We start from the raw sequence: 134109 nt of genomic DNA on the forward strand, positions 1-134109 counted from the left end.
ATTGGGAAATCCCAACCCTGAGCACCTCAAAGATAGCACATTCCAACCCAAACCCTCCTCCTCCTCATTTCCTCTTCCCCCAAGGTCGTTCTTCTCCTGGTATTCTTAATAATTACAGGAAAAAAGATCATTTGCTTTCTCAATAAAAGCCCTACCATTCATTTCCTTGGAGGGATCCTCTGTCTCCCTGTCTTTAACTCTAGTTACAAAATACTGTTAAACCCTTTCCTATATGGCTAAGAGAACATCCAATAGACATCCTCTTGTGCTATTGCACGGCCTTTTTTCTATCCCAACACATAGTGTGCAGCATATGCGCAGCCTAACTAACTTGTCTACTTTATTATTCTCCACACATCTGCCGCCCCTGGTCACCTTTCTCAAACACAAATACCAGAGCAGGCTTCAGGACCCTGGATAGTTCCCCAGTGCCTCCCGAAAGCCAACGCCTGTTTGTCCTACATTGACAAATTGACCATAATGGGTTCTGATGATTTCACCTCTCTATAAGCTGTGCCCTAGCCACTCTTGTTTGTGAAACCTGCTTCCTGACACCTTCTGCATGCTCCACAACTTTGTACTTGCCGTTCCCTTGGTTTGGAAAGACTTCTTTTCTCTTTTCACGAGACCTTAGCCAAAAAAAAAAAAAAAAAAGAGCTCTCTGCTTACCATTCCTGACTTCTATTCTGGTTCTATCTTCTTTGAATGATTCTATCCTCTGGGATCCTCTAATGTTTTGCACATACCCAAGCAATAACCCTAAACAAATTCTTTTCTGAATGTTTGTGCTTCTATCTCCCCGGCCAGAATGAAAAAAAAAAAAAAAAAAAAAAAAAAACCTACTATATTTTATTCATCTTTAAGTCGGCTGTAACTCCCTGCTAATACTGCCCATAAATATTGCTGAATGAATTGGCTGAAAGTGCCTTGGTAAAAATGTAACACATTATCCCCAAATTTTATAGACTTCTGTGGCTAAAATCTCATTTCTTGGCTCCCTTTTTGTGCATACCTATTGGCACGCTATCACCAGTCTCAGGAGGGCCAGTTATTCAAAGAGAGCTAACAAAGTGCCTGCTATTTGTAAACAGGGCCATTTGTAAACCCTCTGGGCTAGATTTAGAGATTGCCTTTCTAACTCTGACAATGCTCCTTTGAGCACTCCACTATAAGAAGCATTTCTTTCCCAAATGTCTAGAGTCCTATAAGTAACCTTTGTTTACCCTGAAACACTTTTAGAGAAGCTGAACAGAGCTTTTAAAAAAAATTGTAGTGACCCTACAGGGACCCACCTGGCCAGCAAATCCTGCCTACCTAGGAGGGGGATGGGGGCTCCAGAAGCTTAGCTCTAATCCCTGCCCACCTTCGAGGCTATTAGCCACTTAACTGCTTGGACCTCGAGGGCTCTCTGCTCCCCAGTGAAGGAAGACCTTGGCAGCCCATTAATCATGTGCTTATTCAAGTAAAACAGCATCATAAGCAAAGTGATAACTTGAGAGCCTTGAAGAACAGTGGGCAAGAAATTAGCCTAAGTTTGGGGAGAGGCATTCATCTGAATGGAGCCCAGAGAGACAGACGACCATGGTGGCTCCCAGCCTCAGGATCTCTCTTTCTCTGCTCTCTCTGGCTTAGAATTCTCTACCCTGAAATGTTTACATTCAGATCTCTGCCCTAATGTCTTCTGCCAATGGGGCACCCTGGGGACCTACGGCAAAACGTAAAGCAAGCGATTCTTTATGTCATCCTCCTGCTCCATCAGCCTTCTCAGTACCTACCAGCACTCATTGGTGCTACTGACACCTACCACCTGTCACACACTAGCCATTGCTCCCCATCCGGCCAGCCCAGGGCAGCAGGGTTTTGTCTCATTCTCAAACTACCCAAGCACATAGGTGTTTCCTAATAAATACTACACTTTTAAGAATGGCAAGTAGAGTACAGGGCATCTGGTACTTGTAGGCTGTAGAATTCCATATGGGGTAGAGCTGCTTAACATGTGGGAATTCAGAGTCCCCATTCCCAATGCTCACCCATGATGTCATTATAGGAAACAACCTCATTCCTTCTCTGTGTGCTCTTAGCTCTCCCATTGGCAAGGAGAGAATGGATAGATGGGCCTCGAGATGAAACTTGAGGAAAGCTGACAGGCAAAGAAGAATCATACGCATCATTGCTATCTGCAAGTTATGAACGACAGAACATTCAAGGAGCTAAGACTGCAGAAGGTTCAAGAATTAGAGAGAGAGAGAGAGAGAGAGAGAGAGAGAGAGAGAGAGAGGAAAGAGAAGTTTATATTGTGATGTCTGCATGTGAACTTCAACCTCCTCAACCTCCCAGGGGAGCCTCCCGATGAGAGGCACACGTGTACCGACTGTGTGCTGATGTTTCCCTTCCTTTTCTCATCTACAGTGGAGACAGGCTCAGTCAGAACACTTAGTGTTGCAGGGAAGTAAGAGAGACAGCCTGAGCTACGCTATCAAAGGCCCGAGCTCCCAGCTGAAGATGTTGACCGACCAGCCTGCTCGCCCTTCTCCACAGAAGTGCTGCTGTTCTTGTTGCTAAAAAGATGAACTCAAGTGCGACTCGACCATCTTTCAGTGCAGTGACCTTCACGCAGCTTAGCTCTGACAGCGATACTCACGGTTCCGGGGTGTAGAGAGGGTCGGAGCCATGCCGCACGTACTGAGTGCAGTGGAATACTCTGTAGGCCAGCCCAGCCAGGAAGTCTCTTGGGCTCAGGTAGCCAGCCACTGGTCTCACTGTGAAGCCAGATCGCTCTAAAGAGACAAGAGCGAGAACCAACTAAATGCAAACCTCGGGACCTAAAGGCCCACACATGGGTTGTTAGCATAAGGATTTTCTTTTTTCTCTTTTTTCTTTTTCCTTAATAACCTTTTAAGGACTAGAGGCTCCTTTACCATTTCTGACACTTTGCTGTGTGTGCTTTTGCCCTTTGGGGAAAATCTTTGGTGATGACAGATATTAAATAATACATTCGTACATGATGAATTTTTAGGGTCTCAATTATTTGTGAGGATGTTCCAGAGACAGAGTCATCCGCGTTCTAAAAACCCCTGATGAATGAATGGCATCTGCTAACAGACATCACGTTTCTGAACTCCGGTGACTAAAATATGCTCGTGAAAGATGGTTTCCAGGGGAACGAGATGTTCATTAAAAAGGAAGGGTAAAAATATTTTTAGGCACTTAAACTCAGGAGCCAAATTAGAATAAGAAAAATCTCAAATCCGTAGGAGAAGATTATAACCTAGAGTGAAGGTTACTCCGTGCTCACAATTTCCTCCTCTGAGGAGCCACCCTGCTTACCAGTGTTGAGTAGTGCGCTGCACTAGGGTCTTGGAGTCCTTTCCTTCGTGGGGTGTGTGTGTGTGTGTGTGCATGTGCATGTGTGTGCGTGTATGTGCATGTGTGTGTGTAAGTCCCTCCTAGCATAACTCAATATCATTGCTTTTTGTGCCGTTGCGTGCATGGATCACCATGACGTAAAGACATACCGAAGCGCCATGTACGGTATCACTTCATGGTAGAAAGAAGGAAAATAAGAATATGATAAAAATCAAAAGTGCCATCAGCTAAGTGAATCTACAGTGTATTGATAGCCTCAAGAGTAAGGTGTTTTAGGACCCCTGTTGAAGGAATCAGAGAAAGAACTGGAAGAGCTTGAAGGAACTCGAGACCCCATATGTACAGCAATGCCAACCAACCAGAGCTTCCAGGTACTAAGCCACTATCCAAAGACTATACATGGACTGACCCTGGACTCTGACCTCGTAGGGTTGCAATGAATATCCTAGTAAGAGCACCAGTGGAAGGGGAAGCCCTGGGTCCTGCTAAGACTGAACCCCTAGTGAACTAGACTGTTGGGGAGAGGGCAGCAATGGGGGAGGGTTGGGAGGAACACCCATAAGGAAGGGGAGGGGGGAGGGGATGTTTGCCCGGAAACCAGGAAAGGGAATAACACTCGAAATGTATATAAGAAATATTCAAGTTAATAAAAAAAAAAAAAAAAAATAACAAAAAAAAAGAGTAAGGTGTTTTGCTGAAATATTGTATTTTAAAGTGGGTATTTTGTGTTGACTGTCCTGGGCTTGGGAGTATGGTCTTTTTTTTTCCCTCCCCCGCTCGAGTATGGTCTTTTTTTAGTAAAAAAAGTATGTGTTTAAATGTAAAATGTGCTTTTTTTCTCATTCCTTTTTTTCTTTATTCTTCTCTCATATATCACATCCTGACTGCAGTTTCCCCTCTCTCCTCTCCTTCCTGTCCCTTCACCTCACCTCCTCTCCCCACTCCCATTCACTCTCCACTCCTCCTCCATTTCCCTTCAGAAAAGGGCAAGCTTCCTGGGGCTATCAACCGAACATGGCATATCAAGTTACAATAAGACCAGGCGCAAGCCTTCATAGCAAGACTGGACAAGGCAACCCAGTAGGAGGACAAGGGTCCAAAAGGCAGGCAAAAGAATCAGAGACATCCCAGTCACACTGCTAGCCGGGAGTCCCACAAGAACACCAATCTATCCAACTGTAACACATACGCAGAGGACCTAGTGCAGACCCACACAGTCTCCCTGATGGTCAGGTCAGTCCCTGATTGGTTGATCTAGGGCCCACGTTCTTGTGGTGTCCTTGGCCCCTACAATCCCTCCTCTCCCTCTCCTGAAGGAGTCCCGTGCTCCACCTAGTGGTAAAACATACTTATAGACAGACACAGGCTCAGTCAAACGATTGCTAACGTCAAGCTAATGTGCCCGTAGTTCCATGTGTGTGGTAGGAGTGCCATAAAAATCTACTCTTAGCAAATCGCCATTATGTAGCACAGGGTGCCCAGTCATCATCACCCGGCCGTACGTTAGATGTCTAGACTTATGCATTGTGCATCACTGCATCTTTGTACCCTTTGACAGACATCTGCCACGCCCTCCACATGCCCACCACTGATCCGTTATCTGGTTCTGTGTAGTCCATGGTTGTAGATTCCATGCACAATGGGGCCATCTGCTCTTTGTCTTTCTGGCTTTGGCTTATCTCTCTTAGCATACAGTGTAGGCCAGGGCTTACCCCTGGTGCGAGCATTGAACAAGCCCCTGTTCTGAAATTTTCAGCTTATTAGAGGAGAGTACCTCAAGATGGTTGGAAACAGCAACTAAGTTTACAGAATAAATCCATCCTGGGACTTCTGGTACCGACACGGAAGTCGCATTGTTCTCAGGCCTCCCCGGAGCCGTAAACCTAGCAGCATTATGTTTATGTCAAGAAATTTCCACCTTAGATCGTTCCCCTGAGTATCAAAACCATAAATGCATTTTTCTTCTTTTCTTAAAGCACGTCAATCACAGCAGTATATCCTATATTGAGGCATGAGTTGGTATACTGAGAAACATTTTTTATTTTAATAGTTTTGTACTTTATCCCATGCAAATTAAAATGGTATAAAATGTCGACATTGAGAACTTTCAACTTTGTATATATTGTTGGCTTAGAAGTTTCTGTTTTGTAAAAGAGAGGTTTTTTTTTTTTTTGAAATGAGTCAATTAAAAGAAACCGAAGCCCACGCACTTGAACTTGCCTTGTTTCTGCCGTGTGCCAATGAGTGATTCAAAATGAATTCTACACTGACTCACGTGAGGATAGCAACCTGGGAGACAGATATAGCAAAAGGACTGTGCAATAATACACTTATGACTAAGGCCGAGAAACAAGAGAGCAAAACGTGAGCCCTGGGTATGAGAAATGGATCCCGTTATAAACATCCAGAAGCTGGAACAATGGGAGTCTAATTTCTTATCAAAAGAATGGGATTTGAGTCCTCTCTCTGTCCGTGGGAGGAGATGTTAGAATGCAAACACACCAGAGGGTCATTAATAGGTCATTGTCTAACCTGGCTCTAGGAGGCCTCAACCTCGTCACATCTCTGCCCAGCAGAACAACGACACACACCATTGTCCCCTCCTGTAAGAGTCTATCCAAACAGGCCTGTCAATCACAGGACAGGACAAAGTCCCACAGGAAAAACTGTTTGTTCTAAAGAATATGGAAATAATATAAAACCTACCTTAAACATAGATTGAAACATCGGTCCCTTTGGTCATTATCCATTCTCACCCCTTGAGGCTATGCTTTGCTTTACTATGTGATAAATTCTGTTTGCTACTCTATTCTCTGTGTGTCTCATTATATGAATTCCTTTGGTGGGTAATACATTCACCAGAGCAAAGAGAGGCGTCTAAACTGAGATCCCGTTGATAGCAGGAGAATAGTATTTTTGTTGTTGTTGTTGTTGCTTTTACTTTTTCATGTACGCAGTAAAATGACTATGTAAGTGCCCACATGATTCCCATAAAAACCTTAAACCACAAAACTCAAAATATTTACTAACCTAGCCCTACCCTTAACAGCCACTGAGAGTTTCTAAGCCAATCTGTGAGGGAAAAGGTAACATTTTAGGTAATGTTTCAGAAAGGAATGTTTGTGTGGAAGCAACTGGCAGGAGAATAGGGGAAAAGCCTAGGAATTGAGGTGGCCAATGGTGGAAACCTTCATGTGGGAAGAAGAGGTAGAATAAAAAGGGGGAATGGACAAGTAGGGTGTCGCAAAGCTCGGCTTGGCAGCCTGGGAGAGTACACAAAGATGGCAAGCTACATCCACATAACGGCCCTCTAAAGATGCCCGCCCACAGCCTGATCACCCTGAGTCTGCAAATGTCTAACTTGTAAACACCGAGTTGAGAGATGTGATCTAATAATGGCTCTTGAGATGAGGATGCTCTCCTGGATTATCCAACCGGGGCTTAAAACCATAAAGGTCTTCATAAGAAGGAAGCAGGAGAAGGAGCTAGACAAGGCATGGTAGAGGTGGAAGTAAGAGGCTACCATGGTAAAGAGGAAGCCGTGGGCCAAGCAGTGCAGGTGAACACCAACGACTGAAAAGGGCAAAGGAACGGAAGCCCCCCAAAAGGAAATCAGCCCCTTCAACACCTTGATCCTAGACATCTGATCTCCAGTGTTAGCGATAAGTAACAGTTTGTGTTGAGAAGACACTCTAAGCTGGTATTCTTCTCGGGTGTCCTTGGGGCAGGCTTGCTATACAGCAGCAAGCCCCAAAGAAAGCCCTCAGCAGGCCCAGAGCTGCATAAACAGCCAAATCCACTTCTCCAGCCAAGTGTCCGGTCTGCTGCCCCCCGGGATTTCGGGTTTACCCTTGGGTGAGTGCCCCTTGTTTTAAGTCACTACTTTCCCCTTTTGGGAAGGGGGCTATTGGTATGCTCTGTGTCCTTGAAAATCGGATGGGGATGGGGAACAAGGAACGGCACCCCGAGAGGTCTTACCTTTCAGAAACATGGAGACGTCTTCCAGCTGCGGGACGTTGTCTTCCCTGTAGCCGCAGTACTTGGTCAGCAGGGGGAAGTTTTTCAGGTACTCTCGGCAAGCGTGAGTGGGGTAGAGTTTGGAGAGCTCCCGAAACACAACACCCCAAGTTTTAGTCTCTTCTTCTGTGTATTCCACCCTGGGAATGGGCTGGCCACTAGGCAGGCAGGAAGAGAAAACAGTGAATCTAGGCCACTAGGTTAAACAGTTTGACATTAATGAAAGAGAAGTTACACACACACACACACACACACACACACACACACACACACACACACACACCACATATACACACATACTCAAGAACAACTAAGTGTCCGAAAGGGTTCCGTTAAGTATTGAAGTAAGTACCACTCTGCACGTCTGTGTGTATATTTGCATCCTTGTAAGAGTTTTTAATGAGGTTACACCTTCACGTACCCTCTTAGAAACGTGACAAGACATATGGTCTTTGTATTTATATGTGTGTCTGTCCTTGGGAGGGGGGTATGTGGATGTGTATACATGTATGAAGTGGCGTGTCCACAAACACGCCGAAGCCAGAAGAGGACCTTTAGTATCCAACGCTGCATGCTCCACCTCATTCCCTTGACGCAGGATCTCCCACCGGATCCAGAACTCGCTTTGTCAGCGAGGCTGGCAGATTGCTATCCTCAGCATCCTCCTCTCTCCCCCATCCACACCAAGAACCAGAGAGACAAGCATGTAGTCACATCCAGCTTTTCACAGAGGTCCTCGCGTTTGCCCAGCAAGTGCTCTTAACCACTGAGCCGTCTCCCCGCTTCCAAGACTTATGTTCTTAGGCTGAGAAGGGTAACGAGTGAGAGTGCTCTGTTGGAATGGGGTGCTTTAAGTACAAAAGTCTTAGGAGAGACTTTTCAACAACACCAGTAAGTGAACGTCCTCGGTTGAAAATAAAACTGCTTCCTGAGCTTTCTTTGTTCCTTGCCCAGACTCACCCCAATTTCCAAGTGTAATTTTGTGATTATTTGTTCAGTGCCCAAAATGTCTGGCAAATACTAAACGTCTGAGCTGAATTTAAAAGAGTTTTCTCAAACTACAGAAATAAGAAACATTTATTGCAGGTCATACTGAGAGGCAGACATGTGACACCCTCTTACTTAGAGGAGTGTTAACAAAGTTCCCCTGAAGAGGACCAGATAGTATCATTAAGCTTGCGGGTCATGGGGTCTCTGTTACAATTCTGCTACAGTAGCTCAAGTGTAGCCATCGTCTCTATGGATAAAGTGGGTTTCGAAGCTCCCCCTTATGAACCCAGAAGTGGGAAGGTGCTGGTGACCCTGTTTGATTATTGACATCTTGGATCAGAGCAGTCATGGAACACTTCCTGGAAGAGGCACATCTTCAGCTGACATAGGACCTGGAGTGCCCTAATAGTAACAAGAAGTGCTGATTTAACACTAGATAGCAGCCATGAGCAAAGAACATGACCCCCAATGTCACCTGAGGCCAGTAAGAGAAGGGGGCCATCGTTGTGTGCTTTTGCAAGCTTGAGTAAGGGACTTGAATCTGAATTTAGCATCTCTCTGGGATACCTAGTCTGAATCCCAGTGTGTGGAACACTGAGGAAGAAGAAGGAAAAAGTCAAGAATGGCCTGGGTACATAGGAACTTTCAGGATAGTGTGAGTTACATAATTCCCTGTCAAAACAAGCAAACAGGGGGCTGGAGGGATGACTCAGTGGTTGGGAGCAACTGACTGCTCTTCCAGAGGTCCTGAGTTCAGGTTCCAGCAACCACATGGTGGCTCACAACCATCTGTAATGAGATCTGATGCCTTCTTGTGTGTCTGAAGACAGCAACAGTGTACTCACATACATAAAATAAATCTTAAAAAAAAAAACATAGGAATTTTGAGTTAGGTTTGAGAAATCCTATTATGGTGTACTTAAACATCACGTATTATGACCCCTAAACAGAAATTCTGTTCCTGCTGTTAGTAAAGAGAGGGAGAGAGAGAGAGAGAGAGAGAGAGAGAGAGAGAGAGAGAGAGAGAGAGAGAGAACCTAGCAGTTCAAATGCAATCTACTACTGTAGGTGTTTATCACAGGCACCCACCCTCAGACAAGATAGCCCCTGCCACTCAGGTCCTCACAGCAGCAGGACACCACGAAGGAGCTGAGATCATTCTGGAGAACCCCTGAGGGCATAATGCAGAAGAATTGGACACTGAGAACCGCTCCCAAACAGATCTCCCCATGGCCTCCCAACCCCAGCCCTCTACATATTTCTAGTTTCCTGTCAAAATACATTGATTGTTTAACACTCATGTCCAAATGCAGTTTTTTACTACCCCCCAAATTGTTTATTTTTTAATCAAAATATATGAGGAATTGGGGAATAACATGTACCAAAGGAAGAACTAGAAATTAGTATTTGCTTTAAGTACCAAGAGTAGGACTTCTGCAGGCCAAATTAGAAGAAGATTGGCCTTGTTTAAATTCGGCTGTTGACAACAAAGGAAAAACTACAAACTGGCAAATATTTGCTGGGGAGATCAAGACAGCTAAGTCCTCATACCCGTGGTGAATTTAGAACAAAGTCCTGATATGCAAAAAATAAAAATAGAAAAGATGCAAGGAAGAAATATATAAATGGGCTGCCTCTGGATCCAGAAATTCAGCTAAATCGATAAGTCAGGCAGGCCAATAAACGGAATCAGAGCTGTGCATGATCAGAAGGTGGGAAGGCAACGAGGCCGAAACAATAAATGAAATATTGAAAAGCCATTTGAAAAGAATCGTTAGGTCAAACTTTTCCCTTCAGTATCAATCTGCAGACGCAAGGCACTTCAAAGGCAAGCTGAATGTAGCCAACAGGGCACAAAAGAAGAATAAGTACGAATTAGCCCAGGAAGAGAGAATTGTACAGGTCTCTTGCTTGATGAATTTCCCGCAGCGCAATCTTGGGAGTATGGATGGCTGCGGATATTCTCATCCGTTCCTGCATGCCTGCCCCGCTGGGGGTGCTCATTCACTTGCTGTCTGAAATGATGGCTACTTAAAGAACTGCTGGTACCCCGAGCCCAGGTGAGGCACCTCGAGCCTTGACGAGTGATTTCTCACACCACCTGGACCCCTACTCTGGATAATTCTTTAAACAGCCTAAAACTTCATCAAGAGAGAGAGAGAGAGAGAGAGAGAGAGAGAGAGAGAGAGAGAGAGAGAGAGAGAGAGGCTAGTTTAATCCATTTCATATCTACTGGGAAATATTCAAAATACAGCAAATATAAGACGCTTCCATTTTCTGTCTAGTCCCGAGAAGTACATACTATATACTTCGGACTGCATGCCGGACACTCTTTTAAGGTTGAGCACTTGCACACGAGTAAACCCATCTGATTCTCACGACTCCATAAGTAGATACTGTCCTTATCCGCACAATTCATATATAAGGAAAGGGAGACTAAAATCTAAAGTCTGAGTCCTCCTAAAGGGCAGTCAGTGTTCTTAGATCCTAAGCCATCTCTCCAGCCCTGTGTTTCTTTTAACCCTTTTTTTTTTTTTTTTCCGGAGCTGGGGACCGAACCCAGGGCCTTGTGCTTGCTAGGCAAGCGCTCTACCACTGAGCTAAATCTCCAACCCTTCTTTTAACCCCTTGAAATGTGACATTTGGGAAAATAAAATTAGTCATGGGGAAAATCCAGACGTGTTGTTTTTCTTCAAATTTGCTGTGGGTTAGCAGAGAGTCGTGGGTAGGGGTTTGCTTCGTTTAATAACTCCACCCTAGAAGCACACTGGAGGGGTGTCCTGACCTTCAGAGGTGTGGGATACCATTAGATTATATATATATATATATATATATATATATATATGTGTGTGTGTGTGTGTGTGTGTGTGTGTGTGTATTCTGATACATTTATCACTGGGTACATGTTTATCCATGTGTCTTATGTATAGGAGTGCACTGTCTTGCACACCAGAAGAGGGCATCAGATCCCATTACAGATGTGGATGAACTGCTACGTGGTTGCTGAGAATCGAACTTGGGACCTCTGGAAGAGCAGCCAAGTTCATGCTATGATGAAGGCATAACAGACTCTTGTCTCAGCATCCTAAAACTCTGCTTTGGACTGGAAATGAAATGACTTAAACAGTCTACATTCTAGGGAGAACACCTGGCACGACTTCCAGGTCCTCACCACCAACCAACTCCCCCATACCACAGACCTCCCCTGCCAGCCTTATAAGGAGTCAGAGATGGGGGTTGGGGGAGTCAACGTTTGCTGCAAAGAGCAGGGTTTTTTTCTCTTCCTTCTGTCAGGAGTTTAGGCCACTGCCTATTACTTTTTCTAAGGACTGTAAACTCCTTTCGACTTTCACTAGCTTTCCCAGATGAAGCTTGCCAGAGAAGTAATCCCAAGACCCCATGGTACTGCCTCCAGAGGACAGCTGTCCCCAGGTCATCATTTGGGAACCTGGGACTATGGTACACCATGCTAGAAAGGAATGTGTCCTCTAAAACATAAGCTTAGCATGAATGTATAACCTAACATCCACCAAAAATGTAGACATTTCCAGTCTGTTGTTCATAGGGGGAAGCTAAGAAAATCTGCCCTGTTCAGTTCTCTTCAATTGTCTGCAGACAGAAGTCTCTACTGGGTGCCTTCACCCATGGTTGAAGAGGCATCACAGGGTCCCAAGCAATGGTATGTCTGATTCAGAGGAAAGAGTGGGGATGTGAGTGAAGACAAGGCTAAGAGGACAGCAAGCATGTTTCTGCATGTGAAGAGATGGAGAGAGAGACATCACCCTCAGAAAACAACTTAGAGCATGGTGCAGGTGCCGGCACTCCAGCGGAGAGCACCTTGTCAGAGAGAAGCTGTCTGAACCAGAGTATGGTCTAAGGCTCACCCTGGACCTTCCAACAATCACATGAAAAGCAAAACAAAAATGTGTTAGCTGCCCCCTAACCCCCAGCTCCTACCTGACAGATACTATCGACAGAGGAACTTGAGTCAAAAGAAAAAGAGAGATTTCAGAACCCCAACTCCGAGATACCTCTAAACCAATAAAATCACACACATATTTAATCCAAATAACTGTGGGGGAGAGAGGATGCTCTTTGAATCAGGTTTGAGATTCATCTTTTCTAAATGAACAGGACCAAGTCTTAAATACCCAAGTGAGACTTTCCTAATAATTGAAAATGACAGGATATTAGATGTTGCTAAGGAACTTGCTTCCCTGCAGGAAAGTGAGGCTCAACACGATACAGCTGAAAGCAATGAGTAGGAAAATAAAAGTATTTTGTGTTGCTGTAAATCCCAACAATACAATACTCCTCAGCAAGCTAATTATACATAAATATTTAATTGGATATGTAGGGAGTCTCCTCCATTTTTATAAAATTAGCTGGGATTGTGGAATTCTCAACAACTAACAGATTATCATTCATGGCGTCCTAGTTCTCTGCAGAAAAGCAGACATGACTTTGGATAGCTCTTAGTGGTGGTAAATTCTACATTCTTGCCCGAGAATGACAAGCTAAGGCTTCTTAAACAAGGGGACAAGACAAGAAAGGAGCCGATGGCCAGCGTGGAGATGTAGGTTTGACTGTAGGGAAAGGATAAAAACTCTTGATAGTTTACTCAGGTGGCAAACTTTCTCTGGATATACTGAGATCTGTAAGAGGGGTCTTTCTTGTTGTGTGTTTAACCCCACAGAGGGGCTGAAGAGATGGGGCAGTCAGTGAAGCGGCTGCCAGGCAAGGGTGAGGACCTGAGTCTAAAGCTCTAGCACCCAGGTAAAAAGCCAGGCACAGTAGAGAGTTATCTAAAACCCCAGTGCTGAGGGAAGGGAAGAGAGGGGCAGGCATAGCCCTGATGCTCATTGGCCAGCTAGAAAATGAGAAGTTCAGAGGGAGAATGTGTCTCAACAACTAAAGTACAAAATAATGAAGACATTTGACACCAATCTCTGCCCTCCACATGCTTGCATTCGTATGTGCACACACCCATGCATGAAAAACACCCACCCACACACACAGGCATACACACAACACACATGCAACATACCTATGCAAGCACACACATGCATTCACACATACACACAAACACAAACACACATGTGTGTGCACACACAAAACACCCACACAAGCACACACATGCATTCACACATACACACAAGCACATACACACACAAACACACATGTGTGTGCACACACAAAACACCCACACACAACACACAGATGCAGATATTCACACAAGTGCACACACACAAAAAAAAATACACCCACAGAAACACACCGGTACACATACAAAATGTACACAGAAATGCACACATGTGTATACACACACATACACACACACAGAGAGAGAGATAGAGAAAGACATGTAGAAAAAAGGAGCAGGTGTCTAGGGGTGAGCATTTGCCTGGCATGCACAAAGCCCCAGATTCGGTCTTAATCATAGAAAAGATGGAGGGTGGGGTGAAGGGAAGAAAAAAGGAAGAGAAAAGAAAGAAATCCCATTCTTCCTGGAAACTAGGGAATATGTCTGGAATCCTACCTGTTTCCACAGGGGAAAAAAAAAATTGAAAGAGACACAGACAAACCAGGTGTGAGCAGGTAGAGACCACGCACTCTGCACAAGCCCCGAGCTTCTAAGAGCAAAGCCGATTACCTAATAACGTTTTGACACAGACATCTAGGGACTCAGACGCCACAGAGACTTGAACTGCAAGGAATCTTTTTTACAGTCAACCCAATAAGTAACAGGGTCTTCACTTAACTGTTGTCTGATCTTCTTCTCCAGTGCTACAGAAAGCAATGTCTTTTTTCTTATGCTTTCTTTTTTAATTGGAGAACTACAAAACATGTGTTTGCATGCAGTAGTACTTCCGGGCCACCTCCTAGAGTCCTTGCTGCTAGAATTCCCAGTCCAAGATGTCATTTCTCTGCCTGTGTTACCTTATAGGCACTCCAGTGTGGGGAACCCATTCAGTTATTCAATGGCGGGGGACAAGGCAGACCCCAATCGATGGTATTGACATGAAAAAGGCAAGACTGGATGGCACACGACATAAACCACCATCTTTGTAAACAGTTGAGTTTTCTCAGAAGCAAGGGCCAAACAGAGCCGAAGGGAAATGGAGAATTGGTTCAAATGGGTGACTCTGATTTTAACAAAACAAGCAAACATGAAAGAACTCATCTTTCTATTTCATCTCATTACACATCCCTGGGGGCATGAGGTGCCTCTCTTGTTCAGGAGCTGCTCATCTGCCTGGAATAGACTCTGCCTCTTTTCCTCATCTTTTCTCTCTTTCCGAATCAGAGTGTATCTCTCTTGATTGACACTCCTACCTGGGGTTGCAGGAAGAAAACCGGAAGAGATAAAATGGAAAATACAGCTCATTAGCAATTAGTCGGCCTCTAAGGGATTGGAGGGGCCTCTGGAGAACGTTTACAGGAACTTCAAGGCTGGTGGGCTCCGTCTTCGTTCCCCTTGACTCTTAAGGGGCTTTTGCTGTGCTGGTCTGTAAGTACAGCCTGATCACTGATCGTCTCTAGGGGGCCATCTCTAATGTAGCTCTTTCCTCTCTCTCCAAGAAGTCACGTGACAACAGACAACACCAAGACTATCTCATTATAAGAGTCTGCTTTTGATCGGGTATAATTTTTTAATTTGCCATTCCTAACGTTCACTTCTAATTGGTGGTAAGCATTTATTCCACTTGTGGAACCGAGGTGATGCCAGTAATCAGAAATTTCAGTAGCTCCCTAAGCATGCTTCCTGATAGCCAGAGATCAATCCTTACACTTCATGAAATCAAATCACCTGCAGGTGACTTAGAAGGGGATGGATATTCGATAGTAAAAATAGTTTATATGTAGGAAACTAAGGGGTAAAAAATATTGGCAGCAGAAAGAAACACCCTGTGTAAACTGGATGCTATCCGTTAAGGTTTAACCAAATAGAAGGTATTATTTCTCAGGCTGATTTCTAAGGATATATAAGAAATGCCTGGGGCTCTTTTATTGGGTAAAGTTATGCTTGGAGAATTCATGAGACTGGAGAGATGGCTTAGCAGTTAAGAGCACTGAATGCTCTTGCAGAAGACCCAGGTTCGATTCACAGCACCCACACTGTGACTTACAGAGATCCATGGTTCCATTTTAACATCTAACCCTCTTCTGACCTCTGTGGACACTGCATGCATATAAATACATGTGACTGTGATGTTCAAACGCATAAAATAAAATAAACAAATGTAAGAGAAAGCCAGAGAACAGAATAAGTGAAATAAACCAAACATAGAAGTAAGAACCCCATATTCCTTGTCATCCAGAAAGTAGAGAGGCCTGGACAATGGTATAATGGACTTTATCAGAACACACGATTTATATGTTTGGGAAAATCACACTGACTCCAAATTTTAAAATAATATATATATATATATATATGATTACATATATGGTCTATATATATTGATTATATATATAGTCTATATATATAGATTATATATAGTCTAATCCATCTGTCATTAAGATGTATGCTTCTTCGATGTAAAATTGTTATTTTAATTTAATTTGGGGGATTTTTTTATAGTTTTATACCTGAATACAGCATTCACATTATTTCTGCCCCTTCCTCTCCCTCCAACTCCAACAATATATGTTTATAAACATAAACATGACATGATGACTCCATTTAGTGTGTCTTGTATATATGAGTATGTGCATGTGTATATGTGTGTGCATGTGTGCATGTGTGTGCATGTGTGCAGGCATGTGTGCACGTGTGTTTAAGGTTGTCTGACTGGGACTGGTGGTCTGTTCATTTGTATTTCTGACACCCAGAGTGGAAGCTGCCATGTGCTACTGTGCGATAAACAATGTTTGCTGTATGAGTACATCCAGGAGTCCGCTTAAAGCAAGCTGTAATTTTAAGTATCAGGAAAAAAATTACAGTTGTGCTTCAGGAGGCCAGGCAGATAAGATTCTGTCTTACGTCATTTTTGCCTTGTGTATTTTAAACTCCGGAAACTGCAACTGAAGGTCTTGGGATCCCCATAAGCTCCCCCGTCATGTGTTTGCACCCTCGCTTTTCATGCAATCATTTCTTTCTCCTGGTTTCCTCCTTACAGCTTCCCACCCCCTGCCTAGACACTGTCACCCAGACACCTGGAGTGGTAATTTTCACCAGGAAAGAAATCAACGTATGGAAACCCTCAAAGACATAAAAGTCTAAACATGACTAAATTCAGAGATGCTTCTTTGGCTAGGAAATCTGGTGAATGAACATACCAAAATATTTTTAAGGACACAGGCACAACAACCTGGGAATGCCTTCCATCGAAGGAAACTGGCAAATTCTTGCAGCAACTTAGACTCCGGCTGAGTTATGCCAGGATTCTGATAGGTTCAAGTGGTCTGGCATAAGTGGGTGGAGGGAACATAACTGTTAAGCCACACCAGAGAATACACGTGGGCGCAGCCGTCTTCAACTGCCCCCTTAGGCCAGGCAGGTAAGGAGCATTCGTGATCATGTATTTTATTTGCTTTTGCAAATGGGTTTCATGCACATGAATTTTCGTAAATGAGTCTACAGGCCCTGAGGAACTTTTATGTGGTAGCAAACAAAATTGTTGGTTTTGTTTTGCTCATGTTGTTAATATTGGTGCTTCCTTTACAAGAGACATAATGGAAATAAACCACTTCACCTAAGGGGACTGGGGAGAAGGAAGATTTCACTCCTGGAAATGGGGTTTTATTTGTCCTGTGCCCCATAGGTTGGAATTTCCTAACCTTGTAGAAGGTCCTCTTCACATTACAGGGAGAGATCTTCATCTACAAACTCTAGCCCGGCGTTAAATATCAACAGCTACGGGTTTGGCACCTGTCATACGCTCGTGCACAACCAGCGTACGGATGTTTACGCTCAAAGATCCCAACCCAGAAAAGACCTAAATTCTCAAGTCACCAACAACAGGCAACCACCTCGGGCCACCAAAATGAAGATACCCAGAGCTAGATTCTCTCAGGGCTCTAAATTCAAAATAGTTTGTCTTGTAACCAGGCTAGCAAAAATTAAATGTTGCTGACTTGTGTCCTTTATGGTAGTAGACGAAGGAGAATGGTTAATTTGACATTTCAAAGCCTTAATCAAGTTTAGAATAGCAATTGTCCATCATTTGACCGAAACAGCAAAAATAAACATGGCAGCTCATTGTGTAGAACTTTTCTCATTTTACAGGAAACTATTAATATCCCCATTATATGGTTGAGAGGACTGAGGCTAGTCAGTTCTTTAGTGGCAAAGCAAGGACTCAGAACTGGCAACGCCAGCTCTATAGATCCCATTCTCTCTCTCCCCTCTCCCCTCCTCCCTCCCCCTTTCCCTCCCCTTCCCCCTTTTCCCCTCCCCCTTCCCCCTCTCCCATGGTCTCATGTAGTCCAGGCCAGTGGCCTTCTGCAGCTGAGGATGAATTTCCACTTCTGATCTCTCTCCTTCCTATTACAACATGCAGTTTATATGGTGCTGGGGCTCTGTAAATGCTAAGTCAGCAACCTAACAACTGAGCCACACCACCAGCCCCAAGACTCACTCTTTTCTCAGATTTATTATTTTATGTATGTGTGTGTGTTCCTAAGTATATGTATATGTGCATGTATACAGGTATGTGCAAGGACAGAAGCGGGTATCAGATCCCCTGCAACTGGAGTTGCAGGCCGTTGTAAGCCGCCCAGTGTTGGTGCCAGGCACAACCTGAAGACCTCTTTTAATCAACAAACAAAAAAATCCCATCGCGAGGTGAATATCCAATATGCTCCCAGAATTGCGGTTTGGTTTTCTGTTTCCACGATTGCAAAACTGAAGACCGGACATGATACTGTTTGAAAAGCACAGAAACCATTGCCTAGTACCTAACAGATACTCAGGGTAGCTGACTCCCGCTCCCTCCAGGTATATAAAATGAATGAAATTTCATTACTTCCCTGCAGGGTTGGGAATAGGTCTGGAGATAACAAAATAGCCCCATTCCATATAAATCCTTTCAACTCTCGGACGAGACCGGTGGAAGTAATCTGAATCCTTCGTGTTCACAGAAATCATTTTAAAGTAAAAATATCCCTGCCTCTTTCTCTGTGAAACACATTAGAATTTGCTGCAGCCTCTGTCCCTGTCAGCCAGTGATACAGGGCCACACTGAGTTAATGATTTCCACAGCTGGGAGAGCCACGCTATAATCAGACAACATCCCACTGTGGCATTCACACACACCTAAAACCCCACCAAGCCCCTCCCAAAAAAGTGGAAAAGCAAAACCTTTCTCCAATTCAATCTCCTCTTTGTCTTTCCTTGCAATTCTCAGGCCCCCTTCCTTTTAGTCATTTAGCTGAACGTCAGGTAATGGGAAGTACTTGGCATGAAAATGATTCTTCCATAAAGCCTAGCGTCATTTAAACACTTGCAGGAGCTGTGCATTTGAAACAGGCTGAGCCGTCCGTAAAGGACAGACCTTTCACTCTGGGCCTTGGAGAGTTTAAAAGTCCAGGTCGTTTACTTGCGAGGCTCCTACTCGAATGGAAGTCGCTATGCAGTTTTGTTTTTTGTTTTTTAAAGAAAAAAAAAAAACACAGAGAGAAGTGGCCTGGTGGGCAGAGATACTTAGATTCTTTGAAGGAAGGCATTCTGGAGCCTCTAATGTGACCCTCCCTCAGAAACCAGCCTTGTCATCAGGGAAATGACCCCAGAACTACAAATATTTGGGTTGGTTCCACTTTTCAATTTACCGCTCCATTTCAGAGAAATTAAAGCATCAACAACTGGTGTTTATGCAGGAGGCAAAAGGACCCAAACAGACACATTTATCTCAGTTTCATTCAAAACCTGGGAAAGCAAATCAATGAAGGATAATGGGAAAAGATAAAATTAGCCCAGGCAGGGAAGAAACACATATTTGCTCCTAGGGTGACTTTTCTCAAAAAGAAAAAAAAAAAAAGAGGTAAAAATTAAAACTTCCTCTCACATCGAAGGATAGCCCACGATTCATCAAGGTGGCCATCTGCCAGTAAACCTTGAGGAGAACACCATCACATAAAGATTAAAAACTTGCGACCCCCAAATCAAGTCGGTTGAGAGAGCTTAGCCCTCCCCTTCCTTTCTTCCCATCTCCTATTCCTTGTTTCCAATTAAGATTTGCCTATCTAAAAGTAGGTACGGTGGCACCCGTGACTCCGGTTGGTAATGTATTCCTTTAAGCTGCGTTCGGAAACCGAGCAGGGTCCATTAATCACACCTCTTCTTGAATGAAATGAGAAATGCTAGGGTCAACTGAGATTTCTGGAAAGGGTGAAAAGGTAGAGCCACCCGGCGTATTTTTCCCACGAGTTTCGATAATTGCAGATGCCTCTTAGGAAAGACTTGGCTTCAGTAATTCTCCAGTTCAAACACAAAGTTAAACCGCCAGAGCTACCCGGAAGGAGGAACTCCCAGTATGCACTGCCCCCAGTCCCTGAGGTAACTCTGCTCCAGGCCTAGAGACTAACCTTTCTTTGCCTCTGATCGGCTTTCCTTTAGAAACTATTGACTGCCCCCTGCTGAATTGTGTAGTGAATGAGAAGATTCCAAAGACCTAAAAAGGGAAAGGAAAAGCTAGCTTGGAAATGCAGCCTGTGTGTATCCTAGAACACATCCCTCTGTGTTTACGAATCCGTTCAAACGCTCACCCCTGCCTGCTGCTACCCGGCTTCATCTTGCCATCCCTTAGTATTTGGTGGTAAGGATGAGGGAGTAGTGAAAGTTCCCCTGTCCTCTGCTGTGGTTAGGAGGTTAGAATCCGCACACTCCCTGGTAAAATTAAGAGAAACTTTCCCTCCCTCTCGCCGGGGGAGCTGCGTGTCCGGTGCACAGGCTCACCCAAATCCAATGCGCCTGCATTTTCCAAACAGGCTGGTCTGCATTGGGCGTTGTTTCGTTTTAGGGTCTCTATTTCACAGAGTGCTTAGGTGCAGAGCAACTCACAAAGGGTGCCACTTGATAAATCAAGAAAATCGTGAAATAAACAGGAGAGCAACTCGTGAAGAAAGGAAAGGAAAAAAAAAAAGAGTGACAAATCCCTGGTAGTTGTTTCTGAAGCCTCAGCCTAGCTGGGTTTATTTCTATCCACTCCCTATTGGGTTGGGAGGGTTGGACATTGGGAGGGAGGAGAAAAGCTTCACAATGTAAGGTACATAAGGAAAATCACTTCACAGGATCGGCTGGTGGAGTAGACCAGATAGATGTCCCCCAACTGACAGACCATGTGGCCTTGAAGTCACCCAGGGCTGATTGGAATCCAGACTGCATAAAGCTTCGAGTGAATTAAATTCTGACAAGAACTGTGTGATTCAACTACACTGAGACTTCTGTAAAGAGGTGAATTGCTTTTTTAAATGCCAGATCACTCTTTCTGTTGATGCGATTTTCAACGCGTACCTAGGTCAAGTGGAAGTTGCCACAGGTACTTCAAAACAAAATGAAAGGGGGGTGTGTTGTGGTAGGTGTGGCCTGCTGGGTAAAGATAGACATTTAAATTCTACAAAACACTCCCCAAGAGGGCTGACCTGTAGCAGCTGGTGTTCTCTCGCTAATTGTGTTACCCTAAAAACCTGTTTGCAGTGACCTGCACGTATGCTAAAGAAAGTCTGCCCCCAGCTGGCTCTGGTTGGTAATAAAGAATTGCCGTACAGCCAATGACTGGGCAGAGGGAGATGGGCGGGACCTTTAGATTAGGAACGGGGGGAGGGGGGTTTTGGCCATGATGGGGGGGTACAGAGACAGATCAGGTTTAGAGCAAAAGGAAAATCATCCAAACTGTAGGTGAGAAGGAGTGCGGCCCCCGAAAGGACTGCCCAGAATCATCTTAGACAGCTAGCTTGGGCTAGGGAGCGGCCCAGAAGAAGCTGGGGCAACAGCGAGTATTGCAAGCACTAAGTTCTACGATTCAATTTAGGGCTCTGTTCTGAGGAATTAAAACACCAGTGACTGGGACTAGATAGGGCGAGTCAGTTAGGAGCCTCGCAGTTAGTAAGTTGCTTGATGTCTCTAAACCTGAGTCCCCTCATCTTCAAGAGAGTGTAATAATGATACCTACCTTAAAGGCCACTTATAGGTTAAATGACAGACTATAAATGGACTTGCCTAACGCAACGCCCAGCCCTTGCTGGGAACTGAGCAAGAGGAAGTTGAGGATTCCTGAGCTTTAAGAAGTCAACCACAATGAGCATCTTCCTGTCATTACCCAGAGAGAAATGAACGCAATGTTGCCAGTCCCAAGCCAAACCCCAACCACAGCCTACCTTTGACTCACAGCCCCTAGAGTTACGAGGGTCAGTTCTTCATATTGAAGAAGCAAATTGTATGTGTCCTTGAAACTACAAATGGCTTCCACATACAAATGGGTTTTGTCTGTTTAAAGATTTTTTAAAAAGCAAGCTCCAACTTCTAGGGAAGCTAGAGACTGAAACCCTTAATTCAACCACTTCCAAAAGGTCATTTACTCATTTTAGATCAGCCTTAACACTTGGTTACAGGGAATTAAGAAACCATTACTAATTTAACATGAGACAATAATAATAAATAGTAATAATATCTATCACTGATCCAATATCCCTTGAACCCTGTTTACGATTGATATTTCCCTCAACTACACAAGATAGAGACGTCACCCAGTATTTTAAAGATTTACTCATTTTATGTATATGAGTGCTCTATCTGCATGGGCACCTGCGTGCCGTAACAGGACATCCATCAGACCCCATTACAGATGGTTGTGAGCCACCATGTGGTTGCTGGGACTTGAACTCAGGACCTCTGGAAGAGCAGCCAGGGCTCTTAACCACTGAGCCATCTCTCCAGCCCCTAATTTTTAAGATAAAGGCACCGACACTGAAAAAGGGATGCTCATGGCTACAGTCCCAAGTAAGTGTTGGGTGAGGATTCAACCCGGGTTCCAAAGAACTCCAAAGTCTACACGTTCTGACTCTCACTCCTAGTGGCATTGCCCTGCCTCTGCTGTCTCCAGGATTCTTTCTGCCCATAGAGCCTTCTCATCATACATAGGCACTCGCCATAAAAGAGCCACCGCAGAGGGTCATGAAGAAATGACTATAGATAAATGTGGTACTAACCCCCAAAATGGTCCCCCAAAGGACCTGACCCTTAGCCCTTCCATTTTCAAGGCGAATCTGTGAATCCAAAAGAATCTTGCCAGTAAGATATGTCACCCCCAAGACTAGATTACAAAAGGCATCATGGAACTGGGTTGACGATGGTTCAGCTGGTGCAGGTTCACCCTCCTAAATTCTGTCCCCAGAAAGCATGTTGGCACATTGCCCATAATCCCAGGGAGGTGACAGCCGGTTCAGAATTTCAAGGCCAGGTTAGGACACTTGTTATCAAGCCTGGCAGACTGAGTTTGATCCCTAAGGTCAACGTAGTAGAAGGAGAGAACTGATTTCTATGAGTTGTCCTCTGATCTCCATACACACACTGTTAGCACGCCTACGACACACATGTATAGCATGGGCACACACAAAATAAATAGATTTAATTTAATTTTTAATTTTAAAAAAGTCACCTTTAGCTACATAGTGAACTAGTTCAAGGCTAACCTGGGCTTCATGAGACCCTGCCAGTCTAAATAAAATCAACAACAACAACAACAACAACAACAACAACAATAATAATAATAATAATAATAATAATAATAATAATAATAATAAACGACATTGCACATTCTGACTTGCTTTCTCACTTGGAGCACTTGATTTGAGGGCTGTCACCTGTAATATCATGAAGACGTCCAGGCAGCCCATTGAACAGGTCACATTGCAAGAAACTGAGGCCTCCAGCCCCACTGGGCCTTCGGATGACTGCGGCTCTAACTGTGAGAACCCCTGATCTAGAACCACTCAGCTAAGCTACTCCCTACTTCTTAGCACTCACACACTATGTGGAACAACAAATGTCTGTGGCTTTGAGCTGCTCAATTTGGGGATGGGGGAGGTCTGTGGTGCAGAAATAGATAAATAAAACAGATTCAAAATCAGACAGAAGTCAAGACAGAGAAAGCCTTAGTCAAGGGCAATAGTGAAAGGAAGCAAGCAACAGGAAATAAAAGAATTTGGAACACGTGGCCAACAAAAGGCAGATAATTGTTGGAGTGAGAAACTAATGCCCACAAGTCCTTGGGTGGATTTCCTAAGTCCCATTTTGCAGGAAGGAAATTAAGGCAGAAAAGTCCTACCCAATGTGTCCTGACCAGTCAAGAGGTGAACAGTAAAGCCAGGACTCCCACTCGGATTGAAAAAGAAATGGCGAGCAGAGCGGGTGCCTACATAGTGGCGCAGGTCTGCGTAAATCCTGAGACCTTGGCTGGGTTCTCAGACTATTTATAACTACAAGGTACATTGTACACCCATGCTGACCACCACCCCGATTGTTTCAGTTAATCATCAAAGTACTCCCAGAAAAGAAGCAATGGATATTTTCTTTTATCTCCATTTTACAGGGGAGAATACTTAAGCTAAGAAATGTAAGAAATTAGGCAGTGGTGGTCCACACCTTTAGTTCCAGGCATGCAGAAGGCAGAGGCAGGGAGAGTTCTGTGAGTTAGAGGTCAGCCTGGTTTACAGAGTTCCAGGACAGCCATGACCACATCACAGAAAAAGAAAGAAAAAGAAAGGAAGGAAGGAAGGAAGGAAGGAAGGAAGGAAAAGAAAAAAGAAGAGAAATGGAAAGGAGAGAAGAAGAGAGTAGAAGGAAGGTGAAGGGAAGGGAAGGGAAGGAGAGAAGGGGGGGGGAGGGGAGGGAGAGGAGAGGAGAGGAGAGGAGAGGAGAGGAGAGGAGAGGAGAGGAGAGGAGGAGAGGAGAGATCTCCTGGGTCCCTGAATTTACTACCAAGAGACTTACTGGGAAGTAGGAAAGGGGTTCCAACCCTAAATTTGTCTGGAATTTTGACATGGCAAACCCCTCCTGCTAACCTTACTTGGGGACATCAGCCATTCACCAATTTACTTCTCAGATTCCTGGGGTGTATGTGGAGTGGGGTGGGGGTGCTAAAACCAGAACAGCCTGAGCCTCCAAGTCTCCTTCACTTCAACCAGGAGGAATCACATTTGCTTCAAGGCAGCTGGCTGCAAACAACAGTGGTGTAATTAAAGCCAGAGCTTGAGGCCTTCTTCCAAGAGAATCAAACTGAAATAACTACCACCACCCCACCAAAAATATGATTTAATTAAATATGCATGCACATTGTTGAAGAGTAATCATTAAACCAGCCTCCGGGGAAGGGGGGACGTATTTGCTGGTTAATTTAAAAAAAAATACAAAACTGTATTCCTGATTTCCCCCTCAATCTTGCTCCCCAACAATTCAGTGTGGAAATGTAGCTAGGTTAAAACATGAACGTGCGAGAATAGGACCCCCGTTGAAGGAATCAGAGAAAGAACTGGAAGAGCTTGAAGGGGCTCGAGACCCCATATGTACAACAATGCCAAGCAACCAGAGCTTCCAGGGACTAAGCCACTACCTAAAGACTATACATGGACTGACCCTGGACTCTGACCTCATAGGTAGCAATGAATATCCTAGTAAGGGCACCAGTGGAAGGGGAAGCCCTGGGTCCTGCCAAGACTGAACCCCCAGTGAACTAGACTGTTGGGGGGAGGGCGGCAATGGGGGGAGGGTTGGGAGGGGAACACCCATAAGGAAGGGGAGGGGGGAGGGGGATGTTTGCCCGGAAACTGGGAAAGGGAATAACACTCGAAATGTATATAAGAAATACTCAAGTTAATAAAAAAAAGGACAAAAAAAAAAAAAAAAAACATGAACGTGCTACTGACAGAAAAGCTGGACCTTCAGACTCCCTGGAAGCAGCACCAACAAAACCACCATTTCTTTTTTGCTTCTGCCACATGCCATCTGCCCTCCCCGGACACACCTTCTTGGAAGTACAAGTCTATGTGCCTGTCATTGAGGGGTGCCCCTCCCCCGGTTACCAGAGAGTTCTTTTATTTGAGTTAGAGAGGACAGGACGTGATCTGCATGTCAGGGGTTAGTAGGGTGTCCTCCCCAGGCTGGATGGGTGCTCACTCTCAGGTCTGCCGTAAGGACTAATACTTGCACTAAGGACGTTTCCTATGCTGTTACTGGGGAGGCAATTAAGACTTGCAGACACCGAGCGGAGGGGCCTCCTGTCTGCAGGTGGCTGCAGGCCTCTAGGTAATCAATCAAGTTTCTCATCTGCACTGTCAATCAGAGCTGTGCCTGAGTGGCATCTATTGGTGGTTCTCAGCATGCAGGCGCTTTGCCTCTCCCTCACCTCTTCGGAGTTCACGGTAATATGGACTTTGAGCCTGCTGTTTTTCATCATAGAGTGGAATTTTTTCATTTTCTCTCCCCGTTTTGATTCTCCCCCCCCCCCTGTTTTATCCTTTCAAGACTATCATAAAAAAAAAAAAAAAATACAGTATTCAACACCAATCCCCTAGAGGGCTTCGTGGCTGTGGTTTCAATACATAGTATTCTGTACCTCATTTCTCTCCCTCCTTACCTCGAGACCCATAGGCTACGGCGTGCGATCCCTTCAACAACCTTAAAACAACTGCACTCCATCTCTTTCAATGTCACTGACCATGTACCTACCAGTGCTCACCAGGAACCAGGAAGCCCTCTACCTAATCTCTGACAGCAAATTGTCCTCACGGTGACAGACAGCACCTGTTTAAACTTTTTATTGAATATTGATAAGTGGGTGTGTGTGTGCAGTGCATGTGTGTGTGTGTGTGTGTGTGTGTGTGTGAGAGAGAGAGAGAGAGAGAGAGAGAGAGAGAGAGAGAGAGAGCATAAGACAATGCTCTGAATCGTGTTCCTGTACTATCCCTTTATGCCTTTGGAACGACACCACCACCCCCCGACCCTACAGTACCTTCCTCATCTCCACCACCCCCCCAATGGTCCTAATTGTGGCATCAAACTCTAGGCAGGCACCTCACATGCTGACCTGTCAGGACTACCCGAATTCCAAATCGTCCGACCCTCAGACCTCAGACCTCAGACCTCAGACCTCCCAGTTTGGACTTGCCGAATCTGGCCAAAGAGCACGGAAACGAACTTGATTTAAGTAAGCTGAAGCACTAGCACATCTCAGCGTTGTTCACTCACACAGTCACTGGCACCCAAACCCACCTAGCTCCGTGAAAAACTGTGTCTTCATTTTCTGTAAACAAAAAAGGAACTTCGCTTGCTGCATGGCAAACAGGAAAAAACAGCCAAGGCCCATTTGGAACTTGTTAGCATGTGTGCCTCTCCTCCACCCCACTGTAGCAGCTGTGGGAGCCCCAAAGCATGAGCTTGTAAGCACACACACCCACACATATGCACACACACACACATACATGTACACATACACACATATATGCACCCACATATATGCACACACATACACATGAATGCACACGCATGCACATGCATACACATACATATGCACACACCAACACATATTCACACAACATGAACACACATGCACACACACACACACACACACACGCACACACACACATACACATATGAGTGGGCTATCCTTTATCCATCCTCAAGTTCAAGCAAACCTTGGCTCACACTAGTATGAGGAATCGCAGTAGTAAAGTGACATCTGTTGCCCACTCCTTGGCACAAGTCCTGGAGTCCCGTTCTCCTGGTTCAACAACTCCTAAGTGACTCCGTCACACTCTCCATTCACAAGAAGCACCCAAGACAACTGCCAATTTGCTATCGGTATCTTGACAGCTTCTTTTACACATTAAAAAGGGGTGGGGGAGTATAATCTCTTTTTATGAAATCTCTCCACAAAAAAAGAACGGTCGTCAGCACAAAAATAATCAGTTTACCCAACAGCCTCTTAATGAGCAAGCAAAGCGTAGCGGGAAGACAGTAATAACAACTGACACTCTGAGCCCCGATCAGGATCCAGGCACAGCGCCAAGCACAGCACATACATCCTCATTTTCCATCCCTGCTACGCCCTGTCAGATGGGGCCTGCTGATATAACACTCCGCAGATGAAGGGACTTGTGGATGTAACAGTGCCAGCTCTCCAACCCAGACGGTCTGATTCCAGTTTCCAAGAACTTTGTTATTCTGCTTGCATAGCCTGACTCTGCACACTCTCTTAGGAGCAGGTCGCGATGTTTCTGGATTACAACCTTTCTGGGGTAAGCACTCTTAGATTGGCTCTATACCTCACCAACCAATGCCCAGATGTAATGTGACCTCCCCGCTATGGGAGACACGAGAATCCCTCAGACAGCAGAGTCTTAGAGTTGTCTCACAGCTTCCTGCCTAGTCCTGTCTCCTGAGCCCTCCCTCGGTTTTAAGAGTTGGGTCCTTTGGGCCTGAATTCAGCCTCAAACTAGGTCTGGAGATGCCCCAGCTTGAGTCAGTTCTTCTCCATTCAGCATGAAACCTTCACCGGTTCCAGACTCTAAGTCCTACTTCAGACATGGCTGGGAGTCACCCCTATAGCTATGAGAGGTGACAGAAGCAAAACGTTGTTAAAGCTTAGACCACCTCACCCCAACCCTCACACTCTCTTTCCCCATATAAACACACTTCCTTCAAGCCAGTCCTTTGTTCCCAGTGTTCCTTGGGACATATCACCACCACATCAGCTTGTCTTTGCCCAGTGTCTGGGCTCTTCAAGGAAGAGAGAAGTAACATTTAAGCTGCCCGTTTGGTCGTTATGCCCACAAAAACGCTGTGTTTAAATCATGTGTGTGTGTGTGTGTGTGTGTGTGTGTGTGTGTGTGTGTGTGTGTGTAATATATTACACATAGCATCTACTATGAAATATGTCTTGTTTTTGTTTTAGATTTATTTATTTGATTTTCCTCTATATGCCTGGTTATTTCCTCTATATGCATGCCGTGCCTGTGCAAGCTGGAATGGTTTTTAGTCATTTGTTTTCTCTAAGGGAAAAGACAACTTGACCTTGAACTTTTATCATATCCTGGATAGACCATGCCCCAAAGGACTACCTTCCCACATCCTCTCAAAGGGTCTGTGACCTTAGTCCATAAAGATAGTCTGTAAGTCAGAGAGAACCTCTCTAGGAACCCATATCCACTCATGCCCTCTACAGTATGCTCTGTGGGAACAGTGAATTCAGCCCATCGGAGTCCTCTCTTGCCTATCTGACTGGGATACTCCGGGGCATAGGATTAGACAGCGATGTCAGGGCATGAGCCTGGGTTTGGGCTATAGCCAGTCATGTGTTGATGTCAAAAGTCACAGCATGGGGGGGAAGCAACACTCCTTGGAACAGAGTAGACACTGTAGAAAAACATGTGCTGTGTAGTTCTTGGTTTCGTAAATACGGTTTTTATAACGATGATGGGAAACAGATGAAGGTTGCCTTGGCCTAGGGAGAGACACAATTTGGAGTAGGAATGGAAGCTAAGAATGAACAAAGTATTGGTCCAAAGAGAGAAAGGAGAGGGGTGTGGGAAGACAGAGACAGAGAGAGAAGAGAAAGTAGAGAGCAGAAAAGAAATAGGAAGAGAGAGAGATGAAAAGAAGGCACAAATCCCATCTATAGTATGCGTGTGTCCTAAGTTCTCATTAGTGATAATTTTGCCTCAGAAGTCAGTTAACTTAACTCCTCTCAACTAGAGTAAAAGAAAAGTCTTTCCCCTACAAGGCATGGCTTTCCATTTTGTTCCAAAGACACAGTTCCTATTGCTGATCATATACCAGTGAGAACAGACAGAACTGGGCCGAACACTTGCTCCATTTGTTTCTAGGCAAAGCAAATAGAAAATGTGTACATCAGGGGCCAGTCACACACCCAGCCTGTCACCACCACTGGTTGTCACTCACAATGCACAGCCCTCATGACATCTTCCTCCCAACCCTGCTATGTGACAATTAAACTCCTCCACTCGCCAGACGGGAATTTGCCGGGCATTTTTTTTCCCCATGTAAAGCAAACACATTTCTTTTCTACACTAGCTGCTTGCAGGATTCCTTTGCCAGTCCTTGCCTAATTCTCTCCTTTTCTTGGGAAAAGTGGACAGTGAAATGGATTATTGAAAAGTCCCACTCAAACCGGAGCTCGGTTTACAAGCCTTGCAGAGTAAACAGAAGCGGCCTTAATGGAACTGCTAATACAATGGCATCGATGGAACACTTGGGATGTAGCCCGCAGCTGATTATTTCACAATTACACCCAGATGTCAAACATCAGTGTTGGCATTTAAAGCCTGGGGTGTTGGAGGGTGTCTAAAACGCCTCCTGTCTGTCTTCTGCAAGAGTTACAGTGAAGGGGAGACAGTTCTGCTTAACACAGCATGTGTTTTTCCTAACTAGCCATTGGCAAGAAAGACTTACGCAGGTACTTACTATTTATAACCCATGGCCACGTCCACAAAATACTTCCTCCTCTGTCGATAGACGTTGTCCTTGAATCCCTTAAACAGAAAAGAGATTAAGTCATTTAACGAAGTGCCGAAAAGTGAGCTGCAGAAGGCCTAAAAGAAAATCACTGCAGCGTTTATTGAGTGCCCAATTCAAATGTAAATCTTATCCTCGGATGACCGGCTTGATGACACAGGCAAACGCGGAATTGCGCTTACAGTAAAACCTTTTTCAATCTGGTTCTACTGATTCGGGACGTGTGGGAATTTGGGCCGGAGTTTACCTTTCCACTAGGCAAGCAGCACGGCTCAGTTATGCGAATTAATATTTCACACGTTATCTTTCAGTTTTCAAGAGTCATTTACAAGGAATTGATCTTAATAACAAGTTAATCTTAGCCTATTCATTTAAAAAAACGGGTCGGTTTAGAATATTCAACTGCGTTTTAATTGCCGTGTGTAAATAACTAGTAAACGTAACATTTATTGAAGACTCAGTCACTCCAAGCAATTATCAAATCCCCAGATTAGTGGGGACTGAAGAGGTTTTGCTGTATTTTACGATCGCACAATGCAACCCTAGGGAGAGCCCCACGCACAAAGGCAGGATCACTCCATTCATTCCACTGAGGAACTCTCTCTAGTTTATCTCAGCCGACTGCAAGCTTTTTTTTTATCTAGAATATAAGATGGTAATTTAAAAAGCATTTTAATCTAACCTCATCCACTTGGGAAATTTAACACTGAGCATGCCACTTATTGGTCACGTGGACTTTTGAAAGGACTTCCTGGTCTACTAAGCCATCTCTCCTCATGGCAATGGGCTTCTTACTTTCCTTTTCTTTTCATCTAGACATAACCAATTCTTGCTGGACTTGTTTCTTCAAGCTGTCAAAAGTCCAGAGGGGAACGGTGTCTACTTCTGACGTGTATACCTTACGCCTGTACCACCAAGAATGACCAGGACGCTGAGGCTGCAAACCGTGAAAGACAAGCAGGCCTGTAGGCCTGAGGACCATAAAAATCAGTGGCGATTAAGAGGCGCCCATGGGGGTACCGAAGCAGCAATATAAACATTTCTACAAGGTGGGAACCCAAACTTGGTAGAAAACAGCCCGGTTCTCTTGTCTAGCTGAAAGAGAATGAAGCTCAAGGCCAGGCACCTTCCTTCACAGGGCTGTGTGCTGGGCATAACGGAAGAATTACCTGTCGTCTTGGAATAACAAAAGTGTTAGTAAGAGAGGAAAGAGAGGAAAGTTTCCTCGGGTCACTCTTGAGACTAAAAGGGAGGTATCCCCACACAGTGACCAGCATTCTTTTTCCCCTTGAGCTTCCAATTCAGATCGGTTAAACTATAGCTCCTAAAATGCTAAAGTGTCTAGAGACAGAGCTTGTGACCATAGCTGCCGCGTTTGCATTTGCAAGCAGGTCTTCGGCCTAAATAAAAAGGTCTCCTGGGGGTTGGGGATTTAGCTCAGTGGTAGAGCGCTTGCCTAGGAAGCGCAAGGCCCTGGGTTCGGTCCCCAGCTCTGAAAAAAGAACAAAAAAAAAAAAGGTCTCCTGGGTCAGCAGGCTCATGTTGGAAAGAGGGTTGTTCTTCACTCACTAGTAGAACAGGCTACCAGGGTGGGAGGGCTGAAGAATTCCAAGCACGTTTATGACTGGAAATGAGAACGGGCTGTGAAAAACAGGGAAAGAGCCCCATCAAAAGCCCAGCACCTGTTCCCTGTTTCCTGCCAGGCCGGACACCATGGTAACTGCATCGTAATCTGCTGGACTTCCAGAGGAACCTCAAGGCCCTCCTCAGCAAACACCTGCACCTTTTCCAGCGACAGCAAGAGAGAGATTTGCTCATCACGCCTCATTAGCCGAGAGTGGCAGTGATTACACAAATGTTTCGAGCCAGCGGGTGGGGGGTGGGTGTGGGGGTGGGGAGTGGGATCCAGAGCTTCCTGGATTCATCCATGGACAGGCATCGTGTCTGCTAGCTGCACCAGCCATTCCAGACGCCGTGCAATCTTGGCCATCCATTCTGAACTGAAGCCAGGGATGGGATACCAGATAAAATACGAGGTGCCCAGTTAAATTTCAATTTCAGATAAATGACAAATTTTTCCACTTTTACTAGGCCACCTTATATATTTATCTGTAAAACTCTGGCGACCCTGGTACCCAGAGAGAGCCTCCTGTACAGCTCCACTCCTGAATTAAATCAAAATGAACTGAAAAACCCAGCCTGAACCCTAATGTGCCCAACTCAATTTATGCTGCCACTCAGTGAAGTGTCTCCAACAGCTCAAACCTGGTGTGATATTAGAACCACTTGGGGAGTTTTAATAACACTTCAAATGGGGCCATTTCCCCAGAGGTTCTGATTTAAGCTCCAAAGAGTTAGAACATAATTCTCACACTCAAAGCACATCAGAATCATCTAAAAATCCTTCTCCAAAGAGACTCCCCAGTCTGTTGGTGGAAAGTCTCCTTCCCTGGGCTCTTGGGGAGTGTCTTGAGGTTGTGTTCTTTAAAGTGTCTGAAGAGTGGGCCTTGAACCTCACCTTGGAAAACTCTCCAGGCTTGGCCCAAGCAAGTCAAAAACATGGTCTCATATCCCCCAGTGTGAGCTTCAACTGAGAGCGCTCAAGAAATACAGACTCTTGCGCCCTGGGGAGGAGGCACTGTCTGTATTTCCTAATATTTCCCAGGCAATTTCTTTGTCTATTAAACTTGAAAGCCATAGGCCCATATATCTATTACTTCCTCAGAACAGCATGACTCACCTCCCCAGACTTTCCTGCACCGTCCCACATTAAGAGCCCATGTCTGTCTTCGAATGACTCAGACATAAAAATTACTTAGACAACGCCTCCCGTCTACACCAAATTTTTAGAAAAGCACCATCTTGCCAGTATCAAATTTTGCATAATGAATATTTGGTATGTGCTTAGAAAGCGAATACATGTGGTTTAAAAATGACAAGAGGCATAGGGGACTGCTAAGTACTTGCAATTATTTCAAGTGGCTGCACAGAAAATAAGTGGAGGTATCATAAAGCAGGTGTAATTAGGAGTAATGGAATAAAATTAGGCGCTGAAAAGTTTACTCTTGCTGTTGGAATGTGCTTTGTTCACAGCATGGTCAGTGGTCCCTGAGGTGGTGCCATTCAAATGGCCGAACCCCTTCCTCCAGGTTAAGTAATTTTCAAACCTCACTTAGGGAGCGTTTGGAAATGAGAGGTTCTCGAAGGCTCCTTTACTGTCTAAGTAGCGATCTGGATGGTTTAATGCAGCATTTCCTTGCTGAATTTAAACATTTCCTATTGCCAAATTGCCTTTTTTTTTTTTTATTAACCAGGCTCTTCAAACACCCCTTTGGATTTTTTCAATAAGAATTTTTATTTCTATTTTTTTCCGTTAAAGAGCCCTAAGGTGCAGAGGTAGATGGACCTCACCAAGGTCATTCTGCAAGTTAGCAGCAGGCACCTGTGTAGCCTTGACCTCCTCACCATTTAAATCGGCTTGCATTGAATCCAACTCTTCTGCAATTGGGAGAGAGAGGGAAGGTAACACGCAGAGGATGGCTAAAGCCACTGTTTAATGAGTGTTCTGTTGCTGTTGTAGGAATTTTACTGTGAATATGCTGTAAAATACAACACAGCATGTCTATATTGTTTCAGCTTTTAACAAATAATGTGGGGTTGGGGATTTAGCTCAGTGGTAGAGCGCTTGCCTAGCAAGCGCAAGGCCCTGGGTTCGGTCCCCAGCTCTGAAAAAAAGAAAAAAGAAAAAAAAAAGCAAATAATGCAATAATACCGGGTGTATTGAACCATTTATTTGGACCTACCGGCATATTTGCACCAGGCTGAATTCGTATATTACGCCAAATGACTGCTTTAAGCGAAATCTCATTTGTTTTGAACTCGCCGTGGATCTCAAAATAAAGAAGTATGGGTTGGTTAAAGCAATGTCCCAGATGCTGTGACACTGCCAATCCTGTGCCCACACTTAGGTACCACTATTCAGAGCACAGTGATACAATCACATTCTCCGGTTTTCTCCTCTTGAATAGTTTTCCTGTAAACCATTACCCTCATAGCACACAGGCTTAACACCAAGCCACTAAGCATGACCAATCCGTTTAGATCTCAGGGCTGTATCCGCCCACTGCGATCCATCCGCACACTCGGGGAGGGGGGAATGTTCATAATGAATGTGTATATTGCTTACTTCACGGTGCTTCATTCTGGCCATAAAGAAGGTTCCAGGTCTCTTGTGTTAAATAAAAACCGGTATAAAGTGGGGAGGGGGTGAAAATGGGAAATGCTTACCCAAGTGTCATATTTCTCTAAAGATGGTCACTTTTATTGGAGTAGAGGAGGGAACGGTGGTAGATAGATTCAGACTAGATGTGGGAAGGGATGCCTTTTCCATCGTGGCCCTACTTTAAAGCTCTTCTGCCTTTCCATTGAGACTGAAGTCAAGACATAACTCTGCCCTTAACTACCTCCAGTCAAGGAAAATGGCAAGAATTTTATTCTCTCACCAAGCCCCATCACGTCTAGTGCTCCCTAGTTTCCCAAAGGTGTGATCAATTTCAGTTCACCGTTCTTCCAAGGGTCACCATCCGCAAGTATATTTTAAGCTGTCTAATTCCACAGAAATATTCTCCAAGGCGTACAATCTCCTCCTCTACCCAACCATTTTATAAATAAACTCGATGTGAGAATGCCATCTTTCTAACCTACTTGGTGCCAACACATGTACAGTGAAACTTAATCATCTGAAAGTCTGCTCTTGGTCATGAGGGATAAACACAAAATTGCTCTACAATAAAGCGTTACAGCACAGAACACGGCACATCGTTCGGAAAGTGGCAGAGCTGGGAGAGGGCAGGTGAAACGGACACTTACTGGGTGGTCGGCGTCAAGCTCGGTGCCGTACATGAGGACTCTGTGAGAGCATCTGTCTAACTCAGAGATCTTCCGAGGGAACCACGGCACATCCTCTAGTTCTGCTGAAAACAGGGCAGGTTTGATAATATTAACTCCCCTTTGGAACATCTGTCATATTCCAAAATCACCCAATAAAGAGAAAAAAAAAAAAAAAAAGAACCACCCTTGCCTTCCTCCTCCGTCCAAATGTTCTCAGGTGGATTCAGCGTCACAATGGTGGTCTGAAACTTGAGCAACTGAATGAGCTCGTTGAATTCTGTTTTGCCACATTCACAGTCCACGAAGATTTCGACTTCAGAACTTCTTCGCCGGGACCTCCTGGATTCAATATGGAGCATGTTGACGTGTTTTTCCTGTGGAAAACACAGGGGAATATCTCTAAATCGCACTCAGGTCACAACAAATGGAATGCTGCCAGGCTTGTGCAGCTATGGAAGAGTAAAGTGTGAAGCACTCACAGAAGAGCATTGGCTCTGCTGTGGATGCGAACTTTTCCAGCTACAATTTTTTTTCTCAATAAGAAAGGCAAGTTGTCATGCCTCTGAATAGGTTGTCCTGTTTCATGTCAAAAAGAAGAGGGCACTGAAGACATAGAAAAGACACTATAAACTATATCCTGGCCGTAAGCATCATGTCTCAGAGAGGCCCACATCCCATGGCTACCGCAGGATTGTTGACAAGGAGATTAGATTGTCTATTACATTACCGTAAAGTGATATCCTAAATTATGCATTTCCATACTCCTGAGAAACACAAAATGCAAACTCTTAATCTTAGAACAATAAACGGCTTACGTTTAAAATAAAGTTTAAGAATGAGGCAATCATTTACAGTCAGACATAATAACTCATAAAATCCCGGTATTCAGATTGAGGCAGGAGGGTTGCAGATTCTTCTAGGCCACATAGCAAGACCCTGCTATATGTAATAATAAATTTAAAATAAAAAGCAAAGAAACCGAAAAATGTTTTTAAAAGTGATTAGGAAAATATTCATCGAGGCGTAGCCCAGGTTTTAAGGGAAAAACTGGAAGCAGGAAGAGCATTCAAGGGAGAATCTCCCAGGCAAAAAGAAAACAACTCGGGAGGAGCGAAGAGGTAGGACACAGTAATAATAACCCCTAAAGAGGACTGCCTCGGACCCGTCTTCCGCACCCTCCAGGCTAGCACTGGACAATATATTCCGCAGCTGACATTTTGTGAATATCTTTGTAACAAGCTGTTCTGAGAAGAACAATAACTTTAAAGCTTAAAAATCTGGTTTAAGTCTCCCATCGATACACCTTTGTCCTTTGATAATTGTAGCCTAAGGTCTCTCCACACGCCCACGAGCTCCTCCGTAGGCACTCACTGCCCCATTACTTCCGTGGCAGCGCTCTGGTTCCCACACCGTCTCTGAAACAATCCTGGATGCTCTGTTTCTGTTTTTATTAAGTTTTGCAATAATGCCATATTTTATAAATTGCCTAATAATAAAAGTGAGATCGATATTAAGTTCAAGGCCCAGGGGACTCCACATTAATTGTGCCACTGGGGGCTTTTAACGTTTGATAGAATCAGAGTAGGTATTTTTAGGTTGGGCACTGAGGGCCCAACGGGTTAAGTGGTTTAGCTAAGACCTGGTGAATAGCTGACAGCAGAGTGCAAATTTGAAGTGCGAACCCCTTCTCCGGGGATTTTTTCCACTGCATCCAGCTGTCAAATTGAATTGGCTTGCCTTCGGGCACCGTATGGACACAGCCCTGCATGGCGTAATTATGTGTAAAATACTACTCTAGATTTCCATTAACACTGTTTACGGTACCTGATCCTTTCTTCGAGGCCAAAGGGGAACAAGGAAACATTTTCCGAGTCAGGTTAATTCCCAATCTATGGTCATCTAGAGGCATCCCAAATAACGTCTCCTGTCTGCATTTTACAGAATTGCTTCATCCAAACAAAGCCGGTTAGGTAGGAATTATTATCATTGCCGTCTCACAAATGAGGAAATCAAACTAAGGAGCAGAGAGCAGTTAGCCAACCCGGCAGAACACAGCTCCAGATCCCACATGTGTCTACCACACAGCAGCCCAAGGCACCAGAAAGAGAGGACGTTTATCTTCCCGCTCTAGTGACCAGCCGCTGCTCCCGACAGAGTGCAATTTGTAAGGGTTTTTGCTTCAGGTGGAGAAGACATCAGGTGTACAAGGTGTTCTTCCTCCTCACCCAAGCTCTTAATTTAGGGCTCAAAACAGAGATTCGTGCCAGGGACTGTGCCATATCTTTCTATAAGTCTCTCCTTCGATTACAGATAGGGCAATCCCACTTTACAAAGCACACGTTATTAAGTTCATGAAGTGAGGCCGATGAGAATAAGTGCTTGTATATCTCATTTTATGCCACAAACGTGCTCTTACTGTGGGTGTACAGTTCAAATTTAGTAAATCAAAGCAGGGTAAAGATTTGATATTTTGAAGCACTGTGTGTGCGTTTGTGTGTTTGTGTGTGTGTGTGTTGTATATATGCATTGTGTACATGTGTGCTGTGTGTGTTGTGCACATGTATGCGTGTGTGCATTGTTGTGCACATATATGTGTGCACTGTGTGTACATGTGTGCTTTGCATTTTCTACTTCAAAGCCCACATGTTTGAATTACAGACTTCTCACCTGACAACAGGTTAACAGAGTTGCTATAGGCTGAGCCTGAATTAATAAATCACACCTCATATAAACCTGATGTTGGGCGGAGCAAACTCCCTTTTTAAAGCTTGGTGACATTTGGTCCCTTTGACTCTTTCACTGTGATCTACAGAAATGGATCCAGAAATGCCTTAATAACAGGGGACAAGTCTGTCGCCAGGCACACAGCCACCTGGAGGCTGCAGAGGGAGGCGTGGTCTGTGTTTACCTGGAAGAGTCTCAGTGCCCTCACCAGCCCGCCAACTTCATTCTTCAGGGAGAACACAACCGCAGTCTTGCTGCTCTCCGAAGTGTCGCCTTTGCCAGCCTCTTTGCCGCTTCTCTTGTCCTCACTTTTGCTAGCGGTAGCCTTATTTTGCTTCAAGAGAGTAGGAGCACAGGAGTCACTTGTATCCCAGAGGTTCCCATAATTCAATTCATCCAGAGATTCCTCTTAAACTCGGCAAGCCCCACCCATCATTCAAACCCAAAGTGGAGTTGCCACAGCACCCAGGAAAGTCTGGAGAGTGACTGCTACATTTCAGCCACTTATTGGACGGGCAGTTGGAAAGGCGGAAGAGAGAAAGAGAACTGGCTGGCTAACCATTAGGAGCACACAGGAGAATTTGAGAAATAACTAAGCTCTTCTGGCTAAAGGTAGAAACAAGAGTCTAGCAATCAGAGCCCATTGCAGATTTTGAAAAACAAACCCCGGGAACGTCCCATTGGACAAACGATGTAAGATTCTGGTGGTCTGTTTTGTACTCATTACACATGATGTAGAGTCAGGCAAACAGAGGGCTGTCTTCCTGGCTAATGGTGAGGTGCCATAATCACACCAGTCTATTACATCCTCATGGATCTAAGACCCGCATATTTATATGGAGCCCTGTGATAAGAGATTTGCCATTGTCTTCCTTCTATTCCTCTACTGGCTTTATTTTCATGCATTAAGATAACCTCACTCACTGAGCTTACATGTAATGGGAATGGATATTTTATTATTTATGACTTGAGGGAGAGAAGTTTATGCCGGCACTGGCATTTGACAGTATGTTTAGTCATTAAAAGCTCGAATGTCTTCATATTCTCAACATCTGCTCCCTCCTCTCCACGTAATGCCCAGGTCTCGTATGTCTAAGGAGCATTTTTATGGGAAAGTGTCATACATTAACCATAACTGAGGGGTTTTTGTGCTTTTATTATGACTTCAGAATCGAGGTGCTCCTCAACGTAATGCCTCATCCAAATATTCATGATACTTGAGCGTCAGAAAAATCTATTTTACATTTTGGCCTCATTTCCGCAAATCGACTTAAGTAGTGCTAAGAAAGTTGCCGTGGCTGTTTTTCAGCATTTGTGGAGTAATAAATAGAATGGCCATGCCCGGAGCTATGGCATTAGCCTGAGCTTTCTCTGACAAGCTGAATTTGCAATTGGTTGATAAACAGGAAGGACAGCGGTGAAGCATCCCCTAAAATTTTTAATGACAGAATCCTGAATATGTATTATATGCTAGCAAATCAAAAGTGCTATGTTTATTAAATCTCACAGTTGTTGCTCAAATTAAGATCTAAACCTTTGCAAGAACTGTAACTTTACAAATACCATTCTTTTTTTTTTTTTTCTTTTTTTCGGAGCTGGGGACCGAACCCAGGGCCTTGCACTTGCTAGGCAAGCGCTCTACCACTGAGCTAAATCCCCAACCCCACAAATACCATTCTTTAATGTTAGTATTTAACACACACACACACACACACACACACACACACACACACACACACACATCTTGTAAATATTGACACAAGCAGAATGCTTCTTTATCTCAACAATTAGGGTTTAAAGGGGGAGTTACGTGGCAGGCAGGAAAGCCTTCTAAGGGCCCTGGTTCCTCTTTTATTCTAAAACCTACACCTAATCTCAAGAATACACATATTAGTTCTGCAGGGCATGGGGGACAATACAGTCTTGTAGAAACCAGAGAGATGTATTTAATTCTTTTCCCAAATCCTCCTTATCGGTCTTTCAAGTTCTATACTTTGAGGGAGGAGTGAATGTAGCACACCGCTTCACATAATCTTTCCCTCTTCATGATAGGAAACTTCACTTTCTATTTGAGGAAAGTTTATCTCCCAGCAACTCGCCGAGCTGCTTTTTACCTTGTGGAGAGCTAAGGCAGACAGAAAGAAGGGAGTAAGACAAGACTGCAGAGGAAGAAGGAGTTGAACTGCATGCTTACTCTACAGCAGGTGTCCATATGGTGAGGTTAAGACAATTGAAGCCCCAGAGAACACTGGAGGCTGCCAGATACTCCGTACTCACTGTTAAGCCGCCAAGTATCTGATGCTCCTCTGGCACCGCTGAATCCAAGGACAACCCTCTCCTGGCCCAGTATTTACTGGAAAACATCATCATTGCGGGCTGCATGGATCCCGATGTAATTTTCTTTCTCAGCAGCAGGGGGGACCAGAGGGGCAGCCTTGGCAGAGATGAAGGAGGAAGGTTAGCGGCAGCTGGCTGCTCGGGGCGCTGTCCAGAACCCTGGTGCTGAAGAGCAGTGCGCTTCCTCCCCTCCCTGTGTTCCTTTATATGAGTGACTGAGGAGTGATGGGAAGCTGATTAGAAAAAACTCATTTCTGGTTGCTGATGGCCACAGTCAGATTACACGTCTGAAGCCTGGGGTTATCTGTGCCCATGATGAGATTTGTTTGTTTCATAGGTCGAGTAGCCCTTTGGGAAGAGATGGTGGAGAGCTATGCGTCAGGGTTTATTATTTTTTTTTTCCTTGCAACAAAATAGCAGTCGTCTAATTTTAATTCTCAAGCCTGCTATTGGAAGGTTACCCTCAGTCTTCCAGTAACTATGAGTTTGAGTGCTTTGTGCTTTCTAAAAGTAAGGAAATAGCTTAAGGAAGGCTTTTCTGCGGCATGACATGTTACAATGTGCAAATTTTATGTGTATGTATGTATGGTGGCTTTCGTAAGAGGTCTGTTTCCAAAACCTGTGGTGTCTCCAGGTAGAAGGTTACTCAGGCTATTGAAATTCGAGGCTTGAACTTAGCCAAGATGCTCACCTTCTAGAATGTTCTTCACTAAGTAAGTAATATATGGAAATGAAATGCCCATAGGCCCATTATCCCTTTGATGCTTTTCTGATGCAATTCTGCTGCTCTCCATCTATAACTTAATCAGACCCAGCAATCTGACAGGCATAGACAAAATTCTATCGGTACCTTCCCAACTTTAGAAAGCCACGGGAAAGCTTAGCAATCCTTTAAAGAATGGAAAGTTTGGGGCTGGAGAGATAGCTCAGTGGTTAAGAGTGCTGACTGCTCTTCCAGAGGTCCTGAGTTCAAATCCCAGCAACCACTTGGTGGCTCACAATCATATGTAATGGGGATTTGATGCCCTCTTCTGGTGTGCATGAAGACAGCTACAGTGTACTCATGTACGTAAAAATAACAAATAACTTTTTAAACATGGAAAATTCTTAACCAAGAGTACGTGTTTAACTGAAGAACTAAACAAAATCTGGGACTCGTACAATTGGATTGTATAGAAAACAAAATGAAGATTCTTCAAAACAAGACTGTATATGTTAACATTGGTTGGATTTTAACTGTTTCTGGAGACTTGAGGGTTTAGGATTATTATTTGATCCAACTCTGGAAATAATCATTTAGCTCCTATTTCCTCTGAAGACTAAGAGGCTAAGAGGAAAAGAAAGTATTAATAAATTAACTGAAGTAATTGTAAAAAATAATAGCTAAAAATGCTAAGTAATTATATTCTGGATTTTTATGCACATTTATAGATCAGAACATAATCAGTTATCATAACAAGACTGATGTGTGTGTGTGTGCGTGTGCATGTGTGTGTATGTGTATGTGTGTGTGCATGTGTATGTATGTGTATGTGTGTGTGCGTGTGTGTGTATGTGTATATGTGTGTGCATGTGTGCATCTGTGTGTGTGTGTGTGTGTGTTTGTGTGTGTGTGTCTGTGTGTGCATCTGTGTGTATGTGTGTGTGCATCTGTGTGTATGTGTGTGTGCATCTGTGTGTGTGTGTGTGTGTGTGTGTGTGTGTGTGTGTGTGTGTACTAAGGCACAAAAGAATGTCTAAGGTAGGATCTAAATTCAGTCGATTTGACTTTGGGAATCCGTGTTCTCTTCCAAAGAAGGAGAAGGCTGTAAAGAAAAGCAGACTCGACAGACTACAGAGCCAGACACAGAACAGATGGATAACTCAACAAAATTTTGTTGAGCCCTGAGTTTCTATTAAGCTGAACTGAATCCCAAGCATGCAAAGAAGTGTTCGATACAGCACTGACCCACGGAGATCACAGTCTGGCTGAGAGAATCAAGTCGTGCGATAACCAAGTAGAACAAAGGGTATCGACCTCTCTGCAGAAAACACAAAAAGCAAAGGCACGGAGTGGTCAGAACTACAGACACTACAGAGTCCCAAGACTCTCGAGGGAGTTGTTTGAACTGAATTTTAGAAGTGATTTTGGCAGTGTCATACATAATGGAAAAGAACAAGGAGATGGTTTGAAATACAGGGAACAATACAACAAAATGTGTGAGGAACCATTATTCTTCAAAAGTGATGTAATCTAGATGTAGGGAAAGGCTGCACCCATGACACAAATTAAAAAGGAAAGAAAGGGCTGGAGAGATGGCTCAGTGGTTAAGAGCATTGGCTGCTCTTCCAGAGGTTCTGAGTTCAATTCCCAGCAACCACATGGTGGCTCACAACCATCTGTAATGGGATCTGATGCCCTCTTCTGGTGCTGTCTTCTGGTCTGCACGAAGACAGCTACAGTGTACTCATAAATAAACAAATCAAAGAAAGAGAGAGAGAGAGAGAGAGAGAGAGAGAGAGAGAGAGAGAGAGAGAGAGAAAGATCTAGAGTATGGCAAGATTTCCATGACACTGTATAGCTTGGTACTTTATCACCTTTTCCTGTAACTGAAAGTCAATCAGAAAGGCTTTCTACAGTGTAGTCATGTAAACATAGTGTCATTTTAGAAAAGTGATACCTTGGAAGAGGACTTCAGGATAGAAGATTAAAAGCTGAACTTTAAATATCCCACTCAGAATACAATTGCCTGGTTTAAGATGGCAGACAGACAATGCAACAAAAGGGACCAGAAATGTGAAGTGATAAAAGTCCAGAGGCTACTGCCCCTGCTTAAGCATGGGAGCTGGTGAAAGAAGGCTGTAACTGTAGCTCAGTGGACCATCCAGCCCTCACCAGGGCAGCTTCTCCTTGGAGTAGATGCTAATCAAGACACAGATTGGCGACGGACAATGATCAGAGAATGGGGGACCTTCCAGCAGTCATCACTAGATGAAATGTCCTTATCAAACACTTTCCTTCAAGGTATCAATGCTAAGAAAACAGAAAGAATGTATGAGCTAGAGGATGTCTCCAAAGAAACATTGTCATCCAAACACAGCAAGCCCACTGCACATATAAACTCACAGAGAATGCAAAAGCATGCACAAATCCAAACCAGACAAACATTTCAGCCCAGTGAGAGGAAGTGGACACAAAGTCCTACTCCTAGCCAAAAAGATATTTGCAAGTGATACTTGCTAAGAAAGGAAAAAATTTATTATCTCTAATCAAGCATCATTGGATATATCAATCGCACTCCAGGGCAGGCCCCATGCTCAGAAGCAGTTGGTCAACTCCGTGTGTGTGTGTGTGTGTGTGTGTGTGTGTGTGTGTGTGTGTGTGTGTGTGTGTGTGTGTGTTTCTTGGTTTTTGTTTTTGTTTTTTGTTTTTTGGTCTAATTGTTTTTATGTCGTTTGTTTTGGTCTTTGTTTTTTGTTTTGCTCTTTTTTCTTTTCTTTTCCGTTTGGGGTATGCTTTTGAGGAAGAGAGAGAGGGAGAGAACATGAAGTAGGGTCAATAAGGAAGTGATGAGGATCTGAGAGGAGTTGAGAAAGGAAAAAATATAAACAAAATAAATTATATAAAATGCTTTAAATTAATATTAACGTTTATTTAAGGTATTTGTTGAGTCTATTAAATACTATAACCACTTTTGTTCCTTTAAATAATATATGGAAAAACATAAAAGGCTTTCTTTTCTTTTTAAGGCATACAAGAATAATGTAAACTCACAAGCATCAGCAACAAAAACTAGAAGCTTAATGGGATCTGAGTGATCAAAGACTTTGGAGACACAAGGAAGCTGAGTTAACAATAAAGTTGCAGAGAAGCAACTTGATTTACACTTGAGGAGCCCCTATATGCTCCATATCTCTGGCATTATGAGGAAACAGAGGAGACTGTGAAAGAGTTGTCCAGAGTCTGTAAGTAGGAGTCAGACAATTCCAAAATCCACAACAAATTTAGTCATCAATACAGTGTGATGCTTCACATGGACAGACATATAGATAAATGAACTAGATCTGATAGCCTGGAAATAATCCACTGTATTTGTGGTCAATAATTTTCTGAGAGAGGCTCCAAGATAATACAATGGGAAAATAGTAATCTGAGCTAATAATAGAGTTCCAATCCCAGTTTACATTTATAATGCAACCCTTAAGTCTGCAGCTCAAGGGAAATCCTGGAAGAGGAGAACAGAAAGATTGTTAGAGCCAGAAGACTTAGACAGCTGCTGCTAAGCGGTACCTTCTAGACTTGACAGAGAAGCTGCAGCCATGAAACTTCAGCTGTATCGTTACCTAACAAATCTGCATAATGACACATGCCAATGTGGAGTAGGGAAATTTCATAAGCTTCCCTCCCCAGTTCAAAAGCTACATGCAACCAATGGCTGCTGGAATGAGCCCTCTAGTAGGTTATCCAACCTCAGTGGATCAGCCCTATTCATGTATAAAGGACAAGCCCTGGGGAAGAGTGTTTGGGAGCAGTAGAATGACTTGAAGTCAGTCATGGGTACAAGCTGACAGCACTGTGCTCTGATCTTGCTGGCTCTCCAGACAGCTGTGTGGGTAGCTCTCTTGCAGACCAAAGCCCAGCCTTTTATTTACATATCAATTCAACTGTTTACCCAGGTTCCATTTTGATTATCCCATGAATCAGTATTTTATGACTTAAGCTCCTTGATTCTTAAAGACAGTAAGTACATTTTTTAGCAAATAAACTCAGAGATCTGCTTGCCTTTGTAAGCCCAAACAATAAGTTTAGCTGGGTGGGATCCCATCCTGAGATTACCATTCCCACCATGCCAAGATCTAAACTCCCTCTGTCCCAAACTATCTTTAAACTCAGGAATCTGTCCGCCTTTGAGTCTTTCTGCTCATTAGTGCAGCTGCCTTTGTTCTTTCAAGTCTGTGAAGCCCCTCATACAATTCATATTGCATCCTTATATTTTACATAGTTGAGAAATTATACATTCTTAAACTCATGTTTTCAAAGTTCTTTCCCACAGCCTTAATGACTGTCTTGAAGGTCACGACATTTTACCATTTTGCTGAGAACATTAGACACACCCTCTCCTCCCAGATGCATGCTGTTTCTTATTTTCATGGAGTCATTAACCTTGACAGGGAGAATATTTCCCAAAGGAGGAACATGAACCACAAACCATATAATCATTATCCAAAAACAACCTTACACCTAAGCAACCATCAGTACTTGTGGAAGCCCATGCCCTGCTGCCTCTGTTTCAGGGGTGGGAACTGTATCACATTGTCCCTTCCACGGTGGCCATGTAGGACTTGGCACACACGTACAGACAAGCAACAATAAATGGACTCTGTGAAGATTTGTGTGCATGTGTGTGTAAAACAGTAATAATTAAAGAAGCAGGAGCCATAAATTTGACAGGGAGATGAGAGCCAGTAGAGGGGGAAATGATACAAATATAGTAAAGTATGAAATTATTTAAAAATTTTAATTAAAAAGACAATTTATACTGTAGAAGAAAATATCTACAGTTCCTCATTGAAAATAAAGAACTCTTATAATTCAGCAACATTAAAAGAGTTAAATTTAAAAAAAAAAAAGAGTTAATATTGGGGCTGGAGACATGGCTCAATAGTTAACAGAACTGGCTGCTCTTCCAGAGATGGTTCAATTCCCAGCACCCACATGGCAGCTCACAACTGTCTGTAACTGCACACAGGGATCTGACTCACAGAAATACATGCAGGCATAACATCAAAGCACATAGAATAAAAATAAAAAGTTAGGGCCAATAGACACATCTCCAAAGATACGGTTAATAAACACATGAAAAAATACTATACATCGTTAATAACTGGAGAAATGCAAATCAAATTCTAAAAAGTGAGATACTACTTCAGACCCAGTAGGATTGTTAGAATCAAAGTAACAGATGACATGTATAGAATTGCTGAAGAAAATGTTGGCTTTTCTTACATTGCCAGTGGCTCTGTAAAGTGATGTGGTCATTCCAGGTAATAGTTTGATGGTCCCTCGGTGCTTCATTGAGTTATCATATGACCTAGAAGTTTTTACCCCAGGTATGTGGAAAATAATGTAGTTGTTGGAAAAGAATATCTGACAGTTCCTCAAGACTAAGATTAACTAGAACTCTCAACAACTCAATTCTTTAGGGAATACATCCCCCAAAAAGTAAAAATATAACCACAAAAAAAAAAAAAAGATTGTACACAATTGTTCACTGCAACATTATTCATAAAAAAGAATCCAAATATCACCAGATGATGAGAAGACAGGCAAAAATCATATATCGTAAGCTGAGTAAGACCAAATGGTCCAGAGGATGGAAATACATCATCCCCTAAATTGATGCAAGACCACAACACCATAGGTAAACCTTGAAAACATTATGCTAAGCAAAGAAAAAAAAAGACACAAGAAATTGTGAGTTCACATGATTTTGCTTACGTGGAATGCCTAGATGTGAAAAGAAGCTATAAAGAAGAACACTAAGGCAGATTCATGATTGCCTGGGGATACGAGGGTGGAGGTAGAGAACTGCCACAGGGTTCCTTTAGGGAGTAAAAACAATCTAAAATTTGGTGATAGTTGCTGTCTTACATGTTTCATCTGTTGATAAAATACTCTGAACAAAGCAACTTAAGAGCAAAAACGTTTATTCTAAGTGACTCTTCAAGGGTATCGTGTATGATGGCAGGGACATCAAGGCGGCCAGAGCGCCCATCACATTTGATTCACGATCAGAAAACAGACAGCGATAAATGCAGGCCTGCTTGCACTTGGCTTGTTTTCCCCATTGAAGCTCAGGATCCCTGCGCCAGGGGACGGTTTCATTCACAATAACGATGTATTTTCCCACACAAAGTAACGTAACCAAGATAATCCCCCTCGGGCATGCCCAGAGACCCATCTGCCAGGTAAATTCTAGATTCTGCCAAATTGACGACACTAACCGCCACAGTTGCATAATTCTGTGGACATACTAAAAGCCAGTAAAGTGAATTCTTTAAAAGTGGTTCTTATAAATGTTGACTTTTGTAATAAAACAGTGAGAAGTTTTTTAAAGTGATTTTGTGTTACGGGAATTATAGCTCAATAAAACTTTTATATTAAAAAAAATTAGAGGGGTTGGGGATTTAGCTCAGTGGTAGAGCACTTGCCTAGCAAGCTCAAGGCCCTGGGTTCAATCCCCAGCTTCGAAAAAAAGAAAGAAAAAAAAATTAGAATCTTATGTATTTTTCTCCCCTGTGGTAGACAGTCAAGCAGGTTCCTCCTCCTCTTTATAGACAGAGGATTACTCTGGAAAACGTTAAAATGCCAGGTATTCAGCACCAGGCACAGTTGAAAATATAGGAGAGTAGGGCTTGGGGATTTAGCTCAGTGGTAGAGCGCTTGCCTAGCAAGCACAAGGCCCTGGGTTCGGTCCCCAGCTCCGAAAAAAAAAGAAAAGAAAAAAAGAAAGAAAGAAAGAAAATATAGGAGAGTAATTAAGCAAGTACACAAACTGGATTTTGAGGCTCCTGGACTCAGAAGGTGCAAAAACCAGACATTGAGCTTCAAGCCAGAGAAAGGGGAATCTCCACTTCAGAGAGCCTGACCTTGCTAATGATAGCATGAGTTACATTGCCTACAAACACTAAGACTGAGACCTAAACACAGTGATGCCATCACCCGGTGACATCCGCTGCTGCGAAGCCCGTCTGAATACCCGGAAGAATGCGAGGTTGGATGCGTGACCGTACAGAAACCTGACCAATGAAAGAGGAAAACGGAACTTGATGAAAAAAAGCCAAAGAGGAGCAAACCAGTTAAAAACTGCATCCCATGCCAACGTAACCAATGCCATCTCAGCTGCATGGCAACATAGAGAGGCAAGAAGAGCCTGGGCCCGTATGCATGTGGGGGTGGGGGGGTGAATCGTGAGGAGAGGCACAAGCTCACCCTTTAAAGTGAGACATCAACCGCTAATGAAGAAGACTGAAAATCAAAGTAGCGATGCACACGGGGATGTGGACGTGAACGCTAAATCATCGGCAGGCAGCTGGACAGTTGGGAGCTTGCATTTGGGAGAGGGACTTGAGCATGAGTAGTGGAAGATACGGTTTCTCATGCGAGCCACGTGTATGTGTGGCCTTGGTTACAATAGAGATGCTTAAACTGTATTTCATAAACACGATGGTTTTAATAAACCTGAATTCAAACTTTAGCTCTGACACTTGCCTCAGCTCTACTTTTTCTCAGACTCTTGTGGAACTGCTGTTCTGATTAAATTGAATGCGTATGAAGTGTTTAACGTGTTGTATACTGGATGCTCAAAATGCTAGTTAAATCCCTGTGTATATCTTGTTGAATCAGAGTCATACGGAATGAGGCATTGGCTGGGGATAAATGTTTGGCGGAATTTAAAGAAATGTAGAAACTGGGTCTCACTGTGGTTGTCTTCATAGTCAGTGAGCATGAGGGGAAGATATTGGGAAGAGTTTTAACTTAATCAAAGAAAGAGGCCAGTAAGAAGAGGACTGTGGGAAACATAAATTGAAACATAATAAGATCTGCACTATAACTTCCTATAGGTGTAACAGAACCATGTGGCCATGAGCGGCCATGGTGGTGAGTAGCTGATGTAAGTATAATGGGTCTATATAATCTTTATATATGATAGTGCCTTTTCAACATAGGTATCTTTTGTCATTAAGGATAATAATGACAGCAAGATAAACCACTATCAACCGGCCTCAGTCTATAGAAACAAAGACATGGAAGAAGTCTTTATAAACACTAAAGGTAATCTGTGTAAACAGAGAATCAAGGAGATCTGGAAGTGTCCATGGTCTGCCACAGGAAGTTTCCCATCCTATCAATTTGTTTCGTAAGTAAAATGAACTGAGATCTGTGTATTCTTCCTTTCTGTACACCTTCACAATCTGGTTAAATAAGAAACCAAGTGGAAACACGAAGTCATCAAGAGAAAGTCAGGCTGGGTGTGCAGGCCTCCAGATGACTTGCCTAGCATGTACAAGGCCCTGAGTTTGACCGCTAGGATGAGGACTTGAATATAAATTTCCCTTTCAACTTCCCAAGAAGAGTGGATAAGGCTCACAATAAATTACTTAAGGGCAGATGTGAGAGTGGGATGGAGTATGAGTATGGATTTATTGAAAAGAAAAGCAGCGATTGTTTGGAGGCTAGGATTCCACAAAAATCTGATTGTTTTGCCTTGAATAACTTGTCTTTTTGACTTCAAAACATCAGACCAGTACTTCACATCTATGTCTCTTAAACTCTGAACAAGGCACTAGAAAGGGTTGAATTTTCTAATATATGTCAACTCGATAATCAGTGTGTGTGGATGTTTTCCATTACGATTCTACGGGGTACGTACTTCAGGTTCTACAGCAGGGACAGCTGTAACGTTATCCACTTCTAATTTCTCTGATCGCTTATATTAAAGTAACCCCGGAGCCTTCTTCACATGATTTAGTAGTTTAAGAGCTTAGCCACAATAGGAAGTGAACCTGAGATGATTTACCTTTAAAATGCACACAAGCATCATTTCCCTTTCCATCCTCCATCCATTCTCAGCCAACACACGCATAGTTAATGAAGTACAGAGCTATCTGGCCATTTAAATATGTACAAATGAATATAGAAAATCAGGCAGAAGCATGGGAGCTACAAGGTCAGCGTTTTCATTGGAACATGAGAAAAACCCACTGTTCTGAACCTCAGTAACCCATCTCCTTAACATTCCTAGCCATTATGGTCAGTGTGCTTCTCAGTGTGTTCATATGAGAAAATCTGAGTTATATTACACTCACATGACTTCTGCCGCTTCGATTCACAGTACAAGTTAGGCGCAGCACACTTATTCCTGTCAATCATCATTACATACTATATAGACTACCATTTCGAAGGAAAACATAAATGAAAGGTCCTTAAACTTCGAGGTTGTATTAACCATTCAGAGTTACAGAAACAGCACAATCTAAAACTAAGTCAAGAAAGTCAGTTGGATTGGCACCAATCAACTCAGTAGCACAGTGTTGTTTCAGACTTTGTGACACGGGGTAGTTTGGGTATATTTAAGCACAGCACAACTTACTGGAAAAAGAATCTTGGTGATAATTAATGTGATACTATGTGCACAATGAAGTTTAAGACATGACTACATCGACACTGTAAAGGACATGTGTCATCTTCCATAGAGAGGGCTTTATAGATTGACTGAGCAATAGGTGAGGGTCTCAGGGGAGGCTCTAGTGTGGTCTCAGTCAGTCAGAGGTCACCAGGCTATTAACCACCTCTGATCCCAGACTTCTGGGCAAAAACCAAGCTATAATCTCTCCCTTTGACAAGACAGCCTTTCGTGTTCAACATTCCTGGTTTCCCTGGTGCTTATCTGTGAGCACAGGAACCTCTGTGCCTCCTACATGCCACCAGACCCAGCTGCTTAAAAACCTTAAGTACCAATTTGCTCTCTAATAAAATGCTTAAATAGACACTTATCTTTTCCCACACTACTAAAAATGTTTATCGCTGTCATGCCTAGGTGTCATGAAATAGGGCTTCCTTTTTTGCAGTTTTTGTGATATTTGTTATATTGACCTAGAAAGGGAGCTTGAGAATCATGCTGCATCGGTGGGAAAAATACGAGGTAGACAGTGTTTTCACAAAGAGAATCAATAAAAGGTGAGCACATTGAGGCTTGCTTGAAGATGAAACTGAAGTACAGAGACAGCGGTGCATAGTGGGACAGTGAGGAAGCAGCTCCATGAAACTAGAACACAAGCTGAATTTGAAATCAAAATGACCTCAGTAGGAAACAAACTGAAGGGTGTCTCCCTGAAGGCTCTATTAGCAGCATGGTTTGTTTTGGAAGAAAAAAAAAATTACACCCTTAAAAAGATTTTAAGAGATGCCCAAAGATGGTGGCAGTATCTCTCTGGCATCGTATTAGGACATCTGTTCCTGCTCTGTCATGCTGGGCACTGCATTAAACATTTGCACACGCACTTACTCCACCGGCAGATGAGGAAATGGGGGCTTAGAGTCGTGGCTTAGTGATTCCACTTGGTCTCAAACCCAAGAGTGACCCTCAAAAAATATCTTTTGTGTGCTGCCCAGCATTTTACGTACAGTCCCATGGATTCCACAGTAGTTCTACATATAGATTCCATAGTAGCTCACAGAACGGTGGACACACAAGCATGACAATTAAAAGCCTGCCTTCTTGCAGGTAAGCAGTTGACAGTTTATACATGTATAGCTTAAAATGGCTGTCACCTATCCCAACATGGACATGCTGGAGATACAACCGGACACAGACAACCGTCACGCCACCTGCATTCCCAGGATAAATTAACTTTTTTTCCTTTCCTTCTACTTCCTTAAAGCTCTCCTTTGAAGAGTTCCTTGCTGACCCTAGGAAGGAAAAGGGGCTTTGGACAAGGATGCTCCATCTTCTCATCCACTCTTTCCAGATAATCACATTCCTAACTTCTCTCAACACAACGAAGGCTGTCATGTGGCAGATGAACCTGGTCTTGGAAACCTTAGATGTGATGGCTGCTGTTCTTGGCTGTCAACTTGACCATATGGGAATCAACTAAAGACCCAAGTAGCTGGGTAGACTTGTGAGAGACTTCTCTGGACAGATCACTTGAGGTTGGAAAACTCACCCTAAATCTGGGCCTCACCTTCAGGCCATGGAGGCAGCTCTTGGCCTGCTTGCTCTCACTCTTGCCGAGTCCACATATCCTGCTGCTGAGGCATTTCTTCACTCAAACTAGAGCCCACTTCTCCGGGATTCCAACATGGAAGATGATTAGTGAAGACATCTGACCGCATGGATTGAACAACTATTGGATCCTTGGACTTTCCATCAGATGACAGCCATTGTTGGACTAGCCAGACCACAACAATCTATGATGTTCTGTATCATGTTTGTCCCTTTGACTTCCAGGGCAGTACAATTCTACCATCTTGGAACTCAAACAATAAATTCAGCATGTCACTAATTTACTCTCCAACAAGGAACTTGAGGAACTACTGACTCTGAATAAAAAATTTGGCAGAAAACCCAATCACCACAGGGCAGGAATGCTTACATTCCTAAAGTGTTAAAGTGTAGATGGGTTCACTAACCTACTCTTAACTTCTCTTGTAGTCGACTTCAGCAAATGCGGAGGCCAGCAATGGCCATTTCCTGGACTAGCCAGAGTACCAATTTTTCTCAGATTAGGCAGGATGAGAGAGAGCCAGGTCAAACGAAGAGAATGGCACTTTACTTGCAACTGAGTGGGAACCAACTCATTGAGCTTCTGTGTTCAGAATCCCTGTGGATGGCTCTGGACTTCACTCACATTCATTTTATTTCATGATAAATGGAGACATCTCCAGTGGTAACATCTCAAGGAGTATAAATGTTGATTTTGAAACAGTCTATGTGATTGGAGAAAAACACAAAAGACCTTTATCTTTCCAAGAGGAGGGAATGAAAAATCAGGGCAAAAAGTCGTCACAGGGCTATTCAGAAGCCACCCCAACAGTTTGGTTAATGGTCACTGAAGGAAAAAGGAAACGAGCTGCTGGCGAGCATGCAGGAGACATCCAAAGGAGAGCAAGCTGTGAGATACAGAGCCACAAAGGGCCAGAAGGACGGCTTCTGTGTGGTTCTGCTTGAGGAAGTCAGGTCAAAGCAGGCTCTATACATCCAATGGAGTATGAACTCCATGTTCATGTGGTCCAACAGCAGCTGATGCCCTGCTGAAGAACGTATACAACAAAGGCCACGCAGGCTTGTCAAGATTCCAGAAAGCCAGGCCACAAGAGCTAAACAGAGGAGTGAAGAGTGAGATCGCAGACATGTTGGGACCCAGAGGAAATGGAAGCAGAAACCGAACTAGAAACTGACAGAATTGTTTGAAATCACAACAGGGCCTCAGGGCAAAACATTCAGTGAAATGGATACTTCCTGAACCCTATCCTCCAAGAGGGACTGTGTCAGAGGGAAGAGATCGAGTAGCCAGGTCCCCATTCCAAAGACGGGATGCTCAGGTAGGCCCTTAGGCTCCCCAGTCGTCCTGCGGTGCAGGAGCCCTTTCATGTTCCCCTCGCACTCCACCTCTGCTGAGAGGCATTCATTACACTATGTTAGTACGTCTTCAGTCTTGTGGGGACCCACAAGGGATTGTTCTTCCCAAGGTGGTGTAATTAAGAATCTTTTCCTTTTCTCATGAAATTCTTAGAATAGTTAGTTGACTGAATGTTGAAGGTTCCAAATATAAGATACTATGTAAGTATAATTGAGTAAATTTCTACTTTAAAAAATTCAAGGGGATAGCTACAAAAAATAGGCTCTGTCACTTCTTAATAAAAAGGCAAGCATAACTAGAGCAAATTTATGTTAGAACTTCAACAAACTACTTTTTTAAAACATAAGAATATGCCTTATCAATCAAAATATTTTTAAGAATTATGTGAGCACACTGTCGCTGTCTTCAGACACACCAGAAGAGGGCATCAGATCCCATTACAGATGGTTGTGGGCCACCATGTGGTTGCTGGGAATTGAACTCAGAACCTCTGGAAGAGTGGTCAATGCTCTTAACTGCTGAGCCATCTGTCCAGCCCCCTCAAAATATTTTTTAAAAATTCAACATAATGGGAATCCTTTAACTGCGGGGGAACTCGGGGAATTGCTGGGCTTCCCACTTTTGAACACTGCTCAAAGACTCCACTCAGTGGGTCTGAGGAAAGTGAACACGCATTTTGATAATGGAGACCAAGGAAGTACAGCTGAACACTCGCTCGGTATTTTAATTGAGGTTTGGCACATAAAATTAACCCAAATCATAAATTATAGTTATTATTCTGTTAAATAACTATCGATATTTTGACTTTAGAGAAAATTTTCTCAAGATATTTTAGGAAATCATGACTTCTCAATAAAAATGCACACATAGGCGCACAAGGCTTTGTGTAGTGTAAGACATTTGAGCGCCTCTGAAAACCCATAGTGAAAATGCCCACGCTGGAGTCCTTGGCACACTGACGCACATGAGGTCACATCACACAACTATGCCAGGGATGGGAATACAGGGCTGCCCCAGAAGACTCAGTGCCCATTCTAAACACTGGGCACTGTCATGGTTCGATAACCATCCCTCTCCCAAAAGCACTGCGGGAAAAAGTTGAATCTCTAATTAACCAAGACTGAAATTTTCTACATGAAGAGATGGAAAGTCTAGAAACATGAGTACAGATCCTTGTCTTGTTTCTCATACACTCATAATAAAAATTGAGAATACCCAAAGGAGGTAAAATCTAAATTTTAACATCCTTGTGTCACATGACATTACACATATTCTACATGCAGAGATGTATTATACATACACTAAAACCCTGTGTGTATGAACATTTTGTGAACACTGAAGTCATCTTTTCAAAGGTTATGCCAAGAAGTTCACCTGAGCGACATATTCCGGCCACCCTGAAAGCTCCTTTACCTGGCGTTTCTAGCTGGACTCTGTAGGCGGATTAAGACTTTACCAACGCCAATGCATTATCACGTCCATATAAAAAATGCACGACAGAAATACGCATTTCTAGTAAAAATATTTTAACAAGCAGTTTCATAACAAAACTTGACAAAAGTTCAACTTATGAAACATATTAAATTTTCTTTAATCTGAAGTAGATATTGTATTACGTAGAAAACGTCCGAACACCCACTGTCCAGGAAGAACGAGGAGGACATCAAGATGTTCTGAGTAATTTCCTGAATGGCAGGAAATGAAACGCTGGAGACGCTGCGCTTGTGAGCAGTTCAGTCTTCTGAAGGCTTACATTATTAACTGATAAGCGATAACACACAATATTAAAAACCCACGTCTATCGGTTCTAGGGCCATGACTGTCCCTAATACTCAGCTAGGGTACAAGTTCCTTTGGTACCTTTACTTTGTGGGGAAGAAAAACCCCATCTACACACGACCATCACAGGACAGCGGCGTCAGTGACTCGTGAGCGTGCACATTGATGAACAGAGTGCACGAGTATAAAAGGAGTCGTCGTGCTTCTCATCACTTCCACAATGCACTGAAATCATGGCTTCAAGAAATGAGATACCATGACATGCTGAGGTCCACTCTTCTTCTGATGAAAAACCAGCTGTTTCTAAGTGTAATGTAACTGAAAACACTAATTTAAATTTGATTTTATTTTAATGATATGTACAAGAGTTAACAAATTACAATTAAAACGGAGTTTGTTATGGTAATTCCACAGAACTTAAAAACATGCAACACTGCATGGTAAAAACAGCTTCATTCATATACAAAAAATATTCCTTTGAGACTCATGACAGTGCCTGGAAATTTTTGACATAAGCTTTTTGCAAAGAATATTTTAAAAAATGTAAAGATTTGATTAACCAATTAGTGCAGTATTAGGAAAGATAATAAACATTATTAGTAAAGAGGTTACAGTGATTTATACCAGGTATAGACAGGGTTCAATGTAGTCTCATTAAATAAATGTTCAGTTAAGAAAATAGTTTTGAAAAAGATCTTATATTGAAGCCATGTATTAATTTTGTTGAATCAGCTTATATAAATCAAGTCAAGTTTATTCAGTTAAAGAAAATAGGACTATGCTTTCTTATACTCATAAATAGTACGTATATATAGCCTATATACAAGTAAAGAAAAGTTCTTTGTAAAAAAACATACTGCCAATCCAGTTGCTAAGGTTGAAATGGTTCTTTATCCACGACTAACTACATTGGTAAAAATTCTTATTTAAATCACATTCAACCAGCATAAATAGGTAAGCTGAGTATTGTTGTAAACAATAGAAAAACCAAATTTGTTTGTATTTTAAATTTCATCACCGAGTAACAATCTACTTCTCAGCTTAGAATGCTTTATAAAGGCTCAACACTTAATTTAATCAAGTCCAAAGCCACTAAGGAGTAAACACAGTGAACGCTTTTCAAAGTGCGTAATTTCCAAAGCATCCACTTGTAATATTTATCCAACACCGGTTCATCAGCAACAAAATAAGATGTGCTTAGCTATAAAAATACTAAGGAATGTTATTGAAAAGGAAAGGCTATTTGGTAGAAGTAACTACAAAAATAATTAGTTTAAAACTTTGTAAAGCTTTAATGCAAGAACATCAGTACACTGTCTTTCCATAAAACTTAAAGCATGATCAATACCAAGACTGTAAATGTCTACCTTTCATGTACTTAAAAAGGAATTGCAACAAAGTTATCTCTTAAAACACGGAAGACAATGATCATGCAGGTGTTAATCTGCAGGCATTTGAGGATGCTAATGTCTGTGCTGGACTGTCCTCTTTGGCTTCGCTGGCAGCAACGACGGGCAAGGTGCTACTTGGAAATGCAGATACGGGACAAGGAGTTCCAACATTTTCATCAGTGTCGGAATCTGGCGTTGTAACTTCGCTGTCCTGAAGTCCCAGGATCTCACAAACTGCTTGGGGCAATTCCTGAGTATGAAAAATCAAATATAAAATCACAACTGAGGAAAAATACCCACAAAATAACCTTTGAATAGTAGCGTGACTTCAGAGTCTGAACATTCATTTTAACTGGCTAAGTGCTGTGACGTAGCAGCTGATGCGGCGGGAGGAGGAGCCTCTGCACACCCACACGGAGGGACGAGGAACGGTTTATTTGGGGGCATGAGAAGGGGGGTTGAAAAGCAAATAGAGGCAAAAGAAGGGACAGAGAGAGAAAGGGGGGGCACCAAACAGTCCTTTTATTGCAAGCCAGGCTCCTACCTGGCTGTTGCTAGGTAACATTTTGGGCGGAGCCTAGAAGAAATGCCAGCAAATGCTGCGCATGCTTCATCTCCCTCTACTCCAAATGAAATTTTAGCCATCTATTTTGTCTCATGAATTTTCCTAGTTAGCTTTAAATGTCAATTTGACAGAGTCTAGAGTCATCTGAGGAGACTTTCAACTGAGAGATTGAATGCCCAGTATCAGACTGGCCTGAGGGCATGTCTGTGGGGGGTTATCTCAATTGTTATTGATGTAGGAAGACTCAGCCCACGGTGGGCTACAGCATTCCCTGAACAAATGGTCCTGGGCTGGGTTGGACCAGGCCACTGAAGGAATCTAGGTAGGGAGCTAGAGAGACTGTTAGCTCACAACTGCCTGTAACTCAAGCTCTACAGGGACCAACATCTCTGGCCTTCAAGGACATCTGCACTCATATGCTCATGACACACACACAATTTAAAAATACTAGTAAGCAGGAGCCTGTAAGTGAGTCAGGTAGCAATATCCTTTCATGGTTTCTGCTTTAAATTCCTGCTCTGCTGTCCCTCCATGATGGAATTTGACCTGTGCACTGAAATAAACCCAGGTCTCTTCTAGTTTGCTTTTAGTGGGTGTTTTGTCACAATGGAATCAAACTAAAGCAAAGCAGTTTCTGCTTGTCGTTATGAACTGTGGGGTTTGACTGGGTCTGCCTGTGTTTCTGAGGCTTAGGACAGAAAGTTGCAACTTTCCTCCCTGTCTCCTCCCCCACCCCACCCCCTTCCCTCAGATGCTGGGCAGGACAGGAGACAAAAAAGCTGCAACCATCCTTCCCTGCCCTTTCCCCCTTCCTTTTGATACCAGGACCTAAATCTGCTTCTGTGATGCATCAGAACTCCTTCTCCACAGTCCCTCCTCCAATGGCTGCTGACCTCCAAGCACGGTGAACAGCCTGGCTTTTTCTTCCTCTGTCCCTCCACCGCCTCCTCTGAGCAGCTGCTGACATTTACCACTTGCCTGCCCTGGAGTTTTTAGCTTTAATATAATTCTAAAAAGAGATTGTTTGAGCTTAAAAATAAAACTTAGGAAAAAAATAAAGAATAAAAGGCCAACTATGAATGACTTGGTTTAAATTTAGATAAAAAAAATAAAATGTCTTCTTTTTTATAAACAAAAACCAAATTGATAAAAATGCAGTAAGACAAACTGCCATCCGTTGTTCTGATTAGCACCTATTTTTGGCGGTGGATGTTGCACATTTAATAAGAGTTCTTGTTACATTCATTAAGTTGGATAATGTATTACCACTTACTCTACAGCCTCCAGTTGTACAAATATTTTCATTACTTTTGCCATTTTGCCAATTAAATGTTTCCAATCTGGCATAATTAGTCAACTGTTTTCAATTAAGTGAGGTAAACTTACAAAAGTAAATAAATAAAAGCTTTGTTTCTGCCCTCGATTTGCTGACTGCCATTCATTTTCCTCATAAGGAAATCTTTCTTAGCTGATTAAAAAGCAGGAGAAAAATATTGCAATTATTTGCAACACTGTCTACCTTGCATTGGGCCATCTGTAGGGAAATTGCTTCTGCTTTACACAGTATATCTTCCACATCAATTTTCATGGACAATTCATTGATGTGCTAAAAAAAAAAAAATCAACAAAAGAGAATGATAATCAAAACAGAAAGCTCTATTATACTCTACAACATAAACAATTTATTACCAATTATACTGAATTACAGATATTACCCATAATATAAAAATATCCACATATTACAAATCCACAGAAAATCCAATACACCTTTCATTACACTCAGTTTTGAAGACAAAGAATAGCTAATAAGCTTACAAAACATTAAACCTGGCAGTCATCTAGTCTTCTAACTCAAAGTTACAAGGAAAAGACAATTAGCTTGTTTTTTTAAAAACTCTATAAAAGAGCATCCGCTGGACTTTTCTTTCCCAAATAACCACTCTTTAGTAACTGACCAATGTGTATTTACCCAAGTGTCATTCTCCTGGACCAAGTTAGTCCCACACCTGGTGTTAGAGACACAAGGAGATTCAACAACACTCCAAAGAAATGTTTGGTACATGAGGACCACAGAGAAAGCACTACGATCTACACTGAGAGAAGACCCACCTTAAGGATTTCATTGAAGCCATAATGCTTCTCCATTATCTGTTGCTTTTCTGATTCCAGGATAGCACAACACAGAAGAAGATGAAAATTCTTACAGGGCAGTTCAGTCCACATTACCTACAAAAATGTAAGTTACTCAGTAAACAAAATCAATTCTAAACCATTTCTCAAAGATACATGCTAATTCTGAGGCAGTAAAGATGCCTAGTTGGGACAGTCCAATTCTCTACAGATGAAAGGTGAAGGAGTCGTACCTTTAGCTATAAAATAATCAAAATGAAGCTTACTATTCGACAGACACGGTGGGCACGTAATTACAGAGTAACTGACAATGCAGCGTCACAGACTACTGGTCATGCTCTGAAGGACAGCCATAAAAGGTACACGTTACATCCAGCTCCAATACTTTTTCAGAATTTTCTGACCTTTCTCACAAATAGTCCTTAAAAAATTTAAGAGGGAACTGAATCCTATAAACTAAAAAAGGCACTAACTACAGTACATAGGAGCAAACACCGTCAGAGGCTTCTCCACTGTAGACAGTGAAAACCTTGTGTCACATCATAACTCAACATGAAGAATATCTCAGATTCCAACAAAAACGGAAGGGACTACCAAAAATGAACACCCAACTACATAGGCATTTAAGCAATTGCTACATTTTATCCTAAATGTGGGCTGGGGCTAACAGATTCAAGACCTCTACTCCCCCTACTAATATACTTAATGACATCTTTTCTTGGAAGAAAAAAAAAAAACATACAAAGGACACTACTAATACAACATAGCTGAAATACTTTTTACTTTTATAAGGAATAAATCAAGTTAACCCAATTTGAAAACTTTAATTACAAGGCAGTTAACCTCAAAGTTTCAAACAATTTGGTAAAGAAAGAGTAAGGAGTTAGTTAGTTCAGCTAAGTGGTAATGGTATTTTTGATTCACTTTAAAGAGTGAAGATTCGCACTCCAGGGCAGGCTCATGACCAGGAGTTCCTGACACAAACAAGTCTACATTTTGTTTGTTGTGTTTTAAGAGAGTGAGAAAGAGTGGGTGGGGAGGAGGGTGAGGAGGATCTGGAAGGATTTATGGGAGGGGAAAACATGGAATAAAGTATATTGTATGAAAACAAATTGTAACAAAAAAGTTCAGGTTCTAACTGCACATATCTGATACACATTTAAGTTTGAATCCATGCAGAACACAATCAGCTCAAAGCAATATCCTTCAACTGACACAGCTCTCTCTAATGGTAGCCTGGAAAACAGTTCCCAGTTGGAAAGGAGTTCTTAACATATGTGGTGGAAATTCTAGCATCTCTTAGTTTGTATAACCCAATAGTTAAGATATTATACTCCTGTTGTAATTTTTTAAAAGCGTGCTAGATCTGTTATTAACATACACTCATAACGAATGGTGATAAAAATAGTAATTTTCTATTTCCCCTTGAAAGTTATCCCGAGTACAAAATGAAAAAGAGGCCCACACCCAACAAAACAGAATAATTAATCTCCTTTATAGAGAAATAGAACAAGGGTAGTAACTAAAGAGAAATAACTATACCTTTCTAGAAAATAAAGAAAAGTTAGCAGCATTTGTGGTATGCTTGTTTTGTATTTATTACTTATGTGCTGTAACTTTGAAAAACACAAGCCATTTCTTTTGTGATACCTCAGCCTATAACCCAAACTATAACACAATCTTCCATTAAACCAAGTCTCAATTCAACCAGAAAGTAGCACATGATGTCTGGGCCACTACTACACCAGAGGCCACGTCTTCTAGACAGGGTTCCCAGATGGGTATGACTGATGGATACTCTTCTGGGGCATGTCTAACACCTTCCAGTACTACGATAGCTATGATTAGGAATAAAGCTTTCAAGTGAGTACCAGCTTGATTTCATCATGCTCTAGGATTCAAAATGTGGTGACTCTGGAGTTTTACCATCAAGTTCTGGAGGGTAACAAAGAGCGGAGTGGGGGGTGTATGTGTCCTATAGGACCTCAGTAGCCAACTACTCCAAAAGAAGCAACCTAATCCTGGCATTGGGCTTACCTGTTAGCCAGTTAGGACACATGGCAGTGATTCCATTTTAACTGGGTGTGCTTGTGTGTGTTTAAATACAAGCACACACCACACCCGCATGTTTTTTGAAAGGTCTTTAAATGTCATTTCTCCTTCCCTATACTCCCTCCTCTACCACCTCTCTACTCCTAACCCATTTAACCCTTCCTTCCTGTTTCCTTATTCCCTTTTAACCCTTTATCAACGGATGTTATCTCAACTCCCTTGAAATTGCACTACCACCACCACCACCACCACCGTCTCATCTAATTTCCTGACCACTATGGGTACTACAAATAAACACACATATCTGATGAATGTGAGAGCACTCATGAAGTTTGCCTTTCTGGGTCTGGGTTATCTCAGAATAATTGTTTCCAGCTACATCCATGTACCTGCAAACTTCATTTTCCTAACAGTGTATAATATTCCATTGGGTAAATATACCACAATTTTTATTATTCATTTATCAGCTGACCGTTAGCTAGGCTGTTTCCATTTCCTGGCTATTATAAGTAGAGCAACAATGTGTAGGAGGCTGGCCTGGTGCTGCTATGTATTCAAATGCTAAATACAGGCCCCCAAGATCTGGGTGCCCTCCACCCCTGACAAGGAGATACTTCATGCACACTAAGTGATGTTACATAGCACTGCTCCCCAAGGTAAGTGGGATAAAGGCTATGTATGATTAGGCAGTAAATAGAAAGGTGGGTTCTCAGTTACCTGACGGGAGGTTATAGTTAGAGACGGGTGGGGGAGAGAAGAGAAAGCCACCATGAAAGGAGATGGACCATGGGCACATGGTCTGAAGAAACAGCAAGCAACAAGGGACAGATGGCTGGGATGTAAGGTAGAATAGCCCAAAACCTGCCCAGTATAGGCTCACAGCTTGTAGCAAATCCCTGGACTACCTTGTTTTTTATATGGGCTGCCTAGAATATTTAATTCATTTTGCAACAATGAATATGAATGAGCAGGTAGCTCTAAAGGAGGCTATGGAGTCCTCTGAGTTTATACCTATGATGGCTAATCTTGATTGTCAATCTGACTACCTTGGAATCAACTAAAACCCACGCTGCTAGACATAGCTGTGGAGGAGTTCCCTGACTGATCATTTGAGATAAGAAGACCCACCAGAAATCAGGGTCATACCTTCTAGTGGCAGCCGAAATAAAGTGTACACAGATACAGACACAGACAGACACAGACAGACACAGAGAGAGAGAGGGAGGGAGGGAAAGAGAGGGAGGGAGAGAGAGGGAGAGAGAGAGGGAGAGAGAGAGACTGACTGGCTGACTTTGCTTTTTGCTTGCTTGCCCTTATTCTCACAGATGAATTTATCTAGTCTACTGCTAAAGCTGACCATATCAGAATATACTTCTTAAGGATTCCAAAACAGAAAATGGAGACAGCCAGCCTTATGAACTGAATGAATAACTACTGGGTTCTTGGTCTTTTCACCAGGAGTTAAGCCTTTGTGGGACTGACTGAACTACTGTAAGCTGTACACCACGCTAAGAAATTGCCTTTTTATTTATATGCATAAACACACACACACACACACACGCACGCACCTTTTTCGTTCTATCAGTTCTATTCCTATACAGAATCCTGGCTAACACATCCAAAAATGGTATAGCTAGATCACATGGTAGATCTAAGTAATCCATACCTAGCACATTATTAGGACACGACATTATTAGGACACGAAATTATGGGCAGATGGGTTATAGGCCCTAGAAGAAACCATACGACTATTTTTCTACTAAATGGACACAGTATAGAACCAACCCCTGAAGACTTATTGTGTAATATCCATAGTTCAATATGACTCTCAACCATCATCAGAGAAGCTTCTATTTGTAGTAAATAGTGGTACACACACACCCCGGGGGCATATATACTGCACCCCTCCAAAGGGTAGATCATGTGGAAGAGGGGATGAGTGTAAGAGTCAGAGGTGGTGGAAGGCTACCAAGAAATACTCTTACGGACACACAGGGAAGAAGCACATCTGAACTACAGTGGCTGTGACCACACACAAAGTCTGTGCAAGCCCAAGCCAGACAAAACCCCAGAATGGAGAGGGGGTTGAGCACACAGTCCTGTCCCCAGCTGTGGAGCCATTGTAATCGGTGGCTGCTGTAAAAAAGGAGAGGCAGGTTTCTCCAAGAGTGTAGAGAAAGACCACATAACTAAGGATATCTGGTCTTGAAGGTGGCAGGTGGCAGAGGGTGTATGGTACAAAACTGGGTGGACAGGGAAGGGGATTGGATCTGGGAAGTATTGAGGAAGGGGTGAATACAATTAAAACATATTGCATAATACCTCAAAGAAACAAAACCTTTGGCCTACAATTTGTCCTGCCTACAAGATGTGCCGAGGTAGGTATGCAGCATCAATTGAAGGAATGGCCAACCAATGACTGGTCCAGCTTGAGACCCATGCCATTAGAGGGAGCCCACCCCTGACATTATTAATGTTATTCTGCCATGGTTGCCGACAGCGGCCTAGCATAATCAGAGGCTTCACCCAGCAATTGATGAAAACAGATGCAAAGACCCACAGCTAAACATTAGGTAGAACTTGGGGAATTCTGCAAAATATGAGGAAGGATTGCAGGAGCCAGAGGGGTTAAAGACACCGTAAGAAAACCCACAGAATCAACTAACCTGGGCACAAGGGGTCTCACAGAGACTGAACCACCAACCAGGGAGCCTGCATGGGACTGACCTAGGCCCTCTGCACATAAAGAACATTGTGCAGCTGGGCCTTCACGTGGGACTCCTAACAGGGGAGCTGGGGCTGTCTGACTACACCACTTGCCTTTTCTGTAACTGGGTCGCCCCAACTAACCTCCATAAAGAGGATGTGCCAAAGCTGGTTGATATCTAAGGAGGCCTCCCCTTTTCCCAGAAGGGAAGAGGTATGGATGGGGAGCAGGGAGGGGAAGGACTGGGAGAACAGAAGAGAGGAGGAACTGCAGTCCGGACTATAGTAAATTAATTAATTATAACAAAAACTCAAAGAATATAAATTTAAAAATAAAAATTATAATAAAGTCAAATCTACCAAATAAAGGGTACATATAGCAAATGATCTAAACACTTCTTTCCTGAGATAGTTCTTAATCACACAGTGCTGTTCTTGAAGGAGAATCCAAAACACCAAGACTTGCACCTAGAGTATCAGTCGTGGCGGAGGACTACAGACATGTTTTCAAGCTCACTCTCCTCAGAAGCTTCTGTGAGGCTATGAGAATATACTACACCTTACACAGAGTAAACTGTTTCTTTCCATAATAACGTTAAGAACTTACCTCCCATAATCGAAGTATATCTAGAAAACTAAATTCCCTTTTAAATCTGATTAAAAGCCATCTGAAGCAAAAATACAGATATCCAGAGTCCTGGGATTCTATATAGAAGAAAAAAAAATATGGTTTACTCTTATGCTAATATGTCAGAAAGAAGGAACCTTCCTCAAATTCAAATTTTCTCTATTCATGTTACTAGAAACCTTATATGTCTGACTATAGTCTATCAATTCAAGGAAGCAACTGAAATGTACAGGGTAACTTTTTTTAAAAAACTAAACAAAGTGGTTGGGGATTTAGCTCAGTGGTAGAGCGCTTGCCTAGCAAGCACAAGGCCCTGGGTTCGGTCCCCAGCTCCGAAAAAAAGAAAAAAGAAAAAGAAAAAAAAAAAAACTAAACAAATACATAACTGTATGAAAACAAAATTATATGAAGTAATCTTAACACGTCGACTCTTTAAAGCACTAAGGCAAGAGCAGTGGAGTGTTTGTCTTTAAGGTTGCCATATGGGGCGTGGACAGACTGCTCAGCAGTTATAAGGACTTGCTGGACTTGCTGCTCTTACAGAGGACCTGGGTTCAATTCCCAATACCTACAAGGAGGCTCTTTACCATCCACAACCCCAGCTCCAGGGAATCAGACAGGCACACACATAGTGCACACAGAGATATGCGAGCCAAACATTCATACACATAAAGTAGTTTAAGTTGAAAAAAGTTCCTTACACTCTTACAGGTGTTACCCTACAACCTGCTTCGTAGTTGCTGTCCCTTGACTTACCTAAATAGCTACAAAATCCACTGTCCAGTAATCTGAGTAAGGTGCTCAACTGGATTAACTGGGTCTTCATGCCTTGCATTTGTTCTTCAAAATTTTGATGCTTTAAAAGAAAATAATTATCATACAATATAAGTATTTCAAAACACATGATTATTGATAACTAAAAGTATAATCTAAGGATAAATGCCGGCCCTCTACTGTACTGGTTTTGCTAAGTAAACAACAAGTAAATGAATACCAAAAGCATCACTAAAGAGAGACAAAAAAGAAGATACCCTTGGTCTAAAACCAGGTTCATTTTCTACCCATGTTTATTTGATTTAGATAAAGAGAATACAGGGAACGGCAGCAGCTGACTGACCAATAGCCAACAGTCTTCCTTATGCTGCATAAATTATTTAGAAAAGGGAACCTATGTTCTGGGACATAAATCGTTATCAAGTTATTCCCATTATTAAATCTTCCTTCAAATAAGAATATGGAACAAAACCGATTTTAGATTTAAAACAAATCTCACTTTGAAGACCTAAGTGCCTTTTAGGTTTCCTAAGGATAGGGAATGTGGGAAGTCAAAGCCGAGTCCATGACCACAGTAAAACACTTCCCATCTTGCAGTCAGCTGTCTCACAAGCACAAGGGCTGTAACCTAACTAACTCTGCTGCCGACTGAATGCAGGAGCAGATATGGAAATCCACATTGTATTAAACAAGACGTTCTGAAATGTCATTGGAAAAAAACCTAAGGTATGTGTGAGGTTATACTAGGCTTCTATCTAAGTATTTACAAATATCACAGTATTGACTTTTTATATGATCAAACATCAACAGATACAGTCCACAAAGAAACAGTTATTGGAAGTGAAAGGTTTGATAAGTGATGTGGTTGAAGTATTCAAACAGTCATCAAGGTTGAGTAGGTTCCCTGTCTACACTGAGAAATGACCAAAGCCCTAGAACAAATACTCTCAAACCTCCTCAGGCATTCTTACCCTTTAACTCGGAGGCCTCAACTTTGCTAGAGTGAAAAGCCTCAGACCAACTTTTCACACTCTCCCTTCACAGTTTTCCAATAGTACTTTAGCAAAACTGTTTAGAAGCCATTCTCAGTATAAAATCTGCAATCCCCTCCCGAAGCCTTGAGTTAAAGTATACCACAGATAACTAACTACTGCAGGGGACTGCACAGCAGTCTTTATGCCACATCAGCAAGCCATTTCAGTGTGTACCACAAACTCGGCATCTAGTTGATTGACCCTTATGGTTAGGGCCTTATATCGCACATAAGCCTTTCCCTGCTCATACGCCCCTCCACCCACTCACCTGCCCTAAATCAGTTTCTAAGTGCCTGAGAAGACTTTGCTACAGATCTCTGTAAACAGTGGCTCTGTTCTAGTGTCTCAAAGATACAGTAACAATGACAGATAAAACACTGTGTGTCAATACATACATATAGACACTGCTAGTGATGGCATCCTAAATCCAAGACAGTCACTGAAGGCCAGTAGAGTGCTAGCATGATGCTAAGCTTAGTGAAACTAGTGTGAGGCTCACAGAACTAAATTCATCTAGTCATCGATTGTCTATGGTGGCATGCATGGTCATCTAGTCATCGATTGTCTATGGTGGCACGCATGGTCATCTAGTCATCAATTGTCTATGGTGGCATGCATGGCTCGCTGACAGAACAGAAGCATTTGCTGATCCTACCAACAATTATTATCCATTTTCATATTAAAGAGAACTCTAATATTCCCCAGCCTCTTGAAAGGTTGTTAAAGAATTAAAACGAGCTTATGCAGTGCACATTTCAAGCCCCTCCTACTAGCGAGATCCTACCGTCAATCTTACACACTAATCCCACTAAACTTCTCAGAGTCGGTCTGGGTACAGAAGAAATCCCTCTCCTTACCATCTGGTCCATGTAAGAGGCAAAGCACCAAAAGGCATCCACTTCATTCTCCATCACATACAGAAGGGGGGAAAGTAAGTCGCTCATTCCTTGCACATATCCTAAAAAAAGAAGGAGAAGTCTCTGAAAACCTAAATTTTATGAATCCTGTTGTGCGTATCACCACCATGTAGCTGAAAATTCCTTTTCTATGAATAAGAAACTGGCAGATACATTCATAAATAAAAAAAATAAAGATATTACTCTAGTAAGTATATGAGAAAGATCGGCTGTTTCTGAGTGGCATGGTAATCACGTATCGAGCTGCAGGGACGTGTTTTAATGCACTTTTACGTACTTTCAAAATATCAAGGCTGAACTCAGTGAAGTTCTCTTACTCGCCCGTGAGTTGAGAATACAAGCCAACATGACTAAATTTACCAATTTACTGCGTCAGATACAGTACAGTGAAGCACAGGAATGAGGTCCACTGGCTGCCAAACAGCTCTCCTAGGTTTCAAGAGACCCAGAGTTATTCATGAGACCCTTAACTATCTTTCAGATACCTGAAGTGCCGGACTGGAATGTTATGTTGGTGTGGACAAACGGAGGCAGCAAACCGTTTACGTATTCCTGGCAGAATGCAAGGCCACACGTGGATTCCTACCTCAAAACTGTCATGGGGAGAGCGAGCGCATGCCACCAGTTCTTAGGAAACGGTCCTACTCTACAGTGTTACCATGTTAAAATGGCAATGGGCTGGAGGGCTGGGGCTCTCAGCCTTCCTAATGCTGCAGCCCTTTAATACAGTTTCTCATGTTGTGGTGACTCCAACCATAAAATGTTGTTGTTGCTATTTCATAACTGTAATTTGCTGTTTTGAATATAATGTAAACATCTGAAATGCAGGACAATACACGACCTCCATAGATTGAGAACTGCTGGTATAAAGGGAAGATTGCAAACCAGCAATGAAGATTATAATCTCTAACCCTGGATCAAGTATTTTCTCCTTATTTAACCTTGAATCACTTTCTGAACCAATAAACTTTACTGATAAAGTAGGACTGACAGTCTCACTTCACAAAAACCTATTATTATAATTTAAAATTAAGACCAAAGCAAGTATGACGGTACTTTACAACCTGAAAATCATTCCATATACTTTTCAATCATCCAGTATGAAGCTAACTATAGGAACGGCAGAAAGGATTGGCTATATTTTTGTATTTTAATTAGAGCCCTCTAATTTTTCAACATACTGCCATTAAAGAGGCTGAAGCCTTGAGAACCATAACCAAGGTAATTACAGAAATGCAAGAAATGAAGAGAACGTTATTTATAATTCGAGGTTAACTTGAAAGCTCTACTTTCGTAAACTGGAAAACACTACTTCTGATGTCTGTGTCAGGGAGCAGCTCGGGAACGAGCATTACCTACTATTTATAATAAGCTGATGGCTAAGGAAAGAACCAGCTCAACTTCTCCTGCTGCTTAAAAACTTTGGTTCGTTAGTGCCCAGCATGGTCATAGGCCCTTAATCCCGGTATTTAGGAAGTAATGGCAGGTGATCACTACAAGATCAAGGCTAAGGTTAACCTGATCTACATATCAAGTTCTAAGCCAGGCAGTGATACATAGTAAGACTGTCTCAAAACAAACCAGTATTATTTTGGTGTCATCCATGTCATCGTGTGTCCCTTCCTGTGGTGGTTTAAATAGGCATGCCCCCATAGTAGACCCAGGTGCTTGAATGTTTGACCCATGCAGAATGGCAGTATTAGGAAGTGTGGCCTTCCTAGAAGTGTGTCACTGTGAGGGAAGGCTTTGAGGTCGCCTATGATCAAGCTACATCCAGTAGACAGTCTCTTGTTGCTCAGATCAAGATACAGAACTCTTGGTTGCTCCCGCACCATGTCTGCCTGTGTAGTGCCCTGCTCCTGTCCATGGTGATAACAGACTGAACCTCGGAACATGGTATCTCTTCAAAACAATGAAACCCTAACTAGACACATCCCTAGGATTCCCCCATTTCACATGCCAGTCCTAATGACTTACTTTTGATAGGACCCACAGAATAGTTCACACTACACCTGAGAGTGGTGATCATTATTTTTCTCCAAAAAGATAAAAGCATAAACAATGGTTCTCAAACTTTCTCCACAAACATATTTTTAATGTCTTACATTTTTTTCAAGGTATTCCTAACCTTCAACTATTCCAAATAGTTCATTAACGACTGAAAGTTTCAGGTTTTAATGCATTTCAACTTTCCAGATTAGGGATAAGTGAAGTCTTCTGTACACACTCAAAATCCAAAGTTTGCCGTGAAGGAGAACTGGCTCCATGTACCCCACTGACGAGCAGCAGGGACTCAGCTGGGAGGCTGGCAGCCCCCTCCCTCAGCACTCTGCAAACAGAAAAGAAGGTTCCCAGGACAGGAACCTGAGCAGTTTCCCTCTCCTGCTAGACCCTCCAGAAAGCTCTCAAGTCCAAAAAGCTAAGAAAGGGAACCACCCCTGGTTCAAAGCACTCAGGTACGATGTATCTAACCTCAGCCAGAGTTTCTGTCCACTCAACAATGGAGCACCTCAAGCCCTGCTGCCCCGGTTCTCCCAACTTCTCAAAGCTGGAAATTAATACAACATCACCATCTTCGGTTTTTACATACACTTACTTATCACAAGCAAGGCCAAACGCCCAGCGGAAAAATGAGTAGCTTCATCAAAAGAAATGTAGCTAGTGGGGCTGGGGATTTAGCTCAGCGGTAGAGCGCTTACCTAGGAGGCGCAAGGCCCTGGGTTCGGTCCCCAGCTCCGAAAAAAAGAAAACAAAAAAAAAAAAAAAAAAAAGAAATGTAGCTAGCTATGGCCAAATCCCTAAAACGATTTCAGGTGAGATAGTAACATTCAGAAGCTATCACTATGAAAATTAAAATAATCCCACAGTGCCCCTGTGGCTGCTGTGGAGTCCCACATCCTTATAAGCTTCTAAAGCAAATACCATGTCCATGTCAGCTTATAACATTCTAAAGCAAGCACACACAAGTCTTTATTTAAGTCAAAACACAGGGAACTCACCTAAATCAAAGTCATACATGCAGTAGGTCATCAAAATGTCGTGGAGCAGAATCAGACCTGGGTTATCTTGGCCTTCATAGAACTTGTTTGTTCGATCTGTCCTGTTGACATCTTTCTCTAGAGAAGAAATCATATATTTAAAAGATAGATTGATATAAGCACAGAGTTTCTTATTAATTTTACTTGTCCAGCTTTAAGTGATGAAATAGAAATTCCTGGAGGACTGACTCCCATAAAAAGTTGTCCTTTGGTCTCCACATGTGGCTCTCTTGGGTGCCTGCCCTTGGTCAGTTTTCTTCACTGCACTGCATGGCATGCACTGTGCCCTTTACAATCCCACCTGTCTACTGCTCCAACCTCTCTCCATCTGTTTACAGACGTTTGCCAAACGTGCACGTGCTGTGTGTCCAAGCTCTTTCTTGTTCTCCTGAACTCAGGTTGATCTTGTCATGCCCAACAATGCACAAGGCACTCCTTAAAATCAAACTGTTCATCTCAGCACTGTCCACACGAAAAGCCCTTGCCTTTTGGACACATCAGCCCCTCTTCTGAACCACGTTCATCAGTCTTTTAGGAAACCATGGTTTTGTGCTATCCTTTCTCCTCTCTTGCCTGTTTCCTTTCCTGCTTTCTCCATAATGTCTCCAATTATAAATGAAAGTACCTTAAGTACCTTGAGTCCTGGGGCCTCTTCTGACCAAACTGCCTGGTTGACAAATGTTATCTTCTTTCCTAAATCACTGTTTCACAGTCTCTTAATCGGTTTGTTAGTGACCCTAAACTTAACGCCAGCTCTTAACTCACCTAGCACTTGAGGTCCCACATACTAATTAGTGAATGCCCAATACATACCAAAATTATTATCGAAAACTGAATTCCAAATAGCCCCTTACAAACCTGTCTCCCTCTTCTGGCTTTTCTCACCGTAACTGAAAGCATAGCAACTCCATTTCTCCAGTTGTTCACACTAAAAATGGCATTCATCCTTCCTCCCCGTGACTGACAATGAACACTAAATCTTCAAACTACACACAGAAACCAATTCACTGTACCCCCACACTACTGACACCATTGTAGCAACAGTGGTGTCCTGGCTCTTCTAAACCTTCAGGGTTGGGGTTGGGGATTTAGCTCAGTGGTAGAGCCCTTGCCTAGGAAGCGCAAGGCCCTGGGTTCGGTCCCCAGCTCCAAAAAAAAAGAACCAAAAAAAAAGACTAAACCTTCAGGGTCCCGGAAAATTAAGTCTAGACTTTGCTGTCTCCTCTGCCCCAAATCCCCCTCTCCTCCAAGTTTCAGGACAAATACCACGGCTGCTCCAGCCTCCATTAAGTGTGTGGGCTGTTAGCCTCCCACGTCAAGCAGCCATCATCTCTCACCTGGACTGGTGGCTGCCTCAGTCATTCTCCTACTGCTGTTGCCCCCTACAACTACCCTGCAGGCAGCCACCGACGTGTGCTGATGAACTGTAACTCAGCTCAAGTTACTCTTCGGCTCCAAAGTCTTCTCATTAGAACAACTGTCGAGCATAAGCACCTGGTTTCGCTAGTCAAGAAATGACTCATCCTATTCCACTAACAACATGGGTCCTCTAACTCTGCACCTCCACCATCTCTTAATTAGACTGTTACCTCCTATTAACCAAGCTTCTTTAATCCTGTTTATATCTTAGATAGCTTTCTTATTCCTATTTACAACTTGATATGACCCATTTTCACATAGCAGCAAAAAAACAAATATAAATACACTCTTACAATGCTCCAATGGTTTTCCACTACACTGAAATCCATCTTCTTATGATCCACAAAACCTCAGCCTCCTATGCAGAGATGTGTATGCATGAATACATGTCTGCAGGTACTCGTGTCATACAGGGGGTATGAGCATCCATGACCCCAGAGGTTTTTTACCACTGCTCCATCTGACCCCTTTTGGAAGCAGTGTTTTTCACTGAACCCAGGCCTAACTAAATGGTAAGACCAGAGGACTAGTAAGCCCCGGTGAACCATCTATCTCCCACGTGGTTATGCCTGTGTGCGTGCATACCTGTGTGCGTGCTTTAAATCCACTAGAATATCTGGACAGATTAAACAAAAACCAGTAACCCTTATTTTCCACTAAAAATGAGCAAACGGAACGAAAACCCGTCTCAATTCAAGTCACACAGAGATTTAAGCTAAGTGGGAAGCAGAGACAGGAGGATCAGGAGTTCAAGGCTACTCAGGAATGAGGCACAAAAATGAGAGCTACTACAGCTTAAAATGTAATGGGAAGATGATACAACATGTATTAAAAAATGAACCTTCAGGGGTTGGGGATTTAGCTCAGCGGTAGATTAGGCAAGCGCAAGGCCCTGGGTTCAGTCCCCAGCTCCAAAAAAAAAAAAAAAGAAAAGGGAAAAAAAAAATGAACCTTCAAATACTCACCAAGTTAACTTCTAGAATCCTTTCTAGGTTGGGCATTTTATGTCCAAACAAGAGGGAAGGCAACATAGACCATCACCATTTTTTCTACTGACACTGGAAACAGGAGGTGCCTTCAGATGGAATTGTTAAACAACCCATGAAAAAGAATCCCCAAGCTTTTAGCCTTAAGCAGATAAGGAATTTACAGGGGGTTGGGGGTAATTAGTATGGCCAACAGGTGGCAGTGGTTGTCTCCATGTCACAAAAATCCTGACTTACTATTACAACCTCTAGGCATAACTGTTTGTTAGGGCTGTTTGTTTAAGACTCGAGCTTGCTATGTTGTTCTGGCTGGCCAGAATTGTGTATTATGTATTATGTGCATGTGTGCACAGAGAGACACATTAAAGCTAACCATAATTATCTCTAGGTAGCAAAAACAAATTTTTATTTTCTTTTGGTCATCTACAGTTTCTAATTTTTTGACAATAAGCACAACATCACTTTTACAAGGAATAAAAAAAAATAAGTCTTTTAAAATAAGGAAATAATCTTTTCTTAGTTCACATCGTGGGATGATAGTATGTAAGTACTTAAATATACAAAGGCTAAACTGACAGGCCTGCTAGACTACACATAAGTTATATTCCCACGCACTCCCCAATTCAGATTTCTTTTGAGCCCCAATATCGATGGTATCTATGACATACCAATCAGACTTCTATAGTCTCTCAGGCGTGAGTTTCTCTTCTCCTGCGCCTCACTGACGGACTTCCACTGCAGCTTCATCCTGAAGTACTCGTCACTGTAGGAGACAGCACACAGCAGCACGCATGAACCTTGTGTTTGTAACACTGCTTACTTGTCTACACAGACTCATCAGCGGATGATGATGGTGGTGGTAAGTTACAGACGTGACCGTCAAGTGTTTAGACACATGTGAAGCGGAACAGAAGGGGTGAACTTCAGCTGCCCACATTCTCAGTACACCAGAAAACACTCCAATTCCTGAAGTGATTTCTACATTTACTTAAATATTGGAGCCACTAAAGTTTTTTAATACATATAAACAAGAATTCAAATATCTTTTTAAACCCAACTTTAAAAGTTGTTTTCCTGTTTTTTTACTAGAAAACTTAATATAAAAAAGAAAGGACAAAAACTTTTGATATGCACATAGTGGCTGAATAGTTTAAAATCAAAGGTAAGACTGAAAATCAGACATAAAAATACCTGGGAAGTTAGTTGTATTTCTCTACAAGAATAAGAAATAAAGACGCTTTCTTTTATGTGATCCTTGTGTGAGCACATGAAAATAACTTACAGGTAATATAAACAGCAAATATACGTTTAACTACAACTTCATAATTAAATTATAAACCAACAGAAATTAATAACATGTGTATCTAAAGAGTTGTCTTTATGCAAAGCTAGCACAGGAAATTTGTGCTATCATATTTATATATTCACAAGCATAGCTACAAGAAGATCCTTCTAAATAAGTGTTTCTGGTTTGAAATAATTCCATTGCTTCTAATTTTTAAATTGAAACAATAAAATCTAATTGTCCCCCCATTTCCTGGTCTATTCCCAATCTTCACATGAAAAACTTGTATGGGTGGGTTACTTGAATGTCTCTGGTAAACATATAAAGGCATCATTTACTCACGTTTTCTGTTTTTGTAATTGAGTTCTTTCCTCTTTGGTACTATCCCAAGGAAAATAACCCAGGAGAAATTTCCATGCTTGCTTTCTTAATGAATGACTAAGACCCTAAAGAAAGTATTCATATTAATCACATTAGTTAAAAACACAAAAAACAATACCCTAAGTTTACAAAACTTAAATATAAATAAATGGGAAACTTAATACCTAAGTTTTACATCCCAAATTAATTCAGTGAATCCTATTCTTGTGTCGTGTCTAGACCCTGATGGCTAAGTAGCTGCCAAAATAAGCATTCAGCGGAGAGCAGGCGAGGAGGAAGGCCAACCTTACTGGGTAGGAAATGCTACTCTACAAGGCTCCTCATAGAACCCACACAATAAAATAAGAACGATTATCCTCTCTAGACTTATGGACATCCGAAAACTCAGCACTTAGGGCATTGAAAGCACCCCACTTTTCCAATCAATACAGAAATTTTATCAGATCTTTCATCAAAGATATAAACTAACAAAACCCTGATGCAGTCAGCACCAGAGGCAGTACCCCTCTGAATATCATCTGCTTCATGCTCTCCACGTTTAGCAGTCTTCCTTCAGAGTCCAGGCTTTTGGTCCACTCTTCCAGGGATACTGGTTCCCGCCTTTGAACAACAGGTCGCTCTCCCAAATCAATCTAGAACAGGGAGAAAAATAAGCAGCACTTCTCATACATCTGTAAGTGAAGTCAAAGCATAAATACAAACCCCTCAGACCCTGTTTCTCAGGTCTGAGCTTCAGTGCTCCTCGCATCCCTCCTCTTACCAGTTTTAAGTTAATGAGTTCTATGGGCGCACTCCACCCATTTCCCCTCTTCAGAACAAATTCAGAGATTGCAGTGACTTAAAGTATTTATCACTAGTTTTGCCATTACATCTTCAATTACATAAGTAAAAATCATTCAACATCAATTCTACAAACCCTCAAATGAAATTATTAAGAGATATTATTAAGAAGAAATAGAATACAATTATTCCACTATCACTCTAAGATTAGCTTTTCTTACAAAGTGAGGTTTACAATTCTCAAAATTGATTCATGATGCAATCATTCCACTTGGCGTCTATACTGTTTTTATTCAATTAATAGATGCTGGTAATTTTAAAATACTAACTAAAGATAAAGCCTTTAATTAAGTTCCACAACTTATAAATTTACAATTTTATTATAATTATGAGCAAGCTTCAAATTGCAGCAAAGCTCTGTTGAATATTATATAAAGACTGACTTCCATTCAAGGCAAACCCATTGTTCTTAGTGGAGACGTAAGGAGAACAAAGCCCGAGTCACGTCAGCTGCCTCTGGTGCCTACACAGAAACGGCAAACTACAAACAAAACTGACAGGCAACAACAGGCAAACTCACATTCCTTTTACCTCTCTGCACCCCACAAACAACCTCTTCATTATTACCAAGGCCATCAGAGAAGATGAGGCGTTAATGAAGAGATAGTAAGACAAATCAGCAATCAGACATGAAGAGCTCCGTCTTTGCAGTATTCGCTATGCATGCATTCCCCTACTATAATGTTAGGAACTAGATTACGTTAATCTCCACTCACTCTCGTGATGACTTCAAATCCTGGTTCTTCTTGCTGATTTATCTTCAGACCTGGAATAGCATCACTAAGAAAATCCGCCATTTCTGAAGGTGGTCGTTGATGTGTAGAGGGATCGCTGCCTCGCAAACTATCAAAAATGTAGTTTGTAACTTTGGAAAATCCTACCATGGTTGCTGTGTAAGGATCCTTTTTAATTTTCTATATAGTAGAAAAAAATATTAGCATTATTAAGAATATAAGGAACAAATGATCCCCTAAGTGGCTTTTAGAAGCAAAGCTTTTAGCAGGAGGGGAATCAGAGCTAAGACAGAGTATTCTATGATTGTCTTAGGGTTTTTTCCAGAAAGACATTTTAAATTTAAAGCATTTAGTTACAATAGCATAATAAATGACAAGTTAATGCTACTGATTGAATTGCTGATCAACAAATGCTCTGCAGGCTTCAATCAATCTGCATACAGGATGTACACAGGGCTTACTCGCCAGTGGTGGATGGCCCACAACAGCTTTCTTCTGTCTAGCAGGCCTGCCTTCACAAAAAAAATACAGATATGCATTTCTTGAAGTGTGCATTACCACACTAACTCAAAATATTTGATAGATAAATTTAAAAGCTCAGTTTATTTAGGTAAGAGCTGGTGTTTACTCCAATTATATTAGCTGCTCATATCAAAAAACATTTCTAGGGCAGAGCTGTCCTGAAAACAGCCAAGTCTTTTCTATGTCTAGGCCTGGGGTTATTTCTAAAGCCTACTAATTTACATTTACTAAAAGGTTGTTTATTGAATAATTACTCAGAAGAACGTTTTATTTAAGGAGAAGATCCTCTCGTCCCACTCCTTTCTGAAATCTCCATTTCTGTTATCTTCACACTGCTAAAGTCAAGACAAAGTGCCAGAATCCAGTAGGCACTCCGGCATGTGCAGAGGAGGCTGAAGGGCTGACAACTATCAGGGCTCCTGTAAGTGTTCAGGGAGTTCTCCTGGCCAAACCCACGACTCTACCTAAACACGCTCAGAAGAATCAGATGCACCCTAATATCCACACTCTCTACTGAGAAGTGAAACAAAAATCCAGATTGCTTTTTTTTCTAATCACTAAATTGAAATATCTCACTCTGTGATCCTTCACATGAATGAAAAGCCTAATTAAAATCTGCTGCCTTATTTCAGCACTATGAAAAAGGGAAGAAGACCTGACTCAATAGTATTACTCTGTAAGGCCACACAGTGCTGGGCCATAAACGCCACATACGCCTGCTCACTCTGTGGGCTCTGAGACCATGGGATGAGGACTACAAATGACAGGATCAAACTGATATACAGATAAAGGACACATCAAAGGACTATAACAACATACTTGTATTAAGCCATATGCTGGTTCATCAAGAAGATTTTCAAAAGACTGTGAAAGACTCTTATTTTGACAATTGACAAGAAGCGTTCTACTATCTTGTGATGACCTGTAAGTAGAAATGGAGATTTTTAGAAATTACTACCACAATACTTTAATTATCTCCTGAAGAGTTCATTTTTAAAAACACTCTAGCTCCAGAAGTTTCCTAGTAAATAAATTTCCTATTAGCAAATACCTAGAATGTTAAAACTTCATGAAACATGAAATACTAAATCTTTTTTTGTTTGTTGAGACACGTTTTGTCTATGTAGCCTCAGCTCTCCTGGAACTAACTCTGTAGAACAGTCTGGCCTAGAACTCAAGAGGTCCACCTGCTCCTGCCTCCCAAGTGCTGGGATTAAAGATATGCACCACCACTGCCTGGCTTTTTTTTTTTTTTAATTTATTTGTGTGTGAGTTTTGCTTACATGCATGTATGTAGGATACATGTGTACCTGGTACCAAGAGGCTAGAAAAGAGCATCAGACCTCTGAAAAACTTTAATAAAGGTGGTTGTGAGCGGGCATGTGTGGGTTCTGGGAAACAACCCCGTGTCCTCTACAAAAATGGTAATTTCTCTTAACCACTGAGCCATCTCTCCAGTCAAATTATTAAATCTTAAAATGGAATGTAACAAACATTTTTATAATTTTATTCTAGGGAAAACTAAGAGGTTTATGTTACAATGAAACTGAATCCTTAAATAAAATTTACAAATAGAAAAGTCTACAATATATATATGTATTTGCTATAAAAACAAATAAAACCAAACTATAAGATTCAAGATACATACAAAATAAGAAACGTACTTTGAAATGGTTTCCAAATTTGTTCCACAGCTTGTTAGTATTACAAAATTGTTAAGGATATAAGATATGAAGGTTCTTTGATAATGATGCTAACCATAACTATACATGCATACATACACAAGTGTACACACACACATACATATAGATACACTTTCAGTGACCACACAGTTCTAGTTTTCTTATTAAAGCTCTAAGAACAGGTCTCTTTCCACACTTCTTAGTAACCACGGAATGAACACTGTGCTTTCCAAACAAACATCTAATTCTACAGAATCAGACAAACAAACCAGTCTTTTTCTATTGTTTTATGACCTAGTAAGTTAGCTGTAATAAATCTGTAAATGTTCTATGTTTAAAATAAAACCTAAATGTTTTCTGCTACAATACAACTCTAGTTTATTACAAACGTTTGAGATAAGATCTTTAATAACAGTTATCTTGTCTTGATTCTAACATAGCAGATAAAGCAGAAATGCTAGAGGGGATATGAAATCCAAAACAGGACCTTTTCTGAACACGGTTATAAACAACAACACTGGATCCTTGAAAGGCAAGAAAAGCTAATACACTGTGGCACCATGGGGGGGTGGGGGGGCAATTAAAATATTGCATTTTCATTCATTATGTGTTTCTGAAACTAGGGCAGGTGATTAAGATGCAGAGGCATGGACTCTCTTACAGCAAGTCATGTTTACAACAGGCCAACTTACAAAGGTGCATCAAAAATCAGATAATGTACAAGGATAGGGACTGTTCCTTCTAGCATAGCATTTAGTAGCGCAGGGTTATTTTGTTTCTAACAATAAATTACATCAAGTCCCTTAAAAATCTTAATTAAAAATGAAAGTAAAAGCACTGCCTGATTTGTAGGAAATAACATGTGCGATCTTCAGCTATTAGAGTCAGCCAGCTCCACATCTCCAAAGCATCAGTGACCCCTAAACTGACCGCAGGAGATGAAACTGCACCACAAACCAGCAGCCACAAAATCTTCCCTAAGTATTCATTTTTAATACTGTGCACTCCCTGAGGGCTATGGTAGGCACCTCCTTGGGGAAATAATGAAGAAGGAAGCATCAGTGTTAACAAGCAGGGAGAGAACATGTCTCAGTCAGGGATTGTACTGCCGTGAACAGACACCATGACCAAGGCAAGTCTTATAAAAGACAACATTGATTTGGGGCTGGCTTTCGGCTTCAGAGGTTCAGTCCACCATCATCAAGGTGGGAACAGGCAGTCAGGGTGCAGGCTGGTGCAAGCAGAGCTGAGGGTTCTCCATCTTCACAGGAAGGCTGGCAGTGGAAGGCTGGCAGTGGATGACCGACTTCCAGGTAGCTAGGGTGAGGGTCTTAAAGCCCACACCCACAATGACACACCTACCTACAACAAGGCCACACTTACAAATCCTGCCACTCCCTGGGCACATTCCACTCCCTGGTCCCCAGGGACTCAGGTGTTTAAACAAGCCTATGGGGGCCATACCTACTATAGCATAATTAAAAAGTACATTTAGTCCAACTTCCAGAGTCCCCATAGTCTACAGCAGTCTTAACAATGTTAAAAGTCCAAAGTTCAAAGTCTCTTCTGAGATTCATCTAATCACTTAACTGTAATCCCCAAGGCAAGACAGGAAACCAGTTGGGCAAACTCCACTGAGCTGGTTCCACTCCCTGGTAGCGCTTTCCTCAGCAGATGGCCAAGGTTCTGGTATCTCAAACATCTTGGGGTCTCCAATGTAACTTCAATGTTACAGCTTCTTGTTTCAATGTCTGGGATCCATACATAAGCTTCTCCAAAGGGCTGGTGTCACTTCTCCAGCTCTGCCCACTGTAGCACTCTAAGCTCAGGTTGATCCACTCCACTGTTGCTGACCTCTTCAGTCCTGGGCCATCAACTGCAACTGAGGCTGCACCTTCACCAATGGCCTTCCATGGCCTCTCACAGTGCCAAGCTTCAGCTGCTCTTCATGAATGCTTCAAGCCTTCAAAACCAGTACCCCTGGGTGACTCTTAAACATTACCAAGTCCAGTTGCAGCACAGGGTAAAACCTTGACTATCTCTGTAACACAGCTTCTTTGTGTTCTCAGAAAACACTTCCCAGATTTCCCCTCAATGACGCTGTGTCTCCTTAATCACTGCTAATTTCTTAGCTCCAGCTAACCAAATGCCCCAGAAGTCCCTTCTATTTTTCACTCTAAAGCCAGAGACACATGGCTAAAGCTGTAGAATTCTGCTGCTTGCAGGAGCTGGAACATGGCCCCCTTGTTCTATTACATTATCATTAGCTTCCTCTTTTCCAATTCCTTCACTGCTTCACTTGGCTGTTCTGAAGATTGACCTTGAACTCAGACATCAGCCTGCCTATCTCCTGGGATTAAAGATGTGTAGCACCACACCATGCCTGGATTTAAGTTTTTTGTTTTGTTTTGTTTTGTTTTTTTTCACCTAGCACTTGCTCTGTCTCAGGCTGGCCTTCAACTCAAAGATCGAGGAGGATTAAAGGTGTGCACCACCAAGCCTGGATCTAAATTTAGCTGGGTAGGATCTTGCCCCAAAGTCCCTTACTTCCTTAATTCAATTTAATATCCTTCAACACAGGATTTAGTTCCATATCACTTCCTGGTGTCCCTTTAATGCTCGAACCATATATTTTGCATTTTTTCCTTCCTTAACTTGTTCCTTTTCATTAAAATGCTAAGCAGAGTCAACTTTAGTAACCACAACACAGAATTAACACTAGGCTTTTTTGAGACTTCCTTTTTCAAAGCAATTAATCTAAATCTCTTCACCTTAGCCTCAGGCAGAATCCTCAGACAATGGCAAAAGGCAGTCACATCCTCCCCCCTTCCCCCAAAATACCATAAAAACAGTCTCTAGGCTATAGACTGAAATTCTTTTTCACTGAACCTTCTTGGACCAGGTTTGCACAGTTCAAATCACTCTCAGCAACAAAGTCTTCCTTATTTCTACTAGGATATAGCCCATTAACCCCCATTTAAAGCATTCAAAATTCAAAGTCCCAAGATCCACCTTCTTCCAAACAAAAACATGGGCAAGGCCTCTCACAGCAATACCCCAGGTCCCTGGTACCCACTTCTGTCTTAGTCAGGGTTCTCTAGAGTAGTCTCTATATCGTAAGGGAATTGTTGATGAATTACAGTCTGTAGTCCAACTCCCCAACAATGGTCAGCAGCAGCTGTGAATTAAAGTCCAAGGATCTAGCGGTGGCTCAGTCCCCCATGGCAAGGGGAAAAAAAGAGCCTTCCTTCTTGCAATGTCCTTATGTAGGTCTCCAGCAGGAGGTGTAGCCCAGATTACAGGTGTGTACCACCAGGCCTAGATCTAGGACATGCTTTGTCCCAGATGACCTTGAACTCAGGGATCTCCTTGCCTTAGTTTCTTAGGATTCATAGCCACTATGCTTCAAGATCTCCATGCAAGATCCAGGCCAGAAACTTGTATCTCCCAGCCTCAAGATCTGGATCACAGGGGAGCCCTCCAATTCTGAATTGTAGTTCATTCCAGATGCAGTCATGTTGACAACCAGGACTAGCCACTACACTAAGTGTTTCTATTTTTAAACTCATCTAGTATAAAAACATCCTATGACCTGAGATTGTACCAATCTCCCAATTTCTCTTAAAAATTATACAGAAATATTTTTGTAAAACTCTTTCAAAAGTATATATCAAAATTATTCATTCAACTTTAATTGGATATGTTATACTAGGCATTATGGGTAGAAACAAGGACAACAATGAAGACAAGATACCATCTCTAACCTTCTGAAGTTTTTCTACAGTAGAACACACACAAAAAAAATAGAGTGATATCTCGGGGTTTCACTGCTGTCATAAGACACCATGAGCACAAGCAACTTGGGGGGTGGGGGTGGGGGTCAGAGTAGATCTGGAGGCAGGAGATGATGCAGAGGCCATGGAGGGTGCTGCTTACTGGCCTGCTCCACCTCTTTGGCTCAGCCCATGACCACTCACCTAAGGCCACCAGCCCAGAGGTGGCACTGCCCATGTGAGCTGGGCCTTCTCAAATCAATCAGGAAAATGAACCAAAGCTTGCTCACACACCTATTTGTTGGGGCATTTTTTTCAACTGAGGGTTCCTCTTCCAAAACGACACTACTCTGTGTCATGTTTACATAAAACTAGCCATTAAATAGACAAAATTATCCTTTTCAGTGGCCTGAGAAAAACAGTCAAAGAGATGAAATGGGGAGGAAGAGAGACAATGTGCATTAGTGGGAGAGGAAATACTCAGGAAAGTCCCTCTGGGAAAGCAGTTACATGAGACCTCAGAAACTACAAAAGGAGATTCCTCAGGACCAATAGTGTATATAAATGACATAAGAACAAGAGAGTTTAGGTGGTTTCAGGAACTCTAAACCCTGTGGCTCAAATAAAGGACACTATGTCATGTGATGAAGTTTAATATATGAACAGAACAGTAACTCAAGCACTTGGGAGGTAAAGGTAGGAAGATCAAACGTTGAAGGCTAGCCTCTGCTATATAGCAAGTTTAAGGTCAGCCTGGGTTACATTAAGACCCTATCTCAAACAAAATACGCACGCATACACACACACACACACACACACACACACACACACACACACACACACAGAGAGAGAGAGAGAGAGAGAGAGAGAGAGAGAGAGAGAGAGAGCGGCGCGACGCCTAAGTCAAGGCCCAGTTTCACCAACCACACAAGTGTTGCACTGAGGATCCCTTCTTCAAATTCCTACATGTTGCAAATGTTTTTCTAAGACCATCTGACCTCTTCTCTATACACCTCTTCAATGCAGGACAATTAGTCTAGCACATTTAAATCAAAGTGCTTAAAGCTAAGTCTACTTCTGAGACATACACACTGGTGCATGCCTACAATCCCAGCACTATGGAAGCTGAAAAAGTACCAACCTAGGCTACAGAGCAAGAGCCTCCACACCTCCAAAGTCTGACTCAAGCAGAATAAACACTAACCAACAGCTCTATCTTACCTGTCCATCTCCTAGTGCAGACCACCTTGACTCATGGGGATGACTGCACAACCTACTAAAATGGCTACACGATCCTTCCTGTGTCCTGCATCATTTATTCACTAGGGCCTTGTCTGTTAACTCTGGAGCCTCTCCCTGCTCCAAACTTCAGAGGTCTGTGATACTGAACATCTCTGAGACTGTGGCATGTTCTATTCTCTCTCCAACTAAAACTTCCTTTCTTATCAAAACTCTCTACCCTTTCATGCTAACCATTCAACTATTCTTTAGGATTGTCTCAGACCTGCCTATTCAGGAGCGTCTTTTTGCTTGCTCACCGACCTCTCGACAGTGTCAGGTAAAGCCCCTGGTATCGCAGCTCACACTTCCCTTATCTGATCTTCACTGTTGTTACTCACGTGTCACTCATGACACCCTATCTCAGAGGCCCACGCCTGCTTCAGTCACAACTGAGTATCAACTGATCAGTGCAGTCTTTTCTGAGTGACACCCAAAGGAGTGCTTGTCGAGAACAAGAGCAAGAGAGGGGCTGTGTGCCAGACAGGCAGGGGAATGGAGGAGACAGAACATTTGCAAAGTGAGAGCCTTGCTTTCCAACTTACGATTTTATAAAAGGATGAAGAATTGCTTGACTTAAAGTTCCAATCTTACATATAAAACTATATATTTAAAATAAAACTTAATAAAGGTAAATTAAGAAAACATAACTCATAATTACTGAGGCATCGTCATTAAATTATATGAAAATATTGGACTGATTTTTTCTTAAAAAACAAATAAACAAGAAGAACATATTGGGGCCGCAAGACGGATCAGTGTAAAGGCCCCTGCTGCCAACCTAGATGGCCTGCGTTCAATCCCAGGGACTCGCACAGTGAAGGGGAGAGCCATGGCCTTCCTATGAATGCCACTGTATAAAAGCATCCACTGGCCAGTGCACACATGCACCCACAATAATGGTATTATAAAGTGGAAAGAGCTAATAAACTGATAAAAAGTTTTAGGTTCAAAATACTAAATGTTATTTAATCATTACTGCCGAAACTAAGTTGCCGACAGCCCTGTGTGCACTCGTGCCCGTGTCTTCAGGTCACTGACGCTCAGTACAAACAGTTTGTCCTGGGATTAACACAACACTCCTGCTTAAATAAGCGGAAAATAATTTGGTACTTACTCACACAATACCACATATTTCTCGAGAGACTCGATCAGTAGTTTGCTATCTCCTTGATGGAAGTGCAGAGCAGGAAGCACGACATCATCCTTTAAACAGAAGACCAAGTACGACCAGCCCATGCCCTCTTTGCTTTGCTTGATTGATTTCAAGTCTGCCAAACTGAACAGGAATGACCATTTGCTTTTCCCATTTCTATGGCTTGGAGCATCTTAAAAACAAGAAAATGGGGCAGAATAATATCTTTGTTCATCTTTTTAAAAGGCACGAAGAGTGCTCATCCTGTTTGCCTAGCAGTCATCTGTCTAGCCCAGGGACACACTGTCCACACATATTACTACACTTTTCACCTCAGTAGGAATGGCCACGAAACAGCTCTTAAAGAGAACTACTTTTAAAATGAGCTATCCTGTTATAAGCAAATTCAAATACAGTACACAGTGTAGAATAAAATGGGATAAAGGCACGATCTCATCTCATGTCTTTCAAGCTAGCATCAAACTCATTATGTAATGGGGATACCTTCAACCTCTGACCCACTTGCCTCCATCTCTGGAAAGCTAAAGTTGCAAGCATGTGCCACATCACATGCCCAATTATTTGGTGCTGAGGATTAAACTCAGGACACTGTGTACTGTACATGCTAGATAAGCACTCCACTAATGAAACTACATAACCAGCCCCACTACATTAAGTTTCTAACTAAATTAAGAATGTAATTCAAACCACAATTATATAAAATGCAACACTTTCTGAATTTGTAGTAAATTTGCAGAAGATGAAACCTTAGGCCCATAAACATTATCCAAACTGTTAACAAGCAACTTAAAGATTACTTTAAAAAAAATCATAAAACTATTTTAAAAATATTTTCTTACTAGAAGTATTTACTTATAATTTCTAATATAATATGCTACTTTGCTTTCACAATTTAACTCAGAATGTAATGTCTCTCAAATCTAAAAGAAAAACAATATGCATTTAAAAACGTTATTTCATTAGATATATCATACGGTCTTATTATTCAAAGCTGTCCTAAAAGGCTATGGTAACTATCTGCATATACTGACAGGCCTGGCCTCCACACTGGTTTAAGTGGTAAGCACAGCAAGGCTGAGGAGATGTAAATGCCAGAGCCACGTACTGTGTGTTCAGTATCACAAAGCTCAGAACAGACGAGCTCCTTAGACACGGAGAACACTTTTCAAACTTCAACTCCCTCACCTGTCACCTGTGTGTACACTCCTGAACTGTCTACAAAGAATATATGCTACTCTGTTTGCAAAAAGCAGGACAATTTTCCTAAGGAAGCAGCAATGACAAGGTAGATAAAAGACAAACAGAAACAACACATACACTGTACTCAACTGCACTGAACTGAAGCTGCACTAAAACCTCACGACAGTGTTACACAGGACAGGAGCTTGTGCACTTCAGGAGCAACACCTTAGATAGAGCTCCCTCAATGAAAGATACTATGTGTAACGTGAGAGGAATTTCACACATGTCCCCATTTACAGCTCTGACAAAGATGACAACCAAGTTCAAGTCTACAAGTTTCTCCTTCACAATACAAACTTAAGGAGAATAGGAACTTAAACAGGATATTAAAAATGCTTCATAAAAATACTGAGGAAATTCAACTTTTATAAACTATTCCCTTAGGCCAGGCAGCGTGGGCCTTTCCAGGAGGGCAGATCTCTGAGAGTTCCGACCTGACCAACACAGCAAGTTCCAGGACAGCCAGAGCAATTCGGGAGTTACAGGAAGGCTGTCCAAATAAAATTAAAAATAAGGGGAGAGGGGATGTGCCTTTCTTAATTCTATATCTTTCTTATATTTCCAGTGGCTAGAACACATGAGGTAATCAAAAGCATGCTCAATAAATGCAAGAAAAATCTGCACTGTGTCAGCGTAAAAGTAGTCTGCAAGTAACTGCAGTCAACAGCTAACTGGACAGACATGGCTACAAGAGAAGACTTAGAGTCCACGAGTTGATTCAGAACGTCCTCTCTCATTACGGCAGAAGTTTACAAGAAACTAGTTCCCATGAGCACGTACGGCACCCCCAACTCATTAGACGGGAAGTGAGCAGCCAGATGGAGAATAGCACAGCTCACTAAGTCTCCTGTCTCAAATAGAATTCACATCAGCAATGTGACAATTTACTGGGCTAGAATTCTAGCCACAAAAGTTTGCTCTTCTCGAAGTAAACCTTTTCAATACACTAATCTGTTAAAAAAGCAAAGAATTTGAAGTATAATGTTAAATGTGTTTATGAAAACCAAGTAAATGAGGCTTTGATAATCTATTTTTCTTTATACATCATAGGGGAGAAAGTACAAAGTAAAAACTAAGTGTGAAAAGAATAAAATAAAAACTCCAGGGCTGGAGAGATGGCTCAGAGGTTAAGAGCACCGACTGCTCTTCCAGAGGTCCTGAGTTCAATTCCCAGCAACTAAATCGTGGCTCACAACCATCTGTAATGAGATCTGGTGTCCTCTTCTAGCCTGCAGGTATGCATGTAGGCAATAATAAATAATCTTAAAAAAAAAAAAAAAAAAAACAACAAGAAACCTGCACTTGGGAGGCAGAGGCAGATCTCTGATTTCGAGGCTAGCCTCACCTACAGAATGAGTTCCAGGACAGCCAGGGCTACAGAGACACTCGGTCTCCCAAAAACAAACAAACAAACAAACAAACACAAACAAAAAAACTCGCTGACATAAAGGATTAAAATGTTTCAAGAATTTCAATTTTTTATGCCTTTAATATCAGCACTGGGGAGGGGGGGGTTGAGGCAGGAGGATCGCTAAGAGTACCAGGCCAACCAGAGCTACATAATGAGACCCTAACTCAAGATGGAAAAAGAAAAGAAAGGGAAAGAAGGTATTTCCCTAGGACTATTAGAAAAGAGACCAGGGGAAAGAGGTAAAAGCATATAGACACATGAGAATGTCACAGCAGAACTGTCTGCGTTATTAAATGCACTCATTATTTCCTGCTGGGAGGTGGTGGTACATGCCTTTGATTTAACAAGCAATCATAAATACACTGGCCATATCTCATGTGAGCTAGTTAGATGATACTGACTGTTACGCATCAATTCTGTGGAACATGTGCTATTCTTCTGATACAGTATGTACAGTATCAAATTATCTTGACTCTTCATGTAAACATAGTATAGTAAATACAAATTTAAATATATAAAGGGGAATAGCAAGTGAACATATGGAAGACACTGGAATGAGCTACAAAAATATCATAATAAACACTGAGTCAGAATGGTACAGTTTAGTAGTAGTATACTCCATCTCCCCCTGCTGCCTCAGGGTGAAACAACATGATTTTTAAAATCCTAGACTAAGAAAAGCATGTCTCAAGTGCTTCGTTTTTGAGACAGGGTTTTGCTACGCTGTCCTCCGGGCCTAGAACTACTCATGTAGCCAGACTGCCCTTGAACTCAGGCTCCTCCTGCCTCAGCCTCCCAGTGCTGAGCTCAGCAGTGCAGTTATCACCCAGAGTTTATCAAAGTTATTTTTTTTAAGTGTTTCCTACTTTGCTGTTAGTAACCAAAAAATAGAGCATGTATTTTTAAATCCTCTTTTGAAGTCACAACAACAAAACAAAAAATAAAAGTGGGATAGAATTAGTTTTTATGCACACACAGTAGGGTATCAGATCGTCCTTCGCGGCTGAGGAACATTAAATCAAAGCATTTCTCTGTACATCTGCTCAGTTTAGGATCTCAAAGATTTAATTCACACCTCCATTGGTATGTGGTTTCTTCTTAAACGACACTGTAGTAACCATGTCCCACTCTGCTTCATAGCTGCTCTGGTGTTCCGATCCTCGATGAGCTCTTTCTTTTGGAGCCTGAGTCCACTCTACAACTGAACTGGAGTCCTGAAACAACAACATGAACACGTAAGTCTGAAGCCAGTAAATGTCAACACGCGACATCGGAGCCCCTGAGAGTGACGTCCGGAAGCTGTGGCTGGCAGGCAGGTGGGCGGAACGCTCGCTCCCCACTCTCTCACTTCACCCTCTTTGCAGTCAGGGTGGCCAATCAGCATGTCAAGCAGCCAGGGGTTCTGAAGGGCTCTGGCTCTCACAGTTAAGTTTCACCTCACTTCCTCACTGACCTGTTATGTATGGAGCTGTGATGTCTGAACATGGCAGTCATCTTATGAGAAGAGAAGGAAAGCAAGAGATAAAGAGCATCCAGTTCCCAGATTGAGATTTATGGAAAGTAACTAACTGTAGGTGTTTATTTAAGCCAAAACTAACTATGTATTTTCTGAAAATAAAAATTAGCTAAAAGAGTTGGGGATTTAGCTCAGTGGTAGAGCGCTTGCCTAGCAAGTGCAAGGCCCTGGGTTCGGTCCTCAGCTCCCGGGGGGGGGGGGATATTAGCTAAAAGCAACATTAATCTATGATATATAGCTATAAAATCTATTATTTATATATAATTTGGATATAGTGTGTGTAATATATACATATAACATATCTATACATCATATACAGATGTAGATGATTTTGAGAATAAAACCAAACATCTACTTCTATACAAAGAACAATACATATAAGTTAAAGTGAACCTGAGATCCTAACATGACAGGCCAAAGAGAAATACCCAGACTACAAAACTCCTACAAACTTCAAGCCAACAAACAGCAGCTGACGAGGTGTGTGAGCACATAAAGCCTCTCCCTGCCAAGCCTGCCAATCTGCGTTCCATTTCTACAATGTGTACGGTGAAAAGACAGAACTGACTCCCACCGGCTGTCCTCTGACTTCTACATGCACATGCACGTAGACAGAGAGAAAGAACGAACACACCACAAAGACACAAAGATACACACGCAGGATAAATGAAATGTGAAAAAAAAAAATAAGCAAATAAACACATGGTCTGAACAAAAAAGTCAAAAAATCAAGAGGCCTAGAGAAAAGCCTCATTGCTCTTCCAGAGGCCCAGGGTTTGATCCCCAATACCTACACGTCCACTAGCCCATCTGTCAACTCCAGTTCCAGGGTGAACTATCACCCTCTTCTGGCCTCCCTGGGCACTAGGCACACAGCTGGTACACAGGTGTCGATATCACCAAACACCCACACACATACAAAAATCAAGAAATTGATTTTTAAAAGGAAAAAAGTTTTAGCATCAGGAGAAATAATGTTTTAAAAAAGATTTTATTTTTGATTTATTCAATTTTGAAATACACTATCAAATATAAGAGAGAGAAAATGGACTATCTTATACTTCCTAATACTACCTGCAAGAGGGCAATGTAGATGAACTTGTAAAAATTAAGATATTTATCGATGGAAGAGTAAGTAATTAAGGGGGTGGATATTTAAATACTAGGCTAGAGCTTAAAGGCTGATACATACTAAAATTTACTCATAATTTATGTATAGTCATGCATCATATAATGACTGTTAAGTAAACAACAATCCTCTCTGCATGTACACACACACACACACACACACACACACACACACACACAGAGGGGGAGGGAGGGGGGAGGAGAGAGCGAGCACAAGAGAGCACGATGACTCCAAAAGATTAGAGTGGAACTGAAAAGTCACTGTTCTACAATGGCTTAGCAGAAATCTAGTACTGCGGCACAAGGCACTGCTCTCATGTATGTGATGATGCTATTGTTAAGTAAGTCTTCCACATGGAAAAGCACAACGCAACAAACTATGGGCAACATAACTGTGACAATGAAGACAGCTATGTGCACTGCTTACACACTGACTATACAGTCTACTTACAGAGTTTTTCTATATTATACTATACAGCACTCTGCTCATACATCCAGTTTTATAGTGTCTCCTGAGCACATCAAAAGGACTCATCACGGGGTTGGGGATTTAGCAAGCACAAGGCCCTGGGTTCGGTCCCTAGCTCCGAAAAAAAGAAAAGAAAAAAAAAAGGACTCATCAGGTGACTGACATATACCACCCAGGGTTATGTCAGTATAACCTATGGCATCCCTTTCCTACAATGGTGCCATTACCTAAATCAGCACATTCCTGAATTTGTCCCCATATTTAAGGAAAGCATGGCTATTTACTCAACACACAAAATATATGAAATAAGTTACAAAACTATGTACAAAATCTCAAATATACCATCAAAATTAACAGAAGGTAAATATTCTAACATACAACACGAGATAAAGTCTAGAATGAGATACTAACCAGGGAAAGGACAGACGGTTCTGAGCACGTAAGTCTCCAGCGTGACTTTTGTTAAAGGGAGAGAAGGAAATTATCAGGAGCAGGATGAAACTACAAACCACAGGAGGAGACCATCTGAAAATGCAATTACAGAGCATCATGGTTTCTTTACTCCAGGGCCTACACCTCAAATGCCATTTCAGAGAGCTACCTTACAGGTTTTGTTTGCTGGGTTCTTCAGTTTTCTTTTCCTGTGTGATCCAGGCTGGCCTTGATCCAGGCAAGAGACTCCTGCCTCACCCTCCCTACTGCAGGGATTAGAGGCATGCACCATCCAGCCCAGCTGAGAAAGGCCTTTCTGTTCATCCCCTCGCTGCCCTCTCTACAACCACAGTCCAGCGATGAGAATGAGGAAGGCTAAAGAACCACCCTGAGAAGCGTCCACACCACACGGCTCTCCACACCCACCCCCTACAAACACAAACAGGCTCAGAAATGCCACAGTGTGTTAAAAAAAAAAAAGAGAAATTGAGGTAAAGTTTAAGTTAAACACAGAATTGGGGCTGGAGAGATGGCAGTTCAACACCCAAATGGGCCGGGACCAACCACCGGTAACTCCAGCGCCAAGTGACGCCCTCTTCTGGTTTCTACAGTCACTGCACACATGTAGTATAGATGCAGATGATTAACCAGTCTCATTCTCTCTCTCTCTCCCTCTCCCCCACCCCCCCCCCACACACACTCATAGACACATATATAAATTTTAAAGGTTTTTAAGTAGGAAAATTAACAGAGCTCCGGATTTACTTTTAAAACTCTTAAGTATGCCTGTGCCTGTGCAGACACACGACTGTGCATTTAAAGAAGTCAGAGGACAACTTTTGGGAGTCATTCTCTTCTTCCCCCATGTCGGCTGAGGAGAACAAACAGGCCATCAGGCTTGGAAGCAAGGACCCTTGCCTACTGAGCCATCTTGCCAGCCCCAGGGTCTTCACTACAAGATGTAAAACAGAGTGTCTGTGGCTGAGGAGAAACCATGTGCACTGCGGAAAACAAGAGACTTACCTGAAGTCCATGTAGACATTAAAGGAGTCGACATTCCCAGGTCTCCTGTTCGACTCTGCTGTCAAAAACACTAACATACAAGCCCGACCTCCTCTATAATAAAGTGAGCCACCCCAAGAAAGATCGTGGGACCCTGACATTAGGAATTCCCACCTGAGAATACAGAAGAACCCCACTATCAGCAGGCCTCCTCATAATGAGAGAGAACAGACTCTTGCTGGGACACCTGCTATCAAATAAATACGAGCCTAAAACTACAAAACCCCCTAAATATCAAGACGAGTGTAAGCAAAAGGCCGGAGCCCAAAGCAGACACAGGAGTAGAGAGAAACCACGCAGAGCAAACATTACACACAATTAAAAGTTTGGTGTGGTGGCATCAAGTCTGTGCCCTTGAGAAGCAGAAGGACCATGCAAATTCAATTTCAGCCTGGCCTACACAGCAATTCTAGGCTGCTCAGGGCTATATAAAGAGACTATCATGGAGCTGAGGATACCATGACTTATCCTTAAACTCTCCAGAAACAAAATGTATATGGTACCTGTGACAAGCACCATGATTTCTATTTAAGGGGTAGGGAGAGCACTCAGAAAGGAAAGAAGTCTTACAAAGTCAAAATGTAGCAGATGGCCGGCTCAGTGGTTAAGAGGACCTAGATTCAATCCCCAGCCTCTACACTGTGGCTCACAACCATCTATAACCCCGTTCTCAGGGATTCAATACCCTCTTCTGGACTTCCTGGACACAACACACACATGTGCAGACGTACAAACAGGCAAAATACCCACATACATTAAAAAATGTATTTAAAAAACTAAGAAATTTTCCTAGAAAATAATATAGACAAAAAGCAACAAAGAAATAGGGAAAAAAGTTCTTAATAATTACAGGATTTATCCAAACGACCTAAAAAGTTTCAGAATATAAGAAAACAGAAAATTGAGGGAAGGGGAAATTCTCAAAAATTTCAAGAATATTCACTAAACTAAAAGAATGATTTACTTATTTTAAAAGCACACCAAACATCTAGAAAAATGTTTACAAAGGCCTATTACCCAGAGCACCTTGAAGACTAGAAACAAAGATAATCATAAAAATTCTATTAAAAAATACATTCTGAATCAAAACTGCACTACACTTAACATCAATAAAGAAAATAAAACAATCCTAGAGATTAGAAACAAGAAAATTAAACCTAGAGATCTAGAAAATTAAACTGAAAAAGAATCTGCAGTAAGTTTTCAAATTAAGACTGTGTTAGGCAGCAAGGCAATCAGCTCGCAGTGAAGCAGGAAGTGGAAGAACGGGGTCTCGGGGCACAAACTCGGCTCCACAGTTGAGAGCTCACTGGTCTGACAGAACCTGACACGGTTCAGAGCACAGGTCAGGGCCCACGACCTTCTCTCTCTCACTCCTGCTCCAAAGGAGTCAACACCTCTGAACTCTGAAGGAGCCAACTCTCGTCAGACACCCACACACAGATGCAGATACACACAACAGAAACAACAAAATATCCTTAAAGGAAACCACTTTGCTCCCACACACCTCTGTTCTACACAAACACTGGAGCGTCTAGGAATATAGGAGCAAAAGGCATATAGGGCAGTGAGGTTACAATGTGGGAAAGAAGAAACAGAAGCCTCGAGGAAAATGTGGCACAGCCCTCGAGAGCAACAGTTTGGAATGTGTCCTTGTGAGAAAGCTCTGGGAGAAATGCACTGAAAATGAATCTACATGTGTGAAGACTTTAAAAAAACATACACAACTGTAACTACAGCACTCGGAGACCTAAGCAAAACAATTACCCCAACTTTGATGCCAGAGAGGCTACAAAGTAAGTTCCAGGCCAGCCAGTGCTACGGAGTGAAATCTGTCTTTATAAAAAGGGAAGGAAAATTGCAACGACAATTCCTGAGCAAAAGCTTCACGGTGATTTCAGACACAGCTCATCCTGGCAGGCCACAGAGAGAAGTCAATGCATGACTGAAGAGGATTACTGGAGTGGAGCTAACCAAAGAAGCCACTACAAGGTTTGACTCTGATCGCCTTCAGAACTAGCACACTTCAGATGTTAGAACAAGCATCCTAACACTTACAGGACTTAATTTGGATTAGAATAAATTCTCCAATAAGACCTTCTTAAAAACGTTTAACAGAAGACTAGAGACACGGCTCAGCAGTTAAAGGCACATGCTGATCTTCCAGAGGACCCGGGTCCAGTCCCCGCCCCTGACGTAACCGTGGCTTGCCACCTCTCTGACTCCAGCTCCCAGGAATTAAAGCCTCAAGCCTCCAAGGGCACTTGCACTCACATGCACATATAAACATGCAGACACACAGACATAATTTAAAATAATTTAAAAAAGATTTAAACCTTAAGAGAAAAGGCTAATCAGAAGTATGCATACAAAAAGAACAAAAATAAAACAGTATTGGAAGTATAACCATTTAACATGCTCCCAGTACAAAGGTTTTCCCCACCAAATATCATATATGTAAAAATTAATGTAAAATGAAATTACAGATCTAAATATAAAAACTAACATTACAATGGTGCAGAAACAAAATTTTAAAAATAGATAAACTGGGCCTTATTAAAGTTACAAATTTGTGCTTCAAAGGGCATCTGAAAAGAGTCTACAAAATGAGAAGAGAATGCTTGCAGATTACACGTTTCAAGGAATCAAGGGCCCGAGGGAGCTCAGTGTACCTGGTGACCAAGTTCAAGTATTAGAGTCCACGTGGCAGCAGGAGAACCAGCCTGAGTTGTCCTGTGACCTCTGGCACTGAATGGTACATACAGATGGATGGATGGTAGGATGGATAGATAGATGATAGATGAATGGATGACAGACAGACAATCAAGGCTAAGGCTGGCATGGCGGGGGCAGTGGCAGTGGTGGTGTAGTACACCTTTAATCCCGGCACTCAGAAGGCTCTCAAAGTCAACCTGGTTTACGTGGTAAGTTCTACATCAGCAAGAGTTTTACAAAAGACAAACAAATGGCAAAGCACTTAAGAGCAGGTATCTATCCAAAGAAATATGTGTATAATCTTATGAAAAGATGCCTGTTACTCATTAGAAAAACAAAAGAAGGGGTTGGGGATTTAGCTCAGTGGTAGAGCGCTTGCCTAGCAAGTGCAAGGCCCTGGGTTCAGTCCCCAGCTCCGAAAAAAAAAAAAAAAAAAAAAAAAAAAAAAAGAAAAACAAAAGAAAACCACAATGGCACACTAACGACTAACACCTAGAGGCAGACTAGTATGTCCTATGCCCTTTAAAATAAAAAAATGCGATTATACTTAAATACTATTCTTTACAGATACAAAATAGTTAAAATGTGTCCTAATCCAAACCGTGCATATTCTCTCTCCTTGTGGAACCTAGATTTGTGTATCGTGTTACAGGTCTTTCTTTGGGACTGCCAGCTCAATTACAACCTGGAGACGCATGTATCATAAATGCCTATGCCGTATAGCTAGGCTTGTTCCAAACTAGCTCGGAACCTACTGATCCTGTATTCTACTCTAATTCTGCCAGGTGGCTTGTTAGCTCCCACTCCTTAGTCCCAGTCAGCCTCTTCCCTATCTCTCTAGTAAATCCCCACCTCCTCCTCCCCACAGTCCTTTATCTTCTTCGAAGTCCAACCCTCTACTTCCTGCCTTTGCTATAGGCCATCAGCTTTATAATAAACCAAACAGAAGGGGTTGGGGATTTAGCTCAGTGGTAGAGCACTTGCCTAGCAACCGCAAGGCCCTGGGTTCGGTCCCCAGCTCCGGAAAAAAAAGAAAAAAAAAGAAGAAAAAAAAAAAAAAAAAAAAACAGAAGCTAAATGAGGGAATGTATATAAAGCACTCAGACAGGTGATACTTAACAATACCAACGTCCAGCTTGCAATCAGATCTCTGCCCATTCAAAAATCAGCATTTGTATACAGCAGAGCTGATCTTTATCCATGTATAAACACACTACTCCAACATGTATTTATATATGTGTGTGCGTGTATGGTTGTAACTAGAGATAGGGGTAGGGAGTCTTAGGTGGTAGAAAGGAGGGGAAAACTATGTGTGATGCACAGAAAACAGATCCACTGCAGGGAAGGAAGAGTACCAACACAAAGGGGGGCAGAAAAACAGGGGTTTTCTTTTTACAAAGTTATGTCAAGGAACGTTTTGCTGAAGCAGACATAGATAAAAGGATATCTTGTTCAAGTAGACATTTGAAGGAACGTTTCACTAAAGCAGACACAGGTAAAGATGTTTTGCTAAGGCAATCACATAAAAAGACACATGATACTAAGAAGAGCCCAACAGATGGTGGATGACACTGAATGGTATTGGTATGCCTTGCATTCATTTATGTTCATCCTTTGTGGTGGCTTCACAGAAAAAAACACACCAAAAACCTTCCTGTGGTGGTCTGGTGGCTTCTTGCCATTTCTGCAGACTCCGGCTGATTGACAGTGATGTCAGCTGATACAGACTCACATGGTGTTTTGCTGAGGCAAGACCATTGTGGACACATAGTGTTTGGAGGGAGTATAAATATGACCAACGGACAGTGATGGTAGCTTGCACAGCTAGCCTTATGCAAGGTTTTGCTAGTCTCTCATCTTCACTGAGTTGAGAGGCACGGCAGAGAACTCCTGGCATCCCTGCTGATCCTGGTTCTGGACACTCCCACTGACTTGCCAATTGAGGTCTGGCGGTTTCTGCTGGGTCACGCCTCTGCTGCTGATTCATATTTGCTACTCTGACACTACTGAACTGAACTGATGGTATATATCCTGATAATGCAGATTAAATTAGTTCAATAGAACTATTTTTTTTTTTTTTTTTTTTTTTTTTTTTCGGAGCTGGGGACCGAACCCAGGGCCTTGCGTTTGCTAGGCAAGCGCTCTACCACTGAGCTAAATCCCCAACCCCAATAGAACTATTTCTTAAAGGTTCACTTTTCTTTTCCACTACCTCTGATAGGTGGAAAGGAAGCTAGAAGGGAGCTTATTTAAGAACACTTATTAAAAGTAGGCTGTAAAAAATTTAAGCCTACATAGGGGAGGGCTTTAGAGCAAGGTGGTATAAAAGACACATGTATGCCTATATACTTACATATACACACACAAAAAGAAAACATATAGCATTCTCTAAATAGTATTTTTTAAATACCTTCCCAGCATACAGAATACTAGAAGAATCTAATGCGTCATCCAATGGTCTCCAGTCCACTATTACTTCAGCATCCTACAGAAAGAAATCATAAAATATATTTAGAATTCATCAAGAATTTCATCAAGTTGAGCAGCCTAATGAAAGAAACCATGAATTATATTTATAATTCACCAATATATTATATTCTTAATCCATTTTTTACTTCTAATCGCAAAATAAAAATTTAGGTCCTTAAATATTAGTATTTTATACATGCTAACATCATTACTTAGTTTTGGAAATTTAATTCTAATTATTTTTCATTGTGAAAAATTTGTATTACTATAATATTTATATAACCCATTTTCTTTGGAGAGACAGGATATCTCTGGTGTCCTGGCTGTCCTGGAACTCACTACATAGACCAAGCTGGCCTTGAAACCGCTGAGATCCACCTGCCTCTGCCTCTGCCTCTGCCTCCCAAGTGCTAGGACTAAAGGTATATACCAACATGCCAACTTTACATACATTTAAAATAATTCAGGATTTTCTTCAGTTTATATAAGGTATTCTGTTTCTAGCATTATCTCGATGCTAAATTTACAACAATTGTTCAAATATGCACTATCTTATGAAGTGGAAATTTCTGGTTTCTTTGGGAACACAGTTGTGTCACGTGATGTTTTTCTGGAAGACATCTTGTGAGAGGATGTTTTGCTGGAGCAGACACTTGAGAGGGTGCACGATGGGTTCTCGTGGTATTCCGACTGATTCCTGTTGCTCTTGCCAATTTGGTGGGGCCTGTGGTTTCTACTGGATCCAATCAAGCCGCTGCTGCGGACTCATACTTGGTGTTTGCTATGGACTGGACAGCTGACATCCTGACAATGAAGATTAGAGCTGCCCCAAACAAAAACTTCTAAACAGGTCCATAACCCCCTTTTCCTATAAACCTTTTCCCCTACCACAGGTCAGTGGACTAGAGAGAGGCTGAAGCACTCTAGAACCCTAAGTAAAGGAGGTTTAGAGAAAAATCTAAGCCAATAATCTTACATATGAAATTCAGACTCTTTTCCAAAGCCCTGAAGAGAATCACCATCATTAACTAGTAAATAATCATTTTACCAGAAACTCACCTTTTTGAAAAATCTAAGCCAATAATCTTACATATGAAATTCAGACTCTTTTCCAAAGCCCTGAAGAGAATCACCATCATAAACTAGTAAATAATCATTTTACCAGAAACTCACCTTTTCTAAAACACGCAATATTCCTGAAATTAAGCTGTCTTGGTCATTTGCCTTTCCGGAAGATGAGTGAATATATACCCCTTCTTGTTCATATATAATCTGAAACAACAAAACACCAAGATCATCATTACACTGTTTTCCCCTTCATATATGCATATATGTTTGCGTGCATGTGTGCATCATGCACATCTGTCTTCTTTCTCAGAGCTGAAATGGCAGGTTCACCTCTGTAGGTGTTGGAGATCTGAACTTACATGGCAAGTACTTTAATAAATGAGCCTCAGCTCTAGTCACATTTTTTATTTCAATGAAATAAATTCTTAAAAATAATTGAGATGTATTCTTTCTTTTCTACTTTTTAAACATTTTGTGTATATGCATGTTTTGCTTACATGCAATAACTAATCACCATTTGCAGGCCTGGTCCCTGTGGAGGCCAAAAGATGGCATCAGATCCTCTGGAATGGAGAGTCAGACAATTGCTCACCCTGTGGATACTGGGGATTGAACTTGAGTCCTCCAAGAGAACAGCCAAGACTCTTAACTGTTGAGCCATCTCTCTAATCCCCAAGGTGTTTTCTTACAATACTGTTCAAGTGTTTGTTTACCCATATACAAATATATAACGGGTTGATTGGGCAAAGAAATATTTCAGATTCGTGAATATGTACTTATAATGGATATTTCAGAAACAGAGTCACATCCGAAATTCTTCTGTGTTTTATATATGCCTTATATATACACAATCTGAAGTCAACTCTACAGGTTTACCATGCTTTGGCTGCAAATTTTCAGGTGAAGTCAAGGTGTGGAATTTTCTATTTGTAGTGTCAACTCAGCACTGAAAACATGTTAGATTTGGGAACACTACAGATTCTGGATTTTCAGATTAGAAATGCTCAACCTGTGCTAGAGAGATGGCTCAGTGGTTAAGAGCACTGACTGCTCTTCCAGAGGTCCTGAGTTCAATTTCCTTCAATACACATGAATATTTCGTTTTCCAGATTGGTTAAAAAAAAAAAAAAAAAAATCACAGTCTTATTCATCTCTATGTTTAAGTAAATGCTATGTACCTAATGTATAAATCCATCTATACCAGTCTGGAGCTGGAATAACCATCATGATACAATACTTGCCTAGCAGGTACAAAGCCCTGGATTTATTTCCAGCCACACACAACACTGATAACAATATTTTAGTATTTTAAGATAAACATTGAATTAAAACTAAAAATCTACATGAAAATATCCAAAAGATCAAACAATAAGATAAAGAACAGGCGCTTCCTATGTATTCCTACAGTGGCATGGTCTCGTAAAAGATCATGCTGCTGTGATTTTATAACACAGGCATAAACTTACAGGGAATAACATGGGCATTTTAAAGAGTGCTTCCAGGCCTTTTCCCCTGCCCCTATCTCCAGTGGAACACACAGATCTTCTCCCCACCCATTGCTTTGTCCCATCCCCCATCTCCAGCAGGCACCTTCTGGAAACGCACAGTCACTCTGACCAGGGAAGCAGTCTAACTGCAGATCTTCACCTCACCCTCTATTCCTCTAAACCCAATATTCTAGTTTCATCCCTAACTCTGTGGCAGACCTGCTGTGCCCTCTCCTCTCTGCCCCCATTTCCAAATGACTAAGCGATCCTGGTGGAAAACCCTCTCTCCTGTGGACCTCAACAGCACCTGCCACATAAACACGTTTTACCCCCCGCCCCCAGTGCCCACACATATCAGGACCCCAGAGTAATCGCCTACCAGGCAACATACAGCCACCACATTTAAGAAACAGGAAAACAAAACAGAAACCAAGAAGCAAGACACCCCACACACACACTCCAAAGGCAAGACCAGACATTAGCACCTGAAATTATAATCTTCCCAATCCCAGATGCCAGGATAAAAACAGAATCAGTAACAACAGTAGGTCTCCACTACAGCCCAGCAACCTCACCACAGCGGGCCCTGAGTACTCCAACATAGCCGCAGCACAAGACAATACCTCAAAACTACCTTCATCAGGGAATGAGTAACTCCTTTAAAGGAGTCTATGAAAACACAAACAGCGGAAGAAATGAATCAAACAGTTCACGACCTGAATGTAGAGACGGAATCAATAAAGAAAACCGAACTCCCCGGAACCAGAGGTAAGCCTTGTCAACAGGAGAGACAAAGGCCAAAAGCTCAGGCACTGAAAACACAAGACAAGAAATGGACGCTTCAGTCAAAGCAAACGTTAAACCTAAAAAGCTCCAGGCACAAAATTCCAGGAGACCTGGGACACTACGGAAAGAGCAAATGTAAAAGTAGTAACAACAGAGGAGGCCAGGTTGGGGGCGGAGCCAAGGTGGCACACCCTTACTTCTGTTTTAGCACCGGGGAGGCAGAGGCAGTCGGATCTCTGAGTTTGAGACCAGGATAATCTACAGAGTGAGTTCCAGGACAGACCACCAAGGCTGCACAGAGAAACCCTGCCTAAAAAAAGGCGGGGGAAAAAAAGGTCAAAAGCATCATTTTCAAGAAAATTTCCCCCAAACTAAAGGAGATGCCTATCAAGGTACAAGAAGCATACAGAACACCAGATACAGAAAGCAAAGTCCTTTCCGCACATAATAATCAAAAGACCAAGTGTACAGAACAACGACAGCAGCAGAATATTAGAGCTGCAAGGGGAAAAGACGAAGTAGCCTACAAAGGCAGACAGACCCCTAAGAACCACACACCTCACTTCTCAATGGAGGCTCTAAAACCCAGAAGGGCCTGATGTGCTACAGACTTGAAGAGACCACATGTGCCGGCCCAGAATACTCTACCCAGCAGAACGTTCAGTCCCTGTACATGGACACAAGACTCCATGATAAAGCTGCCCCTGCCTCCAGTGCTGACCTCAGGTACACAGCACCAGGCCCGGGCTCTTCAGTACCTTCCTGAGAGAAAACTGCCTGTCATAAAACCCAAAATTCTAAACTATATTTGTACTGTCTGTAGAAGGCAGTCATGCTTACCTTTCTAATTTTAAAGGTATTAACTTTAACTTCTAGAAATTAGCTAAGTCTGCCTGAAAAGGCAAATAGAAAGTGATTGATTTGCATGAACTATTAAATTTTATGAAATTCCCATCTCTATGTATTCTATATCCTCTGAACTCAACCAGAGGATTTAGTACAAAACGAGCATCTCTATTATATACATATTTTTCTTACTATCCCCAAAACAAGACATAATATCTGCAATTTACATACCTTTTCTATTATGCAGTCATTACAATAAAGCATGAGAAGATGCACAGGTCACATGCAAAAAGTTAAAATAAATTATTTAAAATGACCAGGTATGGTAGTGCATGGGTTTAATCCTAGCACTCAGGAGACTGGAGTAGGCAGATATCTGAGTCCCAGGCCGGAAGGACCAAGAGGCTCTGTGTAAATAAATCATAGTATTTGCTAAGGTGGGGCTAGTGAGAAGCTCAGCAGAGAGAGCACACAGCCTCAGGACCCCAAGATGGAGCCCCAGACCCCATGGAGAGCTGACTCCCAGTTATCTTCTGGCCTACATACATACATACATATGTCATGGCATGCGCACATGCACAGGCGTGCACACACACACACACACATACATTTTTAGAATATTTAAGGTGCCTGATCAGTTGAGTGCACATATAAAATGGTCAATGATGTGCTACTAATGTAATAGTCTTTAGCAAAGAAACTAAACCAGATACCTGAAGCCAGGCACCACAGCACATGCCTGTATCTCAGCACTTGGGAGGCTGAAGCAGAGGCATAGAAAGTTTAAGGTCATCCACAGCCTTATAACAAGTTCAAAGCCAACCGTGGTTTTCATGAGCTGCTATTGCCTCACACTATGCTGAGGAAAGGATGGCAATAATAAATAAAGAGCTCTGAGGGGCTGTAGAAAATAATTTATAACAAATCTGCTGACCTCAACTTTAACAATAAATGTTAAAATGAGACATTGTAGGTAAATTCGATGTGACAGACAGATAGATGCCCTTTTGCATTAACGACTGTAAAGCCATGTTCCTAACAAAGCTGAGAAGAGAGCACGCACAGCACAGTGATGGGCTCCTACAGTTTCTCTCTCTTTAATGTGGAACTGAGCTTCTATATTGCCACCAACTATTTCCAAAAACTAAGGATAAATGAAAAGCAACTAAAATACTCATTAACAAGCTTAAAGTAAAAAAAAAAAAAAATCCTTGCCCTAAATCTCTCCAAATATGGAAACGCAATAGCTACTTTATAATATCCACTTTAACAACTATGTGAATTTCATAAAGTAATCCACAACCAAGAGAAGGTTTCACGAATTCAGTTTATTTAAAAGCTATCTGGCTTATAGAAAACAATTTTAGCTTTTAGATACAGGAGTGTCCCTAGGGAAAGCCACATGCGGTCCGCCATGCTGCTGCGCTCCACAACTAAGCACCTAATTGTTATCTCCACTTGCACGCGCATCTCAAACTGTCATGCTCTGCATGAACCTGCTCTTCATATACTGCCAGGCTCTCAGGCATCCCCAGCAGTTAATGACCCTGAAAGCTTTTCGCCCTCCTGACTCTGTGTACTGTCATCTGCCAGCCTTTCCATGACACTACCCCCACCCATCATGTCTGGAGTCTGCTCACACATGCGCTTCCAACGTGCTCTAGTTACCTGTGTAACAGATAGCCAGTGCTACAAACTATGCACCTGATTACATCTTAACGGTTCCTCTAGACTCTACCCTTCACCTCTATGATGGTGACACTACACTTCCTGACACACAATCTTTCTGCCTGTGCCCACTCTGAGTGGGCCTGCTCCCTGAAAATCTTTAGTGTTTTTCTATGTGACTACTGTACCTCGACCACTCTATTATCCCTCCTCTCTACAAACAATTTCTGCCAACCCTTCAAAAGAGTACAAGCCTGTCAGGCTCTGCCCACTGCCCACTGCCCACTGCACTCCATCTGACTTACAAAGGCCTCATCTTCACAGCTTAAGGAGTGGAGTGGCATTTACAGTTATTTCTTCAACTCCAGCAAGGGGATTAGAAATTTGAAGTTTGTCCTGAAGACAAAGAAAAACCCACTGGAGTTCTAACAAGAGAATGTCTAGAGTCAGCCTTCCCCTTTGTAAGTGAGACTGTCTTAACAGCCAATGATGAAGAGCTGCAGTAACCCAAGTAGACAGATCTGTGCCAGTTTAAACTACATCAGCGGTGGCAGGATTCAACAAAGGTGGATGGCAGGAAGATATACAGAAGTCAAAACAACAGGATTGTGTGACAACCTTGGGGTGAAGAGAAGAGTAGTCAAGAAAGAATAAAGCTGGTACACAGAGACAATTCATGGAGACACAGCTCGAGACTCTTAAGAGTGTTCCTTTGAGACAAAGAAAGTATAGCACTGCTCAAAGAAAAGCAGGCCTGAGCTTTTATCATAAGGATACCAATATACAAAATAATGTCAGACATGAGCATGACAAAATGATTTAGCAGTTTGAGGAGTTACAAAATGGCTCAATGCATGGTCTCTTATGTTGGCAATCACATATATATTATAGTACAAGAAGCGCAAAGACTCACATGGTAGGTGAGAACCAACTCCCTTACGTTGTGACTCCTATGAATCCTTATCTGCCTTCCACACACAGCCAGGTCACGCTGCACACAATGATAATCAAACGTAATTTACATTTTAAACAATACGACCTAAAAATCTAGTGTTGGACTAGATGAACAGGAAAATCAAAGTCTCACAGCTAGCCCTAGGTTCCACAGTTAAGTTCAAGACTTAATATGAGATCAGGTATCAATAAACAAAGGAGATAAAATAATGCAAAAATCATGTTTAATCACCCTTAACACCCAAAGAACCCACCATATAGCCAGTATTCCAATGTGTTTTAAGCTAAACACTATCACTAAAAATATTTAAAGGTTATATTCCTATAGGAACCTAGTTAACTACCAGAATATAAGAAAGACCCCATAAGGGGGAAACTCCAGGAAAATCTACTACACACTAAGAATATTCTTGGTAGAGTGCCTAGTATACTATGAATTCTATACCCACATAAACCTGGTATGGTACATGGTACCTATGATTTCAGATTTTGGGATGTGAGGGAAAAGGGAATCAGATCTTCAAAGACATCCTCAGCTACATAGCAATTTCAAAGCCACCTAAACTCCAAGAGACTCACTCTGCCTTAAAATAATGTTTAGGAAGGGGCTGGGGATTTAGCTCAGTGGTAGAGCACTTGCCTAGCAAGCACAAGGCCCTGGGTTCGGTCCCCAGCTCTGAAAAAAAGAAAAAAGAAAAAGAAAAAAAAAATAATAATAATGTTTAGGAGTATTTCTCCACTCAACGGGAGGAAATCATGTCTGCTACTGGAAACCTAGCCAACTATCCAGGGCTATAAAGTCGTCAATCTTGGAGAACCCATAACCACCATTTTACTAAACCAGTTATAATCCCTAACAATCCTTGACCATTTGTCTCTCAGTAAGGAAACTACTCTTTGCAACAGAGACCACTACAGAAAAGCACCACCAAGCAAAACGCAGAGCATGGAGCTCAATCCCAGTGGTTACATCTGTGGGACTGTATTTCCTAGGACTGTCAGAAACTGCACCAATATGACTGACTGCCAATCTGCCTGCCAATATGAGGTGAGCTGAGCGAGGGCAACAGACATGCTGGGGTAGAGGACTGAAAGCTCATGCGATCTCAGCTCTGCACCAAAAACTACAAACAACTCCAACACCAAATGGTCAGCCCTGAAAACACACACACAAGTAACAGAGACTGAACAGGTTATATTTATGTATTTAGGTATATGTAGATACACATAAGTATGTAACAATGAAAAAGAGGCCAGAGTTTGAGAGTAAAAGATGTGTATGGAAGGTTTAGAAGGAAAAACAGAAGGAAAAAATGATGTTAACTATATAATATCAAAACATAAAAAATAGTGATGGCTTATCTCAAAATAAAATATGAAAAAAGAATATTCTTTACCTTTCCAAAGCATTAATGACTTCACAAGACTATAAAAATATCTAAAAGAAAATGGATGTGGCCAACTTTAACCCATGCAATAAATTCTTACTAAAAATGTCTTCAAAACAAGTTCTGACAGAATAATTGCTGATTTCCTAATGGTTTCAAGTTGTTCAAAACAAAACAATTTGTGAAACATAGAAAAGAATTATATTTTCTAATAGCTCTAGCGTGACAGAAAATGGCCAATAGGATATTATAATATAAAATAGTGGGTATTAAAGGGCTCATCTCTCACACTAATTTTCTCCTCATTTTCTGTTGCTCTTTTCATTGAGAATCTACAATGTCGGGGCATCAGCAAGGTGCAGGTGAAATGTTTCAAAGTCTGACTTCATGACAGACAATCGTCAATCTACAGTCACAGAACATACACATTCTCTCAGACGATCACCCACTCGAGCGACTCCAAGCTCTTACTGCATGTCTTATGTAGACAGGGTAACTGTGTGTATTTCTTCTTGAAACTATGGTCTAGAAACCCTGAGAGCGGGCTGGGATTTAGCTCAGTGGTAGAGCGCTACCTAGGAAGCCAAGGCCCTGGGTTCGGTCCCCAGCTCCGAAAAAAAAAAAAAAAAAAAAAAAAAAAAAAAAAAAGAACAGAAACCCTGAGAGCAAGCACTAGGTGATATACCCCATGCCTGGTATAGATAGGAACAAATGTACTTAATCTTTGCAGAGTTAAGACAGACCTGGAACCAGCAGAGGAGGTCAAAACACTTTCAAAGCTATTCTTTTTCCTTTCCTTCACCCCAGTAACTCAGTCTCTCTACTGTTCCAGCAGAAGCAGATCAGTCATTACAGAGTTTCTACTTATCTCACTCTCCAGAGCAGCTTGTCGCCACTCCTTAATTGGTTGCCTTTTGAAAACATGGTTCTATACACACAGAGCAAAGCAAATTAGCTAACTTCTAAGAACTAATCAGGGTTGCCAAACACCAACCCACTTTCAAAAACCGCAAGAAAAATGCCTCTCTGTGTATGTGTACACATACATATACATATAAAAGAATAGAACCATACACATTGTGCTGGATGGATTTTTCTGTCAGTTGACACATGCAGAGTCATTTGAAAAGAGAAAGCCTCACTTGAAGCTCCAGACTGCCATGTAGGCAAGCCTGTGAGGAGGAATTTTCTTGACTAACGAATGATGGCTGCATGGGCGGGCCCTTTGTGCTGGTGCTACCTGCCCCTGGGCAGATGGTCAGGGGTATATAGAAAAGGCAAACTGAGCAAGGCCAGAGGAAAACAAGCTTTCCTCTCCAGTCCCTACTGCAGCTCCTTCTGACTTCCTTCAGTGTTGGACTGTGACCTGGGAGTTGTAAGATAAAACAAGCCCTTTCCTCCCCAAGCTGCTCTTAGTCATAGTGTTTCATCACAGCAACAGACACCTAAGACACACAAACTGATCAACGAGGAAGAATTCAATGCACTCTACTGGTATTCGGCATTTACTCAACTATGCCCTGGCTCAAATCGCAGGACGTTTGGGGGTTGGTTCCACTTTGGTTTCCCTTTCACCAATAAAGCAGGCACACTGTGTAATCACATTTATATTGCACAGTAGGAAAGAGTCCCAGAAGACCAAGTTTGTGAGCTAAATTCAAACTAGTTTGTTGTGGGATGGGGTCTTTTAAGAGTTGAGCATCCTTCTCTCTACTTTGACTGAAAGAAAACACTGTCATATAAAGCCTAATTAAACAACCAATCTTTTAGTTCCCAACATTATATACTTTCCCCTCTATTTCATAACTATATTACCTTCATATTTGTTTACTGCCTTATATTTCTTTGCAGAAAACCATCAGCATGAATAAATAGCTATTCAAAACCAGTGTTACTTAACAGTAGTTAAAGAACATCTGTATTTATCAAGCACATGCTTGATGCCAAGAATTACTCTAAATGTTTTACAAATACTAATTCATTTAATCCACCAACAACTCCATGCTGGAAGTATATTTATACCACTCTATAAAACTGGGCGCAAGGAGGCTAAGTAATTTCCCCAAAATCATACAACTCAAGAAATTGAGCCAGGTTTGATCCTAAACAATTAGGACTATCTCCTTAATTGGTGCCATAGGATTCATCATCAAAACAAGATGTCTTGGGCTACAAAGCTGGCTTGGCTGTTAAAGGCTAGAACCTCTACCAAAATGACAAAACTATGACTTCTAAACATGGTTTTTCTCAATATCCAAAATAAGAATGAAATAGAAATAGCTCATACCCATATCAAAATAATATATTCTAAGTTTTAAGATTCTGCCATAGCCAACCAATCAACTGCAGGGAAGCGGAGACAAAGGGCAATGGCAGCAAAGCATCTGCTCCAGGTCAGGTGCACGTGGATGCATTTAGTGACTAATCCCTAGAATCCCACAGGAAGCCGGCAGTTACAGAAGCAGAGAGAACGGCAAGTCACTAGGAAGTGGCTAGCTGGTAAAATAAAGCTGGCTCGACTCTACACTCTCTCAACGCTTACCTTTCATTCCTACTCTGAATAAAAGTTAATGTCCTTGGTCACTTCCAGGTCTTCAATGCAAAGAAAAGCTGGGTTGTCTGCAGTTACTCTCCATTCTGACATTTAGAACCCGCAGCCTAGCTTTTGTTCCTTCGGCGTAGGGCTTACCTTGCCCGTTTTAACTTATCACAACTGATTCTTTTGTCTTTGCTAACATTCACTACTGTAATTCTGAGGTAAGCAGTCAAGGCTGAATTCTGGAAGAGGAAGGAAAGAGATCAATAATTTACCTACTCAGACTGGACATGGTGGGACAAGGTGATCCCAGCACTCAGAGGCAGAAGCAGAGGCAGAGGTAGGCAGATTTCTTGTGAGTTCAAGGCCAACCTGGTCTACAAAGGAAATTCCACTATAGCCGTGGCTATAGAGAAAAAAACCTGTCTCGAAAAACAGACAGAAATAGCTTACCTACTCACTTCTACCATATTCTCTCTGCCTAAACAAAAGAGGGCTAAATAGTAGAACATAAAGCTAATGCCTTTTTTATGACAAGTAAATCAGTCTGAATTCTTTAACACAGTAAAGGTTTCTCATCTATTATTGATAAAGCAAAAGGTAGTTCTACATTAAAAAAAAAAATAAATCAGCACGCAATGCCTTGAAGTCTTTTTACATAAAGACACCACAACAAGTAAGCCAGAAATGAACTTTGTAAGGGAGGATTCCACTCAGTATGCTTATCAAGACAGCAGCGTAGGAGAGAAGACCGCACACAGGTTCAGTGGAGTGATGGGAGCAGCCATGAATGGTCATCTCAGTCCAATACGGTGATGCAGCAGAGTTACAAAAGACAAGAGTAAGTTTAGGAAGTCAGTCTGTGAACGGTATTAATGACAGTAGAAGTTGGGGAGCCCCTTAGGTCTCGGAACTGTTTTATCAAGGGTACCTTTCAGAATCCATGCAAACTGGAAAAGAGAAGTGTAGTGTAAGTTGTGAAGATCTCATCTTGGAAAGTACCAGAGTGAATCAGCCCAGCCCAAAACACCAAGATAACTTTTTTTTTTTTTTCTTTTTTTTTTTTTTTTTTCCGGAGTTCAGGGCCTTGCGCTCCTAGGCAAGCACTTACCACTGAGCTAAATCCCCAACCCCTCCAAGATAACTTTCTAATTTGTAATGAGCCAAGAGATGATTAGCATTCATCTCAAACACAAAAAGACTATAATATAAAGAACAAGGATATAAGTAACCCGAAAAGATTGCTCAACCTATCATCGAAAGAGCAAGACTATGTAACAGATTAAGCACTCTTGTTGTGTCTACTCCTAAGCACTCCAATACCAGATGGCTGGCATCCCTTCCATTCTGCAGATAAAGATGAACAGAGAAGTCTTAATTATCCAATTTTCCAAGGTCACAACTCAGATCAACACTGAAGATAAGACCGTTATTTGTTATTCCACAATCTAATCTCCTCCTGCACAAACGCTGTCAAATTCAAAACGAGGTAAAATGCAGCGAGACAAACATAAATGAAATTGAAGGAACAGCGGAAACTATCTGCAACAAGTAAACAGTTCTTCGTGTTCTCTGTGATTACCAGCGGGTCACGGACGTTTGCGAAATAACTCTCCACCGGGAAATGCTGCCAGGTGTACGTCATGAAGCAGATAACCCTATATACGCGTCAGCTGTCTCTGCATATAAACTGGCAATAGAATCTCCTCCGCACCTAAAGGTAGCTTCTAACCCACTAGGAGGGTGTCACTGACAAGCCTTTGTGAAACAGCGGGGCAGACACCCACATCCACACACAGAACGCCCCCAAGACATCTAGGAAACAAATATTTTAATAAAGGCGTTTCTAGATGAGCTCAGCACGGTGTCAATCGCCAGTTCCCAACATACTTAGTGCCCGCAACCATTAACCAATTTTCGAACGGGACCCCAAGCTCTGAGAACACAGCTGCAGAGCTCCTGGTCCGTTCCTCTGCATGGTGACTCGACGCCTTCACCGAAAGAAGACAGAAAGCCAAGCCAGGGTGACGCCTCGAAAGGCTTTTGCAAGAAGAGGCTTTGCAGTCAGAAGAGCAGACGTGAAGAACTAGAGTCAAGGTGGGAAGGAACAGATTCAGAGGTCCCCAAAGGGATCCGCGCTGCGGGGCAGAGCCGGGGAAAAGCGCCGAGGCCTGCACCGCCTGGGAGCAGGAACCGTCTACCGCCGGGCTCACCCAGCACCCTGGCGGGACAGCTCGAACCCCGCGGAGCCCTTTCACTGTCACACGCCGACCATCCCCGAGGCCGACACAGCCCGCTTCCCTCTCTACGGCTGCCCGCCAGCCGCAAGCCACCAGCCAGGAGCACCCGCACCAGCCGGTGCCGTTACTCACCTTCCCGCTCACAACGCCCGCCGCCGCCATGTTCCCCGCGCGTGCCTGGTGATGACGTAGCAGAACCTCACGTGTCTCTCAGACTCACAACAACATCCGGCCGGTCTAAAATAACATCCGGGCGGGAAAGGGGCGGGGACTAGCGGGAACTGCAATTGGACGCATGCGTAGTGAGGATGCGAAGAGGGTGGAGCTGTCGTGCCTCACTGCGCCTGTGCGTGCCTTTTTTTTTTTTTTTTTTGTCCCCACCCCTCCCCCCTTATATTTTTAAATTGAAGCCTAGTGCTTTTGAAGTTTGCTCAGGCGTGGCACTTTTAACTTGAGAAACGCCGAATCTCTTGGGTGTGATGGAAGGAGCACCTTGTTTAGACCCAGGAAGAACCTGTGGGATTGTGTTGAACATCAGTTCTCGAGCTGATGCAAGAAGAGACTTTTCCCCCTGATATTAGAGGTTTCTAATACACCAGTATTGTTGCTGCCACTCGCGCATGACCTTAAGCATGGTATTTTTATAGGAACTCTGGTTACTACCAGGCCTGTTATTGCTCCAAAGTCCAAGGCACATAGTTTAGAGTGCCTTCACAACTTAGTGGTTATGATTTCAATTCCTAAATTCACCCAAGCTTTGGCATATGAAGGAGGAATTGTGTATGGTCATAGAGATCTCCCCCATGTCTGGAAACAAATTGGTAAGCTATTAAGTTCGTAATCTAATTCCTTCTCAGCGCAGCTCTCTGAGACTTAGTTCCGGTACACAATAAAATTGACGTCTTAGAGCAGTTAGCAGTAGTTCTAGACCTACCTAATGCTGTGACCCTTTAATACAGTTTCTCATGTTTTGGTGAGCCTCCCCGCCCCCCCCAACCAAAAAGTTATTTTTATTACTACTTCACAACTATAATAGTGCTATTGTTATGAATCGTAAAATAACTATCTGTATTTTCCTATAGCCTTAAGAGACCCGGGTAAAAGTGTCATTTCACCCACACAAGGGTCGTACCTGCCCCCGCAGACTTAGAACCTTTTTAGGCTACCTGACATAAGCAGCAACCAAATGGAGCAGCAGGAAACGTGATTTGCAGTTTTGTGAATATCAAGAATCTAATCCGTGAGGGAGGTGCCTACGTTTTACATGAGAATGCATGCTTAGCCCCAGTAGGGACTCTGAACACCAAGTATCAGAAATTCCAGGCAAGGCCAAGACCCCGATGCCCAAGCTTGCACTGAATCAGGAAAGCAACCCATCTGCCAGCCATTAAGGAAGCAAGGGCCTATGGAGCGACCCATAGCACCAGCCGCATATGTAGCAGAGAATGGCATTGTCTGGCATCAGTGGGAGGAGAGGCCCTTGGTCCTGGGGAGGTTCGATGCCCCAGTGTAGAAGAATGCCAGGGCAGGGAGGCGGGAGGGAGTGGGTGGGTGGGTGGGGGGAGCACCCTTATAGAAGCAGGGGGAGGGGTGGGGGTAAGGGGGTTTCCCCTCGGGATACATTTGAAATGAAAATAAATAAAATATCTAATTTAGGAAGCGCAAGAAAGAAAAAAAAAAAAAAAAAAAAAAAAAAAAAAAAGGAAGCGAGGGCACAGCGAAAGAGCACTGGAGTTTATTTGTAGACTAGACTTCCCCGACTCAGTTGAATGTGGGTAGCAAATGGAGTCCAAATAATCAAAATTAGATTTTTCTGCTAGCTGAGAGGGATGGAGTAGTGTCATTAAAGGAGAAAAACCACTATTTTGTGAAAACTGAGCAATATCAAGAAAATAATGCTAAGCAATATCAGTTACTCTAAAATTCTTTGTGAATTTTAAAGAACTAACGTCTTAAATATCTAACATAATAGCATTGGCCAAACATGCTAACACTCCTGGAGACATTTTTTTTTAATTTTTGTACAATAAAACTTAGTTCCTAGCTGGCCGGTGGTGGCACACACCTTTAATCCCAGTATTTGGGGAGGCAGAGGCAAGCAGATCTCTGAGTTTGAGGCATGCCTGCTCTACCAGGACAGCCAGGGCTACACAGAGAACCCCTGTCTAAAAATCAACTACAAAAGACAAATAAATAAATAAATAAATAAATAAATAAATAAATAAGCAAGCAAACAAACTAACAAAACAAAAACCTTATTTCTTAATTATCTGATAATAATTTCTCCTATGTAAAGTCAGCTTGAGAGCTGGCGGCATCTCGTTGAAAATATGGTATCCCAAGTTTATTTGCTACTTCTCATTCTCTTTTTTTAATTTAATTTTATTTATTGTGTGTAAATAAGTACACTGTCACTGTCTTCAGACACACCAGAAGAGGGTATCAGATCTCTTTACAGATGGTTGTGAGCCACCATGCGGTTGCTGGGAATTGAACTCAGGACCTCTGGAAGAGCAGCTGGTGCTCTTAACTGCTGCATCGGGTCTCCTGGTGCCCCTGTTTTATTGCCTCTCCCACCAGCATCAACTGCACCTTGTACCAGCACCGTCAGTTCCAAATAATCCCCAGGTGTCTCCAGTCCACGTCCCTCTCCTAAGCCCTAGCCCCTATACTTCCTGCCTGCTGTACCTTTTACTTAAACAATTTATTCACTCCTCAAAAAATACTAAACGCTTGCTACTCAAATGATGTCTGTAGACCAACAACACCAATGGGAACTCGGTGGCTTGAGAGAAATGTAGAATATCAGATCGATTCAGGAACTACCCAACAGAAACCCAAATCTTGGGATTCAAAACTGACTCACATGTTTATAAAACTTTGAAAAGCAGAATATGAATATTTTTAACTGAAAGTCAAGATTGGTTTTTAATACAATTTCCAAAGGGAAATATTTCTGTCATGTTACCCCTTCAGATATGTCTTCTGGAGAACGGAGGGAGAGCACCCGTTGCTACGCCCCTTTTCCCTGTCCTCAGTGCTTGTCTCCTGGTCCAGGTCCTGTATAGTGCTTGGACAACTATGGTGTTACCTTAATTCATTTCCTTGCTTCCTGCTTCAACATCCCTCAGGATGCCATTTACAAACTGTAATATGATCGTGTGAAAACCCTCGTGAAATCACCCAATGGCTCCTTCACCATCCAAGGGGTGGGGGGAGTCCAAATTCTTCAGCACAGCATATAAGAATCCTCAAATTATTCCTGTCTTACAATTTTAGCTTCCCCTCTCAGTTCTTCCTAATCAGAACCAGTTTTCTTTTTTAAACTATAACCTAAACCTGATGAACTCTAAACGCACTATGTGTTGTCAAAATGTCCCTTCTGACTAGTAGGTATGCTGAGGTAGGAGGATTGATATGAGTTCTTGGCTACCCACTGAGCTAAAGGCGGGCCCGGGCGACAGCAAGACATTGTACAATTGCTTCTGACTGTAACAGATTGCATTGACTTAGACTATGTCTTCTATCCTTGGGCCAATCACTATAAGCCATTGATATAAGAGAACATCATATAAGTATGCACTTAGAGCATCATATAAGTATGCACTTGCGTATAAGTATATAAGTATATGTGTATATTTACATGATGTTCTAATTAACAAGGTAGGAAATCATATAGCACACTTCACCCAGAATGGGAAATAAAGGTTGGTGAATATATGTGAGTTCCAGGCCAGCCTGATCTACATACTGAGTTCCAAGCCAAAAGAAAGAAAGAAAAGAGTAATATATATGGAATGAAAGTGTGAATAATCCCCAAAGAATAATCCAGGGACTACTTCAAAGCAGGCATTGGGAGTCAGACCAAAAGAGACATCAATTCCAGATCAGTTTCCCAGCTTCCATATAAAATACTGCCTTCCTACTATGCAGTGAACTATGCTTTTCCTGTTTCTACAATGACTATGCTGATACACAACTAGACACTAGCTGTTACATAGATAAATCTCATCGCTTATTTTGGAATAGCACAATTATGTAGTAACATGAAGTGAAAAGAACCTGCTTTTCTTCAGCTTACAAAGGGAAGACATGAGGCTAGCATTTCAGTGTGTGTGTGTGTGTGTGTGTGTGTTTCAGGTTCTAGCCATTTACTAGATTAGAGAAAAAAATATAATGTACATGCACACGGGAGTATTTTTTTAAGATAGCATACAATATAAGTTTTGTTTCCCCAACCATGAATAGTTTCAAAAATTCCTGAAATCATTCCTGAGAGCTACATAGTCATTCTTTAATAAGAAATATATGATGTAAGAAAAAAATCTTAATGGTAAACACCTTAAGGAAACTATAGGCCAAGGAGGAGTTTTGTTTTTTGGTTTTTTTTTTTTCTGTTCTTTTTTTTTTTTTTTTTTTTTTCTTTTTTTTTTTTTTTTTCGGAGCTGGGGACCCAACCCAGGGCCTTGTTAGGGCCTTGCTCTTGCTAGGCAAGAGCTCTACCACTGAGCTAAATCCCCAACCCCCAAGGAGGAGTTTAAGAGATACCCTCTCCATGCTTGTCAGTTGAAGAGAATAAATCTTAGAGGTTAATGACTTTCAAAAGTCACAAGCTACTTTATGGCTGAGTAGAGATGTAATTCCAGATGTATATCTTAGTCAGCTGTGCCATGCGGTCAGCTGAAAGTGATTACTGATCTGACTAAACCTTGGCCTCTAATTAGCATTCTATTCCCCTCTCTCATGCCTTAGTTTCTGATTGGACCACGTGCCTCAGCACTTGTCCCGGATTGCCTCAATCCAAGCCCCACCAGCCTTCCCATCGAGCTTTTCACTTCCTGAACACTAAACAACAGACTACAGCGCACACACATTTTGCCTTAGGACGTAATCAATGTTGGGCCACGGGGAGAATGTGGATTTTCGATGACAAACCAGAGATTACAGGATTCCTCTCGGAGAAATGGATCAAGGATGCAAACCTGTAAGTGCTTTCAGGTTTAATACCCATCGAAGTGACCCAACTGAATCTTCTCATAGTAAATGCAAAAGTCAACAAGATGTCCTGTGTTTAGATTTCTAGCTAGCTTTTTTTTTAATGTATTTATTTAGTCACCGCGTGTGCACACAAGCAAAATGGATTATCTACAGCATGAGTGTGAATATCAGAGGACAACCTCCTCAGCTGTCTCCTTCACCGTAAAAATGTAATTTTAGAATCCAGCCTCTGCTCAGGTCACAATATCTGCAGCAACCTATTCTCATTGTCCCTGAGTCCCTGGCTAACAGACATCCCAGGGCCATGAACTGTCACTGGGAGGTGAGTTAACATCAAAGAGGATTGTGGTAACAAATCCTTCTCCAGACTCCTCTCCCTGCCTCCCACCTGGGAATCAGCGTCATACGCCACCACCAACCAGCCATGTTTTGTTTCACTAGTGCCAGGTTCTGAAGTCTTCTTGGAGACCTCACCATATGTTGCCTCTCTGGCCATGGCATTAAAAAGGTTTTTGGGGCTGGAGAGATGGCTCAGTGGTTAAGAGCACTGACTGCTCTTCTAGAGGTCCTGAGTTCAAATCCCAGCATCTGCATGGTGTCTCCCAACCATCTGTAATGAGATCTGATGCCCTCTTCTGGTGTGTCTGAAGACAGCTACAGTGATATACTTATATATAATAATCTTTTTAAAAAGTTTCTAATAAATTCCACATCGCCCAATGATCTATTACAGTGTCCCTATTGATCCCCTCTGCACTCCCCCCCCCCAAAAAAAAACCTTTTACCTTCTGGAGATTGAATTTAGACAAGATGCCTTAATGAATAAAGGTATTTGTTGAACTAAGGCATCCTGCCAGGTCCTCAGCCTACCTTAAACGCCCATCTCTTAAATATGACTTGATAGCCATTGCATAGTTGAAGAAAACCTTTAATCTAGACCTTGAGAACTTGTTTGGAAATTCTAGCAGGAGAGCATATATATTTACACACCCTTGACAGAAGAACTGTCTCCCTGCATTGGGGAAGGCTGTCTTCTTCTGCCAGATACAGACCTTCAGGAGGGATGCTCTCGGAGTGGTGAGGAAAGAAGGGGGGAGTGTGTTTTGCAAACTGAATTTGAAGTCCTGAATGGAGGACAATGGCAAAGGCATCATCTAAGTGACATCTCTGTGGCCATCAGTAAAAAGGGCAATCTGCACTGAAACAATTGTGAAGGACTCCAGGAAAGCTATAACTAAGAGAAAATATGGATTGGGTAGGGCTTTCTCGTTTTAATGCCCAGAGTTACAATGCTCACATGGAGGTGGAGGAAGATCGCAATCTTGAGGGTAGCCTGAGCTACAAAGTGAAAGCCTATATAAATATATCTGCTCGCAAATATGTAAGTTCAAGTAACATGAAAATTTGAAAGTGGTTGCCTTTGGGGAGCAGAAATAAAAAAGAAAACTAAAGAAGAGTTTAGGAACTGATTTATCAAATCTAAGATACTATCAATAGGAAGTTGCATTTTTTTAAATATTTAAAATTTAAGGAAGTTTCATTTCTAAGAAATGTAAGTTTTATTTACTTTATGGGTATGAGTATTCTGCGTTCCACGTGCATGTCTGGTGCCCACAGAGGTGAGAAGAGGCAATCAGATACACCAGAAGTGCAGTTAGACATGACTGTGGCCACCATCTTGTGTTAGGAACCAAACCTGGGTCCTCGGCAAGAACACGCACTTAGCTGTTGAGGCATCTTCAGCCCCAGAAGTCACATTATTGTTTCCCACTAAGAAAGACAAGTCTGGGGGTTGGGGATTTAGCTCAGTGGTAGAGTGCTTGCCTAGGAAGCGGAAGGCCCTGGGTTCGGTCCCCAGTTCCGAAAAAAAAAAGAACCAAAAAAAAAAAAAAAAGACAAGTCTGCCCACTACATAAAAACACATTTTCATCTTAATTGTAAAACACATTCTGTCTTCAAAGATAATAGTATGGAAATGTATGTCTTAAAGTGTATACAGCTCACATATGCACAGTGATAAAGATCAAAATTTAATTTAGAAAGAAGCAGATTCGACCAACTTTGATTACACTTTAAGTCAAACTAAACCCAGAGATAGTGGATGAAACAAGGAGAGATTAAAGCAGTGATAAATAGAAAATCGATGAAAACAGAAGTTGGTTCTTCAGAAAACATTTTTTTTTAATTAACAAGCAGTTCTAGTTTGATGTCTGTTAATGTGGTAAGCACTGTGAGCTAATAGAATAGAGGAAAAATAAGATCGTTTTGGTTTATACACCAAGTCACAGTCCAGTCCATAACTAAGGGAAGTCGGGGCAGGTACTCAAAGGGAACTGAAGCAGAAATCATGACTGACTTGCTCGTTGGTTCTCTGGGTATAGTCCAGGCCCACCTACTTAGGGAATCGTGACACCCACAGTAGACCTGGTCCTTTTACATCAATTAGCAATCAAGACGACCCCTCACCAACTTTGTACAAGCTAATCTCATCAAGGCAATCCTTCAATTGAAACTCCCATTGTCTTACTTAGGGTTTGGCTGCTGTGCACAGACACCGTAACCAAGGCAACTCTTATAAAGGACAACATTTAATTGGGGCTGGCTTACAGATTCAGAGGTTCAGTGCATTATCATCAAGGTGGGAACATGGCAGCATCCAGGCAGGCATGGTGCAAACTGGATTTGAGAGTTCTACATCTTCATCTCTGAAGGATGCTAGGAGAAGACTACTGGCTTCCAGGGAGCTAGGATGAGGGTTTTAAAGCCCAAGCCCACAGTGACACACCTACTCCAGCAAAGCCACGCCTCCAAATAATGCCACTCCCTGGGCCAGGCATACTTAAAACACCACACCATGAGACACTTTCTTTTGACAGTTAAAGCTAACCAAGACACAAACTGTAGCTTGATAAAGAAACGGAGAAAACTCAATGTGGCAGAAATTAAATGTGGGAGAATTGATTCTGAAGAAAGAAAAAGGATTATACAAGGAGAATATAAATTACTACATGCCCAAATACTGGTTCATGCACATGAAATGACCAAATTCAAATTCTTACAAAACTACAAACTGCCAACTCTAAATAATGAAGTAAAAACTCTAAATAGACTTATAACTAGTAAGGAAACTGATGGGCTGGGAGGGGGGAGGGGAGTGGAGAGGACCAACAACAGAAAGTCCATAGCCAGCCGTCTTCTCTGGTGAGGGCTACCAAACCCCAAAAGAACTGACACCCACTCTCAGAATCTTAAAGCAAGAGACATGAAAGAAAATTTGAGCCTCTAAACTCATCCCGTAAAATCAACGATACCCTGACACCGAAGTCAAAGATACTATAATAAAACTGTAGACCGGTAACATATATGAACTTTAAGGTGAAACTGTGCAAAATGCAAATTAATTGAACTCAAGGACAAAATGTATGGTTTATGCACTGTAAAAAATAAAATGGAGGGTTGGGGGATTTAGCTCAGCGGTAGAGCGCTTGCCTAGCGAGCACAAGGCCCTCGGTTCGGTCCCCAGCTCCGGAAAAAAAAAAAAAAAAGAGTCACTTACAAAAATAAAATGGAGACTCCCATTCCCCCCTCTATCCCCACCTTTACCCACCCGCCAATCCCCGGGTTCCCCACCCATTCCAGATATAAATCCCCAGAGCGAGATTGTTGGATTCCGTTGTAACTTTTGTTGTGTTGTGTTTTTCTGGCCCTGGTTGTCCTGGAACTCACTCTGTAGACAAGCTCACCTTGAACTCACAGGGATACCCCTGCCTCTGCCTCCTGGGTGCTGGCATGAAAAGTGCGTGCCAACACGGCTTGGCTTCCATTCTAATGCGATTTTGAGATTTTTGGCGTGATACCATATAGCTTTCTATAAAAAGTATAATTTATATTCCTGTACTAATTTATATCGTCACCAATACTGTACAAGAATTTTTTTGTACCTTCATTAACCTTTACTTTTCAACTCTTGCTTTTGGAGACAGAGTGTCTTATAGCCCAGGACCACCTCAAACTCACTATGCAATGGAGGACGATCTTGAACTCCTGCTTCCACCTTCAGAGGCTGAGATTTTTAAGGTGTACATGGTATGGTGCTTGGAATAGGTTTGTCCCCCACTTTCCCCAGACACCCATCTGTTTGAATGCTTGATCATAGGGAGTGGCATATTAGGAAGTATGTCCTATTGGAGTAGGTGTGGCCTTGTTGGAGGAAGTGAGTCACTATGTAGGAGGGCTTTGAGGTCTCCTAATGCTCTATCTCTGCCCAGCGTGGAAGTCTTCTGGCTGCCTTTGGATCAAGATGTAATAGAACACTCAGTTCTTCAAGCCTTTCCCATCCTGCTTGCAGAAATATTTATTATACCCTTGCCTATCACTTAATCAGATTGTTTTCTCTTTGGCCAGCATTCCATGTCAGTCTCTTCCCTAAACTGAGTAGCATCACTGGCTCAGCCTTGCCTCATCCAAACTTACTATAGTGTGACTGAAGGTACCCAGTTTTTCCTGCAGCAAATGGTTTCTTAATAGCAGAGACAGAGGAAGGAAGAGGAGCAAATGAATATCGGGTAAACATCATGCTACATACACTACACCGTGTGAACAACTGAGATTTAGAGGCTTGCTTCTTAAGTCCTAATCCACTGGGAAATCGCACTCCATTAACTCATTGTATACAAAGCCCTTGCCGTCTCTCACAGGAATGGGTAGCAACTTCCTTGACTACCTACCTAATCTATAGTTTTCTCTTTCTTTCTCCTAGGATGAAGCATAAGATCTTGTGTCCTTTCTTTTCTCAGTTATGGCCTGCCATGGACTTTAAGACCCAGCAACATGGGTGAGAGAAAGCCTGGGCTCCTTCTTGGTCCTAATGGTTCAGCCCGTTTTCCACCATCCCACCAGAATCATACGTTCTAACAACCCCAGTTGAGCTCTTTCTTTGCTTACAAGGGCTCTCTGGTGACCTTTGCTATGCACTCAGAAGCTTTACTTTATCAACTAACAGTTCTTGAACAGTCAGCCCAGGGGCTGGAGAGGTGGCTGGCTCAGTGGTTAACGCCCTCCCTGCGGTTACAGAGGACATGAGTTCAGTTTCCAGCAGTCATTTCGGATGACTCACAGCTGCCTGTACCTCAAACTCCTTGGAGATCAGATGCCTCTGTACTCTGTAGGCGCTTTCCCTCAGGTGTGTGTACATCTCCACACAAACACATGCATGTACACACATACACACACATGCTCACACACTCACTCTCTGTCTCTCTCTGTGTGTCTCAGTCTCTCTCTCTCTCTCTTTCACACACACACACACACACACACACACACACACACACACACACACACACACACACGATTCTGTTTTATGTTGGCCAACTGCTCCTGAGCACAGGGCCTGCCCCAGAGAGTAGCTGACATACTCAGGGTCACTCACTGTATTGGAGATAACTGATTTTCCCTTTCCTAGCCGCTATCCACTGCAAGTAGCTTCTTGGTTAGGAGTAGGACTTTGTCTCCACTTTCCTTTGTCAGTACTTGGATGTTAGTCTGCTCAGGATGTACACGTTGAATGGAAATACTTTTCATGGTAGCACCTTCGTACCATATGTCTCTATGATGCTGTAACATTTAGAGATGAAATATATATTGGAAAATCAAAGAAATAGCTAATTATTCATGAGATGTTTCCTTCCTCTCTGAATCATAGCAAATAGAACTGTGTCGATATAGAAGTATTTCATTTTTCACTCCCGACCTCAGAGATCCCTAGTACCAGCACCTTTTCAGCTTCATTGCTGGCCCACCCACATTTTCCTCTCCTCCCATGAGCTTGAGCTTGATTCTAAATGTCTTTTTAAACTTCTTATAAACAAAGAAAAATGGAAATGTATAAGCTATTTGGAGTGCAAAGGAAATATCTATGTGAGCACTTTAAAAGTATGTCGGCATGAATTTATAGCAATTTTGCCCTGATGGAAGAAAAACCAGCAAATGGAAGTCTCTGCAGAACTGGAATCCTTGAAAATAACAGCTGTTACAATCTCATGAGTCCTCCCAACATTTGACAATGTTTCTTTCCCTGCAAAAGCCGTGCTGTGCGTTAAATGTGAACATCCTCTACTTAAGAAAGACTGCACGCATAATTAATGTAGTTCTCCCTAACCATGTCTGTAACTCTGGGTCAATAGTACACATTAAGGAAGGAGGTGCAATACACAGGAAACCTGATTCCATTAGCTGATAGGATGCACCGCACATATGAACCCGATCCAATTAGCTGATAGACGGAAGAGTCACATCTCATTCCATTACTGGAGTTTAAGCTTGCTTTGGAACCAACCATTTAAGTGAAACAGTTTATTTCCCTGCACGCCAGATTTTCCTATGTGGTAAAGGCAAAGTGATAGAATAGAGGTGTAGGTGGGAAACCCAAGGATCTACAGTGTAGACTCTATAACAAACCCTAAACTTACAGACCTAAAGGAATTCTATTGCTACTTTAAACAATTTATATGATTTGAAATTTCAATTCAATTGGTATTACTTCCTCCAGTCCTATCCCTTGCTAGAAAGTTCTTCTGGGTATTATACTGATATCATAATTCTTGTTGGTAATGGAGGGTAGCCAAAAGCAACCCTAGATAATCTTGGCTGAATCCTTATTACGAGTATAATTACACGCAAGTGACTTCCTTTCATGACATTTGCATTGAAGGTATGAGTCAGTAGGCCACCAGTCCCATTAAGAAGTCCAATAAGGCAGTGCCATTAGTAAGTTCCAACCAGAAGCCTTGATGTATCCCTGGGAGCCAGGCGTGTTGTGTGCTACTGTGTGTAGTGGGTTAGCCTAATGCTACATGCATGTCATTATGCGGGTGAAGGCAGACAAGATAAAAACAAGGCCTGTCACTGGATGAGAAGGAAGGGAGGTGGGAACAGAGATTTTAGAAGGGAGAGAGAAGCAGGAAAGGAGGAGCTGGAGTTTGGCAGCAGATGCTAAGATTCTTCTCTGGGGGTTGGGGATTTAGCTCAGTGGTAGAGCCTGGCATGATAACAACCAGCCAAGGGAACTGTGAGTGAAAGCAAAGCGGTGTGGCAAAATGCCACACTGGAATGGCGGGTGGACCACCCGGATCAGAGACAGAGAGAAAAGGGGGGTTGGGGATTTAGCTAATTTCAGTGGTAGAGCCTGGCATGAATTGTGATTGTAAATAAAGAACCAGCCAAGGGAACTGTGAGCCTGAGGAAAAGGACCACAAGAAAGGAAGGAGGAGGTGGAATAATGTGCAGGAGAGAAGAGAGGAGAAGCCATGGGATAGCAAATGCCACACTGGAATGGCCGGGTGGACCACCCGGATCAGAGACAGAGAGAGAGAAAAGGGGCAGAGCAGTACACATAGAGAGAGGAAGTCATGGATAGAGAGAGAGTGGAGAAGAAGCCATGGGATAGAGAGAGAGGGGAGGTAGAGAGAGGAGGAGATAGTCATGGGATGGAGAGAGGAGAGCAGTCTATTTTTTTTTTTTACTACACCACAATCTGGGAATGCTAATTAGAGAGGGAGCAGCCATGGGATAGAGAGAGGAGAAGAGCAGCCATGGGAAGTCATGGGATAGAGAGAGAGAGAGCCACGGGATAGAGAGAGGAGAGATGGGATAGAGAGAGGAGAAGGGAAGAGAGGAGAGATGGGATAGAGAGAGATGGGAGAAGACCTAGAGAGAGGAGAGCAGCCATGGGATAGAGAGAGAGAGAGCCCTGTCCCCCATGAATTGTGATTGGTAAATAAAGATGCTAACAGCCAATAGCTTGGGCAGAAGAGAGATAGGTGAGGTTGAGGTTTTGTGAGCCTGAGGAAAAAGGACCACAAGAAAGGAAGGAGGAGGAGGAATAATGTGCAGGAGAGAGAGAGAGGAGAGCAGCCATGGGATAGAGAGAGGAGAGCAGCCATGGGATAGAGAGAGGGGAGCAGTCATGGGATAGAGAGAGGAGAGCAGCCATGGGATAGAGAGAGGAGAGCAGCCATGGGATAGAGAGAGGAGAGCAGCCATGGGATAGAGAGAGGAGAGCAGCCATGGGATAGAGAGAGGAGAGCAGCCATGGGATAGAGAGAGGAGAGCAGCCATGGGATAGAGAGAGGAGAGCAGCCATGGGATAGAGAGAGGAGAGCAGCCATGGGATAGAGAGAGGAGAGCAGCCATGGGATAGAGAGAGGGGAGAAGCCATGGGATAGAGAGAGGGGAGAGAGAGAGAGAGAGCCAGCCATCATGGGATACAGAGAGGAGGGATATGGGAGAGAGAGGAGAGCAGCCATGGGGACAGAGAGAGAGAGCAGCCATGGGATAGAGAGAGAGCAGATGGGATAGAGAGAGAGAGCCATGGGATAGAGAGAGGAGAGCAGCCATGGGATAGAGAGAGGAGCAGCCATGGGATAGCCATGGGATAGAGAGAGAGAGAGAGAGAGAGCAGCCATGGGATAGAGAGAGGGGAGCAGCCATGGGATAGAGAGAGGGGAGCAGTCATGGGATAGAGAGAGGAGAGCAGCCATGGGATAGAGAGAGGAGAGCAGCCATGGGATAGAGAGAGGGAGAGCAGCCATGGGATAGAGAGAGGGGAGCAGTCATGGGATAGAGAGAGGAGAGCAGCCATGGGATAGAGAGAGGAGAGCAGCCATGGGATAGAGAGAGGAGAGCAGCCATGGGATAGAGAGAGGAGAGCAGCCATGGGATAGAGAGAGGAGAACAGTCATGGGATAGAGAGAGAGAGCAGCCATGGGATAGAGAGAGGGGAGCAGATGGGATAGAGAGAGAGCAGCCATGGGATAGAGGGGCAGCCATGGGATAGATGAGGGAGAAGAGAGAGAGAGCCATGGGACAGAGAGGAGGGAGCAGTCACAGCCATGGGGGATAAGAGAGAGAGAGAGCAGCCAAGGGATAGAGAGAGAGAGCAGGGAAGCCATGGTAGAGAGGGGAGAGCAGCCATGGGATAGAGAGAGGAGAGCAGCCATGGGATAGAGAGAGGAGAACGGCCAAGGAATAAAGAGAGGGGAGCGTGGGCTTGAGACAGCCCAGTTGGAGCTAGGGGCAGCCAAGATGAGACATAGGAAGTAATAATTTGGGGTTATCGTTTGGAAAGTAGACTAACAGCATGGAGGGTAGGCAGCTGTCCAGCCATTATGCTGCCTAAGGCAAATTGCAACTATAAAGGTTGTGAGTATGTTTTTATCTGGGAACTCAATAACCAAAGGCAGTGCAGAAACCCCAGGCTGGGATTTTTAATATTTTATTTTTTTTACTACAGTTGGGCCACTCCTAAAAGCTATAGCCATAGTGGAGATTTTACTCCAACCCTGATAGCTTTTCCTACAAGAAAAGTACTATATCCTGTAGGGTTATAGAATGGAAAGACTCCTCAGGAAGGCTTAATATATTATGTTGCTCTCAAACTCATCAGGCAATAGCATACGTTTAAACCATTATGCTCAGTGGTTCCGTTGATATCTTCTTTTATGAGGAGTCTGGAGAGACGGAGGTACCCAAACACTTAGACCGTTTATTCCATCCAGCATTTGAATATCTCACTCAAAAAAGTGGGAATACAGAACAATCCATTCTAATTTATTTACTGAGCTCTGTGTCATGAGGATAGAATTATTCCTCATATAATAATGGCATGAATATTATGGGGGTAACCATCCACTTTCTACTTTAATTTTAGGTCTGCTCCACAGGAAGTGTCTCATACCTGGTACTGTAAATCTAGGTAAAAGCCCGTGGCTGGAAAGGTCATAGACCCTACAGGGGAACTACGGCCATTGCTTCACTGAGTGGATATGTTGTCAGACTGCCATCTATACATTTATGTTTATGCCATAGATTAGTGCTACTTTCAGCCTTCATTGGAGAAGCTTAGTTTTGCAGTAATAAAAACTCCTAACTCAAAGTTCTGAGAAGAGGTGACTTTTGAGTCCTCAGCATTCCAGCATGGACAGACAGTCATGAGGCCCCCAACCCTTTAGGCCATTGAGGGCTTCTGGAGGCGGAGGAGCCATTTCTCTTAGGAGTGGGGCTACCGTTGATGACTATGCTGCAGAGGATGACCCCAACCGGTGCTCAAGCAGGCACAACAAACCAAACTCAGCCAGTTATAAAACAAGGAAGAGGACGTGGAAGTGGTGCGGGGAAGAAATGTAGACAATGTCCAAGAGGAGCAGGAGTGGAGATTTGGGAGTGAGTATGGTCAGGATACATGGTATATGTGTGTGAAACTGTCACTAAGTTTAAAATAGTCTATCTAAATGTGTCTGTGGAGACACACACAGACACACAGCTGTTCCCCCTTGTCAGCACCTACCGTGTCCGTTGTGTTACTGTGCTAACAATAAGGATCGAGAACATCTGGAAGAAACTCTGGGCAGCACATCAAGGAAGTTAGCAATTTGGCAACTGTTCTCATGGGACCTGAGTCACACAGACAGGATGAATCAGGAGAGTTCTTGTTTTCTTCATCAGATCATACAATTCTATGAAAACCTGTGTGTGTGTGTGTGTGTGTGTGTGTGTGTGTGTGTGTGTGTGTGTGTGTGTGCAGGGGGTTAAAGCCTCATTAGGTACAATACATAGAACTGATAAAATATACTTTTTTTTACAAAAAGATTTGTCACAGATTTAACACAAAGAAACAGTTACTACAGTTCGACTGTTTTTCACTCCATTAGAGACTGTTGCTCTCACGTAGAAGCCACTGAGAATGATCTGCCTTGGCTATAATGAATTAATGACCTGACAAAGAAACAATTAAAATGAGCTGTTAAAAAAAAAAGATTTTAGCCTAATCTTATTTAAATGCAGTCTCATTTCTCCATGGACCTGACCTCATTCCTTTACTACGGTGTCTAGAACAGTGAAAGGGCAAAGTCACAGTATGTTTGTTTATTTTTATTTACTGACTTGTATGTTAAAGCAGCCTCCTTTAATAATCACATAGTATAGGTCGTATACCGTTTGCTAGCGAGAGGAAAAAGAATGACAAGAAAAGCAGCTGTGCTGTCATGGGTTTTGAAAGTTAATTTCTTCTGTACTGCATTATGTAGATGTCTCCAGAGTTAAAATATGGAACGACTCAGAGTATGTAATTACAATAGGAAAAGAAGTCAATCTTTGTAAAATGTTGGGAGCAAATTAACTCCGGAGAGAAATAGAACTTCTCTGTGGTTAATTTGTCTCCACTCCTAAAGTAATTCATATTGATTGTAGAATTTTGAAAAATGTAGAAATGGATACAAAGGAAATAAAATCGCTTAGAGGCGAACAATATTAGGATTGTGATCCTTAGAGTCATGTATTATTATATCCCATTATCATAGTAGATATTAATTAAATCTGTCTTCCACTTTTAACTTTGGAATTGTATTCACCTCCGTTGGTTAATGAAACACCTCTTTATACATACATACCAAAACATAAACATTTCTTCTCTCCGAAAACAATTTGAAGACAAAGCTCTCCTTGCCTTGGAAAGAGAAGAGCTTATATTTACTGTTTCTAAGAGTTTGGACTAGAAACACTTCTCTGTGAGCCACAGCTTACTAGGACTAAGGACTAAAGTGGAAGAATAGACTACTTGGCCAAGCCAGATCTTGGGACAATGGGTCATTTAAATGGACAAAGCTGTCATTTACCGGGCCAGCATTTTCTTTTAAAGACTTCAAAATTCTTACTATGCTGTATCCACCAATAATTATCTATTCTAAGGTAATTTTCTTCCATTCTATTCAGGACCCTGATGACCCAATCAAATTAGTAATGTCTGCCTGTAGCTTCTCCATCCCAACAGAAAACGGTTACTTTTTCAAGGTTACCTTCCTTACTGGACTAGCAATTAGCCTTGCTTAATCTACATGCTGTCTTGGGAAGTGAGAGGAGTTGAGCCTGAAGTTCTGATGGATGTATAAGATCTAAAGTAAAACTGGAGTTGAAAAGATGGCTCAGTGGTTAAGAGTATTGGCTACTCTTCCTGAGGACCCGGGTTTGATTCCCAGTACCCACATGATGGCTCACAACCATCCTAACTCCAGTTCCAGGGGATCTGACTCCCCTTCTGGACTCTAAGGGCACCGGACAAGCAGATGGTGCACGTATGTACGTACATACATACATACATACATACGTACGTACACGCAGGAAACACATACACAAATTTTAAAAATAATTAAATAATACAGTTTTAAAAGAAATCTATAGTAGAATAAAAGAATATGGTCTTGTAGGATTGAGAGATGAGGAAGTCTGGGGACAAGAATTCAGATAAATATTGATGAGCGGTTGAGAGGGCTTGTGGTTGGGATAATTACATCTAAAAAAAGAGCCTACAAAATTACCAAGGCATAGGGTTTACAATGTCTGAGAGGTATCAGGTAAGGTGTACTACTTAGTTGAACTTCTAGGTGTCAATAAGCTTTCATTTGAGTAAGTTTCCCATTACTGTATCAAGAGCATAGTACACTTGACTTTCAGCCCACTCACTGTAGAGAATTTGTTCCACTTAAAGAATTCTGTGTGACTAGCTCATGGCTGAGTAGGATGGTAGGAGTTTGCTCCTTCTGATTCAGTCTGTCATAAGACCCTCTCTTATGATCCAGAATTTTGCATGCATACAATTTGTCACCAGTCCTCAGAATATTGTACCACTGGTAGAGAACATAAGGAGGCCTGCTCATTAGGTTCTAATCTGGGGCAAAGATATGCCAGAGCTAGCTGGCCTACACTTCTACCAGAAGGCATATGTGTCCACTTGTCTGTCTTCTAGTGATTTAAAATGATCGATCCATTTGCTGCTGGCTATCATGCATGATCGTACTCCCCATCAGCTTGTGCTTAATAGTTCTAGAAGCATTCCCTGTTGGTTTTTTAAAAATTTTTTAAAAAGACATTTATTTCAGTAAACTGTCGTCTTCTTCAGACACATCAGAAGAGGGCATCGGATCTCATTACAGATGGTTTCGAGCCACCATGTGGTTGCTGGGAATTGAACTCAGGACCTGTGGAAGAGCAGTCGGTGCTCTTAACTGCTGAGCCATCTCTCCAGCCCTCATGTTGTTTTAAAAAACACAAATCCCAACCATTTGATTTTCCAAGTGAAGAAGACTCAGGAACCAGATGCTGGGGTAGAAACCTGCTAGCTTAAAGAGGCAGAGAAAGCACCCAGCTGACCTTTGTATTCCCCCGAGAAAAGGCTCCTTCTCCTCCAGGGTGTCTTAATTACCCTTCAACTAAAAGACGTTCCTTTCCGGGGTTGGGGATTTAGCTCAGTGGTAGAGCACTTGCCTAGGAAGCGCAAGGCCCTGGGTTCAAGGCCCTGGGTTCGGTCCCCAGCTCCGAAAAAAAAAAAAGAACCAAAAAAAAAAAAAGACGTTCCTTTCCGATTACTTTCGCTCACTCCCTCTGAACTGGTTACTTGCTTTGCCTCTTGTCCTAGGGCTGATTATATTTAACTCTTGGATTAAAGGTGTGTGCTAAGGCTGAGCCGCACCACTACAAGATTTTTCCATCTTGGCGGTTCACGATGGGATCAAATATCCTGCAACAGTTTCCCACAGCAATGACTTCATTAGTGTCCGTGGGGCTATTTGACCTGTTCTTTCTTCGTCACTTAGTAGCCAAACTCTTCAAAATGAAACTCGCTTTCACGGAGTAGTCAAGTTGCTGTTGTTCTCCTCCTCTTCCTCCTCTCCTCTTTCTCCGCCTTCTCTCTTCTCCTTCCCTTCTGCTCTGTCTTCTCTCTTTGAGGCAGGGCTCCAGGTACCCTAGGTTGACCTTGCACTCACTATGGAGGCCAAAGATTACCTTGAACCTCTTGCTCTCCCGCCCCCACGTCCAGCGTGCTGGGTTTAAAGTGTGCAGCACCATGCTTTGTTTATTCCGAGCTAGACATGGAACCCAGAGTGGCTCGAAACTTTTGTGTTTGAGTTTTTTTCAAAGCATTGACCTTAATCTGGTATCCTTTCTATATTCTGTTCACTTCTCCAAAGGAAATTGTGCCATTCAACCCGATGTGACATTGAAACGGTCAGTTCTTTTCAATTCCTTCTGACCTGGTTAACCAGTTCTTCGATTTCCAAGCACGTTTTAGCAGTGTGATCCTACAGTATTATTTGTAATAGCAATAACATATAAAGGCAGCTGAATGGTCACTAAAGAAAGAGCTGGATGAATAAGCTGCAATTCAAATGAATGAACTAGAGCAATTTGTAAGAGTCTGAATGGATCTTTAAAATAATATTCATTGGGGCTGGAGAGGTGGCTAAATGGTTATAAACTTTTGCTGCCCTTCCAGAAGGTCAGAGTTAGGTTCCCAGCACCAGTGCCTTATAATTGTTTGAAACTCCAGCTCCAAGAATTTAGATACCTCTGGTCCATGGGCACCTGCATTCATGTGCATACACATACCCATATGCAGACACACACCTAGACATAATTAAACATAATTCTTAAAATCTTTAAAAATAATACTAATCTATAAAGCATCTTTTGTAATGTTTTAGTTTAGGATGCTCTAGGTAACTCCGAGGTTAAGAACCTGGCTACTCTTCCGAGGACCTGGGTTCAATTCCCAGCCACCACATGGTAGTTGACAGCCATCTGCAATTCCAGTTCCAGGGAATCTGAAGTCCTCTCTGTCTTCCTCAGACACCACCTGCACATGTGCACAGACAGACGTGCAGGCAAAACACCCACATACATACGCTAAAAAAATACATTTTTTTTTAAAAAAAAAATGAAGTCAGGACAGGGCAGAGATGTAACATGCCTTTAATCCTAGCAGTCAGGAGGCAGAAGCAGATGAATCTCTGTGAGTTTGAGGCCAGCCTACAATCAAGTTCCAGGAGAGCCAGGACTACTCGGAGAAACCCTATCTCAAAAAAGAAAAAAAAAGTTGTCAGACAGACAGGGTAGCTCAACCCAGTAAAGACACTGGTCAGCAAGACCAATGATGTGCATTCTATCCCCAAACTCACATGGTCTGGTCGAAGAAGAGAATCAGTTAAGTTGTTCTCTGACCTCCACATTTGATCATGTACTCCCAACCTCATGCCAGTAAATACTTATAAAAAGTCTTAACTCTTCTATAAAAAAAATTGCCTGCATCCCTGAGTTTATTCATTCTAGAGAACTGGAGTCTTCTTTTATCATTTTACCATCTCTCCTTTTCAATTGCTAGGAAATAATTTTCAGCTGCTATTATAGACAAGAACAATACTTGTTTCTCGGCTTGTTACAAGATTGTATTTCCATTCAGAAATTCGTCACGGTATATTAAAACCCAAATGAGGTAGCTATGATCAATGGCGGTGGAACTCTTAAAATACAATTTCGGTGCTTGCCGATTTGACTGGAAATGACAGCTTGTAATTTGGATTACAGAGTATTACAATTAATTCTAAATTGCCAGCAGTGAACACATTCAAACCTTCTTCCCCCTTCTGTTTAGTAAAGCGCAAGAGAGAGCACATAGAAGATGAATCATGACAAAAGTACAGACACTTGAGGAAGAAACACAACATCCACCTCTGTTAAAACCAACTTTCATCTAATGCCGCTCTTTGGGATGCTTGTAGCACACTATTTCACCAATTTACTTACACGAACCAGTTAATTTGAAGGGAACAATTGCTACAGAGTTTATGAAAATAGTGTTATTCTTTACAACGAACCAGCTTAAAACATGTCCTTCTTTACATGAGATTTTGTAATTGAAATGTATTCTTCCGAAAGAGAATATTAAAAACACATGAGGAGTCTATGACCAAATTATAGAACCTTTGATTTAATTGTATTTATCTTTTAGCAGGCAGCATATAGCCCCGTTTGTTTGCCTGCCTCAGGCAGTGTCAGTACTGCCTGTTTACCCTGGATCATTATGGAATCAGAGACCACTGGAGGTTCCTCTGAGAAAAACACCATGAGACCATGAAACTCACACACTTTCTCTCTGGGTACTGCACTTCACTTTACGAATTTGAAACTGCATTTCAAGAATGAATTTTTTTTTTCTGCATGGGTTTGTGGCTGTCATAACGGCTGTCACTCTACATGGGATTATCCAAAATTGCTCAGTCTGCAAGCTCAGAACAAGGATGAAGTTAGCCTCTGGGGGTGAAGAATGAGGTACCATTTAATAGGAATGAATGTCCAGTGGCAGCGCAATCTCCTAATGGGATTCAGGCCCTCTTTCTAATTTACTCTCAGAAAGTAATTTAAGGGTTGAGAGAACTGGTTGATAATTAACCTTTTAAAAACCTTCAAGGAAGAAGGATGTTTCCTTGGTTTCCTCAGTTGTTATTCACATCCCATAAACTAACCATTAAGTATGTAGGTCTTCTCCCCATGTCCCTTCAAGTGTCTTGATCGAATTAATGTCTGTGGCTACAAAAAGAAAAGAAGAAGAAGAAGAAAACAATAGCCATGACTATCAATGATCCAGTACTACTAAAGAGAGCCTTTAACAATTGTTTGAGACTCTCACTTCTCCACCAGCTTTGCTTCTGTTTTATAGTGTAGCTGTGCTGGCTGGTTTTGTGTGTCAACTTGGCACAAGCTGGAGTTATCACAGAGAAAGGAGCCTCCCTTGAGGAAATGCCTCCATGAGATCCAGCCGTAAGGCATTTTCTCAATTAGTGATCAAGGCTGGAAGGGCCCATTGTGGGTGGCGTCATCCCTGAGCTGGTAGTCTTGGGTTCTATAAGAAAGCAATCTGAACAAGCCAGGGGAAGCAAGCCAGTAAGAAACATCCCTCCATGGCCTCTGCATCAGCTCCTGCTTCCTGGCCTGCTTGAGTTCCAGTCCTGACTTCCTTTGGTGATGAACAGCACTGTGGAAGTGTAAGCTGAATAAACCCTTTCCTCCCCAACTTGCTTCTTGGTCATGATGTTTGGGCAGGAATAGAAACCCTGACTAAGACCGTAGCCCGTCTCATTTCTCAAGGATTACCTGTTCTACTTATTTTCAACCTTGGCTGCTGTTAAGGCCTACCCCATCCCCACCCCCACCCCACCCCGCAGCATAGCTGCAGCCATTTTGTTCCATGTCTGTCACCTATTCCATATTGTTGTTGTAATATGCCAGTCATCGATGAAGAAAAATGGCTTGACTCAGAGCAGGGACATTCTGACCACTTACCCTGTTATGTTCTGTTTGTTAACTTTAAGAAACTCCACAATTATAAGCTTCACCTGTCAAATTTAAGATCAATATGAACTGTTATGTCTAAAATGGCTTGAATAAGGGTTGGCCACAATCCAGCTCCTGTATGTGAGCTCATTGCATTTTTTTTCGGTTTCAGCTTTTATTAGCTGACCCAAATAAATGTCCAGAGTACAGCTCTCAGCCATTGCCCTCATCGATCAGTCCTGAGGTATGTGCTCACTAAGCCATCCCTGTCTGAAATTGGTGTTCATGTGGTTTGTGGGTCAACTCCTGAACCCCAACAGCTACAAATTAGAATCATCTGAAAATTTGTAAGCTATATACAGGTTTTCTTTCTAGTTCTGGCCAGTCCTTCTGGGCACCAATATCGCTGACTCTAGAAGTCTGGTGCAGCCCAGTGCTCCAGAGAGCTGCTTGGATGGAATGACTGCAGTGTACACTAAGAACTGTGCCCTGTGCTCTGGGGGTGCATTTCTTTCCTTCACGTGTCTTGGCTTACATGGACACTTGGAACTTATTTTAGCCATAGAACCCTTGAAGAGATCCCAAGAAATGATGTAACTTAGATGGGTTAACCGTACCGACACGTTAAACCTTCCTGTTACCAAACTCAATTGCTGGGCTCTGTGGTGCTCTGGAATTAACACTGAATTTAAAAACCACTCTTCATGCCCTTCAAGTTATTAAAGCAGTGTGTGATGGCTATTCTTGATTGCCAACTGGCAGCTTGATTACACCTGGAATTAACTAAAGCTCAAATGGCTGGGCAGGCCTGTGAGGGATTTTTTTTTCTTAGTGAAATAATTTGAAATGGGAAGACCTGTCTATGACGATGTAGGGAAGTCTGTATGGAAGCTTCGCCTGTCAGATAAAAGCTGGTTGGCCTATAGCTGAGGAAGGAAATAGGAGGTGGAAGTTTCAACAGGAAGAAAGGATGCTGGGATAGAGTTAGGCGCAGAGAATTGGCCCTGGGAATCCTAAAGGGGACAGATGTATGGAACCTAAGCAGAGGTAGCCAGCCACAGGACGGAACTTAGAACAAACTGGGTAATAATTTATGAACTAGTCTGAGAATATGCCTGGCTATATGGCCAAGGTGTTTGTACAAAGAACTGCTTCTAATCTGGATCTTTGGGGTGAGAGGATCCACCGTTAACTGAGATCTTTTAAAGTGGTAAAAATCCATTTTTAATCTGGGCCACACCTTCAATGGGAAACATATATGAGAGATACGGAAGAAGGAGGCTTGCTATCCCTTTCATTACTCGTTCTCACTGTCAAAATCCAGTCCATCCCTTCACTGGCATTAGAGTTTACTTCTTCATGATTCTGATGTATGCTGAAGACCAGCTGAGACAGCCAACTTTGCCGATTGAACAACTACTGGCCTCTTGGATTTTCTATTGGTAGACAACCATTGTTGGATTAGATGCTGGGCCACAGCCTGTAAGCCATTCTAATAAATCATAAAACACACATTCACACACACACACACACACACACACACATACACCCCTTTTATTCTAGAGAACCCAGACTAATACAGATACTTGGCACCAGAAGAGGTTCCAGGATGACATAAGTATAAGGAAGAATGTTTTTAGTATCTGGAATAGGCTTTACAATTTGCCACCACCCTCAGCTAATGAAGCCTCTCCAGTTACTGAAGTCTTTCCCGGGAGCTTGAGGAATACTGAAAGCCCACGGTGTGAACTATTTTACACACTTAAGGAAACAACTACATGGGTTGGGGATTTAGCTCAGTGGTAGAGCGCTTGCCTAGCAAGCACAAGGCCCTGGGTTCGGTCCCCAGCTCCGGAAAAAAAAAAAAAAAAAAAGAAAGAAAAAAAAAGAAAAGAAAGGAAACAACTACATTTGATCACCCTGATTTACCAATTGAGAGAGGCAACGGATTGAAGGATTCTGTAGGTAAAATTTTTGAGAGTTTGTAGAAAAATAAGGAAAATGGTGAGGATGCTGGTTGGCTGCCCCTAGCATCTCTGGGTAAACTGACATAGGAGGAGAATGAGCTCTGTGATAAAGTTCACCTACTTCCAGCATTTCAGAACACGGTGCGGGACAACATGAACTCAGTGCTAAGACTGACAGATGTGCATACACAGTCTAAGGCGCCCTGGAAGAGCATGGAAAAGCATCTTCTTTCCCACGGCTGCAGAGCTAAAGTCACGTAGGGCAACGCCCCAAGCCCCTCCTCCATAGGTGAGGACGAACTACAGGTTCAAGACTGTAGTAGTAAACTAGAAGCAGGACCACGCCCCCAGATATGTAGAAGAGATCTTCCCAAGCTCTCAGGCCAAACCTGTCAGACCCTGACCCATCCTGAAACTGGATATAGGAATACAATTCAGAAGGATTAAGTGTGTGCAGGAATTCCATTGCCAGAGAACTTCTGTCATAAGATCTGTAACACCGCCACTTGGGGAAGAGATCTGCTCTCCTGAAATCGTCGCCACTACCCTTACCAGCTAGCCAGTCTTCTGCTGGCTCAGCCC

At 42.4% G+C, this 134109-nt stretch overlaps 2 protein-coding genes across 2 annotated transcripts in view; both read right to left on the minus strand.

The window, feature by feature from the left end:
• Tph2 (tryptophan hydroxylase 2) overlaps nucleotides 1-39950 on the minus strand; it is a 100760-nt gene extending 60810 nt beyond the window's left edge. Inside the window, exons 1-7 of the mRNA XM_032890799.1 lie at nucleotides 39734-39950; nucleotides 37641-37790; nucleotides 34923-35106; nucleotides 34712-34812; nucleotides 29792-29859; nucleotides 7345-7541; nucleotides 2642-2777 (exon numbers count right to left, since the gene is read on the minus strand). Coding sequence (XP_032746690.1) covers nucleotides 2642-2777; nucleotides 7345-7541; nucleotides 29792-29859; nucleotides 34712-34812; nucleotides 34923-35106; nucleotides 37641-37790; nucleotides 39734-39838 — 941 coding nt within the window. The 5' untranslated portion in view covers nucleotides 39839-39950. The remainder of the gene's footprint in view (nucleotides 1-2641; nucleotides 2778-7344; nucleotides 7542-29791; nucleotides 29860-34711; nucleotides 34813-34922; nucleotides 35107-37640; nucleotides 37791-39733) is intronic.
• A 15074-nt stretch (nucleotides 39951-55024) lies between these two features.
• On the minus strand, nucleotides 55025-109623 carry Tbc1d15 (TBC1 domain family member 15). The gene is made up of 18 exons (XM_032912481.1): nucleotides 109538-109623; nucleotides 97606-97704; nucleotides 96374-96448; nucleotides 87717-87855; nucleotides 83950-84160; nucleotides 76919-77021; nucleotides 76039-76089; nucleotides 75560-75757; nucleotides 74507-74635; nucleotides 73965-74068; nucleotides 73006-73100; nucleotides 69894-70010; nucleotides 66835-66935; nucleotides 64926-65025; nucleotides 64149-64246; nucleotides 58763-58879; nucleotides 58173-58259; nucleotides 55025-56338 (listed from the first exon to the last, which is right to left on the minus strand). The coding sequence occupies exons 1-18, from the start codon at nucleotides 109565-109567 to the stop codon at nucleotides 56126-56128; spliced, it is 2067 nt and encodes a 688-aa protein (XP_032768372.1). The 5' UTR covers nucleotides 109568-109623; the 3' UTR covers nucleotides 55025-56125.
• Nucleotides 109624-134109: the final 24486 nt, after the last annotated feature.

This window comes from Rattus rattus, chromosome 1 (assembly GCF_011064425.1).
Source record: "Rattus rattus isolate New Zealand chromosome 1, Rrattus_CSIRO_v1, whole genome shotgun sequence".
NCBI lineage: Eukaryota > Metazoa > Chordata > Mammalia > Rodentia > Muridae > Rattus > Rattus rattus.

Coding starts and splice junctions, on each gene's coding strand:
- Tbc1d15 (XM_032912481.1), bottom strand. CDS start 109,567: ATGGCGGCGGCGGGCGTTGTGAGCGGGAAG. Junction 87,856..96,373: donor GTATTCTGTATGCTGGGAAG/GTATTTAAAAAA, acceptor TTGTTGTTTCAG/GACTCCAGTTCAGTTGTAGA. Junction 58,880..64,148: donor ATATACTTCGATTATGGGAG/GTAAGTTCTTAA, acceptor ACATTTTTGTAG/GTAATGTGGACTGAACTGCC.